The 114,891-nt window shown below is 43.1% G+C and overlaps 2 protein-coding genes and 1 long non-coding RNA gene across 5 annotated transcripts; 2 read left to right on the top strand and 1 right to left on the bottom strand.

The window, feature by feature from the left end:
- The first annotated feature begins 3,519 nt into the window (after positions 1-3,519).
- LOC308597566 (uncharacterized protein) lies at positions 3,520-8,439 on the top strand. Its single transcript, XM_081213406.1, has 2 exons — positions 3,520-4,128; positions 7,513-8,439. Exons 1-2 carry the CDS (start codon positions 3,585-3,587, stop codon positions 8,085-8,087), a joined length of 1,119 nt encoding a protein of 372 aa, XP_081069532.1. The 5' UTR covers positions 3,520-3,584; the 3' UTR covers positions 8,088-8,439.
- A 13,550-nt stretch (positions 8,440-21,989) lies between these two features.
- On the bottom strand, positions 21,990-90,398 carry HAPLN1 (hyaluronan and proteoglycan link protein 1). 3 transcript variants are annotated; one of them, XM_081213461.1, is made up of 6 exons: positions 90,219-90,398; positions 89,778-90,064; positions 46,071-46,196; positions 36,554-36,922; positions 27,757-28,059; positions 21,990-25,440 (listed from the first exon to the last, which is right to left on the bottom strand). In XM_081213461.1, the coding sequence occupies exons 3-6, from the start codon at positions 46,168-46,170 to the stop codon at positions 25,151-25,153; spliced, it is 1,062 nt and encodes a 353-aa protein (XP_081069587.1). In that variant the 5' UTR covers positions 46,171-46,196; positions 89,778-90,064; positions 90,219-90,398; the 3' UTR covers positions 21,990-25,150. The 3 variants fall into 3 exon arrangements, with proteins under 3 accessions (XP_081069587.1, XP_081069589.1, XP_081069588.1); XM_081213463.1 differs by lacking the exon at positions 89,778-90,064; XM_081213462.1 differs by lacking the exons at positions 89,778-90,064; positions 90,219-90,398 and adding an exon at positions 46,742-46,827.
- LOC308597615 lies at positions 45,182-58,105 on the top strand. Its single transcript, XR_014013083.1, has 3 exons — positions 45,182-45,269; positions 45,476-45,653; positions 52,350-58,105. It is a non-coding gene; the product is annotated as an uncharacterized lncRNA (long non-coding RNA).
- Positions 90,399-114,891: the final 24,493 nt, after the last annotated feature.

Genomic DNA, 114,891 nt, shown 5'->3' with positions numbered 1-114,891 from the left:
CTCTCTCTCTCTCTCTCTCTCCTTCTCAACCATTTTTAGATACTCAAGACAAGAAAGGAGTAAAGAGCCTCCCAGGCTTCACACCTTGCCTTACTTTACTAAGATATCCCGGAGAAGAAACAGAGAGACACATTGTGAGAACAGAAAATTTTGATTAATTGGCTTTGCTGTGTGGCCGTGTGTGTGTGTGTCATATAAAACCAGCTGCAAATGCCTGGCCAAACCAAGATGATCACAGCCAAAAATGTCAAGGAAAGTGTTTCTGGTCTCCTTTTTTCCTACCACAGTGGGTCTGAAATAGTCATAGAAAATTCCTCTTGAAGGTAACTGCAGAAATGTTCTGTGTAAATGTTTTGTTTAAGGGTGGGGAGAGGGAATCACCTTCCTCACACACCCTAGAAAAATGTTGGGGAAAGTGGTACGTTATTTTGGACGTTTGCTTCAACACTGAGGACAAAGACGCACTGTTACTTCGTTTTACTGGTTGGCTGAGTTGCTTGGATGGTTTTTGCCAAGGACAAGCTTATACAGCTTATTCAGTCTACACAAGGAAGCAAGTACTTAACTCTTCCATCGAAATCAATGGGACTTGAAAGTGCTTAATGTTGGCTGGATCACACCCATCAAAAGAAAGAAATGACAGACAGAAAGTAAGAAAGCCTTGAAATACTTCTTTCCATCTCCCTCAGTCTAAATTTAATCTGCATGCTGCGGTAGGTTATGTGAAATATGTTTGCCATGTGTGGAGATTGCATATGTCAGATCTGGTAACTTTCAGCCGTTGTGTGTAGAAATTGGCACAGCCAGTCTAGGCACCCTCACTCACTACTTGAGGAAGTAACGTGATTTGATGTTTAACGAAGGCAACCTGGTATGAGTTAATCACCAAAAAAAGACATGTAAACCAGCCCAGAGTTGCTCCTTCTGTCAGGGGAGGGAAACATTTCCAGTTGGTGGGTTACATTCCTTTTTGGGGGGCCACACACCAGAGCTGGCCAGGGCCAGAGACAAAAAATGGGTGGTGCACTGGATGTGACTCTTATTTCTGTACAGTAGGCTACATTCAGATGATGCACACGTCTCCTTTTGTCCAGGCAAGCAAGAGCCATTATCACAATTCATGGACACATTTCAGCCAGAAGAAATCTCTTGAGGAAGCTGCAGAGCAGGACTAGAGAGGGTTGTTACCTTGAGAGAAGGGAAGAGGCATGGCCTGCGGGTACCACCTGAGGGCCTGAGAGAGGTGTCTGGAGATTACCACTGGCCCCTGGGGCTGAGGTTCCTCATGACTGCTTTAATCCAAGGTCAATGGACCCTGTCATGTTGTACAAGGAGAAGAGAACCCTCAGGTGTATTTTCCTTTGCTACAGTGTCTTGGTTCCCCTTTCACTTTGTATGTTCATAAGATATTCTGTTTACTGTCTGCATAAATTATTCTGGCATACCCAGAGAAGAAAGAAGCATTTGCTAGGTGTATGACTTGGCTGGACTGACTATCTAAATATAGAGCAGAATGCTTGGTTAAGCTCTTCTCTTGGAAGAGTAAGGGATATGGCAACCATGGCTGTGCGTGAAAGATTTAATTATGTAACCAACAGTAGTTATTCCAAAAACAGTTCACAATGGTAAACAGCAACCACTTTGACTTAATCAAGCTGTATGAATACAGAAGTATGCATATATTCAAGATTCATAACCACATCCACTCAGTTCTTCATAAATTTCTAAAATTCAGTATGAAGCCTCTGACTGTGCACAAAGCCTTTCCTGTGGTTTTGTATACTGGATGATTGGTGGATGATAACTCAGCGGAAAAGAAGGACACTCTCTTTCCACAAAGCGTGTTCTCCCTAAACAGAGAGCACGTGTTGCGGTTGGGGAAACAGGCCACCCTACAATGACTTGGCAAATTGTTAGCAACCCAAGCATTTTAAGGGTTAAATGGGTTGCTGGGGGAAGACTAATTTGGCAATTGGAGGAGGGGTTAGAGGCTATATATACAGGGGCCAGAAGAGAGAACGCCCTCTTGGCCGTTTCGAACTGGATCAAGGAGCAGCCTAGAGACGGTTGTATTAACCCTGACTTATTTCCTGATTTCTTGCCCTTATTCCTTTCCTCTACCCCTCTCTCGTTTATTTTCCTTATTATTAATTTCCCTGTGCCTTCTCTCTTCTATTACATTGCTTGCCCCAATTTTGTCCTTTTCATTGTTATTGATTTAGCAACCCCTGGTTAGAGCTTGAAGGCTGAGGGTGGGGACCCCCCCCCCGGCCTGGGGGAGGCCTTGGGGAAGGCAGGTTTGCGGCCGCTTTTGGGGCCGTCGGAACACCCCCCTGGGTTGCTAGCGCTGCGGCGGCGGATCGCGGCCGTCTCCCTCCCCCTCCCATCCACCCCCCCTTTTTTCTTGAAGTTGTTTGGGCCTGTGCCGACATAAGGCCCGGCCCTTTTTCTTACTGCCTCGGCCCTCGCGTTCCCGGGGAGCGAGGAGGGCCTCGCGGCTGCTTCCCGCTAGGCCGCGGTTGCGCCGCACCTCCCCCCCGTAGGCAGGGATCTCGGCCTCGCGGCCGCGGGGCACTGCCGGGTCGTCTCCCCCTCCCGACCCCCATCCACCCTTCGACTTACCCGGTCGGGTGGTGGTGGGGCGATCCCGGCCCCGGCTCCGCTGGCGCGGCTGCCGGGCTTCTGTCTCGGGCCCCTGTGGGGGGAAAAAAGAAAGATCGGGCGATTGGCGCGGCGGGGCGAGCGGCCTGCTTCCACCCGGCCCGAAGAGCGTGGGCGGCGCGGCGGTGCTGCCCGCTAACCGCGCCGGCGCTTTTGAGGCGCGCGCAGGCCGAGGCCTAGCCCCGGCCTGCATTTTTCTTTCTGGGAGGACCTCCGGCCTCAGCGAGGTCCTCCATCTTGTTTGCCAGCGTCGGCCTCCTGACTGCTTGCTGGCCCTCTAGTGGCCGTTAAGAGCTATTGCAGGCTGTCTGCTCGCGAGCTCCCCTAGTGGCTCAGGGCACCACTGCAGCTCTATATACTTGATTTAGGCGAACAGTGCCTCCTTCTGGGTGACCTAGGTACAGCAGCTTGCTGTAGATAACTGGGTACAGGTCCACCTGGTGACTTGGCCTGGTATTGCGCTTAATTCCTTTTGTGTTCGGAACAGTTACTGCCCTGCAGGGCGGCATTAGGGGGCGCACTGATCTGGGAATTAATAAATTAATTAATAATTATTGTTAATTAATAATTGATAATAAATAAATAAATAAATAATAAGAAATTAAAATAGTTAATATTGAGATAGATTGGCCTTCCTTGAATTTAATTTCAGTAATAATTAATTTCCTTTCCTTACCAGTTAGGCGCTAGTGTTAAAGGCCTTTGGGCCGGTCTTGGTCAATTCTTTAACAAGGTTTGCTTTGCTTGGGTTATTAATCAGGGCTTTCCTTGTCGTTCCTTGTTTTAAACTAGCAGGCATGGCACCGAAAAAAGCTTCGGCCCGAACTAGCCAGTCTACTACTGCGAAGCGGCCTATCAGGGGTCCTTCCCAAGCACTGCGCTCACCTGCTCCGAGTCAATCAATTGGTCGGGTTCAGTCATTTATGGCAAGCATAGCTGATGATCCAGCGGCCATGTCTCGTTTTGCGGTTGAAATGGATGGTGTCCTCCAACGTTGTTCCACTCGGCCCTCTACATCTGCAAGGCCACCTCAGCCGTTGGTGCCATCATCTCCAGCTTCTTCAATGTCTAGCGAGCATGAGGGGGAAGGGCCGTCAACTAGTAATGCACGAGGGGATTCCCAGTTTACCCAACCCTCCTACTTACCTGCTACTCGCGTCCGTTCGCGTAGGTCAAGGCTGTCTTCCAGGAGGGTGTCTCGAGGAAAGACCCCCTCGGCGCCTGCTTCCCGTCGGAGCAGGGCTGTCCAGCCTTTAGTGGGGATGGCTTCGGGTTCAGGTACCTCACATGTTGTATCTTCTTCTGTGGCTCCAGGTCCTTCACAGCAGGACCTTGACTCAGGATCCTCCATGGAGGACAGTCTCCCAGTCCCTGCCAGGAGATCCTTGGGTGGAAAGCGTCGACACAGAAGATCTTCCCGGAAGCATGCCAAACGCAGAAGGGAGGACTCTTCTTCTTCTTATACTGGTACGTCTTCTAGTTCTGACGATGAGGCGGGTAGCTCAATGGAACTTTATTGGGGTTTTGGCGAGGCGGCTTCGGGGCTTCCAAGGTGGGCTTGGGAAAGGAGGGCCAATGCTCACCGGGCGAAATATGGAGCAGTACAAGAGTGTCGGGATGGCGTGCTGGTACCAGACGTTAAGGTCTCTACCAACTCGGCCAGAGACATCATTCCAGGTTCGCACCTGGCGACGAAGCTGCGGTCTAGGATACTCAACGGCCGTTATGTAGATATGTTTAAACTGGCCCCACCCTCTGAGGACCAGGAGAAAGTGAATTTCTCCAAAAAGCGCCCTGGCAACCCCACGATTGAAAGAACTTTCGAGCACTGGCTTGATTGTTTCCAAGTCTTCGCCGGCGTAGTGGTGGCAGCTTACCCTAGGAGATCTCTCCATTTGTTTGTTTATTTATCCATCGTTCGATCCGCCTTCACCAAAGCTGGTGAAAAAGCGGCGATAAAATACGATGAGAACTTTAGGCGTAGGGCGGCCAAGATCCCGTCGGCTCGCTGGGATCGTAAGGATCTCGATGTGTGGACCACCCATGTGGCCCCTCTCATTGACAAAAGAGTGCCGGAACAGCAGAAGCCCAAGCCGGCGGCTTTTAGAACTAGCCGCCGTATGCTGTGCTGGGATTTTAATAAGGGGTCATGTCAGCGCCAGGGGTGTAAGTACGCCCACAGTTGCGAGAAATGCGGTGGCGCGCACGCAGCGTCTGCTTGCTTTAGTGGACGGCGGCCCTTTCGTGGAGGCAGAGGGGGTGCTCAGCAATCCCCTAAACCAACCCCCTCCACTGCAGCTCCAGCACCTGGAAAGTAAGGTATTGACGTCTTTAGCCCACACCCCTATTCGCTTGCAGGCTCTTCAATTCTGGCTCCAGTCTTACCCCAACAGGGAGGCTGCGGCCTATTTGAACAATGGTTTCTCGGTTGGCTTTAGGATTCCGGTAGCCATGTCTCCCGTGGCACGGAATCCTGCTAACCAAAAATCAATTCGTGAGCTACCTATGGTCGCCCGCAAGAAAATAGCAAAGGAAGTGGCTATGCATCGCATGGCTGGTCCCTTTGACGCACCACCCATTCACGATTTGCATGTATCCCTGTTGGGTATTGTGCCAAAAAAGGCCCCGGGTGAATTTCGTTTGATTCACAACCTATCACACCCTGTGGGTACGTCAGTTAATGACGTTATTCCAGCGGAGCTCTGCTCCGTGAAGTACGCGTCTCTTGATCAAGCGATCAAGATGATTCGGAAGTTCGGTCGTGGGGCCTTATTGGCAAAATGTGATATTGAATCGGCATTTCGCCTTTTGCCAATTCACCCAGATGATTTTTGGCTGCTAGGTTTCCAGTTTGAGGGCAAGTATTACTTTGACAAGGCTATGCCTATGGGCTGTTCAATAGCGTGTGCCGCTTTTGAAACTTTTAGTACCTTTTTGGAGTGGGCCTTGAAGTTTAAAACTGGACTGGGCGGAGTCACTCATTATCTGGATGATTTTTTATTGGCTTCTGCGAACAACACCGGCGATTGCTTGGTGCTGTTGCAAGCCTTTGCCGACCTCACGCAAGAATTGGGGGTCCCGCTTGCCGCTGACAAGACTGAGGGTCCTTCGACCCAGCTCACTTATCTGGGTATCCTTTTGGATACGGTCGAACAAACTTCTAGCCTCCCTGCGGACAAGCTGGAAGCTTTGAGAAAAGTGATAGAGGAACTGCTTCCATTGAAAAAAGTGTCCCTCAGGCAACTCCAGTCGCTTTTGGGACACTTGAATTTCGCTTGCAGGGTGGTGGCTCCTGGGCGCCCCTTCTGTTCACGCCTTGCACGTCTCACTGCTGGGCTAAGGTTTCCGCATCATCGGGTTCGCCTTTCCCGGGAGGTGAAGTCCGATCTTCGCATCTGGTTGGAATTCCTGGAGGAATTCAATGGAGTGTCATTATGGCAAGACACTTTGAACTTGCATAATGATTTCCAGGTGCAATCAGATGCCGCTGGTTCCTTGGGATTCGGCCTTTTCTGGAGAGGTCGCTGGTGTGCTCAACGTTGGCCATCTGGGTGGCAGGGAAGCGAGATCACGCGTGACTTAACTTTTCTCGAGTTTTTTCCAATTGCAGTGGCAGTGCATTTGTGGGTCGAGGAGTTCAGGAATCGTCGTGTCTGCTTCTGGACTGATAACCAAGCGGTGGTGAATGTCCTAGCCAAATTGTCTTCACGCTCCCCCAGGGTCTCGGCCCTGTTGCGGGACTTCGTGTTGCATTGTTTACGCTATAATATTGTTTTCTCAGCACGCTTTATCCCAGGGGTGTCTAACGATATTGCTGATGCTCTGTCCCGTTTTCAGATGGAGCGGTTCAGGTTCCTGGTTCCAGAGGCGCGGATACGTCCGGAATATTTCCCGGATCATCTCTGGAACCTTGGCAGCAATTAGTTTTGCAGGGAGTAGCGGCATCGGTTTCCCCTTCTACCCTGAGATCTTATAAAAAAGCCTGGGCTGATTTCCTGGCATTTGTCGGCTTATCAGACAGTGTGGCGTCTGGGGTCCCTCCCACCTCTTCGCAGGTGTTGAAGTATTTGGCGCACTTGTTTCAATTGGGACGTGCTGCCAGAACTCTTAGGATGCAAGCGGCTGCTATAGCCTTTTTCTGTAAAACATATTTTGATACAGACCCTTGCGCAAAGTTTGTTGTCCGGAGGGCGCTTGAGGGTTGGGGTAGAATTTGCCCCTCCAGGCCGGCAAACCGGCACCCCATCTCCTTTGATTTGCTGAGCAGGTTGCGCAAAAAGCTCAGGGCGGTTTGTTGGTCTGGGTACGAGGCTCGCCTGTTCTCGGCTGCCTTTTCCGTCGCATTCTTTGGCGCATTGAGGGTGGGTGAGTTAGTAGTAGAAGACCACAGGGATGGTCGTTCTAGGGGCCTTCTGCTCCAGGACATTCAGCTGTCCCCTGCTGAATTGAGAATCACCATTAGACACTCAAAGACGGATCAGGGGGGCAGGGGTGCCTTGATTCGACTCCCTGCCACGGGGGAGGTGGGCCCTTGCCCAGTTAAGGATGTCAGCAAATACCTGGAGTTGAGAATGCAAAGGGACGGTCCGCTGTTTCAACATGAGAATGGGTTGCCCTTATCTAGACACCAATTTGCGAGAGTATTGCGTAAGGCAATTGTGGCCTGTGGGGGCACGGCTAGCGATTTTGCTCCCCATTCCTTTAGAATAGGGGCTGCCACGACGGCTGCTCACTGGGGCTTGTCAGCTGCCAGAATAAAGGATTTGGGTCGTTGGAAATCGAATGCATTTAAGGGATATGTGCGTTAATGGTGGTGTCTGATGTTGTTTTCTTTTGTTCATTTTGTCCCAGGTTTAGATGCTGTGCGCATATGGATGGTGGGGCACAGCATCATCCATTGGGCTGGTGTTGCAGCACGGCAGTCCGGGATGGGTCCAGGTCTTGGTCTTCCTTCGCACGTAAGGTTGTCCTGGCTATCCAGAAGGGGAATGCGCTGGGCAGAGTTTTTGCCACGGATTCGGAGCCAGCTGCTATTGGAAGGGCCGCCAGCTGCTATCGTGGTGCAGCTGGGGGAGAACGACCTGGTTTCAACGGACTGTTTCTCATTACGTGCTGCAATCTTGAGTGACTTAGAGACGCTGCGGGCAATGGTGCCCACAGCAAAACTATTTTGGTCCAAGCTTTTGCAACGACGTGCTTGGACGGGCAGTCGTTCCCCAGCAGCCATCGAAAGTGTCAGGAAGCGCATCAATGCTGCGGTTTCCAAGAGGATTGTGGAATTGGGTGGAGAGGTGATTTTTCATCCCGACATCACCTTTCAAGCGGCAGCCCTTTTTAGAGCTGATGGAGTGCACTTGTCGGCTTCTGGGAATGAGGCTTGGATAAGGGCGGTGGTGGCCAAGCTGAGGTCTTGGCTGGGGCTGTGAGTGGTTGGCGGGGAGCTGAGGGCTCCATGGCGGTTAGGCATTGGTTAAATGGTGCTTGGAGGGGTAAGTGCCTACCCCTCCAAAAGATGCGAATGGGAATTCCGTTAAAGGAAATCCAGGGGCTTGACATTCTTCGTCCTTGTCCCCGGAGTCGGACTTGGGCCGGTCAAGACCCCACCGGAACATGAGGGTGAGAGATGTTAGTCTGATTTCCCAGCTTCATTCTCACCCAATACTTGTTTCCCACGCTGGCTTCCGTCGGTGTACGGAAGGCCAGCACTGTCCCTGAGGGCAAGGACAGATAGTCATAACCAGTGCCTAAGCAACCACTCACGTTTTGTGTATTTGAATAAAGTTGTGGCCAAAATTATGCCAAAAACCTAAACAAAAATTGATGTGTGAGGTGTGAGTTTGTTGGGGGGTGGCTTGTGGGACTCAACACGCAAAGCGTGTTCTCCCTAAACAGAGAGCACGTGTTGCGGTTGGGGAAACAGGCCACCCTACAATGACTTGGCAAATTGTTAGCAACCCAAGCATTTTAAGGGTTAAATGGGTTGCTGGGGGAAGACTAATTTGGCAATTGGAGGAGGGGTTAGAGGCTATATATACAGGGGCCAGAAGAGAGAACGCCCTCTTGGCCGTTTCGAACTGGATCACCCGCCCTCCCGCCCTTTTATAGGGTGGTTTTTTGTTTTGTTCGCTTGACCTTGCTATTGCCTGTCATGGGGTCGTTCGCCTTGGTGCGTGGGCCTAGTAGGAATTTTGCCATTTGGCTGATTGGCTGGTGCCACTTGGTTTTTGCCTACTACGTAGCAAATCGTCACAACTTGTAAGGTTGGCGGTTAGGCATTGGTTAAATGGTGCTTGGAGGGGTAAGTGCCTACCCCTCCAAAAGATGCGAATGGGAATTCCGTTAAAGGAAATCCAGGGGCTTGACATTCTTCGTCCTTGTCCCCGGAGTCGGACTTGGGCCGGTCAAGACCCCACCGGAACATGAGGGTGAGAGATGTTAGTCTGATTTCCCAGCTTCATTCTCACCCAATACTTGTTTCCCACGCTGGCTTCCGTCGGTGTACGGAAGGCCAGCACTGTCCCTGAGGGCAAGGACAGATAGTCATAACCAGTGCCTAAGCAACCACTCACGTTTTGTGTATTTGAATAAAGTTGTGGCCAAAATTATGCCAAAAACCTAAACAAAAATTGATGTGTGAGGTGTGAGTTTGTTGGGGGGTGGCTTGTGGGACTCAACACGCAAGCTCAGTGGGATATTCCAGGGTGTGGTCTGAAGGCATGTGATGCAGCAGCCTTGCTGAAGCGAAACAGGTGTGGGTCTGGTTGGTGTCAACATGGCAGACTGCCTGGGAACTTCATGTACACCAGTTCCACAACGGAATAAAGTTGGGTTGTAAACAAATAACAACTCTTCTTAAGTGTGGCTACTTCGAACGTTCTGGCAGTGACCATCTGTTCAAGGATTCAGCTCTGGCTCGGTTTGTGCTGGGTCCAGTTTAACGGCTGCAGTGTCAATAATATACATATTGCTGCATTAGAGGTTGGCTAGCCTGCTCTGCCTCCTGACATGGCAAATTGGCACTACTTGCTGAAATAGTGCCACCTCATCCCTATTTCAGCAGTGCAGCTCAAAAAGTGGCTGTTGCTGAGCCTGGAGAGTAACTGGTGTCAGATCATAGCTTGATGCCAGCAATTGTAGCATCATTTGAGTGCTGGGAGCCTCACACCTGCTGAATAGATCTTTAAGGTAGTGTTTGTTCTGTTCTGTTTTGTTTTTGCAGAGAGGGCAAAATTGTCAGCAAATTCAAATATTTGTACGCTCTCCTTCCTGCAGCTGGCAGTGGATGACTGGAAGAGTCAGGACTGCAGCAGCATAAAGAATGATGCTTTTTTCTAGTCCTTAATGTGTTCTATATCTGAACAGGCTCAGCATCTAGACTACTGGGCTGGTTATAACTATGGATGTGTGTGGTCTGGATCCACATTGGATCTGCGCTCATGAAAGTTATATAGTCCCTTAATTCTGGCTGGTTTTTTAGAGTGTCAAGTGCTGCTCAAAAGATACACTATTGGGGAAGAAATATCTGGGTATTTATATTATTTAGCATCATTTGCATAATTTATAGTTTCTTAAGATTTTTCCCCTTTCCGTTTCCCACAGCATTCTCCTATATTGAATTAAAAAAGAAAAAAACATTTCCATACCACCACTTCCCTGTTTTAAAAACTGAACTCAGTATCAAAGGAGCATGTCTCTTCATACTGGAAACGCAAGAACCTTTACAATAAATTGTTACCACATAATTTATTTTTACAATGTGAGGCTTTGTTAATTGACATACCTCAATTAATACAAAATACAATTTAGTATAACTTTATGTAGATGTTTACTTGGTAAACAGATGAAAGAGAAATAGCTCCCATTCCAGTACAGTGGTACCTCGGGTTACATACGCTTCAGGTTACAGACTCCGCTAACCCAGAAATATTACCTCGGGTTAAGAACTTTGCTTCAGGATGAGAACAGAAATCGTGCTCTGGCGCCGCGGCAGCAGCCGGAGGCCCCATTAGCTAAAGTGGTGCTTCCAGTTAAGAACAGTTTCAGGTTAAGAACAAACCTCCAGAACCAATTAAGTTCTTAACCCGAGGTACCACTGTACAGTGGATGCTCAGGTTGCGAACGTGATCCGTGCGGGATGCACGTTCACAACCCGCAGTGTTTGCAACCCACAGCGACGTGTCTGCACACGCACAGGTTATGATTTGACTCTTCTGTGCGACTGCCAAAACCCAGAAGTAACCTGTTCCGGTACTTCCGGGTTTCAGCGATCCGTAACCCAAAAAAACGCAACCTGAAGCGTCTGTAACCCAAGGTATGACTGTATATCATCAGCATTAGGGAAACATATTCATTGGTGTAGCTCTCAAACTTCAGGATCCATTCTGAACCACCTTAAGCAATAGCCTTATTGGCATTTCACTTTAAACCATGGTTAAAATGATATAAGCCATGAAGATGAAGCTGCAGCATGCTCAGGCATGATGCAAAAATCATGAGCGCTTTGCTCACCTGTTGCTTCCATGCTGCTAGGATCTAAGCCATGGTTTTGCTTAGCATTCTATCCGAATCTGGGTTTGTGGTTTGTTTCTCTCCACATAAACCACGAGCTCTAAGTAATGTTTGTTCTTAAGTTAGTGCTTGTGTTTGTTTGTGGGAAACAAACCCTGAGCCTGGGTTCAAATGTAACACTAAAGCAAACCAATGCTTTGCAACCAGAGGTGCAGCATGAGGGATGGAATCCTAAATGCATGTATTACTAATAATTTTAATGATAATAATGATAGCAATAGCATACACCACCTTTCATCTCAAGAAGACATACCAAGGTAGCATTAGGAAGTAAGCCCCGTTAGACATAGTGGAACTTAGTTCTGAGTAAATAGGCATAAGACTGCACTGCATGCAACCTTGGGAGGCTTCTCAGCAAAGTCTGCTTCACATGGATCTTGGCAAAAGATAAAAGAGAATAGCCCCATATTTGTCATCCTCAGCTACCTGTAAAGTGTGGAATACAAATGTGATGAATAAAAGACAGATTAAAAGTGCATGCAGACCTTTCATAGAAGAATTCCCTTGAAGTTCTGTATATGGCTTTCTCTAGAAGCAGCATTCAAATTCACTTCATCTCTGTGTGTGTATCTGTTAAACTAATGTGGTTAGTTGTACAAGTTTTTACCTCCCCCACCACGTGCCCAATTATAGTACTTTCAAAAAGCAGAGTGGAGCTTTCCCCGATGGCTCTAATGGAATACTTAAATACTTTATAAAGGCAGAGCCATGATCGGAAACACTGAGCTGTGTTGAGTGTGCTGGCCCACAAGTGTGAAATGGATAGGCAATCCGATACGCTGGAAACAAGACTCTTCGATGTCAGTAAGATTTCTAGGGCACCCAAAACATGTTTACTTAGGCAAAGGATATTTGTCAAACCCATGAGGAGTAGGAGAAGACTTGGAATGTGTTTCTCTGAGATACAAAACAATGCACAGAGGATGCTTCTAGATGGGGGTTAAGATTGCATCATTCAGATATCACAAAAGAATTACTGGCAGTTTTTAAAAGAGACTTTCTGGATTCTTTCCAAGAAAGTATAAATCAGAATTAAACAAATGGTGGTGGTGGTGGGAAGAAGCTGGTATTTTGCCGTCAATAATGGAGTGTAGGTGCTGTGAAAAAATGGTCTGCATGCATCCATCCCACAATATACTCTTGTCTGTAATGATCTGAACTCTGTTGGAATGTAGAGTAAGAGTGAGAATTCCATAGAGACAATGTGTGTGATAGAATCCAGAGCTACTAAACTTACATTAGTCAAAGGTGTTTTTGAAAGATCTGTAGTGCATGTATGCCTAAATATATGGCTATATTTTCACTTCAGATAAAGCTGTTGATGCTTCAGGTAACCATGGTTAAGCAAAAGAAGTTCAATAAAGCACAGGTATATATATTCAGCAAGGATACTATTTTTATTATTTATGGAGGAGCAATTTGACATATCCCAGAGATGAAGCATATCTGACTTCCTAGTGGTTCCTTGGAATAATGCACACTTTATGACTACACTGTGGCTTCCACTAACCCTCTGTGATAGAATTCTTACAGTGCAATCCTAATCGTGTATACTAGGATTGAAATCGGATGGAATGTCACATTGAACTCAGTGGGGCTTACTCCCAGGCAGGTGAGGTTAGAATTGCAGCCTTAGGCAATCAGATCTTCTCTGGAGTCCAAATAAAGCATATCTGTAAAAAGTGTTCACATTGTGCTGTTGACAAGTTGCTTAGCTACAAGATATGCACATTTGCAACAGGGGGGAAACATGGACAGGGTCAGTGGTCATTTGAGAGAATGAAGCATGTAGCGACATCATCCTAGTGTAATTTGTGACATATTTGAGATGGCAGGTCTTTTTGTCCCTTGCTATTACAGTGCAGGTCTTCATCTTCAAGACAGAAAAAGTGTGTGCCATGCTATAACCTAAAAGTTATATTGCTTTCTTTTAAATGCTGGAAAAGCTAACAGGAGAGAGTGTGTTTTATTGATAATGGAGACCATTAATTCTCAGTGGCTCAGTGTGCCTGCGCCAGGTGTCATCATTGTTTAATCAAGTGGGTGTCAGGCCTGTGTTCAAGTTGCTTACCTTTATATTGATATTTCTCTAATCATTGATTCTCTGCTAACCTTCTTATTGGCTAAGGTTGTTCAGAAACTAGTGAAGAAACCATTGTTTTCCTAATGGAAGCTTTCCTGTTTGGTTTCACAGCTCAGCATGTACTGAAGATGACACTGGTCTCTGCATTGCTGCTGTTTTCAGTAAGTGAGCAAGGATGATTCCAAATGGATGCTTATTTTGGAATTGGTGGTCTTCATGCATGCAAGTTTTTTCTTTCTTTCTGCAGCACCTACATGGCATCATCACTTTATCAAAACGCCAACCCACATTTTGTCCCATTTAATATGGGTTTACTTTTGGGGGGGGGGCAACCCTGTTGCTATTTACATGTTTGCAACATCTCATTTACAGCACCAAGCCCCTGTCTGGAAGCTCCCAAAGTTTAATTACCACATTCATTATATACTTGAAGCTCATAGGGATACTGAAGTAAGTGGGAAGTAAGTTTGCAATGGCACTCCTTTGCTTCAGAAATTTAGAATGAGATTCTGTTTCATTAAAGTTAATGGGAGTTGAATCACAACAACAATGGAATGGGAATCACACCAATGAGGTACAGCAATATCTTTTCTTGAACCAGGTCCTGGGCTGGTGCCTTTTTTCACTAATGAATGGTAGTCTCATAACACACAGTGTCATGACTAACTCACCAGAGCTGTATGGCCACAGAGAGACACGTTATAAGGTCATTGCTTTGAACGCTGAGAAGATTTGTGCTGAAAATATATTTTTGGTTAATGAAAAGTGTAGATCTAACTTGACATTATTTATAAACAACTGAGAAACTGCAGGAAATTGCAGTGGATGAATGAAATGGATAAAGGAATAAAAGAGAGTTACTTTTTAAAATCTTCTTAGCCATTTTAACCTCTATACCAGAGGTAAATAAACTGTTTTTCTGCTGGGTTCTGACCCAGACCTACCCAAAGCAGGCTGTGTACTTGTTTCTATCACCTGGTTCTACCACATTTTTTTTTTTGTTTCAAAAGTTTGCACTCCATCCCTCCACCGTTGCCCTGCCCACTCGCCTGTGTGCAGTTCCACATATTGGCCTTTGTTGAATTCTTTTCTTCTTAGGGCTCCCAGGCTAGTGTTTAAATGCAAGGTCAGATTAAGCCACAAGTGTGTACAGCCCTATCTTGGATTGCGATCATGGAGGGCTTATAATTAATTAATTAATTAATTAATTAATTAATTAATTAATTTTGTATATTACCCTTCATCCGAAGATCACAGGGCAGTTCACAACATAAAAATACAAAATGAGAACATTTTGTGAATAACTCACCTCTACAACTAAAAAAAGTTCAGTCACAGCACCACTTAAGAGACATATTCTCATCTTAGCCCAAATGGGCCAGATTCACACTGAGCTGAATTCGGAAGAGACTGGGGTAAGAATGATAAAATAACACAGTCTATTTCTTTCAGTTCAAGACCTGGGAGGGTGAAGGGATTATTTCATTCTGCCCACCCTGTCATTTGGGATCTGTGGAACTGGTGAGATGAGATAGGCGGCTAAGAAGCTCTTTTCTCTAGTTTCTGCTCAGCTGGTCTGAAAGACATAGGGACTTGCCATTTATAGCAGTAAATTTTCTTTTTGATCCAAAATTTTAAAGAGTGAATTTATAGTCTGCACTTTCATTCACATATCACTGTTAGTAGCGAGCGAGTGAGTGAGTGAGTGAGTGAGGGGTTTTCTTTTGTGTACTAATGGTGGGTTGTGTCCAAAATGAGAAAAGTTCTGTAGCATTCCCTCCAACATTTGGAGGGTATGAAATGTCCCCTCCAACATTTCTCCAATGAAAATAGGGACATCCTAAAGAAAAGTGGGGCATTCTGGGATCAAATCAGACACCAGGGTGAAATCTACACACATATAAAAACCATTCTGAAAATGCTTTAAAAAAAAAAAGCGTTTTTAAAAATACCTTGAATTTTCCATAAGGCTCACCATCGCCATCACATTGTGTATTTCACTTAAAACACACTTAAAAGGTTCTATTTGCAACTGTGTAGCTGAGTCCCAGAACAGCTTCTGTAAATCTGAGACTGTCCCTGGAAAATAGGGACGCTTGGAGGGTCTGCTGTAGCTGTAGTCACACCTTTACATACCCTCATGTTCTTCCAGTCATTAACTATCAGAGTTATGAGCATGCACATGAAAATTGCCCCTTTGTGGGTTGTTGCTGCTGTTTTTAATGCCTAGTGTTCCAGAATTCTATTCTTGTGGGGGGCCAGATTAGAATAGGAACTACATGTCTGCTTGAGCTATGGTAAACCTGGTTATTGTGATGAAATTGTGTCTGCAGCTAATGGTATCATGGGTAGTACTTTGACTCAGTGTTATAGTTTTCACCATAGCTGTCAACTTACAGATTTGAAAATAAGGGACCAGCAGCCTTGAAAATAAGGGACCAGCAGCCAAAATAAGGGACCTGCAGCCTCACCTGTTCCAGGCACTCCAGCCTTCCTGTCCTCCTGCAGTCTGGTCAAACTCATGTTGGTAGCTTCGAGAACACTGTCCAACCAACTTTGTAACCAGAGGTTCAACTGAATAGAATCTGAATCACATGCACCACAAGGCCTATGCAGCCTCAACTTAGAATGGCTCCCCGGTCTGGCTTTGCACTGCAAAGTTTGCAGCAGCACATGCAACAAAATGGCATCCAGCATTCAAAAAACCCCTCAGCTTGCATTAACTAGCCACACACAAGGCATGAAAGCTCCACCCCCCAGTCGTTCTTAGACTTCTTATTGGGTGAGCAACACAGCCAAGCAACACAGTTGGAGCCTCCCTCCTCCCTGGCCAGCAGGGAGGGAGGGAGAGGAGCTGCTTCCTTTGAAATTTAAGGGACATCATTTAAGGGACATTTAAGGAACATCTATCAATAAGGGACAGCAGCGGGACATGGCGCTGGAATAAGGGACTGTCCCTTCAAATAAGGGACACTTGACAGCTATGGTTTTCACCTGTCATTTCTGTCCTTTGTTCTAATCTCACAAACTGACAAAGAGGTGTGAAACATGTCTCCCAAACCGTGCCCACCAACTCCCAACCCCTCCACACAGAGATTGGATGATACACATGTCCCACAAAAGAACCATTCTGGATCTTTCCTAAATATCAGATTATTTTTTTTCAGGAGAAGAAAAAGTGGGTTTTTGAGTACATTATTCTGGTATAACAGGTGAATAATGTCACTGTGTAGCATCATGCCATTAAAATGGGTGTGGTTGGATGGAAGAAACTATACCACTATACATGGTAAGTGCGGAAAGATCCTTAGTGAGTGGGGAAGAGGGAGAGAAAATACCTAGGAGAGAGTCTTCCTTTTTCAATGCTTCTTTTCTAGCAACAGATTGTCTCAATTCAAGTATTCCATTACCCAGCCAATCCTCAGCTAGATAGTTTGAGCATGATTTGTTTTCAGTTTCCATAAAATCTTGCATTTGAGGTCTTGTTATGCAATAAAACCCTTCATGTAAAATGAATTGTGCTATGCCATGGCTTGGTTCTTTGTATACAGTTGAACATATAAACAAATAAATTAACGAATGCTCAAGAACAAATATTTGATCCACATAACCTTTCCTGCTGCAATTTACTTTTAGCAATTGCTAATAAATCTTTTTATTACTGAGAAATAATGTATGAAGCATCCCAGTAAAGTGAAGAATGGCTTCATTAATAGGAGCCTCTATCAGTCTAAATGTCAATGACTCACACTTGCTGTGGGATATTACAGTATTTCAACACTGAATTCAGACAAGGCTCTGTAATGGCAGGTAGCAAAAATAAAAGTTGTGTTAATAAATGCATGCTTGCAAAATGTAAATAAACATTAATATTTGTGAGTCTGTTATTTGTAGAGAGAATGAATAAAATGTATCAATTCTGTTCCTTAGAGAGATTGAATACCTTGCCTAGGGATGTCAGCCTAGCAATGTACTTTGAGACGCCTGCTATTACTTTTGGAGATTTAGTTACCATTGTGAACTATATTTCAGTCAAATCTCAGATATCTTCTTAGGTTTGGGAGAAGTGGAAAAGTGTAAACACTGCAACAATGCCATTCCTCTCTTTTTTTTTAATTGAATTTGTATGCCACCCTTCAGTGGACGACCACAGAGTGGTTCGCAACATAAAAATGCAAAATGAGAAATCCTCACAATCATTTTAAATAATGTCATCCCTATGTAGTTTCTGGGCAAACTAATTCTGAGATAGAGATCTGAGGGTCAACCATATTGTGCAATAATAGGAAAGGGAAAAAACCACATATTAATTGTTCCATTGGTAACACCAATGAGCCATGAAAACACTGGCAGCATACCACAAGGAGAACAAACTAGAACTTAATTACCAGAAAACCAAAATCACAGTATTTGCCAAAAAGCCCAAATCTCGATCATGGTACATGGATGGCCAAAAGATTGAGCAGGTCACCTGCTTCAAATACCTTGCCATGGCCCTTCATTCCTTGGGAAGCAGAAAAGCCCACGGGGACTATGTTGCAGGGAATGCCCAGAGAAGTGCAAAAGCCATACTTAAATATCTCAGGACCAAAGGTGGCCACTTCATACCTGCAACCCTCAAATTGTTTAAGGCAAAGTCCATTGCACAGCTGCTATATGGTGCTCAACTGGTAAAGGTAAAGGGACCCCTGACCATTAGGTCCAGTCATGACCGACTCTGGGGTTTCATGCTCATCTCGCTCTATAGGCTGAGGGAGCCGGCGTTTGTCCGCAGACAGCTTCCGGGTCATGTGGCCAGCATGACTAAGCCGCTTCTGGCGAACCAGAGCAGTGCCCGGAAACGCCGTTTACCTTCCCACTGGAGCAGTACCTATTTATCTACTTGCACTTTGACGTGCTTTCGAACTGCTAGGTTGGCAGGAGCAGGGACCGAACAACGGGAGCTCACCTTATCGCGGGGATTTGAACCGCCGACCTTCTGATCGGCAAGTCCTAGGCTCTGTGGTTTAACCCACAGTGCCACCCGCATCCCTGCTCAACTGGTACTCCCCCCAACTGCACAACACTGGAACTGGTACAATCTAAATTTCAAAGATCAGTCCTACAAGTGCCCCAAAACGTTTCCAAGGCAACCCTACACCTAAAAACTGGACTTGTAAGAATTGAGGCTAGAGTGTGACACTTAATTACTGGTTAGACTATCCTTCTTCCCATGTGACCTTGTTCTCCTAACTATAAAGGACGACTTCCAAACAACTTGAAAATGAGAAGTGTTAAACAAAATAACAACCCTAGGTTTTATCTCACAAATTTTACTTGACATGGGATATGAAAAAGCCAAAAAAAACCCCAGCATATGGAAGACATAGAACGCAAGCAAACCTTACCAGATCCCCAATTTTTTTATCTGTGAAACCAAAAGATACCTTAGTTCCCAAATGCCATATATAACCAACCTAGAAATACCAAAACAGCGAAGGGCCTTCACTTTGGCCCGATGCCAGGACCTCCTCCCAGCTATCCAGGAAGGCCGTTTTAGAAATGTACCGTACGAGGAGAGAAAATGTCCCCGTGGCTCAGGGCAACTAGAAACTACTGGCCATGTCTTCTTCCACTGCCAATATTATACAGATACAGTGGTACCCCGCAAGACGAACGCCTCGCGAGACGAAAAACTCGCAAAACGAAAGGTTTTTTCGTTTTCGAGTTGCCTCGCAAGACGAATTTCCCTATGGGCTTGCTTCGCAAAACGAAGCTTGCCCCGGGGACAGCGGGTCTTCTCTTTTGAAGCAAGGGGCGGTGGGGAGAAGCAGACTGTCCCCGGACCTGGTCTGAAGGCGGTTTCCCTAGGAACGCATTAATTGATTTTCAGTGCATTCCTATGGGAAACCGTGCATCGCAAGATGAAAAAACCGCAAGACGAAGAGACTTGCGGAACGAATTAATTTCGTCTTGCGAGGCACCACTGTATAAGAGTCAGGTTCATCCTGCCAATAAATACTACACAAATTCCCTGAACAACTCTATACCTCCTTGCTACTTCAAGATGCAAACCTAGATGTAACATACTCAGCCAGATTTTGCACTGCTATGATGGTCATTCGCACCAGACTTAAACTGAAGGCTTATACGCAAGACCCATTCCCTCTCTTGCACCCTTCCTTCTATAGTTACTTTTGCAACTCTTTGCTTTTAACCCTCTAGCTGATTTTAAATCTCCCTCATGCACCCCTCCCTTCTTTGAGTCACTCCTTTTACCCGTTTTATCTGTTTTATTTCCTAAATTACTATGTGTTTCTATTTTAACATGCTGGTCTGTGACTGTAATAAAGATGATGATGATGTTCGAATGGATCCAGTTCTACTAAGAATATTCCAATGTTTATGCTTGGGTTCAGATGATAAACATTTGTGTTATATCTAGGGTTCAAATCATGGTATTAGCTCCACCTCGATCCCAATTTTGATTATTGTAATAATTTTCTGGATACCAAAGAAGAAAAAGAGTTGAAAATATGTTAACTTTTATTCCTTCCCTCACTCGTAAGTCCTTGTGAGGGACAAGTGACACAGATAGAGATTTATTTACGAATAAAAGAGACGCTTTGCTTATAAAGAAAGAAGTTCTCATTTTGAAAAGATCAACATGATTTAATTGTTGCCATACGAGGGGACATTAAAATTCAGATACATTGTGAAAATACAATAAAATGACACAGTGCATTAATTCATTTCTTATTATGATCGAGGGTGGTTTCTTTCTTTCCAAGAACAGTAGCACCGACATAAAACCAGTTCTTAAGCATTCCCTTCAGACACTGTTGAAGCACCATTTCCTCATAGAAGAATGCTCTGCAAGTCCCAGTAATGCTGTAAAGCTCATGTATTAATATTCATATTAGCAACTATAAAAAAAAATCATTTCTGCTTACTTTGTATTGATTTTCTTTGTGAGCTTACATTTTATTATTTTCCCACCTAACTCCTTACAATGTAAGAAATTATTTTCTGCAGCCTTATATACCAGCACTATGACATCACTTGGGATTCGAAACTACTCTTACTTCAGTTAGAATATATGAGAGAAAATGAATGCATCAGGTCTTTAATAATGTAGGCACAGAAACCGATTTTAATTGGGTGCAATGCTGGAAAGCTGCAGCAACTGTATCTAAATGTAGAGCTCAAATGAAATTGACCTTAATTATTTTGGAATGGCTTACTCTTGCCTTGTCTCTTTGCCACATTTTAATATTTCTCTGGTGCTGCACTTGTTTGCTTGGATGCCACCCTCAAAATCATGGTTCTACCCATGCCATGTTCAGGGATGTGCTAATAGTTTGAGGGAAAGCCTTCTTATTATGGGCATACACTAGAGGTACCTTCGGTGTGTCCTGATATATTGGCTTTAGGATTTGATTGCCTTCAGGATTTGGGTGCTGCTAAGGTGCTGTAAGGTTATCAGATCCTACATACAGCTGATTTTGGCCACTCAAATTTCACATGGTGGGATTCATCAAACAGCCCCTATCAGTGGAATCCCTGTGCAAAAGCTTTCACTTACATAACATGACATCCCTCTTACTCCTCCTCCCATGTGCCTCTACATTGAAATTAGATCAGGGGGATTGGGGGATCCAGCTGAAATCCCCAGTTGCACACGGGAGAATGGGGGATCATTCCATCTGTCAGGCTACGATGCTTGTGCAGATAGAATACTTGAAATAATGCGATGTTGAATTCCACCCAGAGGGCCCATGTTTTTCAAAGTGTTGTATCTCAATATTGGAAGAAATTCTTCAGATCAGGTTATCCTATGCTAAAAAATAAAATGAGTGAAGCTTTTTTATAAAGAGCTGAACTCAGAAATCCAGATTCCCCAAGAGTCTAGGTTGTTTTGTTTTTTAATGTGGGATTGTATCATTTTAGAATTCAGGTAGGGGATCAGTGTTTGAATGTAAGTAAGAAATATGCAGACTCAAAAGCCATCAAGAAATTACCTCCAAGTACATGGGAGCTAAGGTGTGTGCAAATGATTGTTTAAAAAATGTGTTGATATTCCTTCTAATTAAAGAATTTGATAGACTTGGGGTTTTTGTTTTGTTAAAGTATTTTAAAGCACACAGAAATTCCCACCCATTAACTTAAGTTAAACAGAGTTTCTGGTTAATGTTTTAGTTTACTCAATCTCATTATTAAATAAAAGGGATGCACTGCTGTCCGAGTGATCTCTTTGCCCCTATATGTGTTTCTCAACTGATAATTAAGGACATCAAGGAGCTTAAAATAGCTGTATTTTTTCATCAGCTACAAAGCAAAAGCAATGTGTAGTTTTGACGTACACAATCACTAGTACACATGGCTTACCTTCAGAAGAAAATGAAAACCCCCAAACCCTAATATGAACAAGTGGCAGAATGGAAAGCAGTGTTGAGAACAAATTGAACCAAGTCCAAAAATCCATAACAAAAGGATGGGGATAAAATTATTCTTCAGTGCAATCCCATGACCATAACCAGATAAATCAGCACCACAAAATCAAGGGTAAAACTTGTAGAGGGGATTTAAAATTAATCTCCAATACAATTACACTGTAAGCCCATTCTAGAAATACTGACTCTCAAGAAAATTAAGCAATTTCATTCACCTTATGCTTTACACATGTTAACATTTTCAATTCTTTTTTTTATAAAAAAAGATATTTTCAAATTCATGCAAAGATGCATTTGGTATTATGAGTTTGTTTGGAACCATAATATATCACAATACTCTAATACACTCATACCGCATAACCTAGTTAATAGATCTTTCAGCTCATGAGGAAACTGATTTATTTATTTTTTAAAAAACTGCACAGAAATATTTGTGAAAGCATATCAGTTGTGCTACACTACAGAATATAATCGCATTTTAATGTGATCAAGCATGGTTCCAAGGAAAGAGTAGTATATGCCCTTTGTCTTAACAGTAAACTGATGAATGTCATTTTTAAAAAACAACCATTGTTTGGTTCTGATAGCTTGGATTATTATTCTATGTCTGAGAGAAGCTTTGGAAAGTGACTTGATAAGGTTAACCTTATGCAAAGGTTAACCTTGCATTCTTTACAAATAAAAGTGCCTCACAGCTCAATCCTATAATATCAACTCAAAAAGTGAATCCCAGTTAGTTAAATGGGTCTTACTTCCAGTTAAGTAGATATAGGATTACAGTCTCAGGGTGCTAAAAAAGGCAAAGTGCAATGTAGCAACTGCTGAAATATATATTTTCCTTTAGCCAATGGAAAACTTTCTCACTCCCGTTTTCTTTAGAACAGACTTTCCTAACCTGGTGCCCTCCATATATTTTAGACTACAAATCCCAACTGTGCAAGCTGGGACTGATGGGAGTTGTAGTGGCTGCTTTAGACTATAAACTCTTATCCCATTAGTTCTTAGCTTCTCATATTTTTGCTGCATTTTCCTGAAAAGGAAAACATATTAGGCAGGATGCGAAACAGATTTTCCGTTTCTTTCTTCTCTTTTCTTCTTTAGTGATTATCTCTTTTTTTTCATTTCTCTTCCTCCATATATCCCATTGTTGCCCTCTCCCCCTTCTTCCTAACATCTTGGGCCAGATTACAGAAACCTTCAAAAGTCAAACTTTCTAAACACAAACTGATGAATGAATTGCAGCTGCTCTTCCACTCAGTAAATTCTTTGGATGCTTACAACATTTCTCCCAGATTTTGGGGTTCCAAATTATATCTGATCTTGCTTACAGAGTGCCACCAATGCATTAGTGACCCACCATTCTGTTTTATTTCCAGACTTTGTTCAAGACTCTGCATGGGTACAGATCCTCTGCAGTGAGCACCAGAACATCTGCACGTTGATTAAAACTGCACAACAAGGAATCTTGAGACAATTGCACTATGTTTTAATCAATGCATGCACATGCCCTTTCCTTTGATTTTCTTCCTCCTCCTCATATTTTAGTTATAAACCCACGTAAGATTGCCCTGAGCTGATTACATTGGCACCAACTAGTACTTGACATTCTATGCCTTCCATCGAAAGAATGGCCCATGTGGGACACAATCAGTACATCTGGTCCTTTCAAATAAACCAGTAAAGATTACAATCAGTTGACTACACTGCTCACAAGTATTTGAATGCTGTGATATGTATATCAAAGCACAGGCATATATTATAAGGCTACCTTGCATGGCAAATAAGAAACCGTGCTTGATATAGAAGCATGAAGCCTCTGTAACTATTGGAAAATTGATTTACTGTCAACTGTCCAGCTAGTTGGGCTGAAATCCTAAATCTGCTTATCTGGGAATAACTGGAATGGGATTTACTTTTCAGCGGACATGTTTAGAATTGTACTTTAAGTTCCATTGAAGGCCATGGGACTTCAGTTAATCATGACTAACTTTTCCCATTAGTTTCAACTGAACTAATTATTGTCTTCTAGGCAGGTCTGCCCACCCTGTTGCATTTGTTGCTCTTTTAATGCTTTCCCTCAGGAATATCATGTAATAGGTAACTTTTCCTGGGTTCTGTAGCAGGGATTAATATCCCATAATCGGAATACTGATCAGCTGGAGAGTCAGAAATAACTATATGGGTGAAGTAGATAATATTCTTCCTGATCATTTGCGGGCATGGGGATTCTTTGCTCCTTCACTTCAGTGGAGAGACAGCACCATAGGCATGACATTACCATGAGTAGGGAAATGCAAAGAAAAACTACATTCACAAATTGGAATGTACATGGGGAACTGATTACAGAAATATCTTCCCCTTTCATAATTGGGATCAGAGGTTTTTTTTCCTTTTGTAATCATAGAGTGGATAAATATGTTTCAAGATTCAATCAATTGTTTGTCTTTCACATGTATAACTAAGAAAGAAATATTAAATATTTAAATGCTTCATTTATAAAGACAATACTATTTTAAAAGCTAACATGAATCAAGCTGCTAAATTTCAGACATTTGTGTTTCTTTCTGTCCAGCAGTTCGTTTATATATAACTGCCCTGAGTAAATGCTGCTTAGCAAAATGGCCTTTAGAGTTAAAAAAAGAAAAGAAAAAGAAATCCTCTCCGTAAAGCTACTCAAAGGTAATGCAATACATCTCAGGCATATTTAGTTTGCATTAAGAAGAAGGTAGGGCCCATCTTTTAATTATCCATACACAGATTATCTACTGCATACACAATAAGACTGGGAATGACGTTCAGAAGATTTAGCTGTGCTTGTTGGAATGTTATGAGATTATTGAGCAGGTTTTGATAAAAGGCAGGGTTTTAAATAGTGAAGCAGTTCTTGTATTGCAGACTTCAAAAAGCACTGTCACTTTAACTCGTGTTCACATCTTTGTATTTAACTGCTCGCAAAACCACATGGCAGTCAAGGAAAGATTAATGTAGTTCAGACCTGCAGATCTCATTATTCTATTTTAACATGATGCAAATATGTAAACTCGGAAAGGTGTCTGCTTTGAGTAGCCTTACATTCCTTAACTTAAGTCCTAGCAATCATCAAGCTATTGCATGCCCCATTCATGAAAAAATATGCTTTGTTGGAATGACGTAGCTTAAACAGTTACACTTCAAGCACTTCCTTACCTAGAGCTTCCTTTAAATTATATTAATTTAAAATATCTATTGAATGATAAGTTTTTTAAAAAATAACCAAAACAAATTAATAGGTTGGGGTTTTTTTTTTATGAAAATGACTCTTTACAGTAAGTAAAAAAGATTTATCACAGTTTTGGTAACTTGCATGAGTTCGTTGAAACAAAATCCTTCACATGATGGATCAGATGTTGTTGTGCTCTAGGTACATTCACTGGTATGACCTAAAGCAGTAGACACCATAGAGCTTGTGCTTTTTATCGGGAAAGCCCACAAAGCGGACTGCTGCTTCAGTAGGACTGCAGCGTTTCCTTGGCCTAGAGATGGGGTAGCGGACGCTGCCATCAGCCAGCCAGCCGGCATCACAGCGGTCGTATCCCAGGAGTTTCCAGGCTGCAAACATTTGGCCTACTTTAGCAATCTGTGCACCATCTTTGAGGCAGGCATGTACTGCTTCATCGTAGGTCAGCTTGGTTGGGTGTATTAGGTAGTAAAAACGGCCTAATGAAAGCAGAGAAAATATCAAGAACAAGATAAAGTTATAATACGTTTTCTTTACAGTTCTTTAAAGCAATCACTGTTGAGCAATGAAGTTAAAATTACAGTTCTCTTTTTATAGAAAAATTGCTTATTCTTTTGCCAGCTTTCAACAGATCTCACTATATAATCTTGAAGTGACTACTGTTGTTTGTGTAAGAGCGGTTGCACAATGCCTCTCATTAATAGTGCTGGACATTACATTGCCTTTTGATAAACTGTAGGGTTGTATTTACCTATAGCCACAAACCAGAAGCTTGTGTTGATATTATGTGATGCACCATGTACTGAAGTTTTTTAAAAAATGAAATATGGCATGCAACTATGAACCATGAAGGTTACAAAATGTCTATATTACACAGCAAAAACTGCATTACCATATATATGAACACATTTATTTATTATACCATGAGCTTCCTTGGACTAAGGCTAACTTTATCATTACATGGAGTGAAATCTCAATTTACTTCATGCATTTGATAAAACAGTGCCATACATTTGTTAGTCTTTAAGTGACACAGGACTCTGTTAATATTGGTGCAACAGACATGGGGCTCATCCAGATTTCCTTCTGCGTTGCAATTTCCAGGCATAAGCCCAGACTTTAAGGTTCCGTGCCCAGCTCTCCTTCAATTAATGCTCTGCCTTTTTAAAATCCTTATTGGGTGTGGATTGGGAAACTACTTCAATTGACTTTTAGGGTATGGAAGAGATTGTGTTCACATTTAGTTCCGTCTACAACCGCTTTAATTCCTATACCGGACCACCCATCCTTTAGCCTTACGGATGGAAGGCAGCAGAAGTTTATAGAATTAATGATATTCTTTCTAATAGTCTTCCTGTTTCCATGTCTGTGCATAAGGTGTTGTTTTTTAATTGAGATGCTAAGGAAGCAGTTTGTTCTATTACATAATGCAAGCATGCTCACATATCTGCACATGAAGAAGGGGCATGAAGGAACCAGACCTTACAGAGTGAAATGACTTTTCATTGCAATTATTCAAAGGCTGACTAGCCCTTTTTCATGCCTGGTTGTTTGTTTATTATTTATCCCCTTTTCTACAAACTGCATAAAACTGCTTACATGGCACAGGATTTATTTGCATTAACTTAACCATCCCCTTCTGGAACAATTTAGCTGGATCCGGATCAGGTAAACATTTGCACAATGTTTTAACTCTGGTTTTGAAGACTATTTGTTTTGGAAAAGCAAACTCAGGATTGCTCAAAGCAAGAGAAGTATTTGCTCTTTGCATGTTTTAGGGCAAATAAATTTAATTGTCAATACCCAGAGCGTGCGTAAGCGGAGAATGTGAGCATCTCTGAGCTCGCAGGCTACAGGCCAAACATCTGCTCCCCAACATGCATACAAGTTAAGACATATGGGAGAGGCCCATGTTTGAGGAACACAAGACAGTCCAAGTTGTTGCTGAAGAGGGAAGTCTGTTGTGTGATGGTCCTCCCCTCCCCTCCTAAACAGACCAGTGATTTCCAGGCTATATAGAGCAATTCAGTTGACTTTGCAAGTTCATTTATTATTGTATTCTAGCACTGGACAAAAAACACAACTACCCTTTAATTTCATGGCCCCATTCACACCACACCCCTGAATTTTGAGCTGAAGGTTCTCATTAGGATGGAAATATTTCAATAAAATAAAATGGTATCAGATCACACTATTTATCCACCAAGCCCAGTATTGTTGAACCTCACTGGCACTGTTTCTCATGAAAAACTACACACTACAATTAATGCATAGTGTGTGACTGTGCCTCTTGTTCTCCTTAAATTAATTACAGGTTATTTGATTGTTATCAGGACTGAAGCATGCAGGGAGTGGAGGCTTACTCCTTCTCTCTCCAGCTGTATCCCCCCACCCCCAAAAACATCCTCCCATAGGCTAGGAGGCTTAGCAAAAAAAGTTCTCAATGGTGCCAACTCTCCCATCCCTGCATGCTGCCATGCCAATAACAATTGGAGCCCCCTACAGCTGTAATTAATTTAAGAAAAATCACAGGCATAGCTGTGCAGTATGTATTAACCATAACACAGAGCTTGACCCTCAGGGTCTCCAGCAGAGGCCTTTCCCACCAAACATTACCTGATCATTTTAACCAGAGATGCCAGAGAGTGAACCTGTGACCTTCTGCATGCGAAACATGTGTTCTACCAGTGAGCTATGATCCTTTCCCAAAATGAGTAATAAATTGTTCCGGCTTGTCATTCTTTCCCCCTAAAGCACCAACGGGCCCCTTTGAAAAGGGAGTCAAAATTCCTTACCATTAAAATGGGATGTAAAACAGAAGACATCGTATCTACTTTGATCTTTATTTGAGAAGCCATAATTCCGGATTCCAGGCACTGTATTCTTCCCACCGCAAGGCTCCCTGGGATGCGTAATGGGATATTGCACTGACCCGTCGCTGAGCCAGCCAGCATTGCACCAGTCCAGGCCTGCTCTCCACGCATCATACAACTGATCAAACGAAGCGATAACTGCATCTTGGTCCAGGCAGGCTTGCTGAGCCTCGTGGAAGTTTAAGTTGTAACGACCCAGTCGTGGGAAGTAAGGGAATACAATGCCTGAGAGAGAAAATAAAATAGAAGTGGGTGAAATGAATGGTTTAACTGTAATTTTAAACATGTGTGTGTTCACACATGAATGTCATCAGAAGAGGTGCAAGGAACATTTGCTGGAAGTGTAGGGTTGTGGTGGTGAGAGAGTTACATGTATATGATGCCAAGAGAGCAACCTGTTAAGTTTTATATCTGGAGATATTGGCTGTCAGCAAATGAGCTGTTTAGTCTGAGAGTTCTGCCTGTCTCCGCAGACAGAAGGCTTCTCTCTCAGACAGAATCACACCCTTTCCTGTTGGAATGCCACCAATCCCGCATGCTATTCTTAAGTGTGGGCCATCACCAATTAGAAACACTACCCTCATTGATCAATTCTATTCTCCACAGAGCAAGCATACCAAAATGGAGAAACCTAGGGAGTATCCAGAAGAGCAAAGGAAATCAAGTTGGCAGAGGGGCTGCTTCATTTAGACAACAACAACAACAACAACAACAACATATGGAGAACTGGGCAAACATGTTCTTTGGTATGGGTCATAATGAACAGTTATCACATAAAGCATTGTTTCATGTTGCACCTTTCAGCACCATCTCTATGGAGCAAATATATCAGTGGTTGTTAGCTCTGCTACTGTAGCTACATGAAACCTGTATCTCTGAACAGCAACTGGATGTCTTGGTTCACACATCACACACTAAACCAAACAATGGCTTAGCCCCAAGGCATGTGCATGTGTGCTCCCAGTTTATGGCTCTGTGACCATTCTGCTGCTGGATTAGCATCAAAAGTAGGTTAGATGGAGAATGATTACTTGGGTTTTCCCCTCCACTGTGACCTTAAACTGTTTTTATGAAGATTTATCGAGGGAAGTCAATGCCAGATGCTGGTGGGCAAGCCCTTTTTGGAGCTTCCTAGCTGAACAGGTGAGTGAAGCACTCTTCAATACAAGGGGCAGGATTCAGCTAGCAAGTCCCATCAGTGGAAGCGCTGCAGAACAGCTTCTGCTTGCTCAGTGGGGCTTTCCCTTACTCTTCTAAACCTGCACATGCACACCCTGCAAACCATACTCACCCCCCACCTTAAATTGGCTCAGGGCTCAGGGGTTGAAAATAGACAGGGTCATTCCATTTGGCAAGCCAACATGCTTGTCCTGGCGAAACGATCGCCTCAGTGCAATGTTGAATTCCTGCCAAGGTCCTGAACTAAATGGACCTTTCCGCCTGAGCCAGAATTTTTTGAATGTTCTTATATTCTCAATATTAGGGCAGTTTCTTATGTCAAATGCACAGCAGTGCATTGTGGGAATGCAGAGAACAATCTAAAACAAATACACATGAAGTCCCCCCCCCTTGAGAATAATTTAGAATAAACTAAAGTGCAAAGAGTTAGAAAGGAAAAATACATTGCTAACTAACTCTGTGCCCATACTCTAAACGGTTCAGTGGGAACAAGGCATTCGTATTTACACAGTAACTGTTTAAAATTTTCTAGTTACATTTTTGTAAAGCATAGTTAGTTCATATTCAGGGCTAAAAGCCAAACTGGCATCTTTCCCAAGTAAACAGGTCTGCAGCATTTCTGTGAAAGATACCTTCCTCCACTTCCTTCTTTAAAGGAAAATTTAATTCAAACTGAAAGCAGAGCCTATGTACTGGAATCAACGTCTACATTTAAAAATTCTGCCTATTTTTCTGAAGATGCTCAAATTAAAACAAAGCCTATTTCTGTATTTACAAAGTATATTTGTTTATTTACAATATTCCTTATTCTATGCCCTTAATATGGCACCTGAAATTATGTACAATGCAATAAAAAAATTAAACTGTAAAAACATGTATCAATAATAAGACATTTTAAGACCTAGCAACACATATTAAGACTTGCAACAACCCAGAAGGGAAGCCAGGGCAGCTGAACCAAAATAGAAGGGAAATGTTAGGCCACTCAGTCCTGTTAAAACAAGAGCCACAGCATTCTGTGCCAGCTGAAGTTTTCAAACCATCCTTGGAAAACTGCTGAAACATGGGATGACAAAGATAAATCCAGTGTCTGGGCTCTAACTTGTGGGGTGCCTCAGGGTTCCGTCCTCTCCCCCATGCTTTTTAACATCTATATGAAGCCACCGCAAGAGATCACCAGGGGGGTTGGGTGTTCATCAGTATGCAGATGATACCCAGCTCTTCCTCCCTTTTAAATCAGACCAATGAAGGTGGTGAATGTGTCCTGTGTGAGTGCCTGGAGGTGGCTGGAGGATGGAGGATGGATGGCGACTAACAGATTGAGGTTGAATCCTGACAAGGCAGAAGTACTGTTTTGGGGGACAGGGGGCAGGCAGGTGTGTGGGACTCCCTGGTCCTGAATGGGGTACCTGTGCCCCTGAAAGACAAGGTGCACAACCTGGGAGTAATTTTAGACTCATAGCTGTCCATGGAGGTGGAACTAAAAAGGGGCCCTCTACTGAACTTAACACCCAGGATGGTTTGTAGGGAAGGAGGTGATCTTTCAGATTTTGGGGGACCTAAATAATTTGAGACTTTAAACATTACTGTAAGCATCTTGAATTGGGCCTGGAAATTTGGCCTGGCACCAAATGGAGTTCTTTTAGAATAGGGGTGATATGGGTTCTAACAGCAGCACCAGCTGGTAATCTGGCCACTGTATTTTGGACCAACTGAAATTGTTGAGTCTTCTTCAAGTACGCCTCTAAGGTACGAAGGCTCAAAAGGTGATTATTTAGAGCAGTATTTCAAAGGGAAGAAATAGATAAATAAGATATATTGGGTATAACTTATTTACCTATAAAATGAAAACATTTCCCCAACTGCTGTGGTCACTTGATGTTTCTGGTCATCCAGTGTATTGTATAAGAAATCACTAATTGCAGTTGTTCAGCACAGTGTTGACGTTAATGATCTAGCATTCTTAGATGTGTGCTTTTTTAAAAAATAAGCTGAGTCTCTCTGACAGTGAAGTGCTATTAGGTACCACTGGAGAGCAATATCTAACATCTGCTTTTCACTATAGAATGAATATTGGTCTGCTAAGCCAAAGACTTAGCTAATAAATATTCATGCGCCCTATCCAAAGCTCTGCCAAAATCTGAATGCTGAGGAACACTTCTCTTCAGCTTGGAAGACCCAGCCAACAGAAAAGGCTATTTTTCCCATAGTCATGTAATTCCATCTTTCTCCCATTTGGAGGCTCAGGTTACCAGCTGCATACAGTGACACCCATTTACTTCTTCCAAAATACTGGCAGAAGATATTCTGGAGCAGAGAACAGTCACACAGAGACGTCTGATATCCACTTAACATTGATCCCTGCATTCTGAGAAGCCTGTGTTGTGGAAATCAATATGCTTTGATAGATACCATTACCCAAGGAAAAATTTTAGATTTAGGATTTTAACTGTGACAGTTGCAAAGGGTGCTGGAGTTGCTGAGTTAACACTGTAGTCAATTATCAGTTTTAAGAATAACTGGTCTGTATTTACAGAGAGACTTAAATTTCCTGTACCATAAGTCCACATGGAAAAAAGAGGCTAGCCTCAGCCAGAGTAAAGAAATTGGCTTCCTTTGGTGCTAGTCTAAACAAAAATGTCAGACTTCTCATAGCCAGAGTCAACATAGGATACAGTAGAGCTTGCTGCAGTCCACCATAGTGTAACCATCTTAACCTGGCATGCATATTTGCCTAACAAGCATTTTTCCAATTGATGTTACTGTAATACTGTGATTTTTTAAAAATCTCACACCATAATTCATTGCTCTCCCACAGCTGCATTCAGGTAGCAAGGTCAGGAAAAGAGGAAACTGCCTTAGAGTCAGATCATTGGTCAATCCAGGGCATTCTCCACCAATTGGCAGCAGCTCATCTTTCCCAGCCCTACCTGAGGATTTTAGGGCTTGGTTCCATGACCTTCTGTATGAAATGCATGTGCTCTTCTGGTGACCTAAACCCCTTAAAACTATTTGTCCAGTATCATCTACCCTGACAGGTAGCAGCTCTGCACAGTCTCTAGCAGATTTCTGTCACTTTAGTGCTATATCATCCTCTTAGCTAGAGATGCCAAGGACTGAACCAGAGACCTTCGGAATGATAAGCGTGTGCCCCAACTCTAAGATATGATCCCTCCTTCTGCCAGGGTTCTCCCATCCCAGAACAAACTTGGAAGTTTTATTAGTGCTGTATCTACTACGTTGATATGATAACTATATGTTGTTGGACTACAGCTCGCATCAGCCCCATCTAGCATGGCCTGGTCAAGAATGGTGGAAACAGTGGTCCAACACTATTTGGAAGGCACCACAATGGCTTTACTTGCAGGGCTATCGCAGGGAATCCACAAATTCAGGGAATTCGCAAAGCCAGGATCTATAAAGCAGCTTACAAACAAAAAATTATCACCAGGAGAAGGAAGCCCCTTGAAACAGAGAGTAGATGTCGGACTTCCGGGTTAGCGCCTCCGGTAATGGCTGAATTCCTCTGACCGGGAGGAATTCGCTTCGTGGAAATTAGGGTCTGACCGCCACGGCGAAGGCGGGGACCCACAAAAAATCACAGGCAGGTGAAGCCTGTGAACGTGGGATTTGGCTGGCACCTTTTGCGCCTCCCCTACTCGCGGGGAAACCCGGTTTCGGGAATCCGGAGCAATGTGGGGTGAGTGGCGCGGTGCTGCGAATTGACTGCTTCTTTCACGGAGTGAAGCCGCATTGCTGTTGCCAGAGAGCGCTGACTTTTTCCTGTGGACAATTCGATTTTAAAACAACTACCCGTGAGTAGAACGGAAAATTGGATTTTTAAACGTCTTAATTTGGTACCGAAACAGGGAGGTTTCAAACAGGAAGTCCGCCTTCCCCTTTTGTAAATAGACTGAAGCAAAAAAAGCTGCAAGCTAAAGTCTTGGAAAGCTTTCCATAAAGGATTAAACTTCCATTGGCTAAAATCATCAAACCCCCCTTGGAAGCAGGAGGAGAGGGGGGAATTTTTAGACCGCGCAAGCCTGCAGGAGAGAGTGAAGAAAATCAAATTACCACCGCTCTGAACCTGGAAACGGGCTGCTAGTAGGACTGAAGTTCTGGATATGTTCATTGACTGTGAATAGATCGTTTGTTGACAGTTAAAGAAGAGAAATACATTTTTTCCATTGTTTCCTTCTGCGTTTAAGAAGGAGTAAATGTAATTGAAAATTGAAACTAACTTTATTGTTTGAATTGTGCTTAAAAGGATTGATACAAATAGAAATTGTTTCCCCCTAGAGGAAGCCTTTGAAATTGTTACATGAGCTGAGTGGGGAATTTCCAGCTGTAAGACAAGACCGTGAGAATCTGGGATTGACCTTGGACTGTTAAGAATGTTGACAGAAGAAACCTTAGTGGTTGCATTATGTAAGATTAATGACTCACTGGAACAGCTCCATAGGAAGACGGATGTGACGATTATAAAAATTGATAACTTGGAACAAAAAGTGAATATTAATACAGAAACTATTCAGGAATCGATACAGGGATCTACCTTGACATGGCAAATTGAGGAGAAGGCGGGGGAGAAAGCCCCAGCCTCACAGATGCAATTTGATGACTATAAGTGGATGCCTTTTATGACGGAATCTAGAGAAAGCCAGACTTTGAGGATTGGAGCCCCGCTTGGACTGGAGAAGGAAAGTTGGATAGATACCTTCATGCAGGGATTCATTGACTTTTGGGACTTGGACTTGGGCCAGGAGGAGACTGGAGTTGTGGGGACTGCTAGACTTGGAGGAACTTTGAAATACGACTGGAAATACCTTGTGAATTTTAGTTTTAACTATGGAGATCTGGCTGACTTGTCGAGAAGGAATAAAAACATTGCTAGGTGGGAATTTCCTCGAGATTTACTTTTCAGCATCAGAGGAAGGAAAATAAGAACAAGATCAGGAGAAGACAAAGTAAAGTGCATGTATAAACATGAAGAAGACTCGCAGAAGGGACTTGGAAAAGAGTTAAGAGCCTCGGACAGAAGATCACCAGGTTGATGGACTATATGGAATTGATGGAAATGACTGGCAGAATCCGAGACCAGGGAGAGGAGACGGTGGAAGAATATTGGAAAAAGTTTAAAATCTATATATGGAAATAAAGTAAAATTAATGAATGTTAGAAAAATGTTGGAAGGAAATTATATGGCTTTAGTAGAAATGCTTTAAGGAATTAAGCATAAATAAGTATTATAATTTTAATGGAAAATAAGGTTAAAATATGTTAAGATAATCATATGACAGAAAATAGAGAAAGATGGAAAGGATTTGCTGAAACAATTAATAGAAATGGAATACAAAAAGGGAGGTGAGAGGAGGTCGATGAAACAAGGGAATAAAAGAGAGGATATTGAGATGGTATGATGTGTGTTTTTTGAACTGTTTTTGCTTTTGCTTTGTTTAATGTGTTAATTTTGTGTTGTATATTGTTTATATATTGTATTGTATGCTTTTTTCTTCTTTTTTCTTCTTTCTTTTTTGTAAGGTTTAAAAACAATAAATATTATTTTTTTAAAAAAGAAACAGAGAGTAGATGTCATTGTTATGACAAATATGGTTTCTGAGTGAAGTTACATACGAATGATTAACTGTTTTGTCCAGCTTAGAGACATTCCTGGAAATAAATGTTTTTGTCAATCTGCCAAGCATCATCCAATAAGACCATTATCTAGGGACAACTGTCTTATTGATTCACAGTTTCATCAGTGGTTACACTTGTTCCATCAGGCAACTGAAGACTGTGTGCAAGTGTCATGTAGGAAAGAAACTCAATTGTTCTAAAAGAAAGATAATGCTTTGCTGAATTGTTCTAAAGGGACTCTTTTGCATTTTCAAGTGTAAATTTCCATAACCATGGCAAGAAGTTAAACATTCCTGTAGAATGTAAAGAGAAGAGAGGAAAGTATGATTGCCATATAATTGAATGAGGCCCCTTTTTCTTGATCAAACCAGCTATATATATATGCTTTTTTATAAACCTATGGTCATTTTTATCTCAGATATGGTGACTTCAGCTGCAAGCCTTAGGAGAAATGTGGTTTGATTGTCTCATTTAATATCCTACCTGGCTCTACCAGCAGGGCAGAAGGAATTTATGGGCTTTGGATTTTTCAAACTTTTAGAAATTGTAGGTAATGAGGAGGGTAAGGTCTAAGCATGCTCAAAAGCATGTCAAAATAATGCTGCGGTTTGGGTGCATGGCAGGGGACTAAGAAAGCTTACTATTCTTAGAAGCCCACCAGTTTCCATCTCATTCCTTTTTGGGGCCTTTGCAGCCTTAGTCTCTTTTGGAAGGGACACAAAGTAAAACACAGAGATAAATGTGAATGGATACCAGAACAGGACTGAAAAAATAATTTTTGAAAAGCATTATATAGAGAAGCCATTTGTGCACAATCATGTATTCTTCAATGTCAGTTATGTGCCAACTTAAACGTGTTTATGGCTTGAACGCACCTTGTTGCAGTTGGTGGACCAGACTCAAAGCGGGAGAAATAACTCACTTTCATGTAATTGCTGAGTTCACCACACAAATCAAAAGACACTCCCTTAAAAATGTACCAAGACCAAGACCAAAACTTGATTTCATCACAGACAAATCCAAAACTATTACTAAAATGATTTATAACTAACTTGTGTTGAAAGAACGGAAAATGAAATGTGCCACAACATTAACATGTACAGAGAACTTGTAGCTGCTTAAATTCCTTGTGGGTTTGTGTGTGTGTGTGTGTGTGTTTTTTTTTCCTGTTTCTTTAAAGACAACAGATAATTTCATGGCTTAAATAAAATAAGTCACCTTAATTTCATGTTAACTTTTAGTGGATATTTATTTATTTATTTATTTATTGGGAAGCAGATTCAAAGTTAACATTTTCTAAGAGAAAAAAAATAAAATAAGAATAGCAGACATGTTAGCCTGCAAACTGCAAGACAAAGAATGTTGTGGCACTTGCAAAATTACCTGGATTGTTGCAGCATGAATATTTGTACATAATGGCATACTTCAAATGCATCCCTACAAAATCTCTTGCTGCATTAGATCTAAGCCAGTTAACGAAGGTGACATAACCTTGCTTGACTAAGAACCAAACTGGATGTGATGTAATTCATGATATCTCCCCTTGCAGACATTATTTCTGAAGTAGGTAGTTCAGGGCTCTAGATATACATTGGCACACTGGTGTGGAAGTAGGGGGATTTAGCAGCAGTTACAGTTGTAAATTTTCTAAAGAGCTCTATGTATGTAAGCTGTGAAACAGTGTCTCCAAAAGGTGTGTCTGTCATCTTCATTGTATAGCATTCACCATAAGCTGAAGACACACGCACGCACACACACACACACACACACACACACATATCTGATTTTTATATTGTATTTTATATTATGTTGTATTTTTAACCTGCCCCGGGACATTAATGGTGAAGGGTAGATAAGAAATATGACAACAACAACAACAACCAATAATTCCAGGACTACTTGCCTTCTAAGTCCAGAGATACGACAGTTGTGTCATCTTCTAAACCTTCAATCACTTCACATTTGTATTTCCCATAATCCTCCAGCATTATATTTGTGATTACAAGGGAGGCATCATTTTCAGTGCTTTTCTTCAGGAAAACTCTTCCTTGGTAATTCCCATAGCTCTTTTTGTGATATCCCATTTCAACATAGACATCCACTTCCTTGAGGTAATCTGAGGTGAGTTTGGTCCACTTGACCCGAATTTTATGGGATCCCGAGTCAGATGATCCATGGTCACGATAAAATTTACATGGCAGTGTAACATTGCCACCCCGTTGTGAGAAGATTTTTGTTTGATCTGCTTCCACAAGGAGGCGAGGTCCATTTTCTGATCACGTATTTGGAAGAAAAGAAACAATGATTAGTTTGGCATTCCATCCTCCATTTCACAATTTTAAAAGGGGGCATTCCTGTGCATGGTTGTGGGGTTGGGGTGTAGGGTGGGCAGCCTATGATCTCTCCAAGCATTGTTAGACTTCAGTTCCCATGAGCCCCAGTCAGCAAGGTCATTGTTCAGGGATGATGGCAGTTGCCATTCATTAATATCTGGAGAGCTACAGAGACCCACTCATGGTCTAGGAACATACTTGCCAGCTGCACAATACTGGGGATAGCAGATTCGAGACTCAGACATGTCATGAAGATAAAGTGGAAACTAAATGTGTGTGCAGGCAGATGGTTCCAAATGACTAAAGCAGTGAGGCAAGTCACACAATGCACAGCAAGCCAAATACAAAAGTCCTTTAAAAACAAACAAACCACTATACTGTGCTTATACTATTTAGGCATTGATCTCCCTTTACATCTGAGTAAACTGAGGCACAGCAATGTGACTAGTGAATACATGGCACAAATGCTTAAGCATGATAACACATAGTAATAAAGAGAGCATCTCAGAGAACTTCTCGTTTGTAGTCAAAGAAGTCCCATTCAGGGTTTCCTACCGAGAATTCCTCCCCTTCTCTGTACAAATGACAGTCCTTAACCTTTAATTAAGGGGCAATTACAAGTGTAGATAAAATGGCCTATCCAAAACAATTTGTCTTTTCCAAGTGGTCTGCATTAGCAGTAGATCACCATCGAGGGTGCTGTATTAGGTTCAAGGACATGGACTTTAAATCAACTTTTTGTACATAGCATGCAAAGGCACAGAACTCTTATGCTTTGTTCAATTGCTTGCTTATATTTAGAGCTTAAGGTAAAACAATATAGTCCTATGAGAAATACTGACTATCACTCTAACCTTGCATAAAATTAAATTTTTGATGGTATAAAGTAAAGTGCATTTATATGGAGTGCATTTATATGAAGCTTGCTTTTTCATCCAAATTTAATGGCTCCAATTCATTGACAAAGTTTTGGGTGGCTAAGCATGGAAGCTGTCCTCCACCACTGAGTTTGGAAGGAGAATGACCACTATGTGCCTACAGCACTTCCCCTGACATAAGCAGTAGCAGGACAGCAACGTATCATTTCCATATATAGTTATCATATTATAATGACATAGTAAGTCTTCCAGTGCCATGCATCTTGCAATCCTGATTTTTTAAATATATGAACATAATTTCATTGCTTGACACAGGACTAAAAGTGGTTTTGTGGGTAAGCGTCATAGCTCAGTGGCAGAATATCTGCTCTAGAAGGCTTAGTTTGATCAGAATCGAGTATACACTTCCAGAGTTAATGCTAAATACATTTCTTCTGCTAAATGAGCCACTGTAGCTGCTACAGGGCCATGAAAATTTGTGTCCTGGGCTTTTTAGAGTGGTTGCCAGATGTGTGCTTTTTTCCAGCTCTCCTACCCCACTACTTGGTTTTCATTATTTGGATTGATTTTAGTAATGAAGAATAGACTAGAAATATTTTAAACAAACAAACAAAAATAAGTAAATGGGATCCTCTTTAATGAGGGTCCTGGTTGCGCACGGGCCCCTGAGACAACCACCGCCAGGTTGAAGGTGCTGGGCATGGCCCAGGCCTTGTCGGTATGGTCCCACAATCACACCAGGCCATTTGAGCCAATCAGTGCAGGTGGCTTTAAAAGCGGCAGCGCAACATGGCTGAGGCACGGTTGGGCGGTTAGGCATTGGCTTAACAAAGTGTGTGGGAGGGGAGCTGCAGCCATCATCCATGAATAAGGGTAAAGGAATCTGGGGGTCCTGGATCTCGTCCGAAATCTGCTTGAGGGGCTAGGGCCATGCCAGGACCACAGGAACCCCGGGGTGAGCTTCGGTTGGTCTTCATTGATGTCGCTCCCTCGTTTGGTGCTTACCCTTTCAGACTACCAGCCAGAGAGGCAGGAGTCAGTTACAGTCTGTTGCCAATGCCTAAACCAATACCAGTCACTTTGCTGTAATCAATAAAGTTGTGGCCTAAATTTTGCCCATTAACTTAAACCAAAATTATGTGTCAGTGTGAAGTTATTTACTTGGGAAAGGGCTTGGGGGCCTCGGGGCACAACTGTTTTGAAACACATCCGAAACAGACCAAATCAACAGATCTTTCTTCTGTTTCATACTTCATGTATTGACAATTACTAGCATAGGATTTATTTATGCCTTATAACAGATTTCAAACTTTTGGTGACTGGCATGTCAACATGTTCAGAAGAGTTGGGCAATAGTTCTTTGCAAAAACCTTGGTAGTTTGTGAGTCATGAGTGTTTCACAGTATGTTTCTGCCTTGGGGATAACAGTGGTATACCCAAAGCTGAAAATGACACAGCCCAGCTGGTAGAGTAACTCTCCTCCAGTGCCCTTTTGATCCCTGTTCTCTTACATATTTTGCAAAGAAAACAAAAACCCTGGCTGCAGATACAACTGTCTCTTAGCATTACATATACTGGGGAAGACAAGCCAGTGAATCATCACACATCCTCATGCCTTAAAAGAAATGGTGATCTCACTGCAGCCTGAAAATGGTTGAAAAGGAAGTGTTTTTGTTAAGGAGGAAAAAGCACATACATGTGGCTCTCACATGTACCACTGAGAAACTGACTCCTGAAAAAAGTTTCTTAATTTAGGAGAGGGATGAGGAACATGTGGCGTTCCACATATTGTTTGACTACAGTTCGCATCAGCCCTAGCCAGCACGGGCAATGGTAAGGGATAATGGGCTTTATAGTCCAAACATCTGGAGAACAACAAGTTCCACATTCTCGATTTAGGACCTGGAGTGGGGAGGCATCTAAAGCTGGTAGTCACTTAAATAGTGTTCCATATTCAGTTACAGAGAGAGAGAGGCTAGAAATCTGCACACCAGATTAGCAAGGAAACAATAAAACAGCAGGAAAAGTATATTTGATGGGAATAAGGAATGAAAGCAGCATGATATATGTCTGGGAATTAGTCTACAAAGCGTTCAGACTGGTTTCTAAAAGATGAGCAATTCCGCAGTTCTTCATTCCATGTACCCATGCATGCCCATGGATGACATGGGGGGGGGTTGGGGGGGGGGAGAAGCAGAAGTCACATATATTTATCTACTACTATACTTATAAAACAATTTGGGTTAATGAAATTTTTAGCATCAGAGGAAAAGACTGTGCTACAAGAAATGTGACAAATTAAAAGCTCCAGGGATTGCTGCTTTGCATAAAAAAAATTTCAACCCATATTTATGTTCGACGTATATAAAAGAGACAAGCTGATATGAAAACTGTCACGCTTTGAGATTGAGATATAAAGTTCCCCAAACACTTCTAGATTGTTGGTGGACAAATGAAATGGGGGAAAAACTTTTAATAGTCTATACATGAAATGAATCTATATTTTTTATATAAACACTATGCTAGGTAATTGTAGTTTTCATTACAGCCCACATTTTCTTAAGATAAAGGAACCTTCCACATTGCTGAGACATCTAGACCTACTGCATTTTGGGAATTTTCCTGTAGGGGGAAACAGAACATTTCTCTCAGAAACTCTTGATAGGGCATGTCTGACACAAGTTATGCACAATCCCATGCATGTCTACCCTGAAGGTAAGTCCCACTGTTTATGAGGGTTTTACTCCCATGTAGATCTAAACCTTAAACTAGTTTAATGATAATTCCCTTTTACCATGGATTCCTAGCATTATTTGGGCGAAGTCATGAAAATTAAGCTTTTATAAAACTTACACATAAGTTTATAACGTGCTTATGCTTTTTATCACTATTGTTTGACATATATAGACCAGTGCAGCCAAAGTACTTGGATTTTTTATTATTATTTATTTTGGCTTCAGAAAAACAGCACCAGCATAAATCAGTAATTTTGATTGAATTCATTTGTGTACCAAGCTGAAATATGTATGGCCATGTTAGCTATTTAATGAATGTTTATTTCCAACTGTCCTGCATATTGTGACTGTTCTATTGAGTTCAGTTGGATCCTGAAATAATACTTATTCGTCTGCAACAAAAACTTGCATTACTGAGAGGCAAATATTATCATAAAATTTAAAGCTGACTGGAAGTTGTTCTTTTTTTAGTTCTTGAACATGAACCGTTTTGGATCCAATTGATTTTTGTTTGGCTAAAGTAATTACATTTGCTCAAATAAGTACATTAGTCAATATGGTTGCTGTTTGGGCTAAAGTATCCAAGCATCACATCTTTGCATGAATGTACAATGCACTTTCTACCAAAAATTAGTCAACACCATCAATTATATTTTTATCTCACAATTCCACCAACATTTCAAGGTGGCATACGTGCTTCAACCTTTCCCCTCTTCTCATCCCCACAACAAGTAGGTTATGCTGATAGTGACTATCTGGCGATTTGAACCTGGATCTTTCGGGTTAGAGGGACTTTAAACCACAGGTAAACAAAACTAAAGGTGAACATGCAGCAGGCTGGCGCACACTGCTGATATTGTGACTGCTTCGCTCCTCCTCCACTCCTGCTGCACAGTCAACTAAGCCATAGTCTGGCTTAGTGTTACATCCAAACCTGGGCTTGTGGTTTGTTTTCCTCAGACCATGAAAACTAAACCTTGAATACTTCTCATGATTTGTTTGAAGAAAGACACCACAAACCTGAGTTCAGATATAACTCTAAGTCAGGCTATGGCTAAGTTCCCAGAAGCATAGTAGGAGCAGAGAAGCACCTAAAAATTCAGCAGTATGCCTCAGTACTTTCATTTAACTATAGTTTAAAATGATGTGCAAACCAGGCTAGGATTGGGAACAACTGATGCTATATGATAAAAAGCTGAACTTTCCTTAATATATAAAAAGTGTCCTGAAAATTGGGTCTAACAAAGTAAAATTGCATGATTCACCTTTCCACATCCAATCTTCTCATTTGCTTACAGAAGCTATTTTCATTTTTAATTTTAAAAAGACTGTGAGTTACTTGGGATCACAAATGAAACATGAAATAAAACAGAATAAATTGATCTTAAGTGGCATACCCAATGACCCAGATGTATTTTCCCCATCTTAAATGAAGTTTATTCCCAAGTAAGTGTACCTGGTTCTCAAAGTCATTAAGGAGCATTTCTAGAGTCATTTTAATCTAGGCTGGAAATGGTCCCCCATAATGCTGACTCTAGATGAAGGGGAGCTGAGGAGAGGTGGGTGCCAAAGGGGGGCAGATGAGTGCAGGGCAGGCAGAATTCTTAGTTTGCCGCAAGAAGCCTAAACCCAGTTAGTTGTTAGATGTGCCCTGGCTCAAAAGATGAGCTCAACATTGCTCTGGGGTTCTTTAAGTAGAGGATATCCTGTGTAGGACAAGTGAAGAAAGTGTGCTCAATGAAATGGATCACACAGTCCATTCACAGTTATTTCAAGTCTGGTGAGTGTGTGACACTCCATCACATGTCTTAGTCAAGGCACACACTAGCAGGTTGTGTCTCTCCTGGAAAGTGCTAATGCCTCCCTTGGGAGGCCAGCTTCATGGCTTTTAATTTTGTAGGGGTTTCTTTTGCCATGTTTCTGAACTGAGAATCTTTTGGTATCAGATGCCCAGTCAGCAAAATCATTTTATATTCATTTGGCTTCCTTCAGTCTGCTTAGTTTATTTCTGTCTATGCTGCTATTCCTAAGCATATCAGACTTCCCTCCCCACTCTCCACATTATTGTTGTAAGGATTAATGCCAGATGGGGCCTCTGATACACAGTCTCTCTCTCATTAGCTTGAGATCTAGATGTCTGATGGAACAGACCGAGTTCAAATTAAACTGATCCTATCTGTAAATACAAATATAGATGGAAGAGGAAATAAAGACATTGTATCCTTTAACTGTTTAACACACCCACAGTTTAGCAACTGCAAACTGTGTAAAAAGGCAGGCTGTTGTTGTTTTAAAAATCTATCCCACCCATTTCTCCAAATGAACATTAACTAGGGGCTGTCATTGCTGCTCACTTTGCTTTGCCTGCCAGCCCCATCTAACCCCAACTCCTGCCCCCAAAACCCATCTCCTTACTTGTTGCCAAAGCCATCCTGTCCCCTCACTCCTTACCAAAGTCGTCTCCAACCCTTACAACTTGCCAACCTACATTCCCCTTAAAGCTTGCCAAAGTCCTCCCACCCCTTCCCCTTAGACCAGGGATGGAGAACCTTTTCTCATGGAAAGACCAGATCTTTATACCCCCTGTGCTGGGTGAGGCAGCCCAACTGTCAATCACCTGATGTCACCATGATGCCATAGACCTCTGTAGCAGGGATGTTTACAAAGCCCTTTCACACACACACTACTTCAACTTCCAGCTGTGAAAGTTTGAAGAAGATGGATGGTGGTGGGAATGTCTGCCGGGATTGCTATATTAGCATTGGTTTCTGCAGGTGTTGACACCCTGTTGACTTTGCAAGGTGAGAACTGGGTCATGACTATTTTGTCTGGTCCTACCCATGCATAGTAGCCATATGACATGCCTGGACCATAGGATTGTTCTGTCCATCCTTAGTATTAAATACTCACTGGCACTTGAATCTTGTTTTAAAAAACAAACAAACCAAAACCCCCCACAATAATTGTAATTATGCTGTGAAAAACCACTGGCTACAACCTAGTCAAAAGTACTCTCAGAATCTACAGCACTATAGAAGTACTTTGGGGAAATTACCAAGTGGTATATGCTAAAAACTGAGGGATGCAAATTATTAAAGAGAAGATTTCAGTTGTGTGCTGCTGCAACATTCAGTGGTCATAATTCCACCACATCTGAAGCCCTGTCTTCTCTTGCATCTGATCATGCAGCCCCCCGCCCCATATTAGCACACTGTTCAAGGCTACTCTCCCCTAGATTATTCTCTGACACTCTCTTCCACTAAGATCTACTTCCTTTTGGTTAGTTGCCTGGTGTTAAGCTGCCCTTTACACCCTTTTTTTGTTTAGCAAACAAGTGGCACCTTGAAGTTTAGCACATTTTAATGGTGTGAATGGCATGAATTTTCGTGTCCACTTCATCAGATACAGAAAGTGTTAACCTCAGTTCCAGGTACACCACCCATGGATTGTAAGCAGCAAGTTCAGGGGGAAATGCAATGCAGAAAATGTCACACAGTGTCCATTCAATTCAATTAAAATAAAGACGTGTCCCTTCACAAGAGCAACGATAAGTAATAACACAATCTGCTTAACAATGTTGTTAATTAACATTGATGGACAGGAAACCATTGTTTCTGTTTAGACCCATAGTGCCTGGTATTCTTGATGAATTGGATTTCAGTGGCTTCACACTGGTGTCTTCCTTTGAAATGTGCTTATTCAAGTTTGCTTATCTTAAAGACCAGTAACTGAGAATTCTGGTAGGCCACAATGTTCTCCTAATAGATTCTTTTATTTAGCTGAACCTCTGTGTTAGTCAGTGGGCAGCTTAAAATGTTAGCAATGTGTACAAGAAAGCATGAACAGTTAATCATAATAAAGTAAAGAGAGTAAGTCTACCACTCTGTTTCTTTTTCAGAAGCCCTTTGTATGGAGGAAGGATATAGACTGAGCCACAGGATTGGGGCTGAATAGTGTGAGAACTAAAGTTTTATGGACATGCTGAAAGTTCTGCATTTGAACCTGTGCATTGTCACTGGGTGATAAATTCCAACTGCTGTAGGTTTCCTTCAGAAGCAGCTCTTTTGTGCTTTATTACTAACCAAGGGTTCAGAAGTAGTTTGCTGCTTGAAAGGGACGTTACAAAGAGGCAACAAGGTTTCCTGATAGAATTAAAATAGAAGTGCTGTCACTTGCAAAGCCTTTTATTACATCTCTCTTCCCTAATTCCTTCAGAGAAGGTCATGGTTTAAGTTCATAGTGAGGACATGCTCTGAGGTATAAGTAACACATCTACACTAACAAATTAAAAGCAACATATTTAAAAATATGTTATACATCAAGTGTTTAGAAAGTTTCCTTTGCTCAAGAGGCACGTGCTGATATGAAGTTATGGTCCAAAAAGAAGTATTATCAACTAGACAACACCTGCAAAGGAAAGAGCTAAATTCTTCAGAATGAACCAGTTAATACACACTAAAAAGGCCAATCCTTTTGTATTTTGATTTACACCTTCTTTTAACCACTCATCTTGCACTCCTTTCCAGTGTCACTTTCCATTACCACACCAATCCGGTGCAATTTCTTTTTTGACCTTGAAGATAGTGCCTGGTGCCTGGAGACTCTCAGCTCCTGAAATCTTCACTGAGAGAACTGCAAATGCTAAACCCTTCTTGGTGTCAAAATGTAATGTGGTGCGTGCTTATAAAAAGTGCAAACACTGTGGGGATTTTTTGGTTGTTTTTTAAGTAGCATGGAACCTCCAAACTTTAAATGGCACCCATGGGCTGCATTATTTAAGTTGTCAAAATTGGATGTATACAAATGAAAGAAGCCATAGATGTATTTTATTCTGCCTGTCATTTTTGCATAAATAAATGTTTTGGCTTGCTTCATACAGGATGACCCTCAACTGCTAAAACTGGAGCTGAAAAACAGCTGCATTGCACTGCAGCCTCAAAGCTTCATACAGCCAGCTGTAAGCTTTAGAATTCAAATGGATATACACGATTATGCAGAGGGACAACATACCACTGTATATGAGTGAAAGCTATGGGAAAAAGCATCTATTTGTTGAGGTAAGTCACTTTTTATACTGCTTGAGTTTTCAACTGATGCCTCATTTTTCAATACAGTGTCTTAATACAGTCATTTACCTGTGAAAGGGAAGTCTTTGCTTATATGATGTGTTTTAGATCATATTTTTTCTGCAGTAAGGCCAATACTTTTCTGGCTAAACTAATTGCTTGCTTGCTTCTTTCAATATGCATGCACTCTTATTTTAACAAATACTGTTTCTGTCTCAGAAATAGTCATTAGATTGCACACTGAAAAAAATGCATTTCAGATTTAAAAGCAGGTTTCATTGCTCAGAGTACAATAATGCAGCACAGCAGCAAGCTATCTAATCCTTTTCTTTTTTTTAAAAAAAGATGCAAGTCATAAAATTTCAGCATAACATCACAAGTGCAGCTTAAATTCCTTTTTTAACTTACCGTGGATGTGAATAATTCTGTCATGCTCCAGTGTGAAGTTGGCAGCATGATGATCAGCCCAGCAGAAAGAAATCAACACCAGGAAAAGTAGACTCTTCATCTTTTATAGCTCAGGAATCTTCTTTACTGTAAGAGTACCACATACAAAGAAGCTGGTGAAATTTGGAAAGCTTAACAGTGATGCAATGCACAACTTGTTACAGCCCATCATTTTCTCATTGCTCTATGAAAATTTAACCCACTGTGCTTGAAAAGTTAGCAGTGAGTGACTTTTCAAGCAGCATTTTAAAGTTAATCCTCTTATTAGAGAGTTAGCTGCAGAGACTATTAACTGATGCTTAATTGAGATATGCTTGCAGTTGAATAATTTTGTCCATTAAAAGTATAATAAGAACTGAAATAACGCAATCATCTTCTCCAGATGCTAAAATAAGCAATGGTTGTGATTCTTAAATGCATAGTGGACTTTGGTTTGTTGAATTTATTCTATTTATTTTCTTTAAACAATCATGTTCTATATCTCTCCGATATAGTATGTATTGCACACACACACACACACACACACACACACACACACACACACAGACTAGCATAGGGTGTAATGTCTTCGTCAAACCTAAGGAGCATAGAGACTGACCAATAAAGGCATACTTTATTTCAGGTACACTTACCATTTTAGAGTCTACAGTGAAATGTTGAAAACCATGCACAAAGTAGGTTAGAGTTGCATGTGCTGCCACTGCAGTTGCCCTGATTGATTTTTCATTCATTTCTATCTAGAATGCTGACGCACTAAATTGTGTGCCAGGTAGGGTCTCTGCAGTCAGCAGAGCTGCTGAGCGCTGCAGGGGAAATCTCTGCCAGCCTCAGAGTAGTAATTAGGCAAATGAATACCCGAAATAGATAAGAGGACACAAGATGCAAGGGCTCTGATGCAGAAGGTTCAGCCTGTCATCTTCTCTAGAGGCATCATTTTCATAACTAGGCATTCACTGTCCTTTTCAAATGTGCTTGGAAATAATTTATTGTGGCCAGAATAGATTCAGCCGATAAAAAAAATAACAAGGCCGATACAATCTGCATCAAAACTTAGGGAGTATCTGCACTTAGGTTGCAGAGCAAAACTACAGATCAAAGCCTCGTTAAATTTGGAGGCAAAGAAGCTCCGTCAGAATTTTATTCTAGTCCAGATTTTACAGACTATGTCTGCATTCGCTCCCAGCTGTTTTGCAGGCTAACATGAGCTGCTGATCTTGCAAATACAGCAAAGGCTGTTTGCAGTCGGATGCCATGGCCTGTATACTGCAATGGCATCCTGAGCCAATCTATGATGTTGTACTGCTGCAGGAGGATACTGGCAGCATTGCTGCACTGGCAGTAATCACTATAACTCACAGCAGCTGGTCACAGAGCAAAAATTACAGAGGGAAGTCTTGAGGCAATGTGAATTCCATTTCAACCTCTGGGGAACTGGCTGCATCAGTAGAAGCCTGTCTACTTAATATATTTGGTACTAGGAAAACTTAGAAAGCTGCAGCTGGCAGCCAATAGAGTGCAATAATTTTGCCCACTTTCCTAAGTGCCCTGATCCAATGGCATGTGTATAAAATAGTTGGGATAATGGATGTGTAGTCCTGGACAGAAAATTGATTATAGCGCTGATCAACATTCCACAAAGAGGAGGGACAGGTTGGTGACCTTTGTGTATTCCTGACATCCATGGAGGGGCTTATCTGAATTGGAGTGCTCAAGTATGTTCTGTGATTAAGAGAGAAGTGCTTAGCCAGAGGGAGACAGAACAATGTATGTGGGGTCTGTGTGCATGTGTCATCTGTCAGAGGGAGAGATGCAATTGGGCAGAGAAAGATGGATGGTCTTTAGGGCTGGGTGGTATATCAATATATCATCCAAAACCACTTTGAAGTCCATATCGTGATAACAGTTTCACAATTTTCGACCTGGCAATATATCGTGATGTGTCTGTGTGCATGGGCTACACAAAAATCACAATGGGGAAAAACCATGAAGCCAGCTGACGCTTCTCTCGATTCCTGCAGCCCATGTTAACTCTGCCAGCTCAGCTTACCCCTGCCTCATGCAAGGGGCAGCAAATCACAAGAGTAGGTGCTGGCAAAAAATCACGATACAGGGAAAGCCATGAAGCCAGCCAAAGCCACTACACAGCTCTATCGTTATTTCAGGCATTGTAATATATTGGTATATTGCAATGTTAAGCTGGTGATATATCACAATGTTGAAAACCAGATATTGCTTGGCCCTAGTAGTCTGTAAGGGGTAGGGGTGGGGAAGGAAGGCATATCTTTGAGGTCTATGAGAGAAGGAGCGATGTTTGTGTGCCGTGTGTGCAAGAGACAGTATGGTGTGCCCATCTAGTACACTTTCCCCTGGTCCTGGGGGATGCTTCCTTTTGTCATTAGTCAACAACAGCATCATTCTCTCTGTGTGTAATTACACATTGTGTATTTAATTGCTGTGACTTGCCCAAAGATCACATGTAATGAAGGGCAGGATATGAATCAAACAAACAAAATCCTTATGCAATAAATACCTCAAATTTCTCCTCCATCCACTTCTTTTAGGACAATTCCAACAGTCTTGTGACTGTTAGAAGAACAGAAGTGGTTCTCTCAAGGACGTATCAATCAACACTAGTTTATTTTAGATGCTGCAGGTCGTATTTATTTATCACATTCTCAACTGACTGGCAGCCTAAGGAATTGCAACAGAATTGAGAAAACATTTGGGATGGCCTATTCCAAAGGACCCCTTGATTTGAATACAAGAGGTCTGACTCACTACCCCATGTAGGAAAAGATTTACAATTTTATAAATTGGCTTTAATTGGTTTTGCTTTGCCAAGAGACACAATGTTTGAAAGACGTCTCATTTTCCATTACAGTCACTGATTTTTATGCCAATGATGGCTACAGAGGGTCTAAAACACAGTGAGGGCTTCAAGGACTTAATGGGGCATGCCAAACTAGATAGATTTGCAACACTAAATGTTTACCAGGGGTACATTCCTGCTTGAAGTGATAATAGGCAAGCGCTGTTAGAGAGTAGAAAACCTCTCCCTTTATTTCTGCACACTATTCTGTTTGTGTTACAATCACTATGCTCTCAGAAATCTATGGAAAGTCTGTAGAATGCCTTAAGTGCCCTTGTTTTATCAAACAACTTTTGCACATGAGGAACTTCTTTCCCCTCATAAAAACAAGTTGCACAAACTGATGTGGATTATACAAGCAGGCTACTTCATGCAAGTTGTCATAGACAAACACACACATGATTTGGTTGGGTGCACAACAACTTCCACATCTGCATGAGTACATGCACAGTTCAAGAAAAATTGTATCTGCAAGCAAATGCACAGAAACTGTTTTGTAAAGTTCCAGCTACAGGCTCAAGGAAAACTGTTTTGCTTGCTAATTATGTAAGTCAAATTAAATGGTCCTTGCCTCTGTATGTTGTTTTGATTTACTGTGGGAAAGATTCATCGCACTGTTACTGAGATGTCGGTAGACACAATATTTTATATACAATGCTAATGGATTTTGATTTTTTTAAAAAAACCCCAAACATAAGTAGGACGAATTACACTCCTCTGATGAATTCTTTTAGTCTTTATTCAGACTAAACAAGACATTGAAACCCGGATTACTTTTTAGGTTGCATTTCCAGAATGTTAGAAATAGACAATTAAAATAGGTAGATAGGGCACTGGGTTTCAATATTTTTTAACTGATGACTGATATATTTTCTTTTTGTGTTTTGTACATTGCCCTAAGGTCCTTTGGAGGAAGAGCAATTCATAAATATTATAAATAAATAAAATATAACATTGGGTGGCTTTAACAAGCAAAAAAAGAAAATAGGAGTTGGCCCAAAGAATAGGAAAATAAAAAGAAGAGGCAAGAACACCTTAAATTGGTGTTCTTAAAATTGGAAGTTGATTATGGGGTATAATACGCCAATTACACCCATATTCAGCGTACACTCTCACACTTTTTTCCAATGGGAATTTCTCAAGCTGTTCATTCTTCATATGCTTTTTCAAATTATGTTTTATCAGATCAGAATTGCCACTGGAACAAGGCATTGCAAAATTAATGTTACCCCTGAAAATACTAGAAGCCAAAATGCATTGGCCATATTACATACCAGGTCTACAATTTTTTTGAGCACCAGTTTGAGATCTTTCCTCTTCCTTTGGTTTGACCTTGACCAAATCACTTGGCATCTCTATTTTAATTTACCTTGGGTGGTATTCAACAAGCATTACTCAGAATACACCCACAGAAATTAATGAATATTACTGAATTAGGTTTATTAATTTCAGTAGGTCTACACTGAGTAAAACCTGAATACCACCTCTTGTCTTTGACGACAACACATTTTTGGCATGAAAATTTGAAACGGAAGAATAATTGAAGGCCATAGTTTGCAGCCAGCATATAAGAGGAGTTCCCATTGATAACATGTTTACTATTGAACCATTAATTATCGAGTGGCAGTCTTACATTGCACTTACTCAGTTAGTCAATATATCATTAGAGTTGTATCAGCTTTTAATTTTTACAGAATTAAGGATGGATTTCTTTTTACAAAAAACTTATTGTAAAATTTCTGCATGTCCAATTCATAAATCACAGCATGGAAAGTAAATGGAGGAAAGCCAGTTTTTCTTGTGAGGACATTAGCAATTTATATCGACAGCTTTGATTTTCATTTGATGGTCTTATAATCCACATCATGACTGCTCTGGGATTTTCCTCATTCAGTTATTGCAGGCGATACGATGCCGCCTAGTCAATTCAGCACTTGTGTGGTAGAAGTAATAACCAAAAGAAGTCCAGCCTGTTGATATAATGCAGAGGTTGACAACCTTATCCGAGGATGGGCCAGTCGATGCTCTGTCCATCAGAGGATGGGCTGAAGCGTGTGTGTGTGCGCACGCTCTTCTGGGTCGGAGGAGTGCGCATGCACACACGCTATTTCTGGCGTACATCTGGGTTGGAGGAGTGCCTGTGTGCATGCACACAGGTGCCATCAACCCGGAAGTCTGTCCCTGCACCACACCACACCATGCCACGCTGGTAAGAGTGGGGGGGGGGCAGGGGCGGCGGAGGACAGTAGGGGTCGCCATGGGTTGGTTAGACAAGACTTGTGGGCTGCTACCAGCCCATGGGCCTTAGGTGGCTGACCCCTGATATAATGTAATGCTGGTGCAGATATTTTCAGGTCTACACAGTGACATTTTGCAATCAAAAAATAATGGCTACATATATTTGAAAATGCTTTGTGTGAATCTTGGTAAACAGCTCTACAACACTCACAAGCTTTAGTCAGATGCACAAGCAGTTATGGATAATGTGATCATTCAGGAGCAAGATATGTGGGAGAGTCATTTGCATCCATTAGTTCAGTGTTTGCATCCAAACTGATTCCTCTTGGAGTCATTCATGAACACAAACTGTTCTATTAGACTTCACTCTTAATTTTACAATGGAAGCTAGGAGGAGAAACAGGAACACTTGTTTTTATTTGATAATTTGTGTAGCAGTGATTTGGTAACTCTATTAACCACGGACCAATTTTGAAATGATGGCTTTATGAAAGATAAAAATGTTAACACAGATACAGGGATTTTTTTGGTGGAAGATCTGTTGCTTCAGTAGCATTGCTTCTCTTTCCTAAAACAAACATGAGACTCTCTAATGACCAGGGTATAATGTACTGTAATCTCTCCTAATTCAACTTTCCTACTTCACCCTGCCTCTTTCTAAAAGTGAAAGGTCACACAAGTTTTTCTGACATACTTTATTTAATAGTGCATTGTGTGTGGTTGTTTATTTACTCGCTGCCCACAGTCCTACTGTATTCAATGGTGTTTATTCCTAGGTAGCTTTCAAGCCTAAAATTCCTGCCTAGATATTTAATCTAGCTGAGAGCTGTTAGTTTGCTTTCTTGAGGTCGGGTGACATTTTGTTCCTACAGGAGCACCTAATTCTACTAAACATCAGAGAGGTATTTTAACATTTATATTTTGGAATGTGATATTCACAAGATCATAACAGTATATTATATCATTGTCCCTATGTCTTTTGAAGTACTTCTGTTATGCACCCTTATAATATTGCTGGAATATTGTAAGTTCATAAGAGGTAAATAGTCTTCACACCAAAGAAGACTAATGAATTGATATTTTAGTTTATTTTAGGCAAGACTAAAACTATCATCATAATTTTTGTTCTGCAGACAAAGAAGACCAGCAGTCTTACTATTCAAGGAAGAATTCAAGATATTTTTTAAAACCACAATACACAATCCATTTTAATAAGGTATTAATCAATTGCATGGAGGGTAATCTTTGTGACTGGATCTCATCTCTTTTGTGTGAAGTTGGAGGAGGAGGAAGAGAAAAGGGTCTACTGCATTTGTGTCATCACTCCCATTGCCTCAAAATCCCTCCAGGTTCCCTTTACAAATCCAAGACTGCATACATGGGGAAGGAAGTATGTGGGGAGACAGTCACCCCACCTGAGAAGACCACAGAGATTTCACAGGAGAGGCAATACAGCCTGAAGCTATGGACTTTTTCTGCCGTTGTCTTTTGTGTGGTGCAAGCTCCAAAGGAAGAAGTAGTAGAAAACCATAATGTGGCTTCGCTGGAGTTGCCTGACCAGGAACAGGAAGAAAGCCACAAGGAGATTTGGTGCTAATTATGGAGAAAGTGCACTGCATGCTTTTATCCAGGAAGTCATCATAGAGAAATCAATGTCATTGATTCTAATGCTGAAGCCAAAGGTAGGAACAAGGAAAATGCCTGCAATAACCTAAAGTATCCTGAGATGCTGTTGGAAATGATGCTCTCAGTATGTTTTTCCATCTAATGCAAGAACCAAACAATGTTGTTAAGGATGTGGAAAACCATTTCTTGAACAAGTATTGTTCTTGAATAATAGTTGATCCCAACTCAGTTATTGCCAGTAAAGAATTTTCTTAGCCATCAGGACCAGCTAACTCAACAAAGACACCTCTACATCAAATTGAATTAAATGAACCAGATACTTTAATATTCTTTTCAAGGTTCTGTTTTGCTCTTGACTGGCTGGCCAAGTGAGCAAAGATACTTTATTTAAAAATATAAGAAAAACTCATTGCAATGAGAGAAGCTGTGTAAGTTAACCCAAGATACTGAGATGCAATTGAATACTCTTCACAGACACTGGAGAAGATAGTGTTGATAATAAAGCCTTGGCTGTATGCACAGCACAGAGACAGAAAAGAGTAACAGATTCAGCAATCTTGGCTTTGTTCATTCATAAGTTCCACTTGTAAACCTAAAACGATTCTATAAAAACTTATGACATTTATGGATTATCAGTCAAATGCCCCTGATAAAATATTGCTAGCCAAGCAGCAAAAATCAGCATGATTACTCAATAAAGCTTAGAAACCCAAATAATCCTGGACATTTCAGTAGCTTTTGTCTAACTGCTCATCATTTGTTTTGAAAGACCCAGAAGAGAGTCTATCCTTCAAAAGATGCTTCAGACATTAGAAATACAAGCTAAACATAAATATCTATATTCCAGTTCAATTAAATAGTGGCAGTGAAAACAAATGAAACTCTGCCTTGAAACCTATGTTGATTCTGCATGTTACCTTTATGTCACCCTGAACTGCTGTATTGGACTCAGTTAGAATACTTTTTTGTTATGGTTATGAAGCTTCCATAGTGGACTGATACTTACTCCATTAGCTAACAGAAGAAAATGACTACAATCTCTGCTGCTCTCTAAAAAAGGTAAGCAAACAATTATAGGTGGCATTGGTCCTTAGGCAATCTGCTTTGGTTCATCTTGCCCTGTACTATTTTTATAGGTGAAATATAGGAACATAGTGATATAGATTTGGCCTAACAATGTCCTGTCAGCCTGAATTCATGAACATCTCACAGCCACTCTAACTGCCTATCATCTTCAAGACTATTCTGGATGCAAGCCTTCAAAGTCCAATTATTACTTGCACAGAGTCTTGGATGCCTGAAACTTTGATAAAATATCTTATAAATCTCTACCCAATGTCTTCCTCCTACAGAAACTGGATCCAACAAAGAAGTATTTGTAACAAAGATTTTGCTATGTCTGGCCAAACTCCAGAAGAAAGATACAACAAAAAGACTTCTGAGAAAAAAATTATAATTTTTCTCAGAAAAAATATTATACGTCATGTGCATGGAAGTTGCCAAACCAATTAACCAGCCAGAAGGATTACTGTTAATAGCACCAGTTTTCCTATAACTTGATATTGCTGGATAGTTTTGATAAACTGCAAAAGCATTTTTAGTTTGCTTTCTGTTGCCACCCTAGAACTTTTCTTTATTAGTGCCACTTTGTTTTCTACGATTCGTTGCAAAAGAAGGAAAACAACTTTTCTGTTTGTATATGTTGATAATATAATTTTGGTTACTGAGAAGAAACAAGATTGTACAAAAACAAGATTGGGTGCAGGCCTGGACAGGACATATGTCCTGACTGTGACAAAGGTGACCTGTGTGCTTGCTTGCTTGCTTGATTAACAACTGTTGGGAACTTCAAGGTCCCTGCTCTCCCTTCTTATGGTCTTTGTACTGGACCGGGAGACTCCAATAGATAGCATCCATGTCAAGAAGGAGGGCAAGTGGGCACTCTATCAAATGACAGGGCAGGAGTTACATGGAGCATGGCCTTTTCACTGGTGGTGTCCATTGTATGCCTTACTTTTTCCAGACCTGTTCTCTTCTGGCCTGTATTTTGGAGCTTTATAATTTAGGAAGAGTTTGGAAGAACTGCTTGACAAGTCTTATCAGTTGCTGATGTATGAGCGGATTTTATTTGCTGCTATTCTGGGCTTCTGGTGCATCAGGGTCTACACCAGCATAATAGAGTTGGCCAGGATGCCAGAAGGGATACAATTTATGAGTTTTCTCCATTATCTGCACAGCAGTACACTGAATGGTGACACCAGGGACCTAGAAGGTGCAGGGCTTGTCAGTCCAACCCCTGCACAGTCTCATCAAGGCTGACCTTAAGGCAATTGGAGCAATTGGGCCAAATTGGGCCCCACAGGCCACTCCTAAGGCAATCTAGATGGATTTTATTTATATCTATAAGATTTTGCAGACTTTGGCTGTGAACTGGGGCCCTACCCAAAAAAAAAAAAAAAAATCAAGTTGCGCCCCACTGCTTCAGATTGGGCCCCACTGGCTAGCCCTGAGTCTCACAGCCTGAGTTGCCCTGCCCTTGCATGAAGTCTTCGGTTTGCAATTTGGGGAGAGGGGAGACTGTGGCACTGGGGAGAGGGCAGGTTGGTGAGCCCCCCTAGACTTAGAGGCTCTAGGCTTCAGCCTACTTAGCCTATACATAAATCCGGCACTGGAACCAACCCTTGTCTGAAGGGTCTATTAAAGGCATGGCTATCTAAATACATATTTTTGAGCGGGTTTCTATTCTGAATAATATTTGCCAGCTAGATGCACTGTGGTATGAATGGGGATATGAAAAACCTGCTATAGGAACAGCATACTTAGTGGCACTTCACTAGAGATTTAATGCTGTTTGGTGATACAAATGGGTGATACAGAAATAGTGACCCTGTGAAGGTTTGTGTGATTAAGATGTGGAAAAGTTATTTGTGCTACTTGGTTACTATCAGCAGAATGTGGCTGAATTATAGACTCCAAAACCTTGTTGTAGAACCTTGTCCAGAATATGGGACAACTGGCTAAATACATCTCAGGTCACCAAGTCTGGCAAAGAGCACTGGAGAACAGAGGATTTATTTTTTTTTTTTGCACTCTGTTAACCTTCTGCTGTGGTTTTTCTCACCTTGAAAAACACTTGGTACATGTTGCAAATGGCACCAGCAAGAGAAAAATTATAAGGCCTAAGTTTTGTGTAGTTCCCAGGTAAACAATTTAGTCACACAACGTTCCACCGAGGGTGAAAATAAATAAGAAACTTCCTCTCTGGGTGTGACAGAATGAAAAGCACTCACAAGAAAATCCCAAATGGGCAAAGCACATCTGTTTACATGTGTATGTGTGCCTCTGACTAGGGGAGCATAAAGGACCTTCTTAACAAAGTGTATTGGTTCTGAATACTCAACAGGGAAAAAATGCAGACACATTATTTAATGAAGTGGAATATTCATACAGCAATAAGCAAAATCTTTCCCAAGTGTCAAAGAGTGTTATAGATTATCATTGCTTTAGTTCTGATGCATGGCTAAGCTACATTATTGATTGATAGCCTCAGATGAATCTGTATTTGCCTGGGCTTCACCGATTGGCAGACTGAAGTACTGAAAATGCTAGGATATTTCCCAGTCTGTTAGAAAGAACCCTGGAATTTGGTAAATGATCCAAGACTTATTGTTTATTAGACAAGTATAAAGGACACTGATGCTTTTCTCCCCCAAAACAGTAAACTCAGGTGTTCACTTCCATAGGTCCCCAGAACACGCTCCTCCATTGTTCCCTTCCCTGCTACAATGTATTGAAAAGTACTGTAGGTCTGAACAGGATATCTTGTTGTGTTAAGTGGAACATGCTCAGAATCTTTCACATGAATGGGAATCCTGGATGGTTGGGGGATCCATTCACATGGAGGATTCTAAGGGTTGACAATACAACACACTAAAGCTTCCCCCTTCAGATCTTCCTACTCAAGATGTAAAGGGCTGCAGCTGCAGCCCATGGGAACAGGAATGACTAACATGTCTCCTCCCTCCCTTCAAATCCCTGAACTGGTTAGAGAGATTTTTCCCTGGGGGAAATTCCTTGTTGCAAGCATATAGCCCAAGACACCACTGATGATGCTAAAAATCTGAAAGGGAGACAATTGTGCACCTGTCTCCTAGAACAGATGGAATAAATGTGTAGGGCACTCATGATGTGAAGAAGTGTGGCCGTGCTTCTGGCCTCACTTCTGGCATCATATTATTGGGCTAGAACAGCAGTGTGACCCCACTTCTTGCACTGCTTCTTGACTTCCTTTACACCATGTAATGTGTGACGGGATCTCAAGTGTACATTGAAACACTTATGGCATTTACTCCATGAGCTAGGAAGCTGAAGCTTTGTACATACATAGTCCAATATACCCTTATTTCTGTAAAAGTCTGAAGGGGAGACATTTATGCAACAATTTCTTGAACTAGGAGACTCCTAATATAATTTTGAAATGGTAACCGTCAGTGCAAAATTTTCGCATAGGCTAGGTAAACTACAGCTCAAGGGCTCAGACTATGAGGGGCCTCTAAATACAACCTCACCAGCACTAGGTTTTACATAATAATGCTCTTTTGGGATGGGGAGGGGGGTAATACTATGGGGCTTCTAAAACTTGACATAGCTTAGGGCCTCAGCATGTCTTAATCTGGCCCTAGATATCATACCTCCCAAGCCCTTCAGAAAGATAAAAGTTCCTATACACGTACAATACACACTGATATCTAGAGAAGTCTGAAATGCAGACATTTGGCTCTCCCTAGAAATAGGAGACAATAACTGTACCCCAAACACTATAGCTCTGTAAATGAAGTATTTTCAACATAAATCTAACAGGTTTCCAAAATTATTCTCAATATTCATCATTCTGCATTAATGGTAATGTAAGAAAACAGGGAACACCTTATCATGCAAATGTGTTTGCTTACACTATAGACCTAACTAGCAGGTATTTTTAGAAGATGGTCACTTTGAAGACAAGAATGCATAGCAATGGAGGAAGAGGACTGGTACTCCTCAGCAGCCACAGATTTGGCCTCAGGACTTCCAATTGCATATTCCAGCACTATAATGTGTATAATAATTCTACATTATCTGTTATGTTGTGCTTATTAGGCCTTGATTACTGTATATTTTTATTATATTGGAAAAAAATCATATCCTTTTATCATTGTTGTGTTTTGTTCTTGTAAATGTAAACTTTCTTGCAAGAATATCTATTCTCATATGTATGGTAAACAAAAAACAAGCCTATAAAACAGAATAAAGACATACATGAGGGGGAAAGTGTTCTTGTAATTTCTGTTCAAGATAATTTTACACATTATGCATGGGATTCAACTAAGTTTTATTCAGAGCAGATCCAATGAAGTGAATGAACATGCCTAAATGAGGCCTATTGATTTCAATAGGCCTACTCTGAGTAAAAAAACATGGTTGAATAACAACCAGCTGTCATTTATATCAAGAGGGTAAATACATTGCTAGGACAGGTAGACATTTTGTAATACAAATATCAAATCAAATCAAATCTTGAGATGTCTCATAAAAGAAATCTGAGTACAATGGATATCTGTTATCATTTAAATGTGTGGTGGATATAAAGATGTGATAGTAAGCAAATAACGTGTACAGGCTCCTTGCCAACCTGCTAGGTTCTACAGAGGAGAACAATAGGCTGTTTTCCAAATAACGAAGTATTTCTCAGCTTCTACATGTCAGATTTGTACACACACGGTCCCACATATATTCTGCCAATCTAATTTATTCTAGGTAATGGATTTGATTATATCTGACTAAATGAACGCCACTGAAAGTGAACTTGTATTCTTTGTTCCTTTCTCCTAAAAGTAAGCACATTTTTTTTTGCGGGGGCGGTGGGGTCTGCCACACTCCAAGAAGTTTCCAGCAATTGGTAATTGTCTTTGGGTAGCAGACAGCCTATGATCAAACACAGTAGCTGCATGTAGACGTTTGGAAGCCATGGATAAGACAAAGCAAGATCCTTGATTAAGATTCAGAGACCCCAGTAGAGCTATGTACATACAAGTATGCTGCATATGCACATTGATTCTCCCTGTGCAACTGGGAGCCTCTCACTTGTACTTCTATTTGAACATGCAGAGTCCATGTGCATATAATTGTAATTGTAATTGTAATATACCGGTAATTGATCTATGTAGGAGACACTGAGAGTGAGGATGGCAGGTCCCCCACTCTCCATGTTTATTGAACACCTGAAAGGGCTTGTTGAATGGAAAGTTGTCCTCCCCCCCCCACACTTCATCCACATTTAAACATTTGTAGCTGGCTGGATAAAATTATATGAAAATCTGAAACATACTTTAATTTCATTTGCAAGCTCTTTAAGCTGTGATGTTTTTCTAAGATTTGGTCCACCAGCAAATGATTAAGCTTGGGATCTACCAAACACAGAGCCAATATAGCATCACTGTCTGTTATATTCTGCTGGCACAGCAAGGATGTTCTATCACTAATGTGTAGGTTTGCTGAAGAGTCAGCAGCTCATGTAAATATGCATCAACAGTTAATAGAATAATTGTTTTACAATCCTAGTGCATATTTATTAAAGCGTACTTGAGTGGATATGCTGACCTATCTGATTTTAAATTGTCATATCTTTGCAATATTTAAATTAAATGCAAGCATCTTGCTTGGCCTAATGGTTTTGCTCCTGCGAGTAAGCATATGGCTTCTTGGAGCTGAGATAGCTCCAGTAATTATTATCAAAACAAGATGTGCATTAGCTTGCAGTCTGGTCACATTTTGTAGCATTCAGGCCTATGGGTTACTACAGAAACCAGGCTGCAATGAGATTGCGGTGGAGGTTTTTTAAAATAAATAAATTATTGAGTTATTTTGGATGTGTAGGTGCAAACACACATATGCCACCACTCAGGCCATGAGAACTGTGATTCCAATTTCCAAATCACAGAGCAGATCAAGTAGGGCAGGCATCCCCAAACTCAGCCCTCCAGATGTTTTGGGACTACAACTCCCATCATCCCTAGCTAACAGGACCAGTGGTCAGGGATGATGGGAATTGTAGTCCCAAAACATCTGGAGGGGCCGAGTTTGGGGATGCCTGAAGTAGGGTATCATGGTCGATTGTATAAAAAACCACTGAGAAATCAAGAAGTAGCAAGGTCACATGCCCCCTGACTTTCTCCTGAGATAGGTCACACATCAGAGCAAACAGAGCCATTTCAGTATGAAACCCAAGGCTCAACTCAGGATGAAACAAGTCAAGGTAATGCACACCTTCCAAGAATGTCTGAAGTTGAACAGCTACTGTATACAGTCGTACCTTGGAAGTCAAATGGAATCTGTTCTTGAAGTCAGTTTGACATTCAGAAACCAAAGCATGGCTTCTGATTGGCTGCAGGAAGCTCCTGCAGCCAATCGGAAGCCGAAAGAGCCCCGTCAGATGTTCAGCTTCCAAAAATAGTTCACAAACTGGAACAGTCACTTCCGGGTTCAAGGACTAAGCTGTCCAAAAACCAAGGCACAACTGTAACTAAGGAATGTCTGTTGGGGGGGGGTGAAACTTAGTTTTTATTGGCTTCCAGGTGGAGAAATCAAAATTAGAAACTGAACTGTTAGAACCCAATACTAAGAATTTATCAAGAATGTATAACTTGCTGCTGAAATGGAATACACAAGATGAAACAGTTAAATCAGCTATGATTAAGTGGGCACAGGACATTGGTCATAACATTATGTTTGCTGACTGGGAATGGTTGTGGAACACCAGGATAAAATTTACGGCATGTAATGCCTTAAAGGAAAATATTATGAAAATGATTTATAGGTGGTACATGACCCCAGTCAAGCTAGCAAAGATTTACCATTTGCCTGGCAATAAGTGTTGAAAATGTAAAGAATCTGAAGGTACTTTTTATCACCTTTGGTGGACGTGCCCGAAGATTAAGGCTTTCTGGGAAATGATATATAATGAAATGAAAAAGGTACTTAAATGTACTTTCCCTAAGAAACCAGAGGCCTTCCTCTTGGGCATTGTCGGCCAATTGGTGTTAAAGAGAGACAGGAACTTTTTTATGTACGCTACTACAGCAGCAAGAATTCTCATCGCAAAGTATTGGAAGACACAAGACCTACCCACTCTGGAAGAATGGCAGATGAAAGTGATGGACTACATGACACTGGCTGAGATGACTGGCAGAATCCGCGACCAGGGGAAGGAGACGGCGGAAGAAGAATGGATGAAACTTAGTTTTTGAAAATTTATTCAGGGAGGGTACTTAAAAATATGTTTTTTGGGGGTGTGAATACTGGTAATTCAAATATGCTATTATTTTTGTCATCTGACAAAATTGAGCTTGGTAAATCTACATTTGATTAAAAAGCACATAAACTGTTCTCGAAAAACCAAATAATTGTAATTCTGCCTTCTGAAAATGCCAGGTAAGGCTATATAATAATAAACTATAAACAATAATAATTTATAATATAACTGCAAGTACTTGACAATCATTTTACTTATTTTAATAATAATAAATAATATATCTGTGAGTACTTGGCAATCATTATTATTAATTATTTCTATGCAAATTTAAACATATTTGTCAGGGGTTTAGGTGCAGAGGCACGGGCAAGGGAGGAAACAGAGAGCGAAGGGGAGGAGACAGAGGAAAGGATGAGTGATGACGACGACCCGAGATCTCCCAGTCTTTCCAGTGAATCAGAGGATTCACAGAAAGGAGCACCAGTGGCCAGGGCAAGGGGGGAGTCTAGGGAGGCACCCCAGGAAGATAGAGCCAGAGGAGACTCAGGGGGGAGCAGCTGGAGATCGGGACCAGCGTCACCGCCAGGAAGCAGGGAAGAGGAAAGGAGCCAGGAGGGAAGCGCTGGCAGCTCACCACAGGAGGGAGGGCAGGAGTCAGGAGTGGCCACACCTCCATCGGGGAGCGAGGAAACGGTTAAGAGGAAAGTGGAAGGTTGGGCGCGCGCGCCAAGTTCAAATGCAGAGGAAGGCGGCGCAGTGAGCAGCCCCGAAAGGGAACCGGGTCCTAAAGCCCGGCGCAAGGAGGCAGAAGGGTCCGGGTCAGCGTCAGAAGAATCCCGGAAGGAAGAAGCCCCGGGGGGTAGAGGGACCCAGAGGAGGACAGTCAGGAGGAAAAGGTGGAGCAAGGCTAGGATATTAAGTTGGTGCGCACGGGGCGGAGACTCAGACGGAGCCTCGCCGATCTAGCTAGTAGACGTAGAGTTGCAGACAGCAGCGTGAGAATGGAAACTGTAATTCAATAAAGACTTTTACTTAATGACCGCTGGCTAGCGTGATCCTCTGTGAGCTAGGATCTTGAAGCAGCTCTGACAGTAGGCTCCGTCTCTACATTGTGGGCATCTGCAGCCTCGAGGAGAGGAGAGAAACAGGCGCCCACTAGCGAGCTCACGAACGGCAGGAGACATGACGGCTGAGCAGCAGATAGAGGACCTCAGAAAAGCAGTGGCACAACTGAACGCCGAGGTTCTCGCATCCAGGAAGAGAGAGGACGAGGCAGCTGCCGCCTGCAGGGATCTCCAGGTCAGGTTAGACGTACTGGCAAAGCAACCACCCCGGCAGGAGGGAATTGGGTTGGCGAGACGGACAGGCGGGCTGCTCTCTCACTTCGATGGGAACCTGCAACAGTATCCCAACTTTAGAGCCGACGTACTGTGCGCACTGCAACTGTTGCATAAAGACTTTAGAGATGAACAGGAGAGAGTGGGGTTCATCATGTCCCATCTGCATGGGGAGGCGAAAGCATGGTTGCGCAATTTATGGAGAGATAACGATCCGGCGCTCCAGAATGCGGATGCCTTTATTAAAGCGATGGATGGGTGTTTCTTATCAAGTATTGACATTGATCTTGCACGGAAGGAGGTGCATGGGCTGAGACAAGGGAGGGCCAGCGTCAGACAGTATCATGCACGCTTTTTCGCCTTGGTCAGCGCCCTGGAATGGGACAGGGATTCGGCTCCTGTAAGAGACCTCTTTTGGGAGGGACTGCACAACTCGATTAAAGATGAGATAGCGAGGGGGGAGAGACCCCGAACCACCCAGGAGGTCGTTCAGAGGGCACTGGCCGTGGGGGTGAGGCTGGAAGGACGTCCGTGGAGCAAGGACGAAGGACGTGGAGGGCGCGAACCAGCCGGGGGCCCCTCCTTCTTTCCCAGAGAAGCAGCGCGAACGCAATCCACGCCTCCGCCAGGAGGAGGAGCCGAACCTATGGAGGTTGGGGGTGCAAGGGCTCAGTCAGCAACCAGAGCCCTAGCACCGGCAGCAGTGAAGGCGAAGCCTCCTAGAGGGACCAGGAAGTGTTACGTCTGTGAGCAGCCAGGGCATATGGCGAAAGAGTGTCCCCAGAGGCCCCACAAGCTTACTGCAGCCTCAGCAATGGTGACTGCAGCAACGCAGCAGGGAGGACCACAGCAGGGAAACGACAATGTCTGGCTGGAGGAAGAGGCACTGGGGCCCAGCCAGACGTGTTAGTGACGCAGTCCCCAGAAATTTTACAGCCAGTGAACCCCCTCCCGCCCAAACCAGTAGTGAGGCTCACAGCATCTCTCCAGCTGCCCAATGGAATCACCATGGACGTGCCAATCACCATCGACTCCGGCAGCAACGCGGACTTTATAGGGCAGGAATTTGTCGACAGGCACGCTGTGCAGTTGCTGCCGGCCACACTGCCCCTGCAGGTTGTCACGGTGGATGGCAGGGAGCTGCTAGGGGGGCAAGTGGTGAAGCAGACGCCACCAATGGTGATGCGACTTGGGAATCACAGGGAAGTCATCAGCTTCAACGTCACTCAACTGTCTGACACGCCCATTGTATTGGGTATGAGTTGGCTGGACAAGCACAGCCCAACGATGGCTTGGTTCCAGAGGCAGCTGGTCTTCGGCTCTTCCTTTTGTGCTGAACACTGCATCGTACCCAGGCAGGAAGGAGAGGAAGAGGAGTCACAGCTGCTGCTAGGCACACTGCAAGCGATTCCCCACAAGTACGCAGAATTTCTGGAAGTTTTCTGCGAGAAGGAGGCGGACAGGCTACCCCCTCACAGACCATATGACTGCAAAATTGACCTGCTGCCGGGGGCGGCGCTGCCTAAAGGGAAGCTGTATTCCATGTCTGAGGACGAACTGCAGGAACTCAAAGACTTCATCGATCATAATTTGGAGCGCGGTTTCATCCGGGAGTCTAAGGCAGTGGGGGGCAGTCCTGTATTCTTTGTTAAGAAGCGAGACACGCCCCAAAAAAGACTCGTAGTGGATTACAGGATTTTGAACAGTGTGACCAAGCCGTCGGACTTCCCCATGCCCCGCATCGACGACCTCCTGGCGAAGGTACGGAAGGGAAAGGTGTTCACCAAGTTGGACCTGCGGGGGGCGTACAACCTCATTCGCATGCGGGAAGGTGATGAGTGGAAGACAGCCATGTTCACGCCACTGGGTACCTACGAATACAGAGTTATGCCTTTTGGACTGCAAAATGGCGCTCACGTTTTTCAAGCATTTATGCATCACGTGTTGGCGGGACTTCTCTACAAGACGTGCGTCTGTTTCTTGGATGACATCCTGATCTTTTCGGAGTCGCAGCAAGAACATGACAAGCACGTCAAGGAAGTGCTGGGCAGGCTAAAGCAACACAGGCTCTACGCCAAGCTGGAGAAGTGCCAATTTGACGTGCCGGAGGTGGATTTTCTGGGCTACAAGCTGTCTGCCAAGGGGCTCGCCATGGACAGCGCCAAGGTTCGAGCGGTGTTGGATTGGAAGAGCCCACGCAACCGGAAGGAGGTCCAACGGTTTGTCGGCTTTGCGAACTTCTATCGCAAGTTTATCAAGGGCTTCGCGATGCAGACGGCGGCCATCACTGACACCCTTAGCTCCAAGAAGAAGAAGTTCATCTGGACAGAGCAGGCGGAGCAGTCCTTTCAGGCCCTCAAGCGTCTCTTCGCGTCGGAAGAGCAGCTGCTTCATGTCAACCCCAGCATGCCGATGAGGGTGGAGACAGACGCTTCGGACAGAGCAGTGGGGGCGGTCCTGCTGCAGAAGGACCCGCAGGGCGTGTGGCGGCCGGGAGCGTTTTACTCCAGGAAGCTCAGCAAGTCCGAGCAGAACTACACCATATGGGACAGGGAGTTGCTGGCCATTCATGCAGCGTTCAAGGCGTGGAGGCACTTTCTGATCGGCGCCAAGCACACGGTGCAGGTTTGCACGGACCACAAGAATCTGGAACACTGGCGCACGGCACAGTTCCTGAACCAGAGGCAGATACGTTGGGCTGAGTTCTTTGCGGACTTCGACTTCCGAATAGAGTATGTCCCGGGGGACACCAACATCATGGCAGACGCTCTCTCCCGCAAGCCACAGTATCTGGAGGACGCAACACCAGCGGCCGCCATGCACATCTTTGCACCGACAGTGTGGGCGTGCGCCGCGGCGACCGTGGACCTAGAGGCGGTGCGGCGAGCGTTGCAGGGGGACTCCTTCGCACGAACGAAGATGGCAGAGGTGCGAGGGGGCAAGGCAGCGGCCGACGGTTTCCAGCTACGAGATGGCTTGCTCATCCGTAAAGGGGCCATCTACGTGCCGGGTGACGAACTTCGAGCCAAGGTGCTACAGCAGCTGCACGACGCACCCACGGCCGGGCACTTTGGCAAGGAGAAGACGGTGGAATTAGTAGCCAGGGATTTCTGGTGGCCTGGAATGAGAGGGGAGGTCGCAGACTACGTAGCGAGGTGTGACACCTGCCAGAGGGCAAAGCCGGTGCACAAACCGCCGGCTGGACTGTTGGAGCCGCTGCAAACTCCGGTCGAACCTTGGGAGAGAGTGGCCCTGGACTTTGTCACGGATCTGCCCAGCTCAAGGGGCAAGACGGCAGTGTTGGTGGTGGTGGACCTGTTCTCCAAGATGGCGCATTTCATTCCGTGTGCTAAGGTGGCCACGGCGGAGCAAACCGCCAAACTGTTCATAGACCACGTGTTCAAGGTTCACGGTCTGCCACGGTCTATTCTGTCCGACCGCGGGCGGCAGTTCATCTCGAACTTCTGGCAGAAACTGATGGGCTTCCTAAACGTCAAGATCAATCTGGCGTCGGCGAGACACCCGCAGACCAACGGGCAAGCGGAGCGAGCCAATGCCATCATGCAGCAGTACCTGAGATGTTATGCAAACCAACAGCCTGCGACGTGGGTAGATTACCTGCCGCTTGCAGAGTTTGCCTACAACAACACGAAGCACGTATCCACGGGCGTCACGCCGTTCTTCGCCAACAACGGGCGGCACCCTAGAACCTTTCCGGGACTGGAATGCAGGGGAGAAGGGGAGCCGCAGTCAGCAGATGCGTTCGCGTCGGAGCTGCAGGAAGTCCACGATCAGCTGCGGCGCCACCTGGAGCTGGCTAAACACGCATACAAGGTACAAGCGGACAAACACAGAAGGGTTGGTGAAGAGCTCCACGTGGGAGACTGGGTCTGGTTAGCAGCCCACGCAGTGCCGGCCAGGTCGTTGGCCAAGAAGAAACTAGGGCATAAACAACTGGGGCCCTACCAAGTCGAAGAGCAGGTCAACCCGGTGGCTTTCAAGCTGGCGCTTCCGGAGGGTTCCAGAATGCATCCGGTGTTCCACAGATCGGTGCTCACTCCCTACAAGGCACCGCACAGGTTCCAGGAACCCGGAACGGCGCCAAGTCCGCTCAGAGAAGGAACGGGGCACGCGGGAGTGGCACAGGAGGAGCGCATCAACGAAGTCACGGAGATTTTGGACTCCAGATGGGGGGAAGAGGGAGTAGAATACTTTCTCGCCAGGGAGGGCACCCCGGCCAGTGCGAACAGCTGGGTGCCGGGCTACGCTTTAGACGAACCTCTGCTCAAAGACGAGTTTCATGCCCTCTTCCCACATAGACCTATGCCAGCAGACTTTTTCGACGACTGGCTTTTCACGCCCACGCTTTCGGACAGCACGTTCAGGGGGTTCGACTCGGACGAGGAACCAACACGAGACGTCCGTTCCCCGGAGGGGTCACCCTCGGGATCGGTCTCAGAACCCTCGTATTGGTGGGACGATAGGCCGGAGGAGCAGTTCCGCAGGAAGTGGCTGGACTGTTCCGGCAGAGCAACGCCGCCTGGAGGAAGTGCGGGAGAGACGGACATGGACATTTTCGGGGACGACCCTGGTTTCGAGCACGGCGGCACAGAGATGGAAGAGGAGGTGACTGTCGTCAACGAGAGCAGAGAGGAAGACCTGGAAGAGTTCCGCTGGAGGCCTGCCACGGGAAGCGACCGATATCCGACGTTCGTCCCTTTGCAACAGCAGCCCCCAGCTCCAGCACCGGAAGGAGGGGAGGGGGGACTGGGGGGCTTCGAGGGGGGGATGGATGTCAGGGGTTTAGGTGCAGAGGCACGGGCAAGGGAGGAAACAGAGAGCGAAGGGGAGGAGACAGAGGAAAGGATGAGTGATGACGACGACCCGAGATCTCCCAGTCTTTCCAGTGAATCAGAGGATTCACAGAAAGGAGCACCAGTGGCCAGGGCAAGGGGGGAGTCTAGGGAGGCACCCCAGGAAGATAGAGCCAGAGGAGACTCAGGGGGGAGCAGCTGGAGATCGGGACCAGCGTCACCGCCAGGAAGCAGGGAAGAGGAAAGGAGCCAGGAGGGAAGCGCTGGCAGCTCACCACAGGAGGGAGGGCAGGAGTCAGGAGTGGCCACACCTCCATCGGGGAGCGAGGAAACGGTTAAGAGGAAAGTGGAAGGTTGGGCGCGCGCGCCAAGTTCAAATGCAGAGGAAGGCGGCGCAGTGAGCAGCCCCGAAAGGGAACCGGGTCCTAAAGCCCGGCGCAAGGAGGCAGAAGGGTCCGGGTCAGCGTCAGAAGAATCCCGGAAGGAAGAAGCCCCGGGGGGTAGAGGGACCCAGAGGAGGACAGTCAGGAGGAAAAGGTGGAGCAAGGCTAGGATATTAAGTTGGTGCGCACGGGGCGGAGACTCAGACGGAGCCTCGCCGATCTAGCTAGTAGACGTAGAGTTGCAGACAGCAGCGTGAGAATGGAAACTGTAATTCAATAAAGACTTTTACTTAATGACCGCTGGCTAGCGTGATCCTCTGTGAGCTAGGATCTTGAAGCAGCTCTGACAATATTGTACTTACCAAGCAAAACTAAATTATATTAACGTAAGCAAAATATCTTTTTAAAATTTCAAGTCATGTTATAAATTTTTAGCACCCTTCATTTTTGGAATTTAAAAGTTGAAAAATTCAACACGCCCTACCGAATGACACAGGAGGTTGCAGGAGGTAGGAGAATTGGCAAAAAATTGGGGGGTAGAAGTGCTAGTGTAAACCCACCATCAGATACAAGAAGAAAGAGAGAGGCTGATTCCCCATGAACCAGAATATACATGACAGCATAATTTCATGAGGAATGATCAGAGATAATGTTGAAACAAAAGAAAGTGCTCTGACTTGGAGCAAGAGTTTCCCAACAGATGGTTTTTTAGTGATGGACTCCAAAATCCATTTACATGCCTTGAGCCATAATGGCTGCATTCCCGAAAGCAGTGAAAGTAGCATATTTGTCCTTAATCCAGATCAGGCTGATTAGAATTAACATGACTAACCTTGTTTTAAGTATGCTTAAGTATGCAAGCTAGAGCACTTTGTGGATCACTACTTCAGGTTGCATATTCATAGTCGGAGGGCATAGCTCAGTTAGGTTCAATTCCTGGTTGATTCCAGTTAAAAAGCATCTTGGCTAAGAATGGCCATTACGAAATTTAGGACGAGGTGCTAACAGCATGCTGATGACGCTCAGCTCTGTTTCTCCAAAATATCTGAATCAGGAAACACAGTATAGGCCCTAGGCCAGTGTCTAGATCTACTGGTGGCCTGGATGTGGGGAAATAAACCAAGCTCATCTGAGCAACTGGCCAAATGTCCACCCTAGATGGGGTTGCACTCTTAGTGGAGAAGGTACACCAACTGGGGGTGTTCCTGGATCCAGCCTTGTCCCTTGAGGCCCCAGCTTTGCCAAGCCAGCTAGTCCAACTTCTGCAGCCATTCTTCAACTGGGGTAGCATGACCACAATAGTTCAGGCATCGGATACTTCAAAAATGCAATGCACCCTATGCGAGCCTTCCTTTGCAGCTGGGCTGGAAACTGCAGTTAGTGCAGAATACCACAGCATGATTGCTGAGAGGAGTCTTACCACAGCACATTACATCTCATAGAATCATATGATTGTAGAGTTGGAAGGGACCATGAGGGTCATCTAGTCCAACCCCCTGCAATTCAGGAATCTTTTTCCCAAAGTGGGAAACCCTGAAATTAAGAGTCTCATGCTCTACCAACTGAATTCCACCCAACAATCTGCACGGCCTTGCCAATTTGCTACTGGGCCAGGTTCAAGGTTTTACTATTAGCATAAAAAGCCCACAATACCTTGGGAGCAGCTTGTTTGAAATATCACTTTGCCCAACAAGTGCTTTGATCTGTGTGAAACTTACACATCTAGAAGTGCCATATTATGTCCATTCTGTATCTGTTAGGAGTCCATCTCTCACTGTGACAGCACTTAAGTCTTGGAAGTCCTACTCTACTCTTAGACAGGCGCCCTAGCTATCATCTTAAAGGTAAAGGGACCCCTGACCATTAGGTCCAGTCGCAGACGACTCAGGGGTTGCGGCGCTCATCTCACTTTACTGGCTGAGGGAGCCGGCGTACAGCTTCCAGGTCATGTGGTCAGCATGACTAAGCCGCTTCTGGCGAACCAGAGCAGCGCACGGAAATGCCGTTTACCTTTCCACCAGAACGGTACCTATTTATCTACTTGCACCTTGACGTGCTTTCAAACTGCTAGGTTGGCAGGAGCAGGGACCGAGCAACGGGAGCTCACCCCATCACGGGGATTCGAACTGCCGACCTTCTGATCGGCAAGTCCTAGGCTCTGTGGTTTAACCCACAGCACCGCTATCATCTTAGATATGTCCTAAAAACTTTTTTTTTTTAAGTAAGTCTACCCAGACACATAATTTAGTTATGAACTGTGGGTTTCTCTCTCAAAGAAATGCTCCTTTTATTTGTATATTATTGATAATTATTTAATATTGTTTTATGTGTACCTCTCAGAGGTTGTTTGATTAAGAAGTTTATATAATTCTCTAAGCATATGTATATACACACATATTCTATTGTTTATGGACAACTTAAAAAGCACCAGTAACAATATAAATCCTTGGAGGAATCCACTTCTTACATCTGTTTATTATGAATACAGTCCAGTTGATTCCTGTTCTCGCCTTTCTATTTAACTAAGTTATCAACCAGTATCCATCCTCTTCTCCCATGATGACTGCTACATTTACTTCAGCGTATTTGGTTATCGTAGGTGCCCAGGTTCTGCCCATGCAATCAAGGCCTCTTGAAGGAAGGGCTCGAACTCAGTGGTAGAGCATCTTCTTTGCAAGCAGAAAGCCTCAGGTTCATTCACTCTAGGGCTCAGAAAGACTCCTGCCTCAAACCCCACAGAGCTGCTGCCAGTTATTGTACAAAGAAATGAGCTAGATGAACCAACACTCTGACTTGGTATAAAGCAGCTTCCCATAAAAAGGTAAAGGATCCCTGACAGTTAAGTCCAGTCACGAACGACTCTAGGATTGCGGCGCTCATCCGGCTTTACTGGCCGAGGGAGCTGACATTTGTCTGCAGACAGTTTTTCTGGATCATATTGCCAGCATGACCAAGCCACTTCTGGCAAAACCAGAGCAGCGCATGGAAACGCCGTTTACCTTCCCGCCAGAATGGTACCTGTTTATCTATCTGACGTGCTTTCAAACTGCTAGGTTGGCAGGAGCAGGGACTGAACAACAGGAGCTCACCCCATCGCAGGGATTCGAACCGTCATCCTTCCGATCGGCAAGCCCAAGGCTCAGTGGTTTACACCACAGCACCACCTGCGTCCCACAATTTGCCATAATATGTATTATTATTTGTTGTTGTTATTTGCATTTTTATATGCATTTTTATATGAATTTTAACACATGTGTAAATCACATTTATCACATCTTAGAAAGGTATAATAGACATTCCAGGAGAAAGAGAGATAAGCAAGCCAACCTCTGTATTCAGTATCCTGGAACAGCCAAGTGACCAACAGATAGTGCTGATCTGGTTTCTGTTCCTGCACCTTCACAATTAATGTTCCTTAACATTAACAAGTTCCTTTCTTCAGCACTGCCTGCCATATTGTCTTTGCTGGAGGCCATCATATCTCTACCTTCAGATAGAGTGATGATAGTTAATTGGCCCCACTGCAACCCTTCTTTCCCATTTTCATTTCTGCTCATCACAGTTGCTTTCTTTAGCCAAAGCTCAGGCATCAAACACAGCATGATGAGAAGAGCTGGTGTGATTCACTGAACCACCTGTTTCTTTTTCTACTTACCTTGATGGTAATGTTTCACAGTCTTTAGTACTGTATTGTTCTTTCTCCAAACTTTTTTTTGCTGGGAGGCTAGGTATTTCTTCTGCTTTTTCTCCAGCAGTGAAATACTGTAGCAGAATCTAATTTATTAGTATATCCCACACATCTATGCTTTCTTCTAGATAATATGATGTATCTTCTACACTTTCATTTTGCTTTAACCTTGCTTGTTGTATACATTGTAGCAAGGTGGTTTTAGGAGATTAGCACAAGATGATAAAAACTAGCTCACCCAGGTGTGTCCCAAATGTAAATAGGAGATTAGGCTCTGCGAGTTTTCACTATATGGGATGCAGAGAATGATCTGCACGAGACAAGAGCTATAGCATATTGCTATCTAACCTTGAGCAAAATTGTCAGAAAAGGAATGCTGGAGACTGCAGTGCAGCTCTGCACCATTCTTTATGAATGGTGAAGCCTAAGGATACAAAGTGTGTGCATTAATTTACAGGACAAATGGCTACCAATATTGCTGAGGATCACAAGAACAGCCACTCTTTCCAAATGGGAAAATCCTCACCCATATGACCTGCACACAAATGCTTTAATTTCCACCCTTCAATCAAATGATCCAGAAATGGCAAATTGCAAACACGTTTGTTTCAAGGAAAGAGACTTCAACCCTAATTCACCCCTGCTAACGTGTCTATTTATATCTCTTAAATGAAATTTCATTGAGAAAAATTATGTTGACACAGAGGGAGATGTGTTTCTTTCCATCAAAGAAACACATTTCCAGCTTACAGACCCTATTTAACAGCTCTATTGTAGGGTTTGCTTTTATGTTTCTAAGAATGGTGTGTGTTTTTGTGCCAGAAAGATATTTTTGAAATCCCTCCTTATTATTAACTAATTATTTGCTATTTCTTTAGTCTGGCAGCATTCCAGAGTAACTATTTCTAGCTCGGGGTAGCCAATGTGGTGCCACCCACATGTTGCTTGAGTATAAAGTACTGCACTCTAATAGTCTGTATAGCCAGGAAAATAATTTTCTCCATTGAGATAAACTCTGCCAGCAAGTCAGTTGAGAAGAACTGCACCAATGGCATAGACCAGGGGTAGTCAGCTTGCCCCCCCCCATCTATCATTAGACTACAGCTCTCATCATCCCTGACCACTAGCCATATTGGCTGAGGCTGATGGGAGCTGGAATCCAACATTTAGAAAGCACCATATTGGCTACCTCTGGTCCAGCTGATTTCCATTATTATTATTATTATTGGAGTTCTCTGTGTGGATCACAGTGCAAACAACAATTAACAAATGTTAACAACAAGAAAACAAGAAAACTGCAACAAATTAATTTAAAAACTGAAACAAAATTGAAGCAGAACTCAATTTAAAATGGAAAGGCCTAGATAGACATGGCTTATTTAAAGGTCTGAAGAGTCACTTAGTGCTCAAAAGGCCACAAAGATGATGCTGGTCTAGCCTCTGTGGGAAGGCTGTTCCATAACCCAGGACCCCTATGGTTACCCACCTCATTTCATTGTGTGGGTGCACTCAGAGCATGGCAGAGCTGGGTGCAGGAACATCTGTGCCTAGGTCAAACTTCTCACCTAACCCAGGAGAAGAGGGACTGGATTACTATGGATCTCACCCAATAAAAATTAAATGAAGGAAGAATTTATCAATGTCTTTATCAACGACTTGGATGATGGACTCAAGGGCATCCTGATCAAATTTGCAGATGACACCAAACTGGGAGGGGTGGCTAACACCCCAGAGGACAGGATCACACTTCAAAACGACCTTGACAGATTAGAGAACTGGGCCAAAACAAACAAGATGAACTTTAACAGGGAGAAATGTAAAGTATTGCACTTGGGCAAAAAAAATGAGAGACACAAATACAAAATGGGTGACACCTGGCTTGAGAGCAGTACATGTGAAAAGGATCTAGGAGTCTTGGTTGACCACAAACTTGACATGAGCCAACAGTGTGACGTGGCAGCTAAAAAAGCCAATGCAATTCTGGGCTACATCAATAGGAGTATAGCATCTAGATCAAGGGAAGTAATAGTGCCACTGTATTCTGCTCTGGTCAGACCTCACCTGGAGTACTGTGTCCAGTTCTGGGCACCACAGTTCAAGAAGGACACTGACAAACTGGAACGTGTCCAGAGGAGGGCAACCAAAATGGTCAAAGGCCTGGAAATGATGCCTTATGAGGAACGGCTAAGGGAGCTGGGCATGTTTAGCCTGGAGAAGAGGAGGTTAAGGGGTGATATGATAGCCATGTTCAAATATATAAAAGGATGTCATCTAGAGGAGGGAGAAAGGTTGTTTTCTGCTGCTCCAGAGAAGTGGACACGGAGCAATGGATCCAAACTACAAGAAAGAAGATTCCACCTAAACATTAGGAAGAACTTCCTGACAGTAAGAGCTGTTCAACAGTGGAATTTGCTGCCAAGGAGTGTGGTGGAGTCTCCTTCTTTGGAGGTCTTTAAGCAGAGGCTTGACAACCATATGTCAGGAGTGCTCTGATGGTGTTTCCTGCTTGGCAGGGGGTTGGACTCGATGGCCCTTGTGGTCTATTCCAACTCTATGATTCTATGATTCTATGAATTATATTGCAGAAAAAAATAAAGCATTCCAAATAAATGGCAGCAACAATTAACTAACAAAATACGAATTCTAACAAAGTAATACAATTAGCCTTTATTACTTTGCTATTGGAAGAAATTTGGAGCTAATATATTCCATATACCTGCTGTTTGTATTATAACATCCCTTTTACTGCAATAGTGGAAGAGTGGCTATCCTGATTCCCATGCTAGACTGGCATATATTTAGGTGATTGCCTTGGTCATTGTTGCTCTGAGCATTTGATTATTATTATTTTTTAAAAATGCATACCTGCAATTTTGAAATGGCAGCTGCAGATTCCTTGGAGGTGAAGCCTCCTTCTAACTATTTGCTGGTATCACAAATTCACCTCTAAGAATCCTTAATCCCTGTGGCTGAGGGTTAGGAGACTGAAAAAGAATTGTATTTGGAATATCACTACCTTTGCCTGATAAGAAATTCTGCCAAAATTCCTGCTAGTATTAAATCGAAATCTGTATTTTAAGGCTATCATGACCTTTCTAGTCCTTAACTTATCTATTTCATGCAGCTGTATCTTTGACTTATTCCTGTGTCATCTATATTTCAGGAAGAATAAAGAAGTTGCTTTTCCCAGAAGCATTCGAATTGGGCTCATTCAAATAATTATTCTGAGCTCCGCAGCCATGCCAAGTAGTCAAGCTTATTTACAGTCACTTTGAAGTTAAAGATTATCACCAGCTGCCCTTGTAAGTAGGGATGCTGCTTCACAGAGGGACAACACTGGAGGCTGAAGCCAAAACCCACCAATCAGAAGCTGCTGACTAGGTATTAGGCAGGAAGAAAAATCCTCCCTTCACTGAAACTTTTCTACTGTGTCATCAGTGCTTGATTCAAGCTTAAAGATGCCAGTGTGGGTCCCTTGGACCTGAAACTTCCATGCATTCATCAGCAATGTTTTTCTTTAATTGCTTTTCTTTCTGTGTTGTAACTATCACACTAGTATCACCAACAGGAGGGATGTGTTTTTGGATAACATTATCTTTTACATACTCTTGATGGGAACAAAACTACATGTGCCCAATGCATATATTTCACTGACAATAAGCTGTGGTGTTTTAGATGTACTTCATTCTTGCACTTAGAAAGATACTGATCCCCCCTCTGCCTCATCATCAGTGGACAGGCTTCTTTCTTGCAAATATGGGAGGAGTCAAGTTAGTATTCCACTTTGCCCAGTTATTTGGAGCTGAGGGAAGGTGCTGTGCTTTCGGAGCAAGGGGGATGCTTCCTCTAGGTCTATCACTTGCAGCACTGGGGGTATCAGCATGGATTGAGGACATCGTGAGTCTGCACCTTTATGGAATTGTGAACTCCTCTCAAGGCATGGAGCTTACATCTGATAATGACAGGTTCCCCTCATCCTGTCAGTTCTAATTCAGTTCTGGCAAGGAATCAGCACATTAAACTGGGTCAACCAACAATGGTCATAGCTTGGACTCTTGCTCTGCCCTTTGAATACCTCTTCAGATAAAACAGCACCACCTAAATAGGTCATTCTACCTATTGGAAATAAGCCTCCCATGATTAGATCAGTATTACCTGATTTGAAATGAAGTGATGTGTTTCACCCAAGACTGCATTTCTGCAAGGGCTAGAATACTTTTCCCCCTGATAGTGAGAGACTATTGTCTATCTTTTATTCAAGTGACATTATCTCCTAATTTCCTCTAGGCAACCTTCAGTTGTTGACAGCAATCCATTTTGAAGGATTGTAAACTCTGGACTTTTATCAGTCTGTTTCCTAAAATGCAGAATATCATAACAATGACTGTTTGGATAACATGAATAATAGGATCACTTAAATTAATGGGTAAAACCTAGAGCTAGGAAGCAAACCTAAGAGAACATTAATGATTGCTAGATGTCAGTAATTTTATCACTAATGTTGCCAATATTGTTGAGTCAGAGGTGTATCCTGGGTTGATACTGACTACAGCCAGGGTGGCTAAACTGTGGCACTCCAGATGTTGTTGGACTACAATTTCCATCATCCCTGACTACTGACCAGGCTGACTGGGCAGCTCCAACAACTAGTTTGCTACTCTTGAACTCAGGGGTGTCTTACCCATAGAGGCTAGTGGTGCAGGGTGCCAGGGTGCCAAGTTCTGGAGGATGCCAGGGAAGAGGCGGAGGCTGGAAGCAGCGCCTCCCAGCATCAGCTCACTGCCCTTGCCCGCCTCTGCCATGCAGCACTGAAGCAGCGCCGCGCCCGGAGCCTCTGTGTGCCACCAGGGCACAAAGTGGCCAGCTGAGTCGGGAGGCGCCGCCTCTTCCCCACCAGAGGAGCTGCCCTCCAACCACTGCCCACCTCCTTCAGCCCTGCTGGCAGCGCCATCCTCCCTAAAAAAAGGTGGACAACTCTGGGAAATGGGGGGGGGGCAGGGCACCGGAGGGAGCTTTGCACCACGGCGCCAGATATGCTTAAGACAGCCCTGCTTGAACCAGAGAATACTGAAATGTTATTAATCAGATTCCATCCCAAATTAACAATCCTGCGTACCACAGATCATTACACCCTGCTCCAGAGATAGTTAATGCCATTGCACTAATTAGCGGTGAAGTGCAATTAACTTAAACCCGCTAAATGCAATGGGCCTCAAGCACAACTATCTTTTCATTGGGAATATCATGTTTTGATACTGAAATAGCAATATTCACCCCATTTTCTGTGATGCAGCTTAAATTTTAACTTACCCTGCTATGACAACAGATAGCAGGAAGGAGCTTTTGATTATAGTGGGTATTTCCCCCTTGTCTTCTAGTATTGATTGCAACCTCAAATTTACTGCTTCACCTTGTAGGCAGTGTGAAGTTGAGAGGGATTATTAGCCTGCATATGCTATTAACTGGGTGACTCTAGGGCAACTAATTTGAGTTAATTAGACTCTATGTTGGAATGAACCTTCAAAGACATAAGATATTACTGTTGAAAATGTTCTGTTTTGAATGTGAAAAACAAAGTCTCATTTCTTAGCGAGCGGAATCTATGGTTAGGAATCGTCTTACTCTGTTTATCAGTGGAAACAAATCACGCAAATAAGCAAGTACACTGGCATAAACATTGCTAAAACCAGGTTTGAAGGCACCCATTGCCAGAAATAACTGCTGAAGGGAGTTTATGAGGGGAGGATCCTGAGTTAGCAAACATATTAACATAAGTCAAAAGAAATAACTGATGTGTCACAAACATCATTTACAAGAAAGGCAGAACAAATATATAATTGAAAATGGAGCTTGAAATGCCATCAGTTCATAACAAAACCTCAAGTCCAAGCTTTATTTAGACCAAGGTACTTTGAAGATGATTTATGCATTTCATGCAAACATATTTTTGCAGCTTGGAGTAAACACAAGTTGACTTTTTCCACTGGATAAACACCATAAACTATTCCATGACATAAACATAAATTTATGATGAATTGTTTTGTGAATGGTTCAAGCATCAAGATCATGAAATACCGCATCCTAAAAGTCTTCAAAAATAAGGTGAAACCAGAATGTGGTTAAACATGTGCAAATCTTGAAGGAGCTCAGTTTGTTGACTCCCATTACTCTCTATTTCCATTTTGAACCAGACTATGCACACATTCACCCAAATACTGTGTTTGTCTGACTGTGTCTGATCTGCACAGTCTATGAGAAACACTCACATAAATCAGGAGATCCTGTAGTCCAGGCCAGAGGTAACCATTGTGGTGCTTTCCAGAGGTTGTTGGGACACCAGAATGACCAGTGGTCAGGGGTTAAGGAAGCTGGAGTCCAACTATATCTGGAGGGGACCAAGTTGGTTACCCCTAGAGCATGGGTGCAATATCTTTCAATGAACCAAAGGAAAAACAAATTTTCCTGATTATACAAATGCAATGATGTATTGAGGATTTAATTATCTTACTTGTTCTGTCTTGCACATTTATAATCCACCTCACAGCTAAAAGCTAATGATGCAGTGTACAGCATGATTAAATGAGGTAAAATACAAATGATACACACTCAATAAACTAAAAACAGTAAGATCATTTCTGTAATTGTACAGTTAAAATTCCATAAAATGACTGTTAGGTTTCTGTGACTTAAGTAAAATTAACACTGTGCCCTAATTTTCTGGGAATTCTGAAATTTTTGTTTTCTGAAAAGCTCAGCTGGTGTTTTCAAGAAGAAATGACAGTGTCAACTTTTATTGTATCATGCAATAAAAGAGCATGCCACTGGGTGGAAGCACAATGTACACTATTATATATAAATTAATAATGCAGAATTAACCAGAACATGCAGTTTGAATTCACCAATAATGATCATATCCCCATTCAGTTATTGCTTCTGATTTGCTACGTTCATAATTTTGGATGAATATTATACTATTTTTAATTCAGCTAATAATGCCAAAAGTTTTTTTTTGTTATTGTTAGGTACTTATATGTTCCTCATAACAAGGGTATGGTAGTCATAATAAGGATATGATAGTCAAACATTTTAAAACATGGAGAAAGAAAATAAAGACTGTTTTCTTAATAGGGTAGTGCATGTGGAGTTTTCCAAAATGTTCATGGATTTTTACAAGATGGTATATTCCTCTAGCTCTTGTGTATGCTCCAATTCCAAATAACCCCAAGCATAATGTTAAGTCACAATCACAAAAATGTTTTGTGAGGTGGACAAATAGCCCAGGATAGAACAGTCTCTCAAGACTGAGACATAAATTTCCAGAACCAATATTTTTCTTTATACCCAAGTAACCTTAGGAGATGGATAAATTGCTCAAATAGGAAAAAAAAATGTCCAGCCCTCGAGAAAGGCTTTGGCTACTGGACCCACACATGACTGTTCCATTATAAGCAATGATGTTGAGGCACATGAAGTTCCTCTTAACATTATGCCCGCCGATCGGGGGACGAGCAGGCGAGTCAAAAGGTGTCTCTGAGTACTGTGGAGATCCTTTCTAATACGTGCAAGTGTGAGCTATGCATGATAGCATGATTTCCCTACAATCCATCCTATATTCCTTTGAAAACAACTTCTTTTTCATTTTTAACCAAACTTTGGGTCCACCAACCCAATGAATTTACCAGTATCCCTTCAACACTGTAAAATCCATTCACATCCTAATGCCTTTCTCACGCTTCTCTAATATGTTGATCAGGTTCTGAAAAGCACATTTGTGTTTCTCTTCCAGGAATAGTTGTACAAAACCTGACACCATGTTTTGCATCATTTATTCATGGGACTGGTGTTTAAATGAATAGGTTTGCATTGTGATGTGAGCTTTTCGGAAATGCGCTTTAAAACAGTAACAGTTGGTACCAGCCTCTAGCCATGCAAACAATGAGGTACCAGTTGCGAATCAATGGGAATCTATGGCCAGTATGCAAAGAACCATAAGTCAGCAATAGTGTACAGGCTAAAACAATAGGCTCTCAATCGGGAAGAACAGCAAAAACAACCTCCATGTTCTGAATGGTTTGTTTTCAGATAAAACCATTATGCATTCTGTACAAGCATATAGCTACATATGCATATGGATGTGTATGTCTGTATATAATATAATGGACATAAAGAGATAGCATTAATCAGAAACCTGAATTTGGCAAGGAGGATATATTTGTTAATATCATGCTTTGATATCAAAGTAGTAGAGCATGCAAAAGCTCTTAGGTTCAGATTTCCAGATAGGGATGTAACTGACTTCTGCTTGAGACTGGAAAGCAAGACAATACTAAGCTAGATGGAAAATTGGTTTAGCTCAGAATAAAGTGCCTTCCTGTGTTCTCATGAGACACTGTAAATCCTTAAAATTCTCTAGTACTACAAGCCTTGTATAATTTGTACCATATCGAACTCCTTAGATATTATGATGTAAATAAACTAGTGATTATGATTATATTCTACCACATGGCCTCCACTTTATGGTTGTGAAATACAGACCATTCTAATCTGAAGCACTGTGAATTGCCATTGCATTCTCACTTTAGCCTCTCCACCTGCTCTCTCTGTGGCATGCAACACTCAAAAAAGAATCTCCATAGTGACACACACTATATAGCTACCATGCAGTGGCTTCCCATATGGTGCTTGTAACTCATTGGTCTGACTTGTATCAAGCAGTGACTCTATATTAAGTGTTTGAATAAATATATCTCATCTGAGGCTTCATACCTGAAGTGGCAAAATATGACCAAGGGAAGCCAATATGCCCAAGCTTTTGCTGCACACCACACATCACCATGTTAATGGTGTAGAAGAACACCTGCCAATCCTATATTCGTGCTAAGAACATAGGAAAAGACCTGCATCCTGTTCCCACAGTGGCCTGTGCAAAGCCCACTAGCAGGACAGGTAACCTGACAGCACTCTTCCTGCTTGTGCTCTCCAGCAATTCATGCTACTAAATCTCTGTCCCTCCCCCAAGCTAGAATTGGTTCTTTTGCTACTCAACAATCTGCTATGCACACATTTTATCTACCTTGTCTCCACTGTCATTCTGTTAGCCTTTAAAATAATTAAGAGATTTTGTTAATGGAATGCTGTGGCAAGATAATAGTCCCTTGCTACTAGATAAAATGTCAATTTGACATTTATTTTCTAAGCAGGAGGCAAGTATCTGGTAACAGTCTCCTGAGCTATTAATTTTGTTTCTGTTAAAGATCTCTTGTCTCCACCCATGAACTATGAAATCATATATATATATTGGCCCCATTATCTGCTTGCATTTTATGAAGCACAGTTGCATTTTGCAAATTTCACCTTTCTCGTGAGAAAGGAAAGCTCTTGCTTACTTCAACCATTAGCTCATACCTCATACCAGCAGCTTATTAAAGTAATATTTCACATAGCTCTGGGTTTTGGTTTTAAAAAAGTTTTCCAAGCACTCAGAATGGTCTTCAGACGGATTGTTCCTACTGCCTCTTTTACATGTTTGATTTTAGTGCAATCAGTAATGTTCAGGATTTCCTCTGTTGTATTAATTAAAGAAAAGCTACCTGTTCTGAAGCTGAGTGTAGGGGGCAAGGAATCTTTTCACATAGTGGCAGTGTTGCTGTTACCTTCATCTCCCCATCCCATGTGACCAAAATCCAAATTAAACTTGTGATGTTTTGTATTTTGCAAGTATTGCTGAATCTTAGTATTGAAAAAGAGCTTCACAGGCCACCTAACCCTGTCCCTATAGAATGGTAGAATATTTTATATATAAAACAATTATCCATAGGCTTACTATAAATGAGAAGGGAGTCATAAAGTGTCTACATTAAGAAACTACAGTGGTACCTTGGGTTACAGATGCTTCAGGTTACATATGCTTCAGGTTACAGACTCCACTAACCCAGAAATAGTACCTTGGGTTAAGAGCTTTGCTTCAGGATGAGAACACAAATCACACAGCAGCAGCGGGAGGCCCCATTAGCTAAAGTGGTTAAGAACAGTTTCAGGTTAAGAATGCACCTCCAGAATGAATTGAGTTCTTAACCCGAGGTACCACTGTACTTGCCTTGCACCCCTGTATGGCTTCTAACCAACAGGAGGCTCCTTCATAGCTGTAGCTTCTTTCTAGAATTTCCTGCTCTCCAAAACCTCCATTTGTTGCTATAGCCTGTGAAGACTGTTTACTAGGTGGGATTCAGTTGAAGATGCAGTAGACTTCAGGGGTAGCCCCAGAACTGCAGAAACTCCCTCCCTCAAGTTGTGTCTTGCCCCTGAAAATGATCTACAGGTGGTACATGACACCAGTCAAGCTTGCAAAAATCTACCATTTGCCCGATAATAAATGCTGGAAATGTAAAGAAACTGAGGGTACATTCTTTCACCTTTGGTGGACGTGCCCAAGGATTAAGGCTTTCTGGGAAATGATATATAATGAATTGAAAAAGGTATTTAAATATACCTTCCTGAAGAAACCAGAGGCCTTTCTCCTGGGCATAGTCGGCCAATTGGTGTTAAAGAAAGATAGAACTTTCTTTATGTATGCAACAGCAGCAGCAAGACTACTCATCGCGAAATATTGGATGACACAGGAGCTACCCACACTGGAAGAATGGCAGATGAAAGTTATGGACTACATGGAACTGGCAGAGATGACTGGCAGAATTCGTGACCAGGGAGAAGAGTCGGTGGAGGAAGATTGGAAGAAATTTAAAGACTACCTGCAGAAGCACTGTAAAATTAAAGAATGTTGAAATGATGTTTGATTGAAAATAAGTGGTATTGGTAAAAAGATGCCTAAGAAAATGCAAATAGGGATTGATAATTGGAAATTGATAATTATAATAGGTTAATATCTTGAGTAGGGATAAATGTTAGAGGGTAAGGATTTGCTGAATTTAATATCTGAACTGGAATACAAAATGGGAGGTGTGAGGAGGTCAAGAAACTAGTGAAGGAAATATAAGATTTGAAACTAGTGAAGGAAATATAAGATTTGAAAATACTAATTTATTTTCTGTTTTGATTATTGGTTTTCTTCTTTGTTCTTATTCTTTCTTTTTTCTTTTTTCTTCTGTTAACTGTTTTCTATTGTGCATTTTTTATGTGTTTTGTTTTTGTAGTTTAAATTTTGGAATTTGTTTTTATTGTTTGTGAAACTTTAATAAATATTATTATAAAAAAACAAGTTGTGTCTTGCCCCAACTGCACAGGCGTTTAGGTGAGCGCTGAAGACCTTCTTCAATCCTGCCTTTTATTGAGTCGTAATTAACTAAGGTGCTACAGAGCAGCTTTGTAATTATTCCTGTATGCTTGCTAATGTGGCTGTTAAATCTTTTTATCTTGCCCTGCTTCCGTGTGAACGTCGTTTTGTTGTAGCTCTAAAAAGCAACTAAAATACTTTAAATACATGGATAGATGTATAGATAATTGCATAACTTCTAACCTATGAGCTGGAGAAGGCCTTTTAGGCCATGTAATGTCCAACCCTTTCTGGATGCAGGAAATCTGGAGCTTCTGCATTCCCAACCCATGGCTGCTGAAACTCTGCTTGAAAAATTCTCCATTGAGGAAGAACTTAACAACCCTCTAGGTGTTTGGTTCCATTATCAAATTTCTCTTCCTGGGCAACTGAAGTGTGTTAGATCTAGTTCTGCAAATCTTTGCCCTCTACCATGTAATAGACAGCCAGGGTTCTCTTCTCCTAGCTACAATTCCTTCAGCATCTCCTCATGGAGATTGTTTTCCATACCACTGGCCAATTTCATTGCCCTCCTCCGATTCTGTTCCAATTTGCCTGTATCAAATTGGGCTATTCATAAATTAAAAGGGGCAAGTCTAGAAGATTATGCCCATTATAAAAACCAGGATTTGGCCTGGTTTGTAGCCAAGTTTACCACGTCAGGAAACGAAAGGGGAGAGGAAATATAACATAGCATGCAAGTTGACAGAATGAAGACAACAGGAGCAAAATCAGAGAAGGAGGAGAGAAGAAAAAGAGGTGACAATGATTGGAAAGAGTGGGATAATCTTGGGAAATGCTATAAAGGTGGTTAAGCCTTTTGTCTACAAAGTTTGAAAGGGGAACACAATTATTTTTGACAGGCATTGCTTTCATTTTTGTGATGAAGTTTTGAAAGCATTATTGGCATTAGCTCTGATCACTGGCATTTTTTATATGAATGTCTAAAACTTGATTCAGATAGAGCCATTGCTGTTACTATATGTGTGGTGTGACTTAAACCCTTGGAATTAGCAACAGAACAATAAATGCCCTGCTTCGTTAAACTAATGTTATTATTAGTGGAAATAACTGTAATTTCTTGAGGAAATAAAGCAGCCAGGAGCTGTTAATTACTTGTTAAGAGTTCATTTATATGCTGGATTGGCTACAGAAGTGTCGAATATTTTTTGAGAAAAACTTTTTTTTAAGGTAGTAAAATCCTGTCAGATCCACTAGGTGGCACATGATGACCATGGTTAATACATTATACTGCCACAAAACCTCCCATTCATGTCATAAATAAAGACCAGCATTATTAATTTATACCATTGCATCCACTCTGCCCCCAATATTTGTTTAGCCAGCTGTTTCCTCTAATCCTGCTTAAGCACCATTGACTAAAATTCCAAATACATTTGGGGTGGGGTTCCCCCCCCCAAAAAGAACATTTTGTTACCTACAAATTACAAGCTGCCTTTTCAAGCACATGCCTGCATGTAGCAGTTGCAAGCTGTGAAGCCAGAATGTCTAACAATTCCTTAGTAGAAACACAAAAGGTTTGTGAGCTGAAAATGATTCAATTAAACACCTTACAAAATTGAAAAGGATTTTAAACATATATTTTGACAGACAATATTTCTGATTTTCAAATGTCAAATAAATAAAAAGTGAATCTACTTTCAGTGTTTTAAGGCATTTTAATTGTCACTTGAGCAGAGAGAGAGAGAGAGCAGAGAGAGATATTATTGCAGATGCTTTTAATTCTTCCCATGGCTTGCAAGCCAGCTCTGAACAATCTTCAGGTCTTTGATCCTAGTGTATGTATCCTAGATACATACAGGAAGAAAGCTTCACTGAACTGTTGGGAAGCGGGGAGAAGACAATCTGGAAGCTATGTTGCACAAGTGGATTTCCACTGCACAAGTGAGTGGACATTATTGAATAGATTTTTGGCACAACGTATTCCATCATAATTTTCATCAGAGCTTATTTTCATCATAGAGAATTCAGGACCAAAACTTTAAAAGGCACAATAGCATGAACAACAAAAGGTTTGTGTGCCATTTTTCTCCTTTTACAATTGTACTCTTAAGTAGAGTTTGTTCCAAGTACTGACTACTCAGTCTTGCAACTTAGAAATGAGCTACATTATTGGTATGTTTAGAAGGCTATAGAATAGGTTGCCAGTCAAGATAGGACTCAAAACTTAACCCGTGTAACAGACTAGTCAGTCTAGAAGCAGAATGCTGTCTACACAGCAGAATCTTTCAGGGTATAGAACAGGATGCAGAAAATTTGAAACAAGTCATCTTAGGGCAAAACGTGTATTTGCACCTGCCTGCCTGCCCATTAATGTAGGGGCAGCCCCCACATTAATGGGGAGACAGGCGGGTGCAAATCCACCTTTTGCCCTAGTGGACATTTCCCCCTTTAAATGCAGGGTTTTCCAAATCCACAGAAAGCCTGAAATGGCCACAATAGAAAACCCTGCATTTAAATGGGGGTGGGGAGAGGAGGACTGGTGCAACACTGGGATGGGGAGAAGAGGATGTGAATGCTTCAACATTAATGAAAAAAGAGTCAGGAAGGTAAAAATACACATTTAGCTCTGGTGTGGACAAGCCCTCAGACTGTGAACTTTGTATATTGGGAGGGGCAAGCCCAGATTCCACATACTGCTTTTATTGCCCACACACCCCTTTCCCTTGGTGTTCCATCTCCTTCGGCCACCATCTTCCACCACATACTTCCTAGACACTGGTTGTAATAATAGCGTTTGTAGTTTAGATATACTCTTTTAGTGTTAAGAAGTTGGTAATCTGATGACAGGTCATGTGGACGAGAAGTGTGGAACAAGCACAGTTCTCCCACTGGTGGCTATAGGTTTGGGGGTTGTTGGTTTTTTTTTAACCTTCTCACAGCAGACAAGAGGTAAGCAAGCACATGCATGCATATTCATTCTTCTGAACAAGAAATATTTTCCTACACACTGGAAAACTGATGATATGTACAATAATTCTGGTCTATACACTTGTGCATAGATACCCAGTTATGATTTTCTGATAAGCATTTATGGATCATTGCACTGGAAAAATTAACACATGGTGTGGTTTTCAGAGTCACAAAAGGCCAATGCCAGAAGCTGTCAAGTTTTGGCAAGAGTCCAGAGACTCATTAAAGAGTTTGGGGGCCCACAAACTCGCTTACAAGGTTTTCCTCCCCAGCAGCTAAGCAGAAAAGTCATCTTCCTGTGTTCCCTACACATTGAAGACTATTTAGAATGCAGAATTACTGTTTGGAGCATTGCTGGAATGAGGTGCCTCCCTCCCCATGTTCTACAACACAGCCCTAATGTATCCAAGCAACTGCTGCTCTACCTCATGTTCGTCTTGGTGCATTTGAGGAACCTACAGGACTTCAAGGAAAAGGAAGGAGTGGTTCTTTTTTCTTTTCTTTTTGTGGCCTCTTTTTTAATGTTTTGATTACTCTTTTTCCCTCTCAGCACTCCCCCACCTACCCAGTTTTTTGTGTATTCCCTCTGTCAGGTGATGAAGTGGTTGGCTAGGACAGGAGTGATGTTCGCCAGCACAGGTGTGGTCTGTGGTCTCCTAGTGTGAATTTAGGTTGGGGGTGGTTATGACTAACATTGGGAAGTGTGACTAATGCTGTGGCGACACCCTGTTAGAGAAATATTAAATGAGAAACAGAACAGACAACTCTGCATCACCTTTGCACACACTGAGGATGAGGAATGGTTGGCAAAGCCAATAGGCTGACTGTTAAGTTTTTGTACCCCTGATGGGGTACAAAATTCAGCTTTAACTCTTTCCTGGTTCAGGGTCCAACCAACCTGGTCAGGCCCTGCTATAACAGAAAGTGAGACTAAGCCTATGAGCATCATGTCACAGCATGGAGGATTCTGGGGCAGTTTCATACTTCTCTCACATGCCATTTTATAACCATGGCTCAGCTTTCTAACCCATCCAATAAAGAGTCCTCCCATGAAGTGTCCTTAAAATGTTAGTGTTGGTCCAATCAATTATAAGCTCAAATTCCACTAAACTATGGCTTACTATTAGATTTCTACCTCATGGGCCAAGTTCTGCCTACACTAATTAGTATTCTTTACAGTATTTGTCACCCTAAGTTTGAGTACCATTGAACTGATTCCATTAGAATAGGACACTATTCTTTGCATTACTTATCTTCTCATGAACTTCTGGTTCTTCTTTTTATCATTTTTTTAATTTTCTTTCCTGAATGAGAATATAGATACAGTGGGGCTAAACTGCTACTTTACAACAACAAGGTCTCTCTCTCTCCAACCCCCCCGACCCACTTTTAAAAAAACTTCATATTCAATGTAAACTTTTGGGGCATTAAGGCTAATTAGAAAGACCTCTTGGCACCTATGTGCCACACAGTGCAGATGTTTCTTCATTGCACCACTGAAGGTTTTAGAACTTGTTTCTTTGAAGGAGGCATTTCTTCAATACTGAATTTGAGCTTGTTGTTTTATTTTGCAAGGCTTGTCAGTTTAAGAGTATGCATTGCAGTTTAATAGTTCTTGCTCACTGAACTGAAGTGAGCTGGGCCATCAGATGCTGGCTGAATATCAGCCTCCACCAACAACACAAAGTTGATTCCCGCTAACATCTTAAGCTTATTTCCTCATCACCTTGATGTGGATCATTGCTTGTATAGTGCTAAGATAAATGGGGTGGGGGGAATCCAGGGAATTTTACTTTGCGTCCTGCTTCAGCACTTTTGGAAAGAAATGTGCTGGAATAGAAACCCCACCTATTATTCAAACATTGGACAAGTTCCACTCTCTAATTCTGCCTTTCTAATATCCCACCCCAGCTCAGTACAGCAAAACTAAGAGTCAGTGCGACTTGGAAAGTAACACCCACTTACCTTCATGCTTCGAATTAAGCACTTTCAAAATGTGCTGGTTTCAATGGAAGAGTTAGTCAAATTCTTGAAACTAGTGCAACTGAAAAAAGACACTTAACTTTGCTGAAATGTGCCCTATTTGTGCTGTTCAGCACAACTGAATGAGTTTCAAGAATGCACAAGAAAAAAATGTAATGCATTTGCAAATTTGAAAGTGCTAAATATATTGAGCTAAAGAGATCTCATGCATCTAGGCCTGGCTTAAATTTTACTCCATTTTAACAGCTCATTGTGTCAGCCTGTAACTTTAATATGCAAAAAAACCTGACTTTTGAGAATATAGTTATTTGAGTAGCACAATAATACCAACCAATTCCTTCATCCTCTGGGAATGTGAATTACAAGGCACATTGCATCACATCATATATAATTTGTCCCGAGCAGAATAACTGAAGCTCTCATTTTGCTACCACTTTCTTGCTTTTTACTCTCACTAAAAGTGTTTGCAAATTGAAAATATTAAACTCACTGTTATTAACTTTTCCATTAAGCTCTTATCACAGAGTGTAACATATGTGTTTCATTTCATGTAATTCTCTTTTTTTTCAACTGACGTTTAGAATTCAGGGAAACTATGTTGGGATTTATTTGATCTTTATAACAACCCATTGAAACTATATACATGCCTTTTCCACTTTGAAACATCCAACCAACAACATATGTGGACTTTCTAGAGATTATAATCATACATACATTAATCTCATTTACACATTGCTTGTACTACTGATTCCAAGACCTGCATCTACCCAACTCTTGCAAAACTGTCAGTTTTGGAATATGTGTTTTGGATTATTATTATCATGAAAGTAAAGCAACAGCAACAAATACTTTTTTAGAGTTCTTGAGGTAACACTGCCGTGAGTCTACTACTATCACCCAATAACAGCCTTTTGATAATTTATTTAAGTTTCGATCATAAGTAACTCAGTGCTGGAAAAATATGCAACACATTTGGGACTAAACCATCATGCCATTTTAATGTGTTGCGGACAAATACATTGTGGAGGCTACAGTCATCCCTAAAGTGCAAGGGAGGATGGCACTTGCTAGTAGTGTAAACTTCTTCATGCCCCTTTCATCCTTTTCGTGCATGTTCAGGAAAGGTACTTATCCATGCAGCCCTTCCTTCTCCCATGAAATGCTGCCAACTGTAGGGGGATAACTCATCTTGGTGACAAACCAAGCTAGGGACTCCCACTCGTTGAAAGCTTTTCACTCTCAGGAGGATTGTCATGCAATATAATTTATTCACCCAGATTAATTACCTCATGTACTGAGGTACAAGATCACCCTATCGTACTGGCATGAATGGAAGTACCCCTTCCCCCAGTGTGGGAAATGAAGCAGAGAGTAGTGGCTCTTCTAGACTCAGGGGTCCCAGCCAGGTGTGAAATTAGGCATGTTCCTTCAGAGATGGGAAAGTTCACTAGGGCTCCTGTTTATTTCCTTCCATTCTGCCTCCTTACATGTCCATCACTCGGTGGGCTGCCCTTGGTTCCTCTTGCTGAACCAAGACGCTCAAATTATTTTAGCCCTTGCTTTAGGAAGTTTACAATTCCTGTTGCTTCCATTGCTGTCGCTGTGGTAATAAACGTGGTCAATGTGAGCAGCGGCAATGGCTAATCATATTTTGACATCCCATTTTCATCTCTCAACACTACCTGAGATTCCACAGAAGGCTATCCTACGCAGGGGCATAGAACTGTGGTTGGACTCATAGAATTGTGGAGTTGGAAGGAACCCTGAGGATCATCTAGTTCAACCCCACGCAATGCTGTCATTCATCAGCCTCCAGCCAGCATGACCAATGCTCAGAGATGATGGGAGCTATAGCCCAACATCATATAGATGACCACTGGTTCCCCAGCCCTGAAATACAGGTTTGCCTAGTGGTAAAGATTTCCCCAGCACAGAGCTGAGGCGAGTTGCATCTGTTTAATGCCTGCCTGTCTTTGTATCTGTTAAAAGCCTGAGGAGCTGTCAGAAGGGGCGGGCGGGATGGCAACCCCTATTCCCTGAGCGCTCCACGCCTCACACCAACGGAGAAAAGTTGGTTCCAAGTCCTCCCTCACACGAAGTTCGAGCATTCCCAGGAAAACTGGCGCCTTCAGATTATGCTCTATTGGTTGAGAGCAGCTTGACGGGACTCCCTCCCTCTTTCCCCACCTTTTCCTCTCTCTCTCTCTCGTTCTCTTTCTCTCTCTCTCTTTTTTTACCTTTCTCAAAGCTCCAAAGCGAAGATGCCTCCCCTCAAAAAAGCAAAATAAAGTCTCGCGACGTTGGTCCCTGAGCGCGGCGGGCTCTGCGGTGGCCGCTCGCCTGGCGTCGTTTCTGCGCGCGCTCTGGCTCGCGCGCGGGGAGGCTGTGAGGGCGAAAGTCCCGATCCAGGCGAGAGGAGCGCGTGAGGCGGGAGAGCGAGCGAGCGCCACTCTCGGTCGAGAAGGCACCACGTCAGACGTGAAGGACGTTCGCCAGAAAGCTCGGCGTGAGCTCCGTTCAAAACCTCAGGAGCGAAGGGGAAGAAAAGTCGAGAGCAAAACACACACACGGAGAGAGAGAGAGACACCCACAGAGTGTCCGGCGCAACAGCGTCTCTTCGCACAGTGGCCTCTTGTCCCTTCTGCCCCCGTGTCCTGACTGACGCCCTCTCCACTTACCTCAGGGTCTCGCTAGGTGCCCTGCCCTCTTGGCTCCGCCGCTTCACAACTCCCCTCACGCCACCCGCGCCCACGCCCCGGCTTTGCCCAGCGAGTGGAACAAGTTGTCAAGTGTTTCCCTGTGTGAAGGGATCGCGGCGGGGCGAAGGACCGACACCTTCTCAGGAACACGATACTCCCGGGCTCCGTGGGCTCTGCCCTCCTCCTGACGCCCCCACCCCCTTCCCCCTCTTCTTGGGATGGTGTCTTGGAGCAGATCAAGGAAGAGGGGAGGAGAGAAAAACGCCGAGGAAATTCTAAGAACTAACCGAATCCCGTTGGTTTACCCAGCGACTCTTCCAGCGGCTCGCCCCACACAGGAACATGTAGGATTAAGGGCGCGTGCGATCCCTATTTGAGGAAATCGCTGGCAAACTTAGCCCTGAACTTTAGTGGAGTCGGTTGCATCCTTGGATCATCAAGCATGGGAACAATTCTTTGTGCTGTAGAGAGCCCTGGTCAAGATCAGGAGCCTGAAATCACAAGGCATGTTCCCACCACATATATTAAGCTAATAATGAGCAAAGGAGGGTAACAGAACCCTGGTAATATTTAACTCCACATGAGAATTTAGTGCTGCTGGGGTAGGGGGAGCAAGTAGGCATATCACCCACGGGATGAGGTCCTTGCCAAAATGCTGCCTCATATTATGTTCCCATTTAATCTTGATTTAGCATTTCACCTATAAGTAACAACACCTGTGGAAATGGTAAACCCAGATTAAATTGGGGAAGGGAATGGTCATTTTCATAAGATTGCTGCCCAGAAAAAATTGCCTGCATGAGCAACATCAAATCTCCGATAATCTGTTGCGTAGTAGTGACCTAAACCGAGATATGAATTAGCTAGGCTTTGCATGGCTTGCTTCCCTTTCCCCTGAACCTGGCAATTTGAAGAAAACCTGGGCTGTGTCATCTTGACAGTGGGAGAAAAATATTGCATTTTCTGATTCACTGGCGGTGCTTGCAGATGACCTCATGGATATGGTACATGGCTCATGCCTAGTTATAAATCTAAGCTTTTGGAAATGTTCAAAAAGTAAAAAAAAAAATGTGTTTGGGATGCCTTTTTACCACCCTCATGTGGAAGTGAATGAGCCTTGATGCCGGCATCTGTAACACATGCCCCATCAAGGCCCAACAAAAGTGATTGAATAATAATAAAAAATGTTCGGACTGTCATAGCTAAATGCAAACCCTTACCCTTGCCCTCTGGAGTTCCCCTTTCTAAACTCCCACCTTCTGTTTGCTAGGGTACCACATATCTGCTGCCATGGTGCAGCCTCAAGACATCATTTCTTTGCAGGAAGAGGCATGGCACTATGGTGGAATAAGCTATTTATAATGTGTTCTGTACTGTCTGGGTATGAATATGTGCTACTCCTGTTTGGCCACAAACATAAATGATCTTGCCAGATCCAGCAGCAATATTTTGGTCACAAACAACTAGTTTACTTGAACAAAAAGAGTTCTTTAGTAAGCTACAGGTACATATTGAGTTTGTGCTTGAAATGTCCATATATAGCTGTAGATGTAATAAGTTCTGCTGACTCACACCCCAATGCCAAACACACTAGGAACATTCCCAAAAGGGTTAGCTGCAACTAAGTCTTACTGAAAGTGGCACAAAGGGTCCTTGTCAGGACTAAGAGGTGTGGAGAGATAATTTCAGCAGTGAGCCCACTGTGCAAAAACATATCACATACTGAGCACATGACCATCTTCTCCAACAGAGCAAGCTAAGTGGAAACCTGTTGTGCTTTCCAGCAGATGCTGATTTTGTTCAGTGATGATTGGCTAGTCTTTGAGTTGCTCAGTGTTGATTGGCTAACCTTTGTGTCATTCACAAAGTGGCACCCCCCATCGCCTCCCCCATCTTTGGTTTAGAGCAACACATTGCTGATTGACTGGCTGCTGCATCAATCCTAAAAGCAACTTTCCCCATCCCCAAATAAAAGTGGAACGAAAAATGTTTTGTTTTTTTTAATGAATAACTCACAGAGATGAGGAAGCAAGGGTTTTGCAGAATAAACACACCATCCAAAATATTGGAGGGGGGCAGAAAAGAGGCAGTATCAGGTCCAATTATTTTACTTATATCATTACAGAAGAAACCTTACAGCAGAAAAAGTACAGATGCTCCTGTTTTAGAATATGTTTGCATGCCACTGATTTCAGTGGGGCAGCCACTTCACACGCAATGTTTTTAAGATACAGTATACACAAAAGTGTTTTAGTGTACACCTAATCATGACTGCAGGGGTGTGGGTGGTGCTGTGGGTTAAACCACAGAGCCTAGGACTTGCCGATCAGAAGGTCGGCGGTTCGAATCCCCGTAACGGGGTGAGGGCCCATTGCTCGGTCCCTGCTCCTGCCCACCTAGCAGTTCGAAAGCATGTCAAAGTGCAAGTAGATAAATAGGTACCGCTCCAGCGGGAAGGTAAATGGCGTTTCCGTGCACTGCTCTGGTTCACCAGAAGCGGCTTAGTCATGCTGGCCACATGACCCGGAAGCTGTACACCGGCTCCCTCGGCCAATAAAGCGAGATGAGCGTGCAACCCCAGAGTCGGTCACGACTGGACCTAATGGTCAGGGGTCCCTTTACCTTTAATCATGACTGCAACAAATATGTGTTTGCAAAGATGTATCACAGAGCTATGCTAACCAAGAAATTCAAATTGACTGTGACTTCCCATCAAATGCATGCTGGGTGGCAAACCTAATTTTGCTGCTTGTCATGTATAAAATACTTCTAGACCCAATTAAATTTTGCTGGATTGTTCCACTATTCGGAGTGTGAACAAACTCATGGTAAGAAAGACAAACTGTCTGGGTTGGTATTGGAGTCTTATCTTCAGTTCCAGAGAATAGCACTGAGGATGTGTGTTTGACCCCATGACTGCTGTCTGGTGGGATCCCATAAGGTTCCATCTTGTCTTCTGGGCTTTTTAACACATTGGGAGTTGGGAGTGGTCACCAGGAGATGCGGGGTGAGATGTTATCAACATGTCTCAGGTGATGGGTATAGGTGAGATCAACTTCTACCCCATCACATGCTACCTCATTATGGTGCACCTCTCCAAGCAAGGTTTGCTGCCTGCTCTTCTACTTTGCCTCACTCTGAGTAAGGTGCCTGGAGAGAAGGTATCATTTTCTCTCTTTTTTAAAGCATTTTTTGCCACCTTGCCCAGAATGCCTGGCTCTGAAAAAGGAATCCCGTGTCTCTTTCTCAGAGCAAGGTGAGACGGGCACACAGTGGTGGCAGAGAAGCCACTACCACAATCACTGCTAATGCAGCAGACAAGTTTTATTTTTATTTTAAAGTAAGAGGGAGAGGAGGAAAGCATTCAGGTAATGAAAAGTTGGTGAGTCATCTGCTCCTTGGCATGTGTTGATAAAGAGCCAGTCATGTTTACCAAGAGTTTGTTCCTACAAACAAAAAGTACAGGCTCACACTCCAGCTATTTAGTGAATGAGAAGACACTTCACTAAGGGGGTGGGATCCCTGCATTTCTACCATCTTTGGTAACCACCTCAAATTTGTGCTTGCCCCAAACCATGCACCTCCCTGAATGAGAAGGCTTTTCCTCAATATAGTACTGAGCTTTAGAAAAACCTAGAATGCCTTTGAGTCCCAGGGCTAGAATAAAGATGAAACAGCACCTCTCCTGCTGAATTCTGACATAGGGATAGACAGGAAGTTCCTCCCTATCTTGCTCAGTCCAGAATCTCTAGTACTTCTGAGGCCAGCACAACCATGGGGGTCTCTCAACTGGGGGGTGGGTCCTGTCCCTGTTGTGCTTGCTCTAGGAAAACTCAAGAGAGTCAAGACATCTCATTTCTTTGGGGACATTTCTTTGGGCTAAGCTAGTCCTTCTACGCTATCCTTCTGGTTAAACTGTGGGCTTTTCCAAATACAACAAACTCCTGTTTCCCTCCGAAATGAGACTTTTTGTAATGAGGAAAGCGATGGGAGAAATGCTGGAAAGTGTGTGGGATCAGAATTGCTGGACATTGCAAACAAACCAGGAAGAGTGCTCCATAAACCACCGGCGTTGGGTAACCTCCCCACAAACGTCGTTCAAGAAAATCTGGATGAATCCTCCATCAACAGATCATCTGGGAACAACCTTTGCCAATTAGTCAGGCTGCAATCCTATAGCCACTTACTTGGGAGTAAGCCCCATATTACACAGCAGAACTTACTGCACTGTAGACATTGGTACGTTCAACCTGGTTTGCTTCATCTGCCTACCAGTTGCAGCCCCAATAAAGAGAAATGCCTTGATCCTACTGACGGCTTGTAGGTGCATGCTAACAACAATAACAGCATTTATTACATGCCACCCATCTGACCGGGTTGCCCCTGCCACTCAGGGCAGCTCCCAGAAATATTTAAAAACACAATGAAGCATCAAACATGGAAAAAGGCTGCCTTCAGATATCTTCTAAAAGTCAGAGTTGTTTATTAAGGCTACACACCATCTGCATATACATATCTATGTTGCGTCCCTTACAAAGTTCCTAGGAGTTGCGAAATTAGTATCAACACAGCAGCAGCAACTCCGAAATTGAGACCCAGCTGTCTTCGGGTTGTGTGTATTTTGGGGGTGTGCGGCGGGGTGGGCCGAAGGGGCGGCTGAGCGAGGCGGCCACAAGGGGCGCTTGGAGAGACGCGCCTTTCCTCCGAGCAGCGGCCGAGCGAGAGGCGGCGCGCCGCCGCCCTCCCTGCCGAGCAAACAGGAGGTATTTATTTATAAGGCCGAGGAGAATATATAGGGGCCATTGATTCCCGCCTTGAGCAAAGCAGCTCTCGCTGGAGAGGAAACGGCTTCCTATTTCAATAACAGAGCGGCCTTTGATGGCTCCTGGAGCCGGAGAGAAAGCCAACGGAACCCGCCCTCAGGAAACAAGGGGCGGCTCGGGGGGAGCGGGAGGCCGAAGCGCCGCGCGAAGGCGCAGGAAGAGAGGAGGGAGGGCGGAGAAAAGGACAGGCGGCTCGAGGAAGGTCGAGAGCAAAAGGAGAGCTCGCCGCGTCAAGTTGAGCTCGCGCCTTCGCTTTGTTGGGCTGGCCTGAAAGCAAACGACGCCTATGCCGGCCCGGGATCTCTAGGTGGCGCTGTTGACTCAACAAACAAGCCGCAAACGCGCTTCTTCTCCGGCCGCGCTGAGCGGCTCGCCTTCTGCAAAGAGGAGACCGGGAGGGATTCTGGTCCAGCCCCGCTGTCGCATGCCAGGCTGGTGGCACAACTAGACCCATCGTTTGGTTGGACTCTCGGGCCTGACCCAAGGAGAGAGAAAATTATTTAAATTCTCGCACTTCGTCAAAAAGTACCCAGGTTAGGTAGCAGTTCAAAAGCACGTCAAGGTGCAAGTAGATAAATAGGTACCCCTCTGGCGGGAAGGTAAACGGCGTTTCCGTGCGCAGCTCTGGTTTCACCAGAAGCGGCTTAGTCATGCTGACCACATGACCCAGAAGCTGTACGCCGGCTTCCTCAGCCAATAAAGCGAGATGAGCACCGCAACCCCAGAGTCATCCACGACTGGACCTAATGGCCAGGGGTCCCGTTACCTTTACCCAGGTTAGGTAACAAGTGAAGCAGGAAAAATCGGAAGCCAAGGAGTGTAATGGAAAAGCAGTTTTAGTACATGCCTTCAAAGAACCTTGGGCAGATCCCCCCCCTTCACCGGCTTGCATTTTTAAATAAATAAATAAATAAATAAATAAATAAATAAATAAATAATAAACCGTATATAATACAGATCCCAGGATTCTTTGAGGAAAGTCATGTGCATTGGATTTCCCAGTGCCTAAAAATGCACTAGGAAGTGTTGGATTACATATGTTTGATGCAACCTTGCCTAAACTCCCTCAAAGCAAATCAGGGTGAATGCTCCTGAATGCAGGCCATTTAGAAGCAACCAAGGTTCCAGCCACACAGTCACAAATTGAGGAATGCAATCACAGGTTATCCTCTTCTCCAGATTGATCTGAGGGGTAAAGGTAAAGGACCCCTGACAGTTAAGTCCATTCACGAATGACTCGGGTTGCAGTGCTCATCTCGCTTTACTGGCTGAGGGAGCCAGCGTTTGTCCGCTTCCGCAGACAGTTTTTCTGGGTCATGTGGCCAGCATGACTAAGCCACTTCTGATGAACCAGAGCAGCACACAGAAACAGCGTTTACCGAACTTTAGAATCTAAAGGGTTACAATTATATGTTCTTATTTGTTAAGATTTTTTGTAAGTATTTTAATAATTGGGAATTTCGTGAAAGGGAATGTGGATCGATCTTAGAAAAAGGGGTTGATGCTGGGTATTAAAATGAAATTCAGAAGTTTGAAATTGGTTAACTAAGATGAATTAAGTAAGATATTAATAAGGGATTAATTTGGGTACAAAGAACTTGCTGGGCTAAACTTTGAATGGGGATGCAAGAAGGGGAGGTGGGGGAAGTCCGGGAAAGTGGTTAAGAAAATAAGGTTTTAAAACTATATGTGTTATTTGTGTGTAATGTTGATATGTATGTTTATCTTTTTGTGTGTTTGTCTTAAAAAAATGAGAAAATCCTAATAAAAATTTTATATATATAAAAAAAGAAACAGCGTTTACCTTCCCGCCACAGCGGTACCTATTTATCTACTTGCACTTTTGGCATGCTTTTGAACTGCTAGGTTGGCAGGAGCAGGGACCGAGCAACGGGAGCTCACTCCGTTGCGGGGATTCGAACCACCGACCTTCTGATCGGCAAGCCCTAGGCTCAGTGGTTTAGACCACAGCGCCATGCAATGTACTTGTCCATGTATCCCAAAGCCACTGTACAGGAATCACTAAATTATGGGAACCATTATGATGATTATTACACAAGTGCACCACAACATATTGCTCTGGCAGACCTACACTGGACTTTGGTTCAAAGAAAAATGAAGTCAGATTTCAGAAAGCTAAACTGAAAGGGCATGACGGAACAACACCTAGCTATTTTATTTGACATTTTAATTGCACTTTGAATCCATCTTGTTGCTGCTACTACTGGGTGTCCTTCTGCTTGGGGATTGATTTTTCCATTATCTAGCCTTTGGAAGAATGTGCTAGGAATACCTGTTTAATTTTACTTCCCAGCCAGCAGGGAATTAATTTATCATTGCTTCTTGTTACTCATGTGTCCTTGGTTCTTGTTGGTTATTTTTCCAAACAGCATCCCCCTGCCAGTCATTATTATGGTAAATAATTCTATGTCCCAAAGTATTCCTACAACAGCCCAGGAAATATATCACATCTGTTTCCCTACTGCAACCTATTAATTTATCTAGATGATTTCGGGTTCTTGTAAACAGGATCTTCTTTCTCCAGCCTAAATAACTGTGAATTTGAATCTCTCTGAAGTCTAGTAATTAGCTGAAGGCAATGAAAACACCCACTGTTAACTGTATCATTTAACAGGGCAAACTGGCAAGATCCATGTGGAATTTATTTGTGTGGGCTCAGGGATGAGAACCTTGTGGCCCTACAGGTGTTGAAGACCAACAGAGCAGTCCTGGGACATGATACCCTAGCACAGCCTTTCTGAACCTGATGCTCTCCCAATGCTTTAGACTACAACTCCCATCATCCCTGACCATTGGCTATTCCATCAGGGCCTGATAGGAGCTGTGGTCTAAAACATGTGGAGCATATCTGGTTGGAATAGCCTTACTTAGAAGTACTAAAAAGCTCCTAAAAGGGTAGGACACAAATTTAACAAATAGTAGTTAACAGTTTATGTATGGGATGGCTAGGATCAAATGCCAGAGTTCTGTGATTCATAATAAGTGTTTGGTTGTGCTGCTTTGACTGACAGCCATAGGATGTTGCTTGAGCTCTCACAGTGCAATGCATGAATTCCTTCAGTTGCCTAGAAACCTTAAATTACTTGGGAAAATGTATTAATGATGGTGATTAAGGACCAGTCCATGAATACGTGATCTTCGTTCATTGACTGATGATGGATGACCTGCGAGTATGAATGAACTATCCCAGATTAATGGCCACAAATACGGTACTTTCATCTCACCTGCAGCCGAAGTTTTGCACAGTGCAAGCTCAAACAGTAGACTAGGGTTTGGGAATCTGTGGCCTTCCAAATGCTGTTAGATTATAACAATCCCTGACCACTGGTCAGGCTGCCAGAGACTGACGAGAGGTAGAATCTAACAATGTTTGGAGGGCCACGGGGCCTCTGTCCTTGCATTAGATTGGGCCCTAAACATTGAGAGACCAAATAGTGCACAGCCTTCCCACAAGTACTGCCCGCATCTTAAAACCAAATAAGATGAATTTGTATCTTGCCACTTACAAGAATTTCAGCTTTTCTGTTTCTCCTTTTTAATCTTCACTTAAGACATAAACCACGAGACATGTGGATAGTCACAGTACATTTTGTAAACTGAATGCTGTGATCATAGAGACCTTCCTGGGAATTGTGAGTCAAGGACCCACCACCCGCATAGGATGATAATAAGACACAGAGAAACATTGTTTTAGGTTAATGGGCAAAATAAGGCCACAACTTTATTGGTTACAGCATATGAGTAGTATTGGCTTAGGCATGGGATAAAACAGCAATACATGACTCCACCCCACTCAGCAGGGACTCATTTCAGGGTTAACAACCAGTGGGAGGAGCTTGTTGATGCAAATACAACTGGAAGCTTCCCCATGACGTCACCAGGCCCTAGCCACCAGCAGAGCAGATGTCACCATGGCCCTAGCCACCAGCGGAGCATTGGACAGGATCCACGACTGCCGGATTCCTTTAACGGAATACCCCAAAGAGGAGGGGTAGATGATGGCCCATACCCAATCCTCCAACACAGCACACATATTCCAATGCCTAACTGCCAATGCCAGAAAGTTGTGACGAGTTGCTACGAGGTAGGCAAAAAAACCAAGTGGCTGGTGCCAATTTGCCAAATGGATAAAAAGTCCTACCAGGCCCCTTGGGCAACCAAGGCAACCAACCAAAGTCCATAGCAAGGTCAATATGGAAAGGAAGCTGACCTGAAAGGGAGGGAGGGCGGGAGATCCAATGCAAGCAGGAACTGACTGGGAACAGAGCACTGCCACGGCTGCTTAAATACAGCTAACCCTGCCCACTAGCCAGCCCTATTGGCCGGCTGAAAGGCTTGGCTGCGGCAGCAGAGGCAATCAGAAGCAGGGAACCGAATATGCCTCCCTGCTGCTGCGGGAAGCTTCTCCCACTCACAAACCCCTCTCCCCTGGGAGGAGGAGAGGTCTTCTCAGCCCCCACCCCCGAAATTAGGCTTGAAAATCAGGGATGCAAGAAAGCAGCAATTCCCATTCTGACTTGTAATTGTTACCATCAGTGTTGTTTACATTCCATTGTAGTTCATTTTCAGCCAAATGCTACATTATTCATCTCACTCTCTGCTTTTAAACATAATTTACATAAGTTACATAAGTATTTATGTAAGTTACATAACTTGTATTCTTTTCAGTGTAAAGAAAACAGCAAAACAATGTAAAAAATGTCATTAATTACATATCATTAGCAGACTTTAGAAAACAGTGTGAATCAATACCAATCAAGTTCACTTGACTGATTTCCATTCCTGACTACTGTTTGGGAGTGCAAGGGCACTCATAACTGCTAGACTCAGTGAGCGTTAGAAATTCATAACTGATAGAAATTTGATGATATTTGGAATATGGAAGGGTTTGATTTAAAATGCAGGCTAAAGCAGGAAATTGATTGGAGAGAAGAAGAAGAAGAAGAAGAAGAAGAAGAAGAGGAGGAGGAGGAGGAGTTTGGATTTGATATCCTGCCTTTCACTCCCTTTAAGGAGTCTCAAAGCGGCTAACATTCTCCTTTCCCTTCCTCCCCCACAACAAACACTCTGTGAGGTGAGTGGGGCTGAGAGACTTCAAAGAAGTGTGACTGGCCCAAGGTCACCCAGCAGCTGCATGTGGAGGAGCAGGGAATCGAACCCGGTTCCCCAGATTAGGAGTCTACCGCTCTTAACCACTACACCACAGTGGCTCTCAGAAGGGCCAACAAAGGGTAATTACTGGACAATGGTCAATCACTGACCCTCTGCCTGAGCTCTGGGTGAGTAGCAGAGTCATAGGTTATCGGAAGTGTGGTGTCACGCAGGAAAAATATGTCCTTATGTAAAACAGGTCTGGATAAGGAGGGCAAGCAGACAGTGGTGAGGAGTTACTTGAAGCAAAGTTCTTGGGAAGAAGAAAGGAAGTGGGATGAACTCCATGCGTTGCTGTGAAAGCAGAATCATCTTGGCAAGCTGGGACAGAGGCATGGAGATGGTGTGCAGGATGCCTTGGGCTCCAATGCTGCACACTGCTGTGGGGAACAAGCCCCCTTGGGATGTCATGTTCTCACCAAACTCTCACCAGAGTATACCTAGTTGTAAATATGTGTACAATAAACCACTTTTCTTAAGGACACAAGTCTCTGTTGTGCCTTGATTTCCCAAAGGAAACACAATCCTGGAACCTTGCTGTCAGGAGTTTAGCCTACACTCGAGTAGGACCCTGGCAGAGACACATGCCTAACTAGCATGTTCTCTCCCTCCCGGTGGATCGTTCGGGAGCTTCATAAGCTTTCTTCAGCCCGAACATCACAGCGACCGATGCCAACCGACACCGGCACACTTAGGGATCCGCATAGTTTGCGCACCTTGCGTGACAGACCTCAACAACTCAGCATTTTGGTTAATCTACTTTATTTACATATAAACACACACAGAGCACTGCAACATGGCTCCCTCTCAGACAGCAAAGAGAAAAAGAACAAAGGACAATAGTCCCACATCACGGAACACAGTAACACAAATATCCTGTCTTTGTCACTTCCCACTCTGTGGAGTCAAAACATATAATGTCATGTGAAAGACAACAATCCTATGACTGCAGTCATGGATTAGGAATTCTGACAGAGATTGGGGCTGGCTCACAACCTCTGCAGCACCATTTCCATTGCAATTATGTGACATCCCTTGATGCTACTTGTATGAAGCATTCTGTACCACCAAGTGGTGTGCGCTTGATGGTGGCGTGTGTATGTAGTGTCCACCACAGCTTTGCTGATTTACATGAAGCATTCTACCGTAGACAAAAGAATAGGTTGTGCTATATGCTTGGTCGCAGTGCGCGTATATGCATGGTGCTCAGAACATTTTCTTCGGCTTGTAAATGGATCCCAAAAGGCTGCCAACCCCTTACTTACAGTACGTATTCTTAGAAATACAATTGCTCACTTTTCAACTTCTTAAAGAAGGGTAGAACGTCTGCCTTTCATCAACAGGAGATCGCCTTTCATTTATGGAAGGTTTTTAATTTAGTGGTGGATTTCACTGGTGGCAGGGGGCAGTTTTTGCCAATTGCCCCTTCCTCCTAACCCACTCCCTTTTCTGGAGGGTCCCTAACCCTCAGGAGCAAGGGGCTTTCAGAGGGTGCAAGGGGCTGCAGGGAGACTGCCTCTTCAGGTGGTCTCATGCCCTCCATGACAGCTAAACCAGACCTCCATGTTCAGAGGCAGAGTATATATGCCAGATGTTGTGAACAAACAAGAGGAAAGATGCTGCCTTCATGTCCTGCCTGCAAATTCCCAGAAGCATTTAGAGCTGCCCGCTGTTTGAAACAGAATGTTGAACTAGATGGACCTTTAGTCCGATTCAGCAGCATCCTTCTTGTATAAATAAAACTAACCCCAGTGTATAAATAAATCCCAAAAAAACCCTATATCTGAGCTCTCCAAGTGCAACTAGCCAACGGCTTCCTAGATATCCCTGCTGGGTCCACATCCAAAATAAGAAAGTAGACTTTGAGTTCTTGTTTCACTAAGCATTCTGCATACTGCCAGCTTTTAAATCATGCCACTTTTACGAGACTTCCTTGCATTTTCTTCCCCCTTTCAGATCCTGCTTTCATTACAGTTGGTGTGTGACTCACAAAATGAAATGCTGTAAATGTGAGCTATCTGTGAGCTATGACACCAGGAACTAACTCTCTCTCTCCTGGTGCCCTTGAATAGATCAAACCATGTTGCTCCTGAGGACTGATAGCCCTTCCTTATGGGCAAAGTTGACGGTTGGCACTTGAGATAATAACAGTGACAGCAGCTCTCTGCAAACAAGAAATTGATCTCAGAGGGTGTTCAGTGCTGACACTCCGGTAGTAAACCAAAGTTTGGTCAATAATGAAAAAGGTAGTATTAGTTCCCCCTGTGAATGCCTGGCAAGCCACTTGGGTAGGAAAGCAACTTTATATCCTAGTCTGATGGGCAGCTCTGTTTACCACCTCCCCCCACCTCCTGGTGTAAGCATGAGACCACAAAACTAGGTGGAGACCTGTGTTCTATTCTAAGCTGACTCCATATATGTGTGACTTCAGGCCAGCTTGGGCAACAGTAGCTATTTCTTTTGCAGGACTGCAGGACATATTTCTATTCACTAAATGTGGCATTGGAAAAATCTGAACATACCTGTGGGGTTTTATTTTGATCCACTAGTCCCTGTCGTGTCTAAAATAAAATCATTTTCAATAACTACATTCATGCAAAGACCAAAGCACATTGTAAAGGAGGTTCTTATATAAGCGGCAAATGCAGCTCCTTCTGTCATATACTAGCATTGGCACCCTAGAGGAATTTCACATACAAATATAATACCTTGTGAAATAGTCCCAGAGTCTCCTTCAGAGAGTTTTCAATAGTACTGCACTGAAAAAAAATTCTGCATGGTGTCCCCACCCCCGTTCTCTATCAATTAAAAAGTAAAGAAAATACATTTGAAAATGATCAAAGGGAAGAGAAAATTCTAGTGAAATGTTTTGCAGATGGGGTGCAGGTTTTTTTATGTTGTTGTTGCAATCATCTGACTTAAAACTGGATAATGTTTGTGCGCGTCCTTTCACCTCACAAATTCTCTATCTTGAGTTCTGTATTCTGCAGCCTCCCTAGGTACCCACACTTCCTGGAAACCCCATGACGCCCTCAGCTGGGCTTCCCTGTAAGCATAGAAAGTCAGGAAGGCTGTAGAGAACTTGAGAACTGTTTAATGAAAATGATAAGGTAAGTTCCATTAAGCACCCACCAATATTCCAAGGGGTGTGGGTGGCTGGGAGGCACCAACTTAGCCACATTTATTTTAATAAGTTACTAAATACAATAAAGGGATCTGAGACTCAGCTAGTAGTAATGACATTATCCAATTAAGAAGAAGAATTGTGGCTGCAATCCTAGGCACATTTCACTTGCAAATGAGACCCACTGATATCATTGAAACTTTCTTCTGAATATAAAAGCTTAGGATCAGGATGCTGTTCAAACAAAAGCATTCACTTGTAACAATATGTGGAGCAGTGCTTCTTTCAGCTTTGTCATCAGTCAAGACAGTAGCTGTTCAATTCTCCTGAAGCATCGCCTTGAAGACAGAATGAAGGGCAAATCTTCAAGTACATGGCTCATCATTAAATAACTTGCAACATCAACGGACACTTTGCATGTGTGGAATGAGAGGCAAAGATAGAGCACCACAAATAGAGATTTCGTATCAATCTCTTTAAAAATGCAAAACATTTCAGCTGAGGTGACTCGGGTATTTGGCTGAGAGTCATCAGGTGTTATTGACTGAATGTAAATGTTGCATGTGTTTGTTTTATGAATGACTCGGTTCTCAGTCAGCTTGCTTGCCCAGCAGGGTTCACCCTTGCCATTTACACAGAGGGATGAAAAAGGAATTGATCAATGGAAAAGGGAGTTGAACAGCCCAAATGCTGCTCTGAGGCAGGCAATACATTCCTGGCTGGCCCAACCAAAGGTGGGTGTGACCAGGGCCAGCCTCCCCTGTTGTCTGTGCCTCTCCCTTTGGGCAATAACAAGGTTGCCACCACCAGTCCCATGATTATGTGCCGTAAATGACAAGATGGAGCTTGCAGGCTGAGCTGTATGTTTTGTGAGCAGGATTCAGTTTGCATACCAGCAACTTTGGGTTTTTGCAATTAAAGTGGATGTGGGGTGCACATACAAGAAACCGGCTTCCTAAATAAACAAAGAGGGCGCTTTTTTTTTGGTAATGAAAGTTATAGGAAAAGGCACTGGAAAGTGTGGGGTAACAATTGATTGTTGCAACATTGTTTAACTTCCTCACAAGCCCATCTGAATGAATTCGCAACAGACATTGTACAATTTTTTAAAAAATTGATACATTATTTTAAAAATGAAACCAAAAGCAAAAAAGCTGCAGTCATAGAACCTCCTTGCAAACATTGTGCTGCTGCTGTCTAGCAACTGGAATTCAGAGGCCCAGAGCAACTCATTCTGGATATATTATTAAGCCATCCTGGATAGTACACATCAGTCTTATCTTCCATGAATTTGTCTAATGCCCTTTTAATGCTGTTTCAACAGGTCTTCCTCATGACACCTTTGGTCTGATCCAGCAATGCTCTTCTTATTGAGGTTCTTAGCCCTCATGTCCTACATGATTGCTGTTCTCCAACCCACAGCAGGCCACCAATGTTGCTCTGCCCACCTGTTTGCATAGCAAGTGGGGATAATGTGCACTTTCCTGTCTGCTCAGTGCATGTGCAAGAATGCCTGTGATCCATCAATTCTCTGCTGGCATTAAAACAGAGGCGGGAGGAGTTCCCATGCAGTCACGTCTTCAGTGGCTTTAAAACAATTAATCATCATCCTGATCCTGTCTTGTGATGCCATGCTAATGCTCCAATGCACCAGAAATCAGACAGCGCTTTCCTTTTAACTGTTCGATGGTCATGAATCTGTTCAGGTAATGGCACAGCTGTCTGCTTCCTTTGAAGTCAAAAGAATTGCCCTGGGATAGCTCATGCAGTCATCACTTCTAAGGTAATATTGTAGGAGTGACTGGTTGTGCTCTACAGGCAATTCAATATCAACTGACATCGTCTTGAGGAGCTGTTGTAGTTATTTGTTTGCTATTGGAGTATTATGGATTATTTGATTCTCTACTAAGAAAGTTCACCCTCTGCGAGTCTATTAAATCATTATTTCTCAGGAGCTTTCTTGCTGCTGTTTAACTGTAACATAATGTTCCTTTGTTTCCAAAGCAATGTTTTTATCGGAACAAATAGCCTTCAGATAATCACAGGGAAAATTACCTATTGAGATTAATCATTTCAGGGTTTATATACCTACACGGACATTTGGTCTGCTGGGCCACCATTGTGGCGTTTATTAGTGCCCTGCAGAAAGGTAGTTGTAATTATTCACACTTCCAGGTTTGTCTCTGGGGAAATTACTGTGAGACAGAAATATCTTGTATAACTTGCCAGGAGTGAGAGAGCCACTGTCAGTATTGCTTTTTTGGCTGCCGTTTGTGGTTTCTGCTATGCCATAAAATTAAAGGGGAGGAGGATAAGATCAGGTCCAAGGCTCTTTCACCGCTGCCATGCTGCTTCAATCAGTTTTGTGTGGGATATTTACAATGCAGTCAAACTAACAATGCGCTAGATAGGCACATGCTAGGAGCTGAAGCTCACAGAGTTTTTCTGTCAATTTGCTAGAGAGAACTCCGAGAGCCAATCCCATTGTACCAGGAGAATCCAGTCTGCCTTAAAACATCCGGGATTACTTAAACTAAAAGGCTAAAACTAGCCCATCTAACCTTCCCTGTTAAGCTGCAAAAGGATGCACTCTGCTGAACTCACAAAATTTTCATGCAGACATGTACATTTCTGCACTGATGCACCAGCATTGCTGTAAAACCTAGTACGTCTTATGTGGGTAAGAACATATAAAGACCAAAGGCCCATCTAGTCCACCATTTTGTTCTCACAGCAGCCAACCAGATGTTTATGGGACGCCTACGAGTAGGAGCTGAGCACAGCAGCACTCCTTCACCTGCTGTTTTCAGCAACTAGTATCCTGAAGTACACTGCCTCTGACTGCAGAGGCAGAACACATCCATCAGGGTTAGTAGCCTTATCCTCCGTGAATATGTCTAATCCTCTTTTAAAGCCACCCAAGTTGGTAGACATTACTGCATCTTGTGGGAATATGAAGGGAACATTTTGAGGGCTTGTCTGTGGAATGACAGTACTAAATCCAGTCTCATCCATTTTAGCTGGATCATGGACACTCCCCGTGCACAGAAAAAACCATGAATATTAATAACAATATATAGGCCCACAAATATGTTGGTGTCGGTGCTTACGGCACTTTCTGCCGTGTCAGTGAATTGCATAATGCAGCATAATTGATCGCAGCTTGGATTCAAGTGAGATGATGAAGGAGAAAATAGCAGAGTGTTGTGCTGATGTTTCAAGCAGAGATGCTGCTCTGAAGCCTGTAAATTGCAGGCTTAGAATATGGATTCTTCAATATGAGGGCAAACATTGTGCCCCCAAGTTTAATATGTGCTAGAGCAGTGTTTCCCAACCGGTGTTCCCCGGCACACGAGTGTGCCGTGAGACACCGGCTGGTGTGCCGCGAGATGCCTGGAGGGAGGCGGGCGAGTCGGGCGGCGAGAGGCGGGGCGGGGGCGGCGAGGAGAGGCCGCGCCTCCTGCTGCTGCCTGGCGCTCCTCCTCGCAGCCGGCAGCGCTGCCTGGGCGCCTCCGCGCGACTCTGTCTCGCTGGGTTTGGTCTCCCAGCAGAGACGGGTCACACGCGCCCCTCCCTCCCTCCCTCAGCCTGCGCGGAGGCGGATTGAGCGCAGCTGAGAGGAGCTGCCGAGGGAAAAAAACGTTCACTTTTGTGCGTCCCTCCCGGCGTGACGCTGCGCGCTGACGTCACGGGGCGGGGCTTTAATGGTGGTGTGCCGCGAGATTTTTTTTTAGTACACAGGTGTGCCGTTGCCCAAAAACGTTTGGGAAACACTGTGCTAGAGAATAAGTCTCACACACCCATGCACCCCCACTTGCCTACCTAGCTTGCTGCTGTCATTGCTGCTCTAGAGGCGTCAAGGACGGGGCAGAGGAGGAATGGCGGAGACTGCCTCCCCCTCCTGAACCTTCCAGGGAGGAGGAAGAGGAAGACGGTGTAGATTTACAACAAGGGTTTGAGGGAGGTCACAGCTCAGAGGTGGATGAGGGGGAAAGTTGGGTAATAATGGGAGAGGAGGAGGAGGAGGCAGAGCCGGAGCAGCTGGCTGACACATTGTCACTGGAAAGCATTCCACACCCCCTTTCTCCCAGAACCCGGCGGGCACTGAAAGTAGGAGAGCAAAGAGCTCAAAGACAGAGGGCATATAGCAGCACCTGTAGAAGTGACAAATGAGGAAGTGGGAGAGACGGGTGGGGTGGGGTGGAGATTTACTCGGGATAATGCCATTATCCAAGAGGCTGGGTTCTATAGCCTCTCTCTGTAATTACTGAATAAATAAAGGATGATAAGGAACCTTCCCTTGTCTTTACGTTTTCCTGGGCCACCATCCTGACAAGTGGTAGGCAGATGAGAAAGGAGCTGCCTCCTCTATTATCCCTGGCACATAAAATGCTACAAGTCTTAATTTTCATGAAAGAACAGTGAATGTTGTTTGTACCAGGTACCCAGTTGCCAACAGTCAGAAGGATGGAGCTAAGTGCAATGCCAGCAACATTCGTGGCAACACATCATACCTTCTGTTTGAGGGTTGCACTTTAAACATGCAAATCCCCATCATAATTCCATTATTTTGTAATCATTCAAAAACGCATCTTTCAGAAAGCAGCTATCTTTCCCCATATATCGTAAAATAGATTTTTTTTCATACGCGGGATGATCCAGTTATGAAGAAATGTGGATCGTTTCACTTCCCTTTTTTGATGGAGGCTGGAATCTCTCCCACATGTTTGAGCGTGTAATGAGAAAATGCTGATTAAACTTTTCATATGGAAATATCCTTACTGGGCTCAGCAAGACTCTTCAGGAATTCAGAAGCACTTTAACTTAAATAAGGGAGAGGAACAATTTTTTAATATAAAAAAGTAAGTGTGTGGAAAAATGATATTAATAAAGAGGGAAATCCAGATGTGCGCTGAATAACAAGGCCTCAGGTATTTAAAATTTAAGAGAAATTTACGCCGCTGAAATTTTTATAAGTGGGAGGTGCAGTGCACTGCGTATGGAAATACCCCTTGATTGCCAGTCGTTTTAAAAATCTCATTCCAGGATTTTTATTTATTTATTTTTGTCTTTTAAAAAAATAAAACACACATTCTAAGGGACCTGGGCTCAGATTCTCTAAAGTGCAAAGGAAGGGTAAAAAGTAACGCTGTGCCAAAAACGTCAGAAGCTAAAGGCCAGAGTGCGGATGTCTGTAGAAGCAGTCAGGAGCATAGGAGCAATAAGGTGCTCAGTTGGCAGTTGCTACAGTTTCCCTGCCTCCCACAGAAGGGAACATCGCCCTGCAGCTAACTTCTTAGAGTGCCCCCTCTTCAGTCTAAAGTGAAAAGTGCTTTATCTGGTTGGAGAACTGCGCCACAAAATTCAAGCAAGTGTGAATTTCAACATAGCGGGGGCGGGGGGGTTTGGTTCTCATATCATTTTGGAAAGGGGGCATTTGATAGATTCAGCTTGATGGAAGCCAGCCGTCACAAATGGCGCAGTTTAGCATAAAATAAAGACACAGAGAGCCAGCAATATTTTCAGGATAGTATGAGCAGCTCCTTTCGAACTCCTCTCCTCTCCGGTCTCTTTTATTATCCTTTGTTCTCTCCTCTCGCATGGCCGTTTGCCAATGTCTCACGTTACCTACATCCGGTCATGGCTTAAACCCACCCATTCCCATATAAGGTTATTACTGCCCAGAGGGGGAACATAACTCCATATAAGGCTATGCACTTAATACACTGCAAGGCACGGACATGCAGGTCACTGAGGTCAGCGAGGCACCAGGTGGCGCTACAAGTCTTTGCCATGACTTCATGGCTCCCACATCAGCTATTGAATTGAATCAAATTTCTCTTCTATCACTATGTATCCTCAGTGTGGGGTTTATCCCCTGCAATTTGTTGCAGTCATGACTCTACCACCACTGAATGCAGGATCTTCAGGCTTCACAACAGCATTTGGTTAATGCAAGGATTTCTGCTTGCACAACAGAACTTACCTCCCTCCCGTACCTCTTAAATATGTTAAGAGTCCCCCCCCCCCACTTTTGGAGTAGATTTGGGGAGAGCCCAGGGCATGCACAGGGTCTGGGAGAGGGGAAAGGGGACATTCTGTTGCACAAGCAGAAATCCTTGCACTGATGGAATGAGTTACTTTACAGCTCTCCAAACATTTATCAATCAATCAATCAATCTTTATTATGGTCCAGAGACCCAACAAATGGTTACAATCGTTACAGGATTTCAGTGTTTGATCTAGGGAAGGGTTTGTACCAACACCTGACCAATGAGGAGTTTGTCAGCAAATGGCAGAAAACCATGGCTAGAAAAGCCGCCTCTATTGGACTGTCACCCCGCCTCCAACTTTATTACCTGGGTTATGAAGACACCCTAAAGACGACAAAGTTAAGATTATGGGATAATACACACAGTGACTTGTGATCTTGATCACATGCAGTCTGTAGTCCGCTGGCAGTAGGAGTACAATATGGCATGTCTTTAAGTTAACACCTTACATTAAAAACTTGACAGTACCAAATTATCGAAGGCTATTCCCCAAAGCCAGACTTTCCTTCTGCAGTGTTGGATAGCAGGTTAAGAGGAGTTCCCTACCAGGGCAGACTTTGCTTGTGTGCTCCAAACATTTAATGTTGCTGACACACTTTTTAGACATGCATCATTTTGCGACACAGTAATTCAGTTTTGCTAGCAAATTGGAGGTTAAACTAACCCCTTTCCAGCCCCAGGAGGAGCGAGGGAGTGTTTGTGCAGCACACTGACACACTAATGTGGCACGACACACAGTTTGGAAAGCTCTGAGTTACTTGGATAGCACCTGAAGTTCCCTGCTGCCTATAAGTCCTTGTATATGGCTATAGGAAATGGCCTTTTACCAAGTCAAACAATTTGTGCATTTAGTTCCATATTGTCTACTCTGGTGTCCTTAAAAGCCATTATTTTGAAGTGGCTTTCCATGGTCTCAGGCTGAGGAAATATAAACAACAACAACAACTTATACCTTGCCCATCTGACTTGGTTGCCTCAGCCATTCTGGGCTGCTTCCAACATAATATAAAAACCCAGTGAGACATCAAACATGACCTGCTCTCTGTTTCTTTTAGCTGGAAATGTCTGGGACCTTTTGCATGCATGCAGCAAGCTACAGTTTTGATATTATTCAACTTCAGGAAAGGAACATTCTTTGAGAGATGGGATGTACTCTGGGCTCAAAGCCTGTTCCCTCACGCTGCCAGAATGTAGGGCCCTTTCATCTCCACCTAATATTCACTCTGGATCAACCTGGCAACATTGTAAGAGTGCTGAGATATGTGGGGGTGTTACAACGCTGCAAAAAGGGCATTTTTTGTAATGTCGGTCTGCCAGCTCCAAAGGCTTAATTCCTAGATGGAAAACTAGCATAATTCCATCTTAATATATAAAAAAAAATGTCAGGCAGCATGTCTCCTCAGAGTGGCAAATTATTGGCACATGCACACACACAACAGGAAGTGTCTCTCTTTTCAAAGGACAATTTTAGACTTTGAACTTTGCATTGGGATGCTTGCTCGATCTGATGTAGCGGCACGAGCTAAATATCAGTTGCTGAGTTTGGATTAGCCAATGCAGAACTCCTCTCTGAAGCTGGCCCAGGTGTGGGGCTAATTGCTAAAGGTAAATAGCACGGAAAAGGAATCTATCTAAAGAGGGATGATCTTTATTGATCATCACTTAGCTGGATATTTATCAGTTGATTGCCTAGTCAGGCTGGTGCGAAGCGTCTGGGATTCGAAGCTATACAACAGCTGTGTGACACAGGCTCCCTGGAGCTAACTTTCTGTTTTCTGGAATATGACCCCTGTCAATTTGGGGACAAGTTTTTAACTGATTGAAAGGATGTCAACATTAACAAGGGAGTTTCTCTCTCATGCTCATCTGCTAATACTGGCTAATGAATACAGGTAAATGCACAATGTTAGGATATGATGCTAGGAAGAGGAAAGAAAATTGTGGTTCTGGACATGAAAACAGTTGTTGGTACAGTGGTACCTCTGGCTACGAACTTAGTTCATTCTGGAGGTCCGTTCTTAACCTGAAACCATTCTTGACCTGAGGTACCACTTTAGCTAATGGGGCCTCCCGCCACTGCTGCTGCTGTGCGATTTCTGTTCTCATCCTGAGGTAAAGTTCTTAACCCGAGGTACTACTTCTGGGTTAGCGGAGTCTGTAACCTGAAGTGTTTGTAACCCCTAGGTGTTTGTAACCCGAGGTACTGCTCTTTGCAATTTTGCTCTTTGCTGCTGTTTCTAGATTGGTAAGTTTGTGTTTTCATGGTTAGCTAGATCAGAGTAGTTTTTTGGGGGGAAGAGAAAAGATGGGGATACTTTTTACAAATAATAAAATGGTTATCAATGGGAGAATTTGGGACCAAATCTGTGTTCTGGCTGCTGGAAATTGCAGTAGTTCAGTCTTACCCCTTCCACATGTTGATGGTGGAGGGAGAGCTAAGATGGCATGAAGTTGCCTCACCACTGTCAGGCGCTGACAAGGCAGAGACAAAAAGCTGGCACTGGCAGTTCTTATGCCAGCGGTAGCCAGTGGAAATGCTGAAATGGGGTGTTGGAGCCAAAGCCCTACTAGTCCTCCAAACCTTGTGCCCCCTGGCAGTAGCATGTTTTTTTAAAGCTGCTTACCTTTAGAAAGGGTAGTGGAGCTGCTGCTCTGTTCTGCCCAGTTCCACTGCTCTCCATCTCCAGATTGGATCGCTGTGAGTTTATAAGAAGATGCCCGCTATCCAGTTTTTAAGCTTCCCTCTATATCTATGAAAATGATACTATTTTTTTTTAATGTGAAAGCAAATATTCAAAATTATCTAGAATATTCTGTGCTGGAAGTCAGGCACTGTTATTATTCAGGGCACCCTACAGTTATGTAGTAGGTTAATTTCCCTGACCTCAAATGATAATCTAGAGTATATGCTTCTACACCATCAGCAACTGCTAGGAATTCAGATGCCAAATAGTGTCCTCTCATAGTTTTTATATAACCTTGGTATAATTTGTTCTAAACCATTCTCCTTATTTCATTCTGCAATAAATGGGATTCCCACTTTTCACAGTTTCTCTGTAACTGTTTGCTTTCCTGCATGTAAAATATAACAGATTCTGTTGCTCTTTTCATCCCGCATCTCCCGAGAATGCTTTTTATATATATATCTATTACTTTACTTTCATAAGAAAACTCTTTTCTGTTGTAACACTTGCAAATCAAGATCTAAGCAATTTGCTGTTACCAAGCCAAGGGCTAATGCAATTTCTAGTGCACTCACTGGAAGTAATTTAGTCTTTCTCCATGTGACAAAAATTGATTTTATTCGTTTTGAAATCAATATGTCACATTTGCTGATTTCTTTACTGGTGAATCCCTTTACAGACATTCTCAAGGGGTGCAAATCATATGTTTGTGCTTTAAAAAAATGTTTTGTAGAGCTTGGCCTCATGATAAACCAAGAGAAAATATGCATTCACACATGCAAGGTGAACTTTTTTGGAATTTTGTTTCCCATAATTCATAGCGGGAAGGCTTCAGGCTTTTTAGGGAAAGAGCATTTAAACATTTTCTTAAATTCATTGTAAATCAATGAAAAAACCCCCTAAGGTTTGTTTTAAAACACAAATTTAAAAAGTATTTCATCCAGCAGCAAAATGACCCTAAAGAGGTGCCACTACAGAGAAGTCTTTGCCCCACTCTGATTTGCCCCAGAATGCACATGTATTCCAAAAAACTAGAACAACTTCTCACTCCATGGGTAGCATTCAGCCTAGCAACTCAAGAGTAGACCCACTGAAATTAATGAGCACAACAAAGTTAAGTCCATTAGCTTTAATGAATTAAACACATGCCTGTCCACAGCAGCCTGCTCTACAGCCTCCTGCAGCCTCTGCCCCACAAACAGAGAATAAATAATCACAAATATAGCAGAGCAAGCTGGGATAAAGCACTTTGCTGCTCTAATTGTTGATAAGCATGCTCCAAAGCTGCAGTGCATCGAATCAATATGCCAGAAATAGCACTATTTGAGAGACAAATTAGAATGCTTCTGCTTTCAGTTTACAGCCGAATGCTGGAGGGCGGCAGGGGGTGTTGAGAGGTATGATGGCCGTGCATTTTTTGTTCAAATTATCAGCTCTATCCAGTTTCTGATAGCTTAACTATCCTTTCCACCATTTTGGGCATCTCTGCTAGTCACAACACCACTGCTGCAGTAGCCTTTTCCTTCCAGTCCCCTCACATCCTAAATAATGACAACAATCTGTCCTGATTTTTTAAGGTGCCTCACCCACCTCTGTCATAGGAGAATAGGAAGCTGTCTTAGAGCAAGTCAAAACATTGGTCCATCTCACTCACTATTGCAGCAGAAGCTCCATAGGGTTTCAGTCTTGGATGTTGGGAACTGAAGTTGGGCCCATCTACATGCAGAAGAGATGTCTCACTACTGAGCAAAATCCCCTCTCCTCCAGTTTCCCCCTTATCTTCTTCAGCATGTAATAATTTCGCTAAGCCTGACAAAAGATTTTGTTGTGTCATGACATAAATGATACAGCATGTTAAGAGAAGAGATGCTGTTCTTTGGTGGCAGTCCTGTGTTGCCTCTAATGTTTACTTCGGCCTTCACACAGCTCTGTGGGGTTTTTTGGGGGGGAAGGCAGTTGGCAGTTGGCATCACATTACGACAGCGAACTCTACAGAACACATACTTGCAAATGTATGATTCACAACCCCTATTTCCCCAGTACAAAATGCTCAGAATGTGCAAAGCTAGCCTGCAGGGTCGTGATATGTGCACAATGCCATTTCTCATTTTCTCTGTTTGCAGGGAAATCTGTGGAGAAATGAGAGGTGTGGGCAAATTCACCCCCTACTGTTTTGGCATTTCTTTATTTATTTAGTTCAAGCAGGAGAAATAACTAGGATGAGGACTCTACTCCCTCCAAACCCTTCCTGAGTCACATGAAATAAATCTTCATGGCCCTGTGAAGGTGGACAGGGTGCAAAATTTGTGAAACTTTCACAGCAGTCTGAACCTGCCAGGAACCTGAATTGGATAGGGGGAATGGACAGAAGGAATAAGTGTCCCCTACTGTCTGGAGTTCTGAATAAATCAATGGGTATTTTATTGATCTGAAAATAATAAAATCAGATGACTCATAAAAACCACCCACCCCCTGGGAAAATGCTAAAATTCTTTGTTAAAATTGAGTATTAACCTGAAATATTAGCAATGTTCTCTTGATTTATACATTCAGTGAGGCAGCCACCACATTTTTTTCCACCACCAGAAGATTGTTTTATCTTCCTGAAATTCAGCTTGAATTTTTCATGTTTGTTTCCATATCATTATTCCAGCTAGCCTTCTTTTCTCCTTTCTGCTTGTTTTCCTCTAATAATTGCAGCCTGATGCTATGCACACCCTATTAGCTGTTTAGCACAGCAAGCTTTTAATCTTTCCAAAGAAATCGGTCCTTCCAGATTCAGATAACTAGAATTTC

The sequence above is a fragment of the Podarcis bocagei genome, assembly GCF_964188305.1.
Source record: "Podarcis bocagei genome assembly, chromosome: 11".
NCBI lineage: Eukaryota > Metazoa > Chordata > Lepidosauria > Squamata > Lacertidae > Podarcis > Podarcis bocagei.
Note: the sequence above shows the minus strand (reverse complement) of the source record. Positions and strands in the feature narration are given on the sequence as shown.

Excerpts from the sequence above, each read along its gene's own strand:
- HAPLN1 (XM_081213461.1), bottom strand. The coding sequence starts at position 46,170 with ATGAAGAGTCTACTTTTCCTGGTGTTGATTTCTTTCTGCTGGGCTGAT. Across the intron at positions 28,060-36,553 it reads CGTATCTCTGGACTTAGAAG|GCATTGTATTCCCTTACTTC; the intron begins GCAAGTAGTCCT and ends TTTCTCTCTCAG. Across the intron at positions 25,441-27,756 it reads TTTTACATCCCATTTTAATG|GCCGTTTTTACTACCTAATA; the intron begins GTAAGGAATTTT and ends TGCTTTCATTAG.
- LOC308597566 (XM_081213406.1), top strand. The coding sequence starts at position 3,585 with ATGGCAAGCATAGCTGATGATCCAGCGGCCATGTCTCGTTTTGCGGTT. Across the intron at positions 4,129-7,512 it reads CTCTTCTTCTTCTTATACTG|GTTTAGATGCTGTGCGCATA; the intron begins GTACGTCTTCTA and ends ATTTTGTCCCAG.